This window comes from Salvia splendens, chromosome 5, assembly GCF_004379255.2.
Source record: "Salvia splendens isolate huo1 chromosome 5, SspV2, whole genome shotgun sequence".
NCBI classification, from domain to species: domain Eukaryota; kingdom Viridiplantae; phylum Streptophyta; class Magnoliopsida; order Lamiales; family Lamiaceae; genus Salvia; species Salvia splendens.
The window spans coordinates 766,959-906,881 of NC_056036.1; the positions used below are offsets into that span (position 1 = coordinate 766,959).

Consider the following 139,923-nt stretch of genomic DNA (forward strand, 5'->3'; position numbering starts at 1 on the left):
GTGTATTAAGTAGATAGATAAAAAGATAGATAAAAGGTAACGGAGAGAAGAAAGTAGAGAGAATAGAGTAGAAAGTTAATACAGTAAAGAGAATAAAGTAAGACTGATAAAAAATGTTAATTATTACTACTACTATACATGGAAATAACTTAGCTATAAGGGAATTTTCTATAATGGAGAAATGACTCAATTATGAGGGAACGATGGCGTATACTATTTGACTCAATTATGAGGGAACGATGACTCAATTATATTGCCTCCGATTTTTTTGGCACGATATTTATAATAAAGATAGAGCAAAAAGCGTTTTCATTCACAATTTTCTTTTTCCTTATTCTTTTTCTCGACTCGGTGAGTCCAAAAGAAATACTCCCCTTTCCCATAAAAATAGAATATCTTTTCTTTTTGGTCCGTCCCCCAAAAATACAAACTTTCTAATTGAAGAATTTTTTTCTAATGAGGTGAGACACATTTTTCACAACACACTTTTCTTAATCTCTCTTATTTTTTTAGTTTTACATTAAAACTCGTGTCATTTCAAAACTTTCTATTTTTAGGAGAGGGGAGCATAAGTAGAAAAGTAGATTCATTATTCATGTATAATAAAATAAAATAAGTGTGTGGCACATTAGGTTGGAACTTGGAAGTAGTCATGTTTTAGCATTTGAAATTGTGCGATTAAGAATAAAATACTACAAACCATCAAAATTAAACTATTCCACAGAGTATATTGCGTGTGTTGAATGGATTAAAATATTCAAAAAGTTGAAAGGAATATTCAGTAGTAAAAAAGTTGTGAAAATTTACTCTAAAATGATAAAATCCAATACCATTTTAAAGTAAATCTTTTCAAATTTATTACTCTCAAACATGAAGAATGATTTATGTTTAGCTTTTTTGCTTCATTTTTTCCACCTTTTCCTATTTTGTTCTTGTTTTAATTTACTTTTGGTATCTCTCCTTATAATTTCCATGAACACAAGTAGAATTTTTAGTCTTACCTTTATTGTATTTTTTCCTATAGTGGCATGCTATAAGGACAATTATAAATATTATCCATTTTTTTTACTTTGACTAAAAGTTGTTGATATTTCTTTCAAGTAATTAATTTATCTTAATGTCTAGTGGATTTATTATAATCAAACCATATTTTATCTAGCCAACTAAATGCCGAGGAACGCTCTTGTGCACGCGCAGAGAGCACGTGTCAAACCCGTCCCCGGTCTAGGTTTGACCCAACTAGGGAGAAGGGAGTATGTGCGCGCACACATACATTTTTGCCGTAAATGGTAACATACCTATCAAATTGTTTGTCTCAAACAAACAAAATCTAAAAAATGAAATTGGCGGGTTGTAATATTTCCCATGAATTAATAAGCACAGATTTGTTGAAACATTGTTTCCCAATACAAAAGTGAAGAATTAACGGTAGAAAAAAGAAGGATTGTGAAAAAAGGTAGAACTGTCGTGAGGTCGATGGTGGAACAGTAGAAACAAGAAGGATTGTGGGGGCCACTTATGGCTTTTGGCATAAATGGAAATCAAAGCTTTCATGGCACAGAACAAATACTACATTATCTCATACAAACATAAAGCAAAAAACTGTTTCCAACAAAAACATTAAACTCAATGAAGAATATATATTGTTTTGTTTGACATACATCTCTGTATCTATCCAGGTACAAAAAAAACAGAAATCAAGTTCCATATATAGCAATCACAATCAACAATTGCTTAAAAAAAATCAACTGTATTTACCTCCTTATTAAGAAGGAATTATAAATCATGGTTGTTTTTTGTAGGAAGACAAACACAGCACAAACTAATCCAAAGAATAAATAAGGTAACAAAATGAGCACCTTTTCTTGTATCTACAAAGCAGCAGCCTTCCCAGTGGCTTATACCAAAAATGCTTCGAGCGAAAAACCCGACATCGATCATATTCGCTCCGTGTGTAGTGCATCCTACGTGGCTTTTTCTATGTGCCAACTGAAACCAGTTGCGCCCAATCAGTCACAATCCAAGCCGCAAACTTCCAGCACGATTCCGCCTCTTGACAGAAACGGGTTGATGCGGACCCACAGCAACGAGAAGATGGACGCCAGAAGAATAGACCACACAAGAATAATCGTGGGGACTCGGTCTTGTTTCCCCATGAAACCTTTCAGGAAAGGGTATAAATGCACGATCACCCAAATGGCGAAGAACAGCCTGCCAAATAGAGGCCCCCATGACTCGTACCCGTTGTTTATGGCGTTTGCGACCCCGACCACGACTCCGATGATGTTAAGGATCAATAAAGTCAGGGGAGGGATCAATAGAGACGTCCACTTGAAGAGGTAGAGGTCTGAAAACTCTCCATCGTCCGCAGCTTTTGAAGTCACGGTGAAGTTCGTGTTCACACCAGCCAGAACTTTGAGTAGACCTTGGATTAAGGCGAAAAAGTGAGACGAGCAACCACCGATAACCCAAAACTGCTCGTTTCTCCACAGGTCGTCGATTCCGACTCCTCCCCACTGCATCTCCAGTATGCTTGTCACGGCGATTGATATAAAGAGGCCCATGAAAACTAAACTGGCATAATTGCTGATCTGCACACAGTAAAAGATAGCGTTACCATCGATATTTTTAGAAAACAGATAAGAATCATAGATTTAAACAATTCAAAGTACCGAAACTGACCTGGGGGACGATGAATTTCCCGGTTATCAGGCAAACGGCTGGCAAGGTACAATAAGCAATCAAGGGAAGCGAAGTCAGTGGATAGACAACTGAGTTGATGTACGAAAATCTCTCTAGTGGTTTCAGACCACATCCATACCCATACCAAATAGGGCAATGCCTACTCAACAGAATTTCCACTGATCCCAAGGCCCAACGTAGAACCTGGTGCAGACGATCTGAAAGATTGATTGGAGCCGATCCCTTGAATGCAGGTCTTTTTGGTATGCAGTACACTGATCGCCAGCCATGACAGTGCATCTTAAATCCAGTCAAGATATCTTCCGTGACGGAACCATAAATCCATCCCACCTGGTGATATAGAATGGTTAGAACTTATACTTCAAGTCAACAAAAGGTATTAGAGAAGTAATTGTCTAAATGCCATAATCACAAACCTCTTTTCCCCATTCTGTTTTATCTTCATAACCACAACTAATGACATGAATAGCTTCTTTCAAGAGAGATGCAGACGACGCTCCATGAGGCTCACCGCCATTTTCTAGAAGTGTTGAAGCGATGAAAACTGGTGATTGTCCGAACTTCTTCTCAAACTTGATCTGGGGCATGAGGGATGATTTTTCGCTGTCGATTCCTGGCAGCAGAAAATAGTGGAGAAGAAAAATGAACATACATAATCATAAAGCCTTCATCATCACTAGTAAAACTAGATCTGAAATTCAGCATTGGTATCTCTTTCAAGTTTCAATATTTATTTTCTCACCTTCAATTCCTTCCTCAATATTCTCCAGAGCATGAATCTGAGTCGAAAGTTCCTTGCTTTTAGTCTTTTTCTTACTGTCCTTTGACTTCCCTTTCTTGCCCTTCCTTTTCGATCCAAAACAGCAGCAATTGCAACACAGCTTCGGCCAACAATTGCATGTTTTGCCAGGGGGTTTAGCCTTCTTGGGGGCGTCGTAACCATACAATGCTTGTCTCCTAAAGACACATCCAGTTCCCACGTATATTGGACCTTGGATCCCATCAAGCCCTTTCATGTTTATCTGTTAGCAAGTAAGATAGTATTAGCCTTTTACAATCTCATTAATAATCTCATGACTTGTAAAAAAAATTAAAAAAAAAAAAAAAAAAAAAACCTCCAGAGTGAACCCCACATACATCAAAAAAGACAACGTTCCGATTTGAATATCGATCGTGCCTATCAATTCCGTCAAATCTTTGAGGAAATTGCACATAGCATATCTTCTTTCCAGATTGCAGATCCATCATGAAACACATAGCTTCCCTAAGGGCCTTGCTGTTATTTATATAGTGATCACAATCGACATTGAGTAGGTAAGGAGCATTTGAAATGACGGCTGACACTCGTATCTGGAAGCAAACGAGATAAAAATATATTAGATGGATTTGCCACATATCAATCTCAAACAGAAGTAAGGTGAAGAGAAGAATAATTACCAAAGAATTCATAGCACCAGCTTTCTTATGATGATCGTATCCCGGCCTCTTCTCACGAGAAACATATATAAGGCGAGGCAACTCATTCCCTTCTATATCACGGACACCGTTTTGACCTAAGAACACCTGTCAGGCAGAGATAGCATTGATAGTCAAGCAACGGATATTGTGACAGCAGCAAAGGCCAAAAAGCACAAGCTAACCAACCTGGATCATTCCGGGATGATCTCTGACATTATTTCCAGGCCAAAGAGTTCCATCTTGCATCGTCCATCCCTCCTCAGGAACCTTTTGTGCCATGGCGACCAACGCATTTATTCGAACTCTGAACTCTTCATATTCTCTCTGCATTAGCATAAAAACATCAGTCATCAAAGCTGAAATTCAAAATTGATGCAATATGTAATAACAGAGGAAAGGAAAATTTTGAGCAGTGTAGCACCTTCATTGCACGACGTTCCCTCACAAACGTTGGTTCTACTTTGTCTCTCAAGTAGTCAACCTTTTGAGCAAAGTACCATTCAGGAGCCCGAGGCTCAATTTTAAATTTTTTGCAGAACGGAACCCATTTCCTAGCAAACTCGGAGGTCTCAGAAAGAGCTTCAAAAGTAAGCATGGCAGCACCATCATCAGAGACATAGCATGCAACCTTGTCAATTGGATAATCCACAGCAAGTATCGACAGAACTGTGTTTGCAGTAATAAGCGGAGGTTCCTTCATTGGATCCACTGTACTAACAAATATGTCCACAGAAGCTAGCTCAGAGGGTTTTCCTTCTTTCTCATACCTGTTAGAAAAATCAAAACATGCAGAAGCTCAGAATGCAACCACAGCAAGAAACGCGACACTTGAACAGGCTTGAGCGCACGTATTGAGAGTAGGCGGAAAGTGAGAAGTATATACCTCAGTGAGAGCCTATCCAGGTACGTTTCTCTCTTAATAGGGGTCCACTTTGGGAACTGGTCAAATATCCATGATACGGCGAACCATATCTCACATATAATTGACGTTAGCCATAACCCATAGGCATCATTGACAGGGTTTAGAATTCTATAGTGAAAGAACAAACAAAGAATAACAATCCGAAGCAGAATGACAATTCTGTATGGATTTATCTTGCTTGAAGGTATCGGTAGCTTCCTCGAGAGCGGTTGCCTGCCCTCATCCATCCTGCAGCATTTTCACAAAATATTAGGAACAATACGCAATAAAATAGTGGTACAATATATTCAAGCACACCCTATGTACAGACTCGACTGAGAAGCAAAAAGATTCTATTTACTTTGTATCAATCGCCATTACACTTCAACAAAATGATGAAAATTAGATCTATTAAACATCAAGGCAACAGAAAGATGAGACCTACTTGGGAAGATCAGGATCTTCGAAATCATCTCCATCTAAACCACCTTTATCTCCTTGGTGCTTAACAACTTGAAGTTTCTCGTTCTGCTTTCTCTTCCATTCCTCCATCCTCTCCTTCCAGGCAACAGTGCCATAACCATATACAGCCAAGTCCTTCTTAGGATCCATCGGCCGTGGTGGCACTACAATGCCGGAGGTACATTTAACTACCGATAAAGAACAAGAAAGTAGCTTCACAGCAAACCAGAAAACAAAACTTACGAGTCATGGAGGAATCGGTATACGGCGCAGGATGGACTCGTTTTCCACGACTCATAAAAGGGGGGACAATGAGTGCGTGCTTGTCAGCTGAAATTGTGTCATCCTTCACCAAGATGAATGTTTACTTCAAAAATTAATCAGAAACTAAAGAAATGCAAACAGCCAGATAGGGATTGGAATCTACCTCTTGACCATAAGTAAGGAGAGGAATCTCCGAGTTAACAGCTGATGCGTCCAACTCTGAGGAATTGGTGATACCAGAAGCAGTGCGGCCAATGTTATGCCGACCAGAGAGAGCTGCCTCAGAAACCTGATGAGGATTGCCATTATACTCGAACTCATTATCCAAATCATCAAATTCATCCTCATCTTCATCTCCATCAACTCGAGGACTCCCTGAGATTTAGGCAGCTCAACCTAATTATCATCAAAGATCCAAAAGAAGCAGCATAAACAACAAGAAGGAGGCGCCGGCTTACCTTTGATGCGCTTGTATCGAGTTTTGCACTGGGGACAAGCTTGATTTCCCTCCCTTCTTTCGTATTCATAGCACGGTCTACACACAGGGAATGCGCATTCGTTGCAGGCAACAAACGGCTCACCATCAACAGTTACTTCAATCTCATCTCCACAAATCTGGCAGATCTGCCCGCTCAACTCTTTCACAGAAGTCACCTACCGACACCAAATCAATCAATTCCACCGGCCCGGATCAGATCAAACAAGATATGAATGATAAACCTTAGTTGAAACTACAAATCTAAATGCTGAGATTCATAAGCATCAAAAGGGGAAACGCCAATAAACAGAGCAAGATTAAAACTGAAATGCAATTAAATTAACTTTAATTGAAACTAATTATGCTTTAAATTCCCAAAACAAAAATCACCAAACAATAAATCCACACAATCCAGACCAAAATGGCAGTCAACCTCAAGAAATTAATGAAGAACAAAAGAAATCCAATCTTAAATCCCTAAAACTAGCACGAATTAGCTCAACTGAGTATGCAAAACAGGAAACCAAAAACAATGAAGAAAACAGATTTGTTTTGAGCACTCACTCTTCCAATTTCATCAGCATTGATGAGCACAAACTCATTCCTGTTGTGTGAACCAGCAACAAGCCTCCCTTTAGTATCCATCCAAATTAAAGAATTTTCCCCAATTAAAAAAAAACTCTCCTTATCCCAATTCTTCGCACCGCTTCACAATCAATACTATGAGAGAGAAAGAAGAGAGAGTGTTTGCCGCTCAACGCACATTGCACACGTTAAAGAAACAAACACACGGGATTCCCACCGTCACTTTTCTCCCCTCACTTCCACGTTAAATCAACTGGAAAAGTGTCAATTCAACAGTATTGAGGTAATGTGGGCTATGTTTTGAGAGAGATTGGTTTGATTTCTTCCTCTCTCTCTTGATTATTTCATGGAGAGAAACCCCAGTGAGAAATGGAGGGTCTCTCTCTCTTAGTGATTTATCTTAGTGTTTGTGAGCTGTGAGTGTTGCTGTGTGGATCAGAAAATCAAATGCCCAACCGGTGGTTGAAGAAAGGATCGATAAAGACAAAAAAACAGTGTTTATATATTCCTAATAATTTTGGGAAGAGAGAGAGAGAACAATCGAAGCTCCAACGCGTAACGCACAAGTGACAGAGAGATTATTGATGTTTGGATAAGCAGTAAAAAATTGTAGTAAAAAATTGATGCTGGGGCCCGGCGGTGGTGGCGGTGCGGTGGCGATTCCGCCGCGGCGGCGCCGGCGCTTGGAATTGGGGGAAGGGGTTTTCAATTGAGAATTTTGCTTCTTTTTCTTCAAGGGGAAAAATAAATGAAAAGAAAGGAAATTTCGCTTCAGCTTTTCTTTGTGATTCTCTTCTTTTTCTATTTTTATTTATATAGTTTATTCGATATATTCTAAATTACTGTTTTTTTTCATTCTCTATGTAGTAGTAATAAAATTTGGTCGGCTATTAAATAAGTACTCCGTATCTGATTTTTTCATTTCGAGATTTCTATTATTATACTTATGTTATATTTGATTTTTGTTATATTTGGTAAATAGTCATATAACTTATATTTAATTTATAAAGAGTAATATACTATAAAAATATGATTTAATGAACAAATAGAAGGTGAAATGTTAATATTTGAAATTGATAAATATAATTAGTTGTTTTCTGTTACGAATTAAATAAGTGAGCTCATCTCAAAAAATTAATCTATTTGAAAAGGAGTTTATTTCATTATTTGATTCAGAACATTGAATACGCAACACTTTCCTACGCATTTTTTAAAAAATTATTGTAATAAATTTATTTCTTCCTTAATAAAGTAGACAGTTGTACAATAAATACAATGAATTTGGGCTTGTTTTAATTATTTAGGGAATATAACTTAGGGAGTATTATAGAAATTTGAGGGAAAATTCAGCTATAACTTTAGACAAATTAATCAATTAATCGGTATACTTTCTTTACTTTTTGGTTGTTACAACATTAACGGAAACCTACATAATCATTTCAAAAAAAGACCATGGTTAAATTGGTTATATTTATATAAAAAAAATTAATTTAGCGTAAAGTAAAATACTAAAACACAATTTAAGTAACAAAGTTAAGATAGCATATAATTCTCTTTGATGATAAATCTTAGGTACAATTTTATACGTAGGCAATATAAATTTCTGACATTATGATAGTGTAGTGACTCCGAGTATGCTTTAATTGAAATTTATATATGTATCCAAATGAGCCCATGTCATTGTCAAGCAACTAGTAGAAATAAATGACTATTTCTTATAAAAATCCATGATATATCATAGTACTATAATTTGAAATCAATGAAGTTTCAATATAGGAATGTATGAAATCTCAATATTCAGTAGTTGTAGTATATTTTTGAATTCCTACTCAACACATATTGTACAATGCCATGTGAATAAAGACTTTGGACCTACTTATATTCTTTTCATTGTATAGCTTAACCCTAGCTATCTCTATGATTTGTCCTCAATTATTCTTGCTTGCTTCTTGTTCAATTGGCATGTTTGATTCATTTTTGTGAAAGGAATTCTTTTATTAAGTTGCCATGGGTCTTTATTAATTGTTAAATATTATGGAATATGAATGCTTTGTTGACTCATTATTCATCTCTCTTTTTAAAGTGTACTAGTACTATAACACAATGTACCAACGGCATACATAGTGTACTTTCCTATTTACTACCATCCCAAACTAAATTATCGATCTTTATATGATTTACAATTATCATAAATAAATGATGGAGAAATTATCTGGATATTTGTTTTAAATAAAAACACAAGTATTTTAACAAAATTCGGGCAGTGTTATTTATAAGACTGCTTTATTAATATTAATCTTAAAGCAAAGTAAAATAAAAGGAGATATTAATGAGTCATGGCTCATTAGTCTAAGCTCTGACTAGTGAAAAAAATTTCTAAATTATCAAATTTAGCTGATTTTATTTGAATAGTTTTACAAAAAGAAAATAATGAGTTGTGGTATATAGGAGTATTTACTAAACAAAAAGAATATTTATATGTATATATTGTGTGACCGTGTGTGTGACCAAGCATGTGTACAGAAATGAAGTCACATGGCCCATGTTTTTCTCTTTTTCTAAATTTTTTATGTGTAAGAGTCGTGCATGGGCCCATCTCAACCGTAAATAGTGAGCAATTACTATTGGCCATAAACATATGTCACGCCCATGTCTTATACATTACTATCATACCTTTATAACTGAATCTCCAATTTCTTTTATCTTTCAAGACTCCTATACTATTTACATATAACACCATCTCCAATGTCACACTAAAATCTAAAATGGAATAAATAATTAGTTCCAATGATGCTCCAAAACAATTTCATCTTTTATTTTTGAATAAAAATACCTATTTTAAGTTTGCACTAAAACAAAACCAATTTTTTTTTCAAATTTTGTGAGTGAAAAAGGCATAACATAGAGAATATTCTTTTAAGTTTGAGTTTAAGGTAAATAGTTAGAGTCAAATCATATTTGATGAGACATTTATACTAAAATGAGTTTGAATTTAGTGTAAATGATTGGATATGCTTTAAAGAAAGAGATATTATTTATTACTAACTTTTTTAAAAATTGCTAACTTGTTGACTAATCGGCACATTAGGTAAAAAATATCAACATGATGACATATATCAACATAAATTTAGTTAATATATTTATGTCTTTGTGTTGACATTTATTTTTAAAAATCAACACTAAGACTCATATTCCATTAATTTATTTAATTTATTTTTATTATATTTCTTAAAACTCTTAGTCATATCAAATGTGACTCAGTGGACGGATGTAGTAGTACTTAATTAACTAGTGACCTTTTAGTAGCAGCCTCCAATCATTACTTAATTACATAGTGATTATGTTCAAGTAACCACAAACCCAACACGTGCAACACATTAATTATTCATAATCACTTCACCCTAATACCAAATGTAGGCCACCACTGATTATCTCACTAAATTATTAGTATCAATCACGATTGATTATTTTTCAATTAAATAGTACTCCATTCATCTGCAAATAGGAGTCTCATTTATTTTCGGCACATGTTTTAAAAAATGTTAAAAAAAGTGGATGAAATAAAGTTAGTGGAATAAGAGGCTCACTTGTATATATTAGTTTTAAATGATATGTGAGTGAAATGAGTTAGTGGAATGTGGAGCCTATTTATCATTTATGGTAATTATGAACCGAGACTCATATTCGCGGACGGATCAAAATGGAAAAACGAGACTCATCGCGGACAGAGGGAGTATTTATCATGGAAAATATTATCTCACAATGTAAAAATTAAAATCTATAATCAGCAAAATTGATTAATCAAAAGTAGAATAAAACTAATTCCGCAACTTTTAAGTTAGCATTTTATTTTGACACAATAATTAAAAAAGTCACATCAATAAGTTAAATGGATAAATAAAAGCAGTAGAACACATAAATCAAGTACTACTATAATAGAGATTTTTTTATATACTAATAATAAGAGATAGGTTTTTCCATAAAAGGAAATGTGTGCCTTTGTTTGAGACGACCAAATGAGAATTACCCATTATTTACATGGGACTTATGAAAATGAAGAAAAATAAAACCAAGTTTTGAATGAAAGGAATACTGAACTAATAATATAAATCTTTAAATACATGAAAACTTTATAACTCAGTACTTATTTAGATTCATTTTTATGTAGTATCACACACTCCCTTCAATCAAAATTAATTGATTTGTATTACTTTCTTCGAGAAGTCCCAAAGTAAATAACTAAATAAGTAATCTCATTATTTAGCAAAAATTCAGTCATTTTATTATCTCTTACTTTATTATATTTATTTTTTAAAATTTTAATTCTTACAAAATATTACTCCCTCCGTCCCACAAAGATTGTCTCATTTTGACCGGGCACGAGTTTTAAGAAATGTAATGAAAAGTTAGTGGAATGTAGATCCTACTTTTATATATTATTTTTATAATAAAGGGTGAGTAGGAATGAGTTAGTGGAATATGAGGTACACTACCTAAAATGGTTAAAAGTAAATTAGACAAATTTTGTGGGACAGATGGAAATAGAAAAATGAGACAATCTTTATAGGACCGATGAAGTATTTTCTTAATTCTTGTGCCGATGAAAACGTGTAATTAATAGTACGAAACATAAGGAATATTGTTTTAAAGATCTCGTGGTGGTCTCTCATTCGGGATGCATGTTTTATTCAAAATATAATAAAATAACATAAAATGAAAATGTAAATGTTTTGGGTGCTAACTGAGAGAAAAAAGAATAAATTATAAAGTCAATCGATATTCCATAATAAATACTCCCCTATTTTCGTCGGTGGAAACCAAAATAGTACTAGTAAATTAGTAATTACATAAATTCAAAAAAATAACAAGATTTGAAAAAAAAAAGTGAAATACCTAAAACGAATATTCAATATTCCACTGTTCAAATTGCGTCAACTCCGCCGACAGAAAACAGCCCAATAGATTGGCGGTTTCGATCAAGCCACGTGCCTACAGTATGGTCGTCGATTACAGCTAAGCGGGGAGCCAGAATCAGTGAAGTTGGTATCCTGCTTTCATTAGCTGTCAGCCAAATTGTTGAAGATTTTTTCCATTTCAAATTATTAAATTCATTTCATGGAATTTTAATTTTAAATAGAATCGTGATTGGTCGTGGTGTCTCAATATTGAGTGAATTCGATAATTCACTCAATATTTTTCTAATAATTAATATAGTATTTGTGGGGCAGTGGTGTCTCAGCTATTATAAATTTAATTAATATATGTTGAAGAAATAAAGATCGGATTCGATTTTTTTGTTAATGGCATAGATCTAGATCTTGCTGGTAGAAATATAATTATCAAAATTAATTAGATCGTTGTTTTTAAAAAAATAAACAATTTGGTCAATCTTCATAAATTATTAAAAACGACTTCATAAGGACTATTTGTTCATAGGTGGTTGAAAATTGAAATTGAAATTGAAATTGAAATTGAAATTAAATAAATTCTTGTATTCCTCCACCTCTGCCGACACTTTGTCTCAACAATAATGTACTCTACTTTTAATTTTTTTTATTTATAAAATGCTTATGGCTGGCATTTATTTAATTTCTTGTTATTTTATGTTCCCCTTTAACTTTAATTGCTTTAATTTGTGCCACCGACACATGACTGACTATTTATTATTCAAGAGATGTAAAAATGATTAGACTTTTGTAAAAGAGTAATTAGATTATGGTGCAAAAACTATTTATCGTGAAAAGGAGCAAAAATAATTAAATAAGTACGAAAAAAGTTTAGAGGTTCAATTATTGATAAATGACAATGTAGTAGTGATAGGAGTATTTTTTTTATGGTTTGTGAGTTCATACCAAACAAGTAGTGAAGGTAAGTAAATTAAAACAAAATTAATTAGCAATGATTAGAAGCAAAAAGAAACTGAAATATGAAAATGTGGCTGCTGGGATTCAGACCGGGTCTCCACGGAGACAACATGGAATTCTTACCACTAAACTAGAGCTACTTGATTTTATGTATAGAGAACTTTTTAATTTACTTGGACATTACAGATTTCATTTATAAATGGGCATTATGTGCTTATTCAAGTACTAATTAATTAAATGGTCTAATTGGAAAGACTAAACTCAACAACCTTGATAAATCTATATAACTCCTATAAAAGAGACTTTTGGACTTATTCTAAATAAACCTTACTTTTGTTGTTTTAATGATTTTTGGTTTTGGATTAGTGTAGGTCAATTAATAGAGAATGATGGATTGTCGATACTAAACTGCATTTAATTGTCATAAACATATTATCTTTCAAAATTTACCGTACAATGGTGTTTAAGATCATAATATATGGTTATCGTATAAACAATACAATTCGTATATAGTATTTCATTTATTCATTTAATAGTTTTTATTGTGACAGAATCACCTATTAAAGCTACTAAAATGATTATTGAAATGAGTTCAAATGGAAGGAAAAAATAGGTACTCTCATGTCGATCCGAATGAATCATCCTTTCCGCGTAGGTAAATCTTTGCCTGCTAGGCAAGAGGCTAGCAAATTGCAAATTCTGTCTCGGTAGATTTTTTCGAAAAACTTTATTTATTCTGGTGTAGATGGCAGACAATCCTATATTCTTTGGTTTTAATATATATTTTGATACTTGTTGGTATCAATTAAGATCCGGGCCTCAATATCAATATCGACTTTTTGTTATTATTCGTGCATCGCATTGGCATTATACTAATGTGCATAAAAAGAAAAGATAGTGAATTTCTTAGATTCGAGCCTTTTTCTACTACGAAAATTGGGTAAAAATAATAATTAGCACAAACAGAACTCATTTTTTGGTACTCCCCATGAAAAGGAAACACACTACTATATATGAGCCCTTTTTTTTTGGTCCATCTAAATTTAAAATTATTATTCTATTTTTAGTTCTATTAGTTTTAAATGATTATAGTTGTTGGGCCCAACATAATTGTGTACAATTATTATTCTGTCATGGTTATAGTTGTTGGGCCCAACATAATTGGGTACAATTATGACGCAAGCAAACGAACAACCATGCATAATTTTTTTATTTTTTATACGTTAGCACTAGATTAGTCATTTACTATAATTACAAGCAAACTTTAAATCTTCCATGTAAAACTAGAATTTAACGAACGTTTGTAATTTTTGAGGTATAGAATACTCTATAAATTGATTTTTTAATGGCTCATTGTATTTTATTTTCAATAATTACCTTTAGTACCCCATAAATCCCAACCATAATTAAGTATATATAACTTGAATATTACTATCTTTTAAGGGGGTTATCGTTTTAATTTTAAAAATGAGAGACTTGCACGCGAATTCCTCAATCAGTAAAAATTGACTTATTTTATTTGCTTCAAAGCAACGTCTTCTACCAAAATAATTCAGATTCATAGCTATCAGTAGTTTCCAACACCAACCAGACAACATTCTTAGCAATAGCCACTAATTAAAAAGAACAAATTAATTAGTTACGTTTATAGCATTTCTTGAATATAACTATCTACGCTAAATTAGCTTACATAAGCACACGCTGTTGGATATTTTAGTGTAATTGGATTAACTTGATTGATCAACATAATGAGACATCAAATAAGTTGGAAGTGTAGAGTGTACACTTATTTGAATTCGTTATGATTAGACGGGGGTTCGGGGGCAGCGCCCCTGGCTCCAGGTCAGCTTGGAAATTTTTTATTTCCATTAAAGTTGCTATACAGAAAATTCATCCGGAGATATAATTTTCGATAATTGAAGGACTCAAATTACAATATTCGAAACCCGCCAAAAAACTGTTAAAAATAGTTGTGATATTGAAAGGATGCAATGTTTCACTTTCAACCTCCTTTTATTGATCATCTTCTGGTTCGAAAAAAGTATCACAAAATCTACATACGATATACTTCAAAACCTAAATTGTATCCGATCAAATATTGGTAGAACCGCCGAATTGATTTGATCTGAAAGTGTTTTCACGCCTTTCAGGATATCCAAATTGTTCACGTTTGATAATATCTCCCTAACACACGCCACTAGTTATGGTTGTTGCATGGTTATGATACGAATACGAATTGCATATTACTAAAATTAATTGATTTGGAAATGACAATAATGGATGAATTCCATACTTTTACTCTTAATTGAGTTGTGTTCGAAGAATTAAGATTGATGAATCGTTTAATGAGAGTGTGATGGTTTAATGAATCGTGCAAAACACTTTTGTCGATTTCAAGGATAGTTGTCGTTTAAATCACAATTTTACGTTGTTTTCTGATTAATTCCGTAGCTTTTAAAATATGAATATGAAATTATAACATTCCAATATTCGCAATTGTCTACTCTGACCAAAAGTGAAACTAATACTATGTCAGAATCAAATACTATAAAGCAACAACAAAACGATATTGTTTTGAGCAAGGCGATATCATTCTATATTCAGTGTTAACTATAAAGATGATGATTTATCTAAATTAAGTGCTTTTATTGGCACATCATATTTAATTGTTTTTACACCAGTTTCACTTTTCATGTAACAATTGCAAAAAATAAAAAAGTTAGTAGGAGCATGATTTCATAGTTCAGTTTAAAAGGTTATACTATACTATGTAATTGACATGAAGCCAGAAGCAAAATTGTAATTCAAATGATAATAATCAATTGAGATGTTAGTAATGAATTATTTGTGGTTGCTTAATTACGTGGATCAAGAATTGTTTAAGAAAAATAGTTTTTCAATTATAAACTCCATGCATTGCATTTGCGTTTCAAAATATAATGGTCTTTCTGAGTATAGGGACTATATGAAAACTATATTGATTACTTCAAATGTATCACTAAAAAGAAACAAGGAAATGAATGTAAAGAAAAGGTTTCTTGAAAGTATATCACAATAGTTTTAGCAATATATTAATCTTAAACAATATTTCATGTCTTGTACAGAGCCTTTATCCTAGCGGCAAGGAGCTTAGACATTATTACATGAGGTTGCGGAGTTCGAGTCCTCTTGACATCAGTTGTAATTTTTTTTTTCTATCTATAGTATTATATTAAATTACAAAGTTTTAACTTTTTCGCAACAGTCCCACATCATGTATAAAATGTCTGTCTTTTGGTGATACTCAAAATCCCATCGTCTCACTTAGATCACGAAGTTTCAATTTTTTTGCTATCGTCCCACATGTACAAAACGACGTCTTTTGGTGATGCTCAAAATGATGTTAGCTTTGCACATGATGGAACAACTTCGAAACGAAGTTTGCTCAAAAAGTTTCATTTCTTCACAATGTTTACAAAATGATGTCTTTTAGTGAGGCTTAAAACAACGTCATTCCATTCATTTTGATACAAATGGAATAATTGTGAAAAATTGAAACTTAATGATATAGTCAGGGCAGACGCAGAGCTCATCACTTGTAAGGGCTATTTTATTTAAAAAATTATTTAAACTATATTCATGTAAAATTTAGCTCATGGATAAGGGCTTTTGTATAAAAATTTACATAAAATTGGTATAAATTTAAAAAAATTACAAAGGAAAAATATAAAAAAATCATGTTTATTAAGGGCTTAATCCCCTAGTCAATTGTACGTGCGTCCGCCCATGGATATAGTAATGTGTTTCAAACCATATGAGACTACTCATAATTTAATCAAATTTCATGATTTAAACGGCTAATATCCCTAACCAAATCACACTAAATAATGTTTGTTTATAGGTTTAGACATATTGCCCTTTGAATCCAAGAATCTCAAAACAGAAATGGACACTTGAACCTATTACATCCATACATACAACCTTAAACTTTAGCTCTCTTTCATTGTCTGTGTTTTATGTATGATGATAGCAAGTTAGCAACGCCTAGAAAAAGAAGTTCGAAACGTATAGGTTTTCCTTTCACATCAGAACATATAGGTTTTCCTTTTACATCAGAACAGCACAGCACATATGCATACATACCACTATTTAAAGCTCCCCAATCTGCAGATAATCTATGAAAAACCAACTCAATATTATGAGGTATTTCATGTTGTCTTAAGCTACTAGGTTTTGTTTTCTTTAACTGTGTTTTTTGTCTTATGATTTTGTGCTCATATATATCTACATTTATATATAGGTATGCTTTTAAATAACAAACAAGAAACAATTTCATAAAACTATGTATCTAGGCCACTCTTCATTATTTCCTATGTTGTTTATGATATGTCGTAGAGTTTATGATACTTTTCACCTTTCACTACAAAAAGGCGGGATTTACCGACGGAATTCGTCTACAGATTTTTCACAATCTCTCTGTTGATAAATACTGACGGCATCATCCCATATTTACGACACAAATTTTAGTGTCCGATATCGGCGAAGGGCATTCCTAACGGCCGATGTTCGCTGCTAATCTGTCGGTAACACTGGTTACTGTTCCATTGGTAAAAGCCGTCTTTTTCTGTAGTGTTTAGTGTTTCCCACTTTCTGAAATATAACAAGTTGAAGAGATTGATTAGGTAAAAGCACAGCCAGCACAGAGGAGAAAGCAGCCATGCCAAGCATTGCAGAGAGATGGAAGGTTCTAAGCGGTCAAAAGAAATGGGAGGGTCTGCTAGACCCTCTAGACCTCGATCTCCGTCGCTACATAATCCACTACGGCGAGATGGCTCAGGCAACGTACGACACGTTCAACTCCGAGCAGGCCTCGAAGTACGCAGGGAGCAGCCGATATGCAAAGGACACCATCTTCACCAGGGTCGGGCTGGACAAGGGGAATCCGTTCAAGTACCGCGTCACCAAGTATTTCTACGCGACCTCGTCCACCAAGCTGCCCGACGCCTTCATCCTAAAGTCGTGGTCCAGAGAGGCGTGGAGCAAGGAGTCCAACTGGATCGGGTTTGCAGCCGTGGCCACGGATGAAGGGAAGGCCGCGTTAGGCCGGAGGGACATCGTGATCGCGTGGAGAGGCACTGTCATGACTCTCGAATGGAGTAATGACTTTGAGTTCGAGCTCGTTTCTGCACCGGATATTTTCGGAGCGAAGAGTGATGTTAAGGTGCATCTTGGTTGGCATTCACTCTACACCTCTGATGATCCAAGATCACCTTTCAATAAAGCCAGTGCTCGAAACCAGGTATACACGAACGATGAATGTTTCTGGTTTTGTACGCGAACTTTTAAACTCGCCTCACAAAAACACGAATTTGTCTGTGATTTTAGGTTCTGACTGAGGTGAGGAGACTCGTAGAGCAATACAAGAACGAGGAGATCAGCTTAACGATAACCGGACACAGTTTAGGTGCCGCGGTTGGTACCTTGAGCGCAGTCGACATTGTGGCGAATGGATACAACAAGCCTAAGGGCATGCCCAACAAGGTGTGCCCTGTTACTCTGTTCGCCTTTGCCAGCCCTCGCGTAGGAGACGACAAGTTCAAGAAATTTTTCTCGACCTTGCAGAATCTCTACGTCCTGCGCATGAGGAACGCAACGGATGTCGTCCTGACCTACCCGATGATAGGGTACTCAGAGGTCGGGGAGGAACTGAGGATTGACACTAGTAAGTCTAACTACCTGAAGAAACCCGGGACTGTGAAGACTATTCACGCCTTGGAATCGTACCTGCATGGAGTTGCCGGGACGCACGGGAGTAAAGGGCCTTTCAAGCTCGAGGTCAAGAGAGACATTTCTTTGGTTAATAAGCATCTGGATTGCTTGAAAGATGACTACTGTGTTCCTGATGCATGGTGGTGTGACAAACACAAAGGGATGGTGCAGTTGGAAGATGGTGCTTGGGAATTGAGGGATCATGAGAAAGATGATTTCTGAGTGTGGTTATTATACATACAAATAAGACTTGATTATGTTTGGAGGGTTAAATCCAAAATATTAGTAATAAAACAATGAGACAGAATAAAAATCAGAGAGATAGAACCTTTATCTAAGTGAAAAGGATCAAGAATATGATAATCAGTATAAACAAATGTATGTTTTCTTTCTATTATGAAGCTAATCTTCTTGGAATGTTCATGAGCTCTCACCTCTAAGTGCTACTGTTTAATTTGTAGGGAAGCCTCGACACGTTCGATGAGCTGGTCTGCGCCCATTGCACCCTCCTGAACGTCGAATTCATCAAAAAAAAAGTTCAGTAGAAATGATAAACAGTTAATAAAGTAGTAGTAACAAATTTGAACCTTATATCAACAATCACAGTGACAATAATGCAGACTTATTTCATCTAAGAAGCTTCATGTCCTCGATCTTTACATACATGACAGATGACAGTTAATGCACGAGAATGAACAGAATGTAAAACGATCAAGATGAGCCATTTGATCTTCGGATTGTGCCTCTCATGAATCAACTATCAAAACCTTTTAGCCAGCTTAACTAGATTAACCTTTGACCGTTTTGTATATTATGTCGTTTTTGTACATCCGAAACAAGAAATCATCATGACACCTCTCAAAAACGCATCCTAAACGATAATATCCAAACTAGTTTGCGTGCAATCACTGAAAGAAGAGTTTTGGAACAAAATGATTACTTACAAAGCGATCAAATGGTTTCCCATCCTTGAACAAGACGAACGTAGGCAACGCCTGTATCTGATACTTGTCAGCAATGGCGGGATATTTCTCTGTGTCGATTTTCACAACTTGGATCTTATCTATCAACGAAGCACTGACTTGTTCCAGCACAGGAACCATGAACTGGCAAGGACCACACCTAGTAAAAAGGCAAAAACACAATCAGTTTCCACTTACATAGTGCTGAAATTTCTTGCAACTATGACCTCAAAAACTGCAACTGTTATTCAAAAAGTCATAAGGATTAATTCTACCAACAAAAGCAAAGAAAAGAAGAAGAAGAAATTGCATTACCAAGTAGCATAGAAGTCCACCAGTACAGGTTTATCAGATTTTTCCAACAACTCATCAAATGTCGAAAACGTCTGGTTCTTCGATGCAACCTGAAGAACACCGGTCATACTTGTTAACCAAAGAAAACGCATAAGCTCTTCTTCAACATCAAAATCTGAGATAGATACAACACAACTCACACAATTCCATGAAAAGAGGCAGTTTATCTATGCATACAGACCTTCATCTATTTCAATAGTGTATTTTCGAGTAATTCGATTGAAAGTATAAACACCAATAAAATCAAATCAGTTTCGACTAAACCTAAGCAGCTCTGTTACATCAAATTCTACTGCTCATTTTCCAATTAAAAGCATAAAAACAGAAATTAGCAGCAAGAACAAGAGCAAGCCTTCAAATTTCTCAAAATTCACAATTTTCAATATTAGTGCTCCATCACTACCATATCGACATTTTTGCACACATTCCCCAGAAATTAACAAGCTTCATCACAATCTTCGTAATTTCAAGATGTGTAGTTACCAGACCAAATGTACGACGTCGCAGACGAGATTTAACGTGCTGGCTCCGAAAATTTCGGAACTCCGACGGGAGCTGAAGAGAAGAAAAGTGTGAGAGCTTCAATTTTGATGAAGAAGAGGGACATGGCCGGACTGTGGTTGTGGTGATTGCTGCCGATAAAGATAACGCCATTTTTTGGGAGAGAAAAGGGGTGACGAGTTTGGAGAGGATAAATTTTTGTAAGTATTCAAATAAAACGTTATTTTTTATGGTAATTAATCAATTGTTCAGTGTGTTTCTGTTGGTAGATTGTGATAGCTTCGGTTTTGAGCTCGGTGATGGTGTTCGGTGTCAGAGCTCGGTGTTACGAGCTTAATCGAGTTCGGTGTTAGAGTTCGGTAGTTCGGCACCAAGTTCGGTAGCTCGGCAGCTCCGTGGTCTGGAGAGAACGATCAAAACATGAAGAAGAGTTCGGCTGTTATAACAACTCGTTTCAACAGCCGTTGGATGTACTTAGTTAGTCATGTTTAATCCTGACCGTTAGATGGAAAATAGCCGTTAGTTAGTTTTGAGCTTTTAATAGTTTGTTATTCTGCTTTATTCAGTAATTTTTTTCATCTTCCGTTTCTGGTGAATAAAATTCTCTTTCGATTTCCAAGTCTTGTTTTTCCTCTCCCAACATTCGACAATCTGTAGCTAGGATTGACAATTGGCGCCGTCTGTGGGAAAGAGGTGAAAGGAGGTTGGTTTGCGGACGATTCAAACGATCTCGATGGCGACAAGGCTTGAGGCTGAGAAATTCACAGGCAAGAATGATTACGGTCTGTGGAAGATGAAAATGAAAGCGATTCTGATCGATCGTGGTTTGGCGGCGGTTTTGGCTCCGGTAGATAAGGAGAATGCGCCAGTTCTTGATGAGAAAGCACAGGCGAAGTTCGATGAAATGATACAGCGAGCTCACAGTGCGGTTATTCTTTGTCTCAGTGATAAAGTTCTGAGGGAGGTTCAAGAAGCGACCACGGCGGTTGAGGTGCTAGCGAAGTTAGATGAGGTCTATTTGGCAAAATCCCTGGCCAATAGGCTCTATATGAAGAAGAGACTGTATTCGTACAGTTTTGTAGCCGAAAAATCGATCGTCGAACAATTGGAAGATTTTAATAAGATCATTGATGATCTTGGGTCCGTGGATGTGAAGATCACGGATGAAGACAAGGCTATACTGGTCTTGAATGCGTTGCCAAGTTCGTATGATCAGCTAAGCGATGCAATAATCTACGGCAGAGATAAGCCAATCACATATGCCGAGGTTCATGCTGCGTTGATGGCGAAAGAGATGCTGCGATTGACAGGTGGGAAGGCATTGGAGACACAGGCTGAGAGTCTCAATGTCAAGAAATTCAAGAATAAGAGTTTCAAGAAAAACCAATATAATGAGTTTAAGCCTTCAAGCTCGGAGGGGAAAGAAACTCGGTCCTGCCACTGGTGCAAGAAACCAGGGCACCTCAAAAAGGACTGCTTCGTGTGGAAGAAAAAGCAAGCGGCTGAGGGAGGAAAAGCTGTCAACACAGCAGAATATTGCGAAGAGGATGAAGTTTCTGTTGCTTTGAATGTGATGGAGGAAAAGGGAAAGGAATCTTGGATAATGGATTCAGGGTGTAGCTTCCACATGAGCCCGAATCTGGACTGGTTCGAAGACATTAAAGAGTCAACAGGAACTGTCATTCTAGGCAACAACCAAGTGTGCTTGATAAAAGGCATAGGTACCATCAAGTTGAAGATGGAGAATGGGTGTATGGTGACTCTGAGTGATGTTAGGTATATTCCTGATGTTAAAAGGAATCTAATATCCTTAGGCTCTCTTGAAAGAAAGGGATGCAGATTTGTCTCTGAAGGTGGGCAGATGGTTGTTAGTAAGGCAGGAAGATCTATCTTGAAGGCAACTAGAAAAGGCAGTCTATATTACATGATGGCTGCTGTTCAGAGAAGAGACTCAGGGCATGCACACAATGTGGTTGGTGATTCTTTGAGTCTGTGGCATACCAGATTGGGGCACCCAGCAATTGGTAGTATAAAGGAACTGGTCAAGAAGGGTGTATTGCAATGCTCAGATCAGACTGATACAACTCAATGTGAGGAGTGTGTGTTAGGGAAAGCCAAGAAGTTGCCATATCCCAACAGCACACATTCTTCAACAATGCCTCTAGATTATGCCCATAGTGATCTTTGGGGGCCTGCACAGGAGAATTCAATTGGAGGTGGCAGATACTACATGAGCATCATAGATGATTTCAGTAGAAAGGTCTGGATTTACATATTGAAGCAGAAGTCAGAGGCTTTCAGCTGTTTCAAAACATGGTGCAGTGAGGTTGAGGCAGAGAAAAGGCTGAGTTTGAAATGCTTGAGGACAGATAACGGGTTGGAGTTTCTGTCCAAAGAGTTTGATGAGTTTTGCAAATCAAAAGGCATCAAAAGACACAAAACAGTTCCATTAAATCCGCAACAAAATGGAGTGGCCGAGAGGGTAAACCGCACTATCCTTGAGAGAGTTAGATGCATGATCTTGGCTGCTGGGATGAAGAAGCGGTTCTGGGCAGAGGCTGCATCCACAGCTGTTAAACTGATCAATAAATGTCCTTCTTCCAGCATTGGAGGGGACACACCAGATTTCAGATGGTATGGGAAGCATAGTGGCTATGATGGCTTGAGGACTTTCGGTTGTAAAGCTTTTGCTCATGTGAAACAAGGTAAATTGGAAGCAAGGGCCCTAAAATGTGTTATGATTGGATACCAATCGGGTGTGAAGGGCTATCGGTTGTGGTGTGTGGAGCCAGGAAATGAAAGAGTTGTGATAAGTAGGGATGTAACTTTCTGGGAAGGTGAGCTGCCTTTTAAGAAAAATTCAGAGACTGCAGTAGATAGTTCTGGATTTGAGGTGGAGATTGGGGGAGTTCAACAGGAGCAGCAGGATGAAGATGAAAGAGAATCTGAGTTTCCTGATGCCTCTGATCTTGGACAACCAACTCAGGCGGCAGCAACACCAAATGAGCCAGGAAGCTATAAGCTGGTTAGAGACCGAGGTAAAAGGATCAGAAAGCCACCAGAGAGATACTCTGATGCTGAGTTCCTGTTTTATGCATTACTAGTAGCTGAGGAAATAGAGTTCTCAGAGCCAAGCACTTATGAAGAGGCTATGGACAGTAAAGATGCAGAAAAATGGATGCAAGCCATGATTGAGGAGATTGATTCACTGCTTAGAAATGGGACTTGGGTGCTGGTGGAAAGGCCCAATGGTAGAAGGGTAGTGAGTTGCAAATGGATTTTCAAACAGAAGCTGGAAGGAGCTGATGGTAAAAGTGTCAGATTTAAAGCAAGGTTGGTTGCTAGGGGTTTCACACAAGAACATGGTATTGACTATGATGAAGTGTTTTCACCTGTTGTGAAACACACTAGTATCAGAATCTTGTTGGCTATTGTTGCAAGAAGAGATTGGGAGCTTGAACAACTTGATGTCAAGACAGCCTTCTTGCATGGAGACTTGAAAGAAACCATCTATATGGCACAACCAAAAGGCTTTGAGAGGCCAGGTGATGAGGGAAAGGTGTGCTTGTTGAAAAGGAGCATATATGGTCTGAAACAAGCAAGTAGGCAGTGGCATAAGAAGTTTGATGATCACATGGTTAAGAGTGGTTTTCTGAAATCAAGCTATGATGAGTGTGTCTACATTAAGAGTGTAGGTGGAGCTGCTGTGGCATACTTACTCTTATATGTGGATGATATGCTCTTGGCTGGAGCAAGTTTGAAAGAAATTCAGAAAGTTAAGGCTGATCTCAGTAATGCTTTTGAGATGAAGGATTTAGGCTCTGCAAAACGAATTCTGGGTATGTCTATTTTCAGAGATAGAAAGAAGAGAGAGATTGTGTTGTCTCAAACTGATTATGTGCAGAGAATACTCAAGAGGTTCCAGATGAGTAACATCAAGGAAGTCTCAGTTCCTATGAGCCAACAATATAAATTGTCTGCAGACCAGAAACCAAAATGTAAGGCTGAGGAAGATGAGATGAGACAGATCCCTTATGCTAGCATCATTGGTAGCATCATGTATGCTATGATTAGCACAAGGCCGGATGTGGCACAAGCTATTTCAGTAACAAGTAGATATATGTCCAACCATGGTAAGGAGCATTGGGCTGCACTGAAGTGGTTGATGAGATACTTGAAAGGAGCATCGGATGTTGGTATTCTGTTCAAGGGAGGAGAAGACCATGAAGGGGATGCTTTGGTTGGCTGGTGTGACTCTGATTTTGCTGGTAACTTAGACACCAGGAGATCTCAGTCTGGGTTCCTATTTACTTTGTATGGATCCGTCATCAGCTGGAAAAGCAGCTTGCAGGGAGTGGTTGCATTATCAACCACAGAGGCTGAGTTCATGGCTATGACATCTGCTGTGAAAGAAAGCAAGTGGCTAAAGGGGATTTTGGAGGATTTTGGTGTAAAGCAATGTAGTGTGAGCATTGGTTGTGACAACAACAGTGCATTGAGCTTGGCTAAGCATCAAGTATATCACGAGAGGAGTAAGCACATAGACGTGAGGTTGCACTTCATTAGGGAGGAGATTGAAAGAGGCAATGTGAAAGTCTTCAAAGTTCACACTTCAGAAAACCCGGCAGATATGTTGACTAAGCCATTACCTAAGGAAAAGTTTCTGCTATGTTTGAAACTGGTGGGACTGGAAAGGAGGAGTTCTGGTTGGTGACTCCGCTATCACAGGTGGAGTTTGTTGGTAGATTGTGATAGCTTCGGTTTTGAGCTCGGCTGTTGAGTTCGGTTTTTGAGCTCGGTGATGGTGTTCGGTGTCAGAGCTCGGTGTTACGAGCTTAATCGAGTTCGGTGTTAGAGTTCGGTAGTTCGGCACCAAGTTCGGTAGCTCGGCAGCTCCGTGGTCTGGAGAGAACGATCAAAACATGAAGAAGAGTTCGGCTGTTATAACAACTCGTTTCAACAGCCGTTGGATGTACTTAGTTAGTCATATTTAATCCTGACCGTTAGATGGAAAATAGCCGTTAGTTAGTTTTGAGCTTTTAATAGTTTGTTATTCTGCTTTATTCAGTAATTTTTTTTCATCTTCCGTTTCTGGTGAATAAAATTCTCTTTCGATTTCCAAGTCTTGTTTTTCCTCTCCCAACATTCGACAATCTGTAGCTAGGATTGACAGTTTCTTTTTGTCGTTTTCAAAAACGATTGCAACTTCGCAAGCATAAAAGTTTCAGCAAAAATCAATTCATCGTCTGATTGAGCCATGGCTCCGGATAATTCGGAGCCGCCCAGAGCCGGTAAGAGGTCCGCCGATGACGTGTGGAAGGAGATCGTGTCAGGAACTCATCAGCGGCAGCCGAAGAAGGAGATGATGACCTTGGAAGATTTTCTACTCAAGGCCGAGGAAGCGGCTTCCAGCGGCGCTGCGGCGGCGGTGAAGCTCAAGGAAGAAGGAGGATCGATTGGGGGGATTTCTGATTTTATCAATTGCGCCGGGGAGGCGAGAGCGGGGGTTAAGAGGAGCTTCAGCTTGTCGGCGGCGCCGGGGAAGGCGGTGGAGCTGCGGCAGAGGAGGATGATCAAGAACAGAGAGAGCGCCGCGAGGTCGAGGGAGCGGAAGCAGGTTCGATTTTCCTCAATTGCGTTTAATTTGTGATTTTTTTGCCCTAATTTTTGTTTGATTGTGGCCGGAATTTGATGGTTTTTAGGCCTATGAAGCGGAATTGGAGTCTATGGCGGCGAAGCTCGAGGAAGAAAACAATTTCCTCTTGAAAGAAAAGGTAATTTGCTTGGATCAATTTTGTGGAACTGAACTTGTGTTTGCTGATTATTGAGTGAAAATCAGCTGAAACAAAGATGATATCGAGTTTGAGCTCAAAATGTATTGCTATTTGATCCTTTGCTTGTGTGATCTTTGAGTCTGGAATGATTTTCTGAGTATGATCTTTGAGTCTGGAATGATTTTCTGAGTATGGGTGCTTGTTTGGTGTCGTTGCTCGCCTTCATTGATAGTTTTCTCAATGCGTGGGGTTGTGTTGTAATGGAGAGTGCAGTTATCTTGTTTGTACAGTTCATTCGTTTTATGATATTCGAGATCCTCTGATCATTGAGTAGAGTCTGGTGTTCCTTGTGTCTGCAAATATCTTTGTTATGTGATCTTTGAGTCTAAATGTATGTCATTATTTTCTGAGCATGGATACTTGTTTGGTGTCGTTTCTCGTCTTTGCTGATTGTTTTCTCGATGTGTGGGCTTGTGTCGTAATGGAGAGTGAAGCAATTTTGTTCAGGAAGTTCATCCGTTTTATGCTATTCGACACCCTCTGATCTTTAAGTAGAGACTGATGTTCCTTGTGTCTGCAAATATCTTTCCATTTTAGGCATGTTATTCGAATACCATTCTCTATCTCACAAGAAGTATTGATTTGGCATTACTCCAGTTGACTTGCAAATTGCAATACATGAGATCCAATAAACTCATTGCTGATCTTGCATTTTCGAGGGCCTGGTTGTGACAAACAGTTCCTCGAACAACAAACTATTTGATCATTCTTCCTTTTTTTCGTAATTGAACTTCAGATTGATGTCATCCGCCACTTAATTTGTCGTAGTCAACTGTTAGCGTTCTCTATCCGTTTCCAATTTCTTGACTAACGGCGACAAACTTCTTATTATGTTCCAGGCAGAGAACAAGAAGAAGAGGCTTATGCAGGTAATCATCTTCTTCTGTAATTCTATATTCAAAACTTTGTACATTCATTTCCTTTTGAGATGTTTCTGTAGTATGAATAACATATTCTTTCTGCAGCTTATGCAGAGTGTGATACCCGTAACAGAGATGCGAAGACCACCGTGCATCCTGCAGAGAAGCGGTTCCATGCAGTGGTAATCTTTGTCAATACAGCTGCAATCTGTTTTCTGAATAATTTAAGCCATTATTGTTCTATAAGGGTAGTATCTCCGTTATCTTGTTCACTACAAATGTGTAGATTGCTGCAGTGAAACGACAACGATCTGCCGTAAAACGTTCACTTATGCTATTTGCATAGTTTCATAACTTTCATTTTCCTAATGCACCTTTACTTATGATATAGAAATAAGAGGAAATCGCGTATATAGGCCACTTGGCCTTTAAAATAACGCAAATGTACCCATTTTGTTATCAATTCCATTTATGGGAAAAACGCCGATGAAGTTGGCGTGTTTATAAGTAAAAACGCCATTGAGATTGGCGTGTCTATACTGTAAAACGCCAACATAGTTGGCGTTTTAGAATGGCACCGTATTCTGCTCGTATTTTTAACCAAAATACTTAAATTTTAACACGCCAATCGTGATGGCGTCTTTACTTAATAAAACGCCAACTTCATTGGCGTGTTTGACGTTAAAAACGCCAACCTGATCGGCGTCTTTACTAAAAGACGCCAACACCATTGGCGTCTTTGTTCAGAAGCATATAATAGCAGCAGACAGTCGCGAACCTCACATACCCACTTCGCGATTTTCTCTAGCAGCGGCCAAATCCTTCGCAAATTCGTCCGTGTCTTTGTGATTTCGCCCTCCATTCATCAATCGGTGCTAGTTTTCCCCAAATTCGTCCAATTTATTCGGTTAGTATGCTTATCTTTTACATTATTAGAGTAATTGTTGGATACTTAGCTAGGGTTTGTAATGTGTTGCGATTTGAGTTGAGATATTGTGCATATGGATTATTTGTATGACGGTAGTGTTGATTATTATGTTGGATTGTTTGGGTTAAGTGAATTTGTGTATAAATTTGATTATAAACCAAAATCGTAGGGTTTGATAGCTTAAAAATTGGGCAAATTGATTTGGTTTATGTGGGTTTTGGTTAATGTCTTTTTTTAGTTTGAAACGTTAATTTTGTGTACATTGTTAGGTTGAAATTGAAATTGTTAGGTTGGTTAAACTAAAATTGGGTAAGTTGAATTGGTGGAAAATTGATGTATATTGTTTATTTGAACTGTTACTTTTGTGTAGGTGAATTGTGTTATGATGTGTAGGTGAATTGTGTTATGATGTTGAAGTTGTGTATTGTGAATTGTTTGATATATGTGTTCCATTTTGTGATATTGTATTAAATTGTTTGTAATTATTGAATTTGTTTAGGTTTGTTTGTTGTTTAATTTGGAATATGAATGTTGTGTAGGTGATTTATGGCATCTTCTTCAACTTCTCGTCGTCGGCTCTTATGTGGTCCTGAGGACCCCTCCGTATTATATCTGCAGAGACAACACGTCTCTAATAACATATGGGCAGGAGTGCCATCGGAAGACGTACGGTGTAGAAGATACGAAGGAATCATATGGGATGTTCCCATAAATCCTCGTGTTTTGGCGGTTATAGATGAGATGGGGTTCGGCGGGATGTTGAGGTGTGGTCAACCGAAAGACATTGACCACCATCTTATCACCGCTTTGATTGAACGTTGGAGGCCAGAGACTCACACGTTTCACTTTCTAGTCGGTGAAGCGACTGTGAGCTTAGAGGACGTGGAGGTCTTATGGGGCCTCAAAACTGACGGTGAGCCTCTGACGGGTTACATCCCCAGTAAGGATGTCAACTATTGGAAGGATGTTTGTTTGGATTTTCTTGGCTTTATTCCAGATGCAGTTGATCTAAAAGAATTGAACTGGAAGCAGACAAGCTTATCAAATCAACTGCGGATTGAGTTGAGTGATGACCACGAGCAATACATGTACAATCAACGTGCTCGTGTGTATTGTCTGCTGTTACTGGGTGGTCTACTGATCCCGAACGCTACCGGTAATAAAATTCCCTTCTTCTACCTTCAGTTTTTCATGGATATAGAACAATGTGCTAGCTATAGCTGGGGAGGTGCGACACTTGCCTGCTTGTACCACAATCTATGTGAAGCTGCACTTGGTAAGAGGACCGATGTCGGGGGAGCTCTTACATTGTTACAGCTGTGGGCTTGGGAAGAATCCCAATTATTAGACCGCAGATGCTGAACCCCGCGCCCGTAGACTACTTACCATGTGCAGTCGCGTAAGTTGTCCACTAATTACTCTTTTAAGCATAATTTTTATTGATTTTTGTGTTGTTCGCTCATAATTTAATTTTTGTAGATGGACTGGTCGGGCCTCTTATGTAAAAGCACCGGGGCATTGCATTGAAACTTTCAGAGATCAGTTCTCAACAATGCATGCCAATCAGGTAATTTACGTAAACTAAATTGTTGCTAGTGTGTTGTTTTGATTGAACTTGTTTTGACTAAATAAGTTTCATATCTAGTTTATTTGGAGGCCGTATGATTCGCGAAATCTGCCGGATGTTTGTGTTGCCGGTCGTCCTATATGGACGTCGATGACAACACTAATCTGCTGGAATATGGTTGAGCCACACATGCCACAGCGGGTGTTGCGACAATTTGGGATTGTCCAACCTTATATCCCGATTGTCGACCGGTTCCACGGATCTGATTTTACGAAACAGGATCGACGTGGCAAAGCAGGTCGGAACTGGGTTCAGTGGCACGCCAATCATATACAAGATTGGCATAATAGGCAGGACACGGTGTATGTTGATTTGGAGTACTCAATGGTGCTTGTTGCTACTGATGAGTACATGGACTGGTTTCGCCGGATAACCGTGGTGTACCTAACAAAACCTGGGGTGCATTCTCATGAGGGCTTCCATGAAACGGCGGCCTCTCATCACTACGCGGTAGATTTCAACAACTTTTCTTTGTTTAATTTCATAAGATGAAATGTAATTAACACTGAAAATTGTAGGTGGAGACCCTTCACAAAATACGCCACTTTCTTAGGGAGCAAGACATGTCAGGACGGCCGGATTTATTCACCATTTCGAGAATGGTTGAAGATGGCCTCCAGATATGTGGGGAAGCTGAGACGATGGACCACCGTCCTTCACAGCGCTCTGAGCTGGACCTTGACATGCCCGTGCGGCAAAAAGCGAAGCGGCGTGGAAAGAAGAAAGTTGGTGGAGAGTCGTCATCATCAAGGATGGATACTCAGTTGGTTGATGATTCTGATGACGATTTTGTGGCTCCACCTCCACCAAGATCTGCCGTGCGGGGTCGTCACTCAGTCAGCCACACGGGTGGTACAGGAGAAGATTTCGGTCTCAGCGATCAACAATCTCCACCTCGGTCTTCTGCGAGAGACGACATTGATTTAGAGAATGCCGTCGTTGAAGATACTCCTCCGTTTAGAATCCCTAAAACCAGCATCGGGAAGGGAATCCGTAGTCTGTTTATGCGTAAAAGGCGAGACGAGTGAACGTTGCCCGAACTTTTTATATTGGTGTTTTTACATTGATTTGAACGCTTTATATAAGTAATTTGATATATTGTATTGATATTGGTGTTTTTTCATTCATTTGGCGTATGTATATTAGTAATTTGATAAATCCGCTTTTTTATACGTGTGCATGTTGATAATTTGAACTCGTATAAGTTGGATTGGTACATTAGTAATATCTGATTCCCACATGCCTATCAGATATTACACATATTTCATGCTTGGCTACGTGAATTCTAATACGTTCCATAAACCAATTCCAACTTTGTATGGTTTCCTCATCAACAATGGCATATGCAATAGGCAAACATTTCTTATTAGCATCAAATCCAACGGCAATAAGAATTTTACCTCGATATCGTCCACGTAGATGAGTTCCATCAACGGTTAAAACTGGTTTGCATAGTTGAAAAGCCTCCACAGCTGGACCAAAAGCCCAAAATACGTACTTGAAAACCTTGTTCATACCGTTGCTTAATCTTTCATCATGTAACCATTCGACAATTGTGCCAGGATTTTGTCTTTGTAACTCATTCAAATAACCTGATAAAACTTTGAAATTCCACGCCCACGAACCATACACAAGCTCAATAGCTGTCCTCCGAGCATACCATGCTTTCTTGTAACTAACTTTCACATGAAATCTATTTTCAATATCCGCGACAATTGCTTTTACCTTGTAGCAAGGATCGTTTTCTATCTGATGTCGAACACTCAACGCTATCATACCCGACGAAAGATTAGCGTGCCCATTATAATTACGATCCCCCATGCAAGTATGAGCAGTGCTAAACACTCTAATTTGCCAGTGTTCATCATGCTTCCTCAATGTTGCTCGGCACTCCCACAAACATGGCGGTAAGGACTTATCTTTCGGATTTCCTTGTGGCCACTTACAAACTGCATGCCATCTCTTTCCTTTACTTTCAACAACTGTATATTGTCGGATTTTTTCCAAATGCCAAAAAGTCACAGCTGACTTCAATTCCAATTTGGTTTTAAATTTAGTATGCAAACCGACATTGCTCGGATCTTTTTCACTCCAATAATGCACATTGAGATCATCAGACTCAAAGTTTTTTGGATCAAAACTATCATATGGACCTGGTAAGGTGCGAAAATAGTTCATACCAGGCTGTGGGAACTGTGGAACTACTCTTTCTCGTACTGCTCTTCCTCCAATTGATGTTTCGCCAACCACTGTTTCTCCAACCGGAATGGATGTACTTGGAGCAACAAATTGGTCCTCATCCGACGAAGCACCATCTGAATCTGTACTATCCGGATCGACATCTTCAGAATCATAAGGTGATTGTGGATCAAGAAAGTCGGCTTTATCAAGACCAATTATGTCCTCAACCACAGCTGGGTTGTCACTGTCCCCTAAATGCACGCCTCCAATATCAAAATCTTGTGTTGTATCGAAGCATGGTTCTTGGCCTCTCGTAGACGTACCAACATCAAAATCTTGTGTTGCAGCGAAATATGGTTCTCGGCCTCTCGTAGACGTACCAACATCATTACTCATGAGATGATAACTATGTTGTTGAGTAATTGACGAATACTCAACATACAATTCAATTTGACCTCCTGTAGTCATACTCTCACTAAACATTAGTGGCATGTATACTTCTTCTAGTAAAATACCTATATACGTGATTGAAGATCCATAGAATAGATGACGTTTCCATACTATTTGAAGTTTGTTTTCAAATATGTTTATCCCCATTCTTTCACAAATTGTTTCCACAAGCTTTTCGTAGGAAATACTTTCATCCAACATAATCAATCCTTTTGCAAAAGGAGGATCATATGAAATAACTGTTCCGGGAATTATATTTCCACCCCAATATAAATGGACACACCACGTCATACTATCTGCATTAATGTCAAACACAAATATTGGTCAAAAATATTTCTTTACAGTACACTACAATATATACTATCATAACAACCTATCAAATATGGGTAAAAAATTAGATATACTACAACATATAATACCATAACAATTGGTCAAAATATTTCTATTAATTACAATACAATTTATAATACTATAACAATCCATCAAATAATTATTTAAATTACACTACAATATATACTATCATAATAATCCATCAAATATTGGTAGACTAATGTTTGGAAGAATGAGTTAAAAATTAGATATACTAACCGATTGCGAGTACTAATATTTGGAAGAAATGAGCGAAAATAGAAATCTACACGCTTCAATCCACCACCGGGTTAACCCGACCAAGGCAAGCATTTTCGCGTTTTTCAGCTTTGGGAAGGTTTTTCGCGTTTTGGGGAGGGAGGAAATGTGATTAGGGTCTGCGATTTTGGGGGAGATCTGAGATATATGGTTCAACCGAAAAACGCCGATCAGGTTGGCGTTTTTAACGTCAAACACGCCAATGAAGTTGGCGTTTTATTAAGTAAAGACGCCATCACGATTGGCGTGTTAAAATTTAAGTATTTTGGTTAAAAATACGAGCAGAATACGGTGCCATTGTAAAACGCCAACTATGTTGGCGTTTTACAGTATAGACACGCCAATCTCAATGGCGTTTTTACTTATAAACACGCCAACTTCATCGGCGTTTTTCCCATAAATGGAATTGATAACAAAATGGGTACATTTGCGTTATTTTAAAGGCCAAGTGGCCTATATACGCGATTTCCTCATAGAAATAAAGCATACAATGCTCTTGAGAAAGAAAAAGTTGTGGTGCAAGCATGTTCTCACAGGAATATGGCTTCTGTGACTTGTAGCTCGTCTCGATGAATTATCTCTTCACTATTTATTGGACAGTTTTTTTATTCAGTTATTAGTCATATTTAGGAGAATTCATTATAGGCTGAGGACAGAAAGTCAGGAAAGCAGCAAATGGCAACTCTAAAAGACCGACCAATCATGGTCGCGTCTTTGCTATCTGCCGTCTCTTTGCTAGTGTAATTTCTCTCCACTTTCTACTCTGTGAAAAATCGTCATAGATGTCCAACTACCTATCTCCCGAACCTTTCTTTATCAACCATTCGAAGTCTCCCTAAAGCACATAGCGATCAATGGAGTTTCCGAGTGGGACACTTCTAAGGTTAAAAGAGGCAACTACTGGTTCGGTAAGTCTGTTTTCTTTCAGTTTTCCAGATCAGATTTTACTGCAACCTTTACATTTTCAAGAACAAGAAAGCCTTCGGTCTCTGCAATTTCACCGAGACAACAACCATGGATCATCGCTCATCCAAAATCCGCGTCTTACACAGTAAGTTGTTTTGTCTATTTTCATTTTCGTAATAGCCTATATAATGCTGCATTTCTTGTGAGTTTTTGCTTTTCCTTAGGTTACCATAGATTGTTAAGTAGTATGTCTATAAATGACAGAACAAAGTTTTAGTCAAAATCGAAGGATCAAAGTTTTCTCAGTTAGTCTACATCCATCGATTCTTGGACTGAGTTAATATTTGTATGGCAATGAATTGAAATAAATCCCTGAAACAAATTGACAATCTGCAGAAACTGATTCAATCTCTCTTTCTGCTAGTTTGGTGCTTGCTTCGTATCATTTGGAAGACGAACACCACAAACGTCAGAAGTAGAGTCGAACCAGCAACGATAGGCAGACATAATTTGAACCTTTTCTCCCGAGGACTCTCTTCATCATCCTCTCCCGCCCTAGGCTTTGCTTCTTGAGTTTCTTCGGAAGGTTCAATGGCGCAAGGCTCTGCTCTGCCTTCATACGATCTTTCATCAACATCTTGCTTGTAAGTATCCAGTTCATCTTTTGTTTCTTGCACATCGTCTATGTTGCTCTGCTTTTCCTCGTCTTCCATGCACGTGTCACCTTCCAAGCGAGCACCATGAATGGATGGTGCTAGCCGCCCTGCATCTTCGAGATCATGATCTGAAACTGGTTTTTCTTGGTGTTGCTCTTCACCATCTTCTCTGATTCTCCCCTTGTTTGAACTCTCTGCTATGGCGCTCTTCTCATCTGCAATCTGCAAACTCCCGGACCCCGCTCTAACGAGCTCTGGCCTATCCTTGACTTCTTCAATGGCAGTGCCACCGCGGATTCCTTTGGCTTTCTTCGGCATGGTGATCGACAGAGTTGATTCGTCGTCGTTGGATGTGGCCTTGATCTCGTCAACAATCACCCCTTGTGGAATTCTGAAAACTTTCTTGAATCCCTTTGTTTCTGTCTCTTTCTTGTACAACTTCCACCCCACCATGACGGTCTCTTGCACCTGCTTTTCACCGCCTATTCCGATCAAGCTCCCGTCTTCGTTTATATCGATCTTTATGTTCCTTCTCTTATAACCTGCAAGAATTTCTCAAGTCAAAAAATGACGAGCTAGCAGTACAAGAGCTGTTCAAAGTATAAACAACAAAAAGTATTTGCATGTGCAAAAGATGAAAAACGAAACCTTTGAGATGAGCAGTGAGGAAGAATGCGGTATCCGTTTCTCTAGACACGAACACGGGGCCGGCACGGTCCTTTGCGATCCGAAAGTCAGAAGCGAACTTGTCAGCGACGTTCGTTAACTTGAGTCCTAACTCGAGCTCCATTTTCTCAATGAATTTTCGGACAATTTTTGGATGAAATGAATTGGGAGAGGTCAGGGAAATTAGCACTGTTAATTTATCAAGGAATATAATGGTGTAAGAGAGCAAAGAATATATGGTTTGCCTCGTTTCGTTTGTGAAGAAAACTGTGTGAAAAGAATTACCGCCGTGTCCTTCGCGGGAAGCTTTGAAGGAAACTTTGAAAATAATTAACCTATAATAGTAGATGATGATTTTGAGGAACAGTACTATGCCAACAAAAAACAGCTTTTAGCTTTTAAAGCTTTGTCCTTTTCCAGCCACCTAAATATCTGTGCTGAGAGTGATATAGGTCTCCAAGTAGGCCTATTTTAGTGAATATTAAGATAATTTAATTGAGAAAATCTAATGTAAATTTTGTGACATGTTAAAAATAAATAAACAAACAAATTTTGTGGGAAAGAAAGTCAAAAAGCAACTTGTTCACAATAAGAGCATCCAAATGACATTATTTGAAATTTTAAACCAATGTTGATAATAGTAAGAGCATCCCCAATGTTAAACCAATTGTGATAAAGTTTTCACAATTATAATACATAGTGCTAGTGTCCTCCCACAACAACTTTATCAGTAGATGTGGCGTGTGACACACTATAAAGTAGCTTGATAATTACAATACAGAAATCCAACAACTATAAATTATACAGATATGTGTGTTAGAGCACTATGCAACGTGAGGGACACATTACACAAGCAACTTATACGAACATGTGTGACGAATAACACATTATGCAAACACTTGATAGCTGCAATACACAATCCCACTACATTATATGAACATGTGAGTTACATTTTGTGTTGAAGGACTATAAATAATTGTGCAGGAGTAACACATTATGCAAGCACTCCACAACTACAATATATGAGTCCCACAATTACAATTTATACGACCAACTGTGTTACACACCATATCAAAACATTCTACAAACAGAAAATGGATAGAAAATCGTGCAATTGATACATAAACCATCCAAGCAAGACAATTTACTCAAAAACAAAATTCATTATTCATAGAGAATACAAATGAACATCATGGACACAGCACAAGCAGAATCCAACCCTCTTCCTTCCTACTAATTTCTTTACACAAAAACACTCATCAATCATGTAATAAAAACAAGACCTTCAGTTCTACTTCGAACAATGCAATGAAACACTTGTCTAACTTGTGATTCCAATGGATCAAGCTCCCTCTTCAAACCCTCACTCACATTCCTCACTTCCTCAACCCTCTCCTTCACCTCCCTCTCCCTCTCCTCCGACAATGGGAGCTCCGCAGAATCAACGAGCTCGTTCAAACGCCGCGAGCATCTCTCAATCTCTCGAATCTCCCTCAGCAACCCGCACGCGTTCGCCCTCTTCGACTCCTCCAATATCCTCTCCCGTGGCGAGAGGATTGCCCCGGCCCACGGGAACTGCTTCGGGACGTGGAAATGGGCCTGCAGGCTGCGATCCTGGCACGGGATTGCGGCCACCAGGGCCCACATTGTGAACACGAGCACGTGGCTCATAGTAAACACGGATAAACTAACCCCGTTCGTCTCGTTGGGACGGGGCGGGGTTAGGTTATTGCATAATGCTTGCAGTTGTTTCGCGGCGGACCACGACCGGGACACGCTCCACGAGAGGGACCGGGAGTGGACTACCCCCGGGCTTTTCTGGTCGTGGTGGCGGCTGAACGAGCGGTTTCTCGTCGCGAACGTGGCTGTGGATTGCTTCCGGTCGAGCATTCCGATGGCGAGATTGATTAGGGCTTTCTTGGCTCGGCGGAATTGGGCGTCGCTGGTGGCTCTCCGGCGGCCATCCAAGGCGGTGAGGACAATTTCAAGCTGCTTTTTCCACTGTCTGATCAGCTCAATTCCGTCGCGGACGGCGTTGCAGACGTCAAGGGCTTTGACGCTCCGGTCGAAGTAGTAGGCGGCGGCGCGATCCACCGGAGTACGGCGGAGGACGGCGGCGTTGCTGGCCATGATCGCCGTGAATTCCTCCTGGCAGAGGAGGAATGCGTCGAGGAGGCTGCGCAGCCATGGGATTGACAGGAGGCTGCCGGAGTCCGCCGCCGCTAGGCCGTTGAACCGGTCGGCGACGTGGCGCTGGAAGGCCTCCGCCTCCGTGTCGGCGGCGGAGTGCGACGGCGGCTCAATTGAATGGACCTGATCGCGCCGCCGGCTCAGGATCGAGAAAATTGAGCTCGGAGCTGATGATGATGATTCAGTAATCGGCATTTTCTGATCAATCTCAGATCACATGAAAAAAATTTGGGAAATTGAAGCCGGAAATTCAAGAATCGGATCTTGGATTTGGGAAAAGTGGATTCCGATCAAGAATCGGAAATAAAGATTGAAACTTTTTTGTTTTTTATTTCAAGAAATCTTCTTTTCAGAACACCCAATCACAGAATAAATTCAAAGACACGAACTTTATGGAGTGAAGGTGTTGATGATAGAGAGAAAGGGAGGAATGTGGAGTGATGATAGAGAGAAATTGGACAGATTTTGTAGTGAAAAGAACAGAGTAATTACAGAGGTATTTAAACGTGTAATTAAGAAAATGGATTTCTGTGTTTAATGGGAACTGTTAATAAATTTGGCAGTTAAAAGGGGATTTTTTAGGGTCGAAAATGGAAAGAGGCGAATTTGTTGCGAAATAAACTTACACGCTGCGAACGCGAATTGGACACGCATTTCATTATTAGAATTTTCATCGGTAAATAAGTATGTTTGGAAAAATAATTATTTACGAGTACATATTTATTTGTATTTTCCACAATACTATGAATTAATGCTTATTATTTAGGAGATTTTCGAAAAATCTTTACCAAAATGCAATGTAGAGAAAAATCTTTACCATAATTTTACTTTAACTAAAAATTAGTTCTTATTATTTTCATATTAAATTTTTATAAATAAAATTGAAGCTCAATCTTAAAGCCAATAACCGCAATCTCTACCTAAAATAAGTAGGATAGGATAATAGTGTAAAAGTATTTGAGTTATTATTTTTAATTATATATATTTAATAAAAAAACTCAAACGTATTTTTTATTAAATGAATTTAATTGAAATAGAGCACAACGCATATTATCTAATAAAATTGGCGTGGATATATCTTTGTGATGCAATAGTTTGTGTTAATATTATCTCTGTGATGATATCTATAAAAATAATTGGTTTTATATTGAGTTATAAAATCAAATTTTAAATAATTATAATGTAAATAAAGTTAAGAGAATGTAAGAAGAGAAGTGGTCAACAGAAATATAATGTACTAAGAAGAGAAGTGGTCAACAGATATGTACATATCAAAAAAATATAATATAATATAATATGTATAAATAATAGTAGGATTTAACGTTTTTAATTCGTTTTGTATTATTGTTATTTTTCAATTACATTCAACGGTTTCACTTCGTTTTATATTTATTTATAGAAATGTGTGCATTTGTGTGTGTCATCGGATTGAGTAGAGTCTGACTGATAACTTTAGTTTATATATGAAATTTATTAATCATATATTGTAATATAAGAAATAATGTACTATGTACGAAACTGGAGTATAATTTATTGTTTATGGGAGATAATTAATTTACATAGTGAGAATCTTGTCGTATGTATTAAAAAAAGGAATTATGTGTATGATGATTGACTATGATCTATCTAGAATGTATACAATATAAAAAAAATAAAACAAATATTTTACCAGTCAAAGTCTTACAGATACAGAGTTGTATCAATAGTCACTACGTCTACGTGTATAATACTGGGCCTCAGTTGGAAACTGGAAATGCACAATATTAGTATAAAAATTATTATTGAAAAAGTCTTCTCTAGCTAGATAAAAACAGCAAAAAGTATTTGCCTGTTTTTGTATGTGAAACAGCAAAAAATAATTTCAATTATCTTAATTATGGAATTGAAAAATAATTATTCCAGAACATAATTATAAGATGTATGTTTAGTAATTCATCCATATTAGTCACCATTTCAATTTTATAAATACTTATCACTCTAATTTGATGCTGGTTATATCAGTATCTATATCTTCAAATAATCATAATATCAATTTTTAGACACAATTCAATATGTGGGATACCACTGGGAGTTATGTGTTGGTATCAAATAGAGTATTATTGAAGTGTGACAACAAGATAAATGTAGGCCCTCTTAACTAATGCTTAAGAGTGTCCACAATGGGGGAGCCGCGGCCCGCGGCTCGGTGCGCGGCCCCCCATTGCAGAGAGCCGAGAGGCGGGGCGCAGGGCCGAGAGCTGAGGGCGAGCCGCGGCCGCGGCCTTCACGCGGCTGAGCCGTGTGAGCCGCGGCCCTCCACTGCAGCGGGCCGCGTTTCGCTGCTGGGCCGCCGAATTTTTTTTTATTTTTTTTCAAATTTTTTTTATAAATATGAACTTCCATTTCCATTTTTTTCACTTCTTTCTATACTTCCGATCCCTTCATTACACTTCCAATCCCTACAAAAAATGTAAGGTGGAGATGGTGATTCCCCGGGGTACGGAGACTCGGGATACGACAACTTCCCCAATCAGATGTGGAGTCCGCAATCGCCCCAATTCCGTGGCCAGTCATCCCAGCAGAGGTGGCCTTCAAGGGCCACCATTGTGGACACCCTAAAAGTTATATTGAAGGTCATGTAGTGTTGACAAGAAAAGTGGGGTTCTCAACCATTTAAAACTATCATGTGATAAAAAAAATTAAAAATGATAGGCCACCAATTTCCTTTTCAATGTCCCATTTTCTTGAACCTTGACTTTGAAATTTTCAAATTTGTAACATATCAGACTAACATAATAATAATATTTCTACATATAATTGAGCTGCAATGTCCCATTTGGAAACATAGAGGTGTAGTGTAGGGAATATTTTGGTTAAGTAGGCCTTATTGTTTTGGTAGTAAATATGAGTCATGAGTTAATGTGTGTTGTTTGTGGCCCATTTAATTCTTGTGCTATATAACATAACAACGCAAGTGGATTTGTAATGAGACCTAATTTAAGTGACAAGAATTGTGGATTCAGTTCCATTTATGTACGATGTATATTTTTCACATGATGGCATAATGATGTCTAGGTATATGCAAGAATTTCAATTTGGAGTTGTGACTTGTGAGTCGTGGGATAAATATTTATATTCACACAAAATATATTGAAAGTGTAGGAGACCACTAGCATTCGCAATAGTATAACATAACTTTAATTAGATATTTCACTTGTCGTTACTAAATCTAAAATAGTAATAGTATTTCAACATATAATTGAGCTACATTAATGCTCCATTTGGACGCATTGAGACGTGTAGGGAATATTTTGGTGAGCAGGACTCCTTATTTTGGTACAAAATATGAGTCATGAGTTAATGTTGTGTTGTTCGTGGCACATTTGAATGTTGTGCTATTTAATTTTAGGTGTTATTTAATTGCTATGACTTATTATTATTATATAATATCTATATGTTTAGAATTAAATTGTGAAATTTTCTTTGTTGGAAGGAGGTGACTATAACTCATAATCATATGATTATCTATTTAAGATTGAGTTGTAAGATTTAATCGCATGAACCAAATGTAATACGTATTCAATAATGAATAATATAATCTTTCGAACCGAGCTGAGTCCTTAGTGTATGTTAGATCTATCAATGAGACCTAACTCAAATAGCAAAGATGATACATTATAAGACTATTCTTGCTTTCATAATCAGTAGACCGGATATCTGTTGCAATTCTATACATAAATTTATAGGAATTTCGGGTTCGAATACCGGATTTTTTTGTAATGCTTACTTAAATTGTACTAAATGACAACCCTAGAATCTTACTTCACGGCTTTTAATATCTGTAATTTACATCATTAATGAACTGTTTTATGTACTATGCAGGCGTGCACAATATTTGTAAACTACTACATTATTATTAAAAAAAACTGAAATCACTATATTTATATCTTTATTAAGAAGTTTAATGTTCAAAATGGCTCAACTTTAAATCTCAACTTTTACATATTCTATTGAATTGTGTGTTAAATGAGAAGCCTTGTGGGCCGGTCGGCCCAATCACTGTAGAAGGCATTTATAGGCCCAAATACAACGAGATCAGGAAATATTGAGCTTAGTAAAACATTTATAGCCCACATAAGGATGCAAAAATTAGTTTCAGTGATGAGATAATTGAACTATCACAAAATATTGTAATACAAATAGGAGAAAAAAATAGTTTATTAAAGTATGGTACATAGATTCATGGAATCTTCACTGTGGTAAGGGATGGTATAATCAATGATAGGATAAGGCTCACGTTGTCTACGATCATATTCATAATCATAGTTGATATTGTTAGAAGTGTAAGAATATTCTGGAATCGTCCTACTTGAATACCCCCGTGGCCATAGGAATTTCCGAAGCTACCATAGCCATAAGATTCACCTCCCATTTTTGGATGTTTGAGATTTGCCCACACTAGTTCCGCATGTCCATTGCATCTTGATATTGCCCTGATGCAATAATTCGGGTCGACTTGGCCCACGATCATCGCTTCACTTCTCTCTGCATCCATTGTGATATCGTACGTTCCTTGCAAATAATTATTGTGAATTTCTTCAAAATCTGAAAGATATTAATCACATAGTACATAAAAAATGACTATATTTTGATTACCGGTGATTGAAGTTAGTATTTCCACGGTGTGTCTCTTGCATGCGTCGCAACGAGAATGCACTTTCAGAACACAACGCTGCAATTTTGAGAGCAAGAAAATTAGCAAAATATACAATAAATAGGAAAAGGCAGAAAATTAGCAAAATATACAATAAATAGGAAAAGGCAGAAGAAGAAATGGAGAATACATATACCAAAGTTGCGTAATTATCCATGGGAGAAAAATTCTTGGTGAAAAGCTGCGATTTATGTAGTAAATCGATTTGGCTATATATAATGAACTGATTTGAATAAATTGAATTAAATATTGCTATACCTAAAGGAATATAGAGAGGTTTGCATGCGATTGAGCCCAATGGGCTTGGCCTTTTATTTCTGTTTTATGATTTATAATATAAATAATTTTCTACATAATCCCCATTTTATTCATTATAACCTCCTATTTATGAGCTCAAGGCCTATTATTTCGTCATCAATTAAAATTATGGACAGTTACTGTTTGATAAAATGCCCGAACCAAACTTTTGCTTTCTTCTCCCTTGAGAGTAAATTCTTTGCTCAGAATTTGTTATCAACAATAAATATGGCAAGTTGATGTAAGGTTATGGTAGTTTTAGCTAAAATGGGAGAAAAAGAAAACAACATCCATGGAATTTGAGAGTGCGCAGATAATACATTGTTAATCGGTGAAGAAACAATGCGTCGTTGCAGATTTGCATTCTGCCAATTTCTTTCATCGTAAGTTCAAATTGAATAAGGAATGTTTTGAATTCTGCCAATTTCAGTCGTCGTAAATTCAAATTATAGACAGTTCCTGTTTGATAAAATGTCTAACCAAACTTTTAGTCTCTTCTTTAACCTCTTTGCTCAAAATTTGTGACCAACAACTTCAATATTATAAATCAGACATATGGAAAGTTGATTTAAGGTTACAATAGTTTTAGCTAAACTGGGAGAAAAAGAAAACAACATTACACTACAGAATTTGAGAGTAGAGGCATAATACATTGTTAATCCTATGTAGATGTTGTGAATCTTATCCACATCCTCTCTATCAACCCAAAATATGCATATCTCCACCTCGTCTTCAACACTAATGCTGTGCAAGCCACTGAAAATCCCACTGCATAACCCAAAGACAGCAGCACATAAAACCACTCAACCTCTGCAACTTTCTCCTTCATCTCTTTAATTCCTCCTTCACTGCAGTTGCTTGTCAATGGCAGGCCGCAGAGATGGTTACCGACGAAGCTTGAAGCATTGAAGCTCTGGAGCTGCGTGCCGTCTGGAATCCTTCCTGTCAAGTTGATGTAAGACAAGTCGAGATAACCCAAACCGGATATGGATGCAAGGCTGCTGGGAATTCGACCATAAAGGGGGTTTCTTGATAGATCAAGAGATACCAACTGCTTCATTTCTCCAATATTCTCGGGGATCAAACCTGTTAGCTGATTGCCTGACAAGTATAAGGATCCCAACTCCGACAAACTTGTTAACTCATTTGGGATTTCTCCAGACAGACTGTTCATTGAAAGGTCGATGCTGGTAACCAAGGGAAGAATGTTGTCGAACTCCAGTTTACCGCCTTTTTTAACTATCAATGCGCTCTCTCTGAACCCTCCTGCATTGAAAAGGGAGTAAGAGTGCCATGATTTCTCATTTCCATACTGTCTGAATAGATCTGACAAACTCTTCTTCATAACCATTGCAGTGAAATTATGAAAACACCTTGGTATTATGCCTGAGAGTTCATTGTTGGAGAGATCCAATATCTGGAGATAGCTCAACTGGCAAATCTCTGAAGAGATCTCACCACTCATGTTGTTCGAGCGCAGTATCAGAATCCTCAACCCGACTAAGCTTGTTCCTATCCACGCCGGTATGTTCCCTACAAGGTTGTTATCTGCAAGCCCAATCTTCACCAGCTTAATGCAGTTATGCATTGAAAAAGGTATCTCCCTAGAGAATCTATTGTTTTGAAGATTCAAAGATTCCAGATTCGCAAGAAATCCAATAGAATTTGGAATTCTTCCATATATTTGGTTATTGCCTAGGCTCAGATATCTCAAAGAAGCCCATTTGTTCCAACAATCTGGCAATTCCCCACTCAATAGATTCTCTCCCAGATGAAGAATCTCGAATGAATATGTTGGATATGTCTCATCACATAGAAAGTGAGGTATGCTTCCAGAGAATGAATTATTGGACAGGTCCAGCTCCTGCAAAGCATCTCCAACTCGAGGCAATTGGCCTTTGAGTTTGTTAGAATTTAAGTATATAAACTGAGCAGCGCCACCGGCATCTGGGATCTCTCCATGAAGCTGGTTATGGGAGAGATTCAAGACCCGAGTATTCCAAACCCAGCTTGGAACACTACCTGAGATTCCAGTATTAGACAGATCCAGATACTTCGAGAGATTCTTCTGCGTCTCAAGCCATGAAGGAATCTTGGAGCCGGAGCCTAAGCCCCATGATCCTAGTCCAAGAGCAATAAGTTGGAAGTGGGGAATCCAACTTTGGCTTACATTCAAACTCAACTGATTGTGAGAAGCTGAGATAACTTTGAGTTTAGTGAGATTTGCGAAGAGAGTTTCAGTCACTACTCCTTCCAGCTTGTTATCAAAGATAAGAATTCTTTCAAGATTACAAAGTTGGCCCAAACTATGAGGAAGATTTTGTGTTAGTTTGTTACCACCTAATGCCAAAACTTTCAAAGATGACAACTTTCCTATGCTGGCCGGAATTGGACCAGTTAATAAATTCTCGTTGAGATTAAGATATTCGAGATTCTTAAACTCTCCTATTTGATCTATCAGCTGACCAGAGATTTGATTAAACTGAAAATCTAGGACTTGCAATGCTTCCAAGAAGCACCCCGACATATTTCCAAATAAATCAGATATATTTCCTTGGAAATTATTGTTGGATGAGGACAGCCTTCTTGTTTTGCACAGGTTAGTAAATCCTGCTGGAACTGCACCAGTTAGGACGTTGTAATCCAAAATAACAAACTCCAAATCTAAATAAGAATAGAGCCAACTCGGAACTGTGGAGTTTAAAAAATTAAAAGAGAGATCAATATACTTCAGTTTGGTGGCATTACTGTTAGCTGGAATTGGACCTATGAAAGAGTTGTTCCAAGACGAGTTAAGGAAGCGATGTTGAGATAACTCAGACAAGATATGTAACCAAGACTGCAATTTTGAAAATGAAGCTGTTGCAAAGAAGGGAGTGTGTTGATCACCTGCACCCAATCTGTAGCTCTGCTGAGGTTCACAAAGTTCATATTGAGATGCTCGAGTCCAGAAAGCCGCGATAACCATTCAAGATTATCAACTTGTAGCAGGTTTGGAAAACTTACTTGAGCAGCAAATTCCATGTATCGATAACCATCCAAGGTTTTGCTGTGATAGTAGTTCTTGTGACCAGCAGGCACGAGGTTTGGAAATCCGGCCATATCTAGAGTGCGTAGATATGAAAGGTTTCCGATGTTATGGGGAATCACTCCATGAAATCCAGCAAAAGAGAGGTTGAAAACCTCGAGCTTTGTGAATGATCCGAAGAAGGAAGGGATTGTTTGTTTGTTTGAAGTTGTTGAGACTCAAGTCAAGATGAGTCAAGTGTTTGAGATTGAGCAAAGATGAACTGATTTGGCCTCTCAAACTCAAACCGCGGAGATGGAGTTGGTGCACATCGCCAGTTGAGTTGTTGCAAATTACACCATTCCATTTGCAACAGTTGACACCATTATAATCATCCCATGAAGAGAGTTGATGGTATGGATCTTGCAAGGACTGCTTAAAACTTAGGAGTGACTGTTTTTCAATTTGTGGGCAGAAAAAAGAGTTGCATTTGCATAGTTTGAAACAAGTAATATGGAAGAAAATAAGGAAGAAAGATTGAGTTGCGATACTTGGATTTGAGCTGGCCATCTTTGTTAAGTGTTATGGCAAGGATGATTAGGAATACATATATAAACTTTGTGCACATACCTTTTTTATTTCCTTGCTATTATAATGCCAATCATTTTAATGCTAGGATAATTTATGAGGGTGTGAATCAGCCAGAATATTCATTAGCTATTGAGTCTGCCTCGAATCTATTTGCAAATGAAACAAATATATCATTGTAGAATTTGTAGTATTTAGTAAATCCACTTATCATCAATTCGTTTTAAGTTGAAACCTCATGAACTTCTAAACAGGGGCAGACGCAGAAAAAAATATGATTGGGGGCTGTGATTTCTAAATTTTGTTCTAAAGTTATATTTTTAGTGTTTTAGATCATTTATAAGAGCTTTTATATAATAATTTACATTAAATTTGAATAAATTTTAAAAATCTATAAAAGAAAATAGTTTAAAAAATATTTTTATTAAGGGCTTTAGCCCTACCCTATTTCTACATGGGTCCGCCCATGCTTCTAAAATGATATCAGAGTGGGCGACCCCAAGATATTCTCGGCAAACGAATTCCTGGAAGATGACCGGTGAAGGGTCGTCAAAGGATGAATGCGACGTTTTGGAGTATTTAAGGGTTAGGGTTTGTGAAACTTGCGATGAAAGTAAAAGCGAAAGAAGAAGATACCAATTCTAGTTTTTCTTATTGCGTAATGATTGAATTAGAAGTATTTACAGGACTAAGCGGTTCGACTCCTAATACTATCCGGGAAAGAAGCGTAAAGAAACTCGGAAATGAGCCCATAATTATGCTCGACTCAAAAGGAAATAAAATACATAAAATTATAACCGACTAGCTATGGAAACAATTTAAACTCAACCGTCATATCTCTTTGGCAGGCCACGCTTTCTCTGTGGCCGTTTTTGGTTCGACGTCAGCTGTGCCAGGCGTCGACGACGCATTGCGGGTGATCCCTATTGCAAGCAGCATATCAACTCCACCCGAGTTAGCAACAGCCTTGTCCTCAAGGCGAACATTCGGAAAAAATGACTTTGTATGCTCTCGGTCGGTTCCCAAGTGCTCTCATCTTCGGCGCTATCAGACCAGTTTATCTTACAATGCTCCTATAGTACCCGATTGACGAGGACGGTTCAGCTAGCCGTGGCTCGGACTGGCCGGACTAGCCATAGGTCATCCAGCCATAGCCTCTCGCGACAGTGTGGTGAGGCTCGGCAGGGAAGTTCCGGCTACAAATGGTCGAAGGAGATTGATAAGGAAAACGTTGTGTGTCCTTGCTTCAGGCAAAAGATCAAGCTGGTACGCCACCTTTCCTATTTTCTTGACTATGATTGCATTTTAAATTTAAAATATGGATTTTTTTGCAATTTAGACTCATTTTCTAAGTGTTTCGATAATATTCAACCTTTTGCTTTGTAGCAAATTCTTCCATTACGTTTTTTCCACAAATTTGAAATTGAGAATAAAATCTAATCACGAAGACTCTTTCAACCCATTGTCCTTTTTCAGAAGTCTTCATTAGGTGGAGAAATTATAACTCCAAACTACCGTGTGCTGATTGAAATATGTTTACTATTTATCCCTCTAAAATCAAAATAAGAAATAATATGATAATTTATGAATTTGTTATTTAAGGCGAGAATCATATTTCTTATACCTGGTTTACTTTGAACGATGATACATCATGATTTTTATATCTCTAAATAGAGAAATATTGAAGTATGTTTACTTATTACGAGATTGATGAATAAAATATAAATATCTAAATTGCTTTTGTTCATGACATATTGTGTTTTTTAACTCTAAATTGGGAGTACAAAAGCTTTTAAACCAAATAATAATCTAAAACTACAACACTCTTCCTTATATATATAATTATACATTTTCCTTAAATATGAATCTATACCTAAAACCCACGTACCCTCAAACCAATTAAATGAAATGACGGTGTGGTATGTTAGTCTAGTGACATATAACCTGAGGTTAGATGATTCGAATTCGACCAAATAAACGAAATGACAGTGTGCGGATATTGGCCTAAATGATAATGTGATTAAAATCTGAGGCCAAATGATTCAAACTCGAGTTAATGTGACCTTTAAACTTCTACGTATTTATAATAAAAAAAATGTAATGGCCAATGATTAAATTTTATACTACAGTACTCGATAGAAATGTAAGTAGTGAAAAATAGATAGAGGGGGTTAATTTCACAACTGCTACCACACAGTCAAGTTGACCTAAAAGATGATAGTAAGAGTAGTAAAAATGACAGCCACGACCTAGACTTGGACTTATCAAAGAACTTCATTTTGAATTTGATATGTGTCCTAAAATTATTTGGATGATTCGTACGTGTCTCTAGATACTACTATCTCTATCCACTTTCAATAATAGCCAGGACTACACATATTTTAAGATTCTCTTCATCCGTTAAAAATAACCTAACTAACTAAAATTAATATGATAAAGTACTAGAGAAAATAAATAAAATGAATAGAGTAGATAAGATATGCTAAAGAAAAAGTGAGAAAACGTGATTAGGGTCGTCATATTACGAAAAATGAAAAGGGACTGGACAAATCAAAATATTACAAACAAACTACTACTTCGTATTACTTAGACCATCTCCAAGGATATACTAAAACTTAAAATGAAATAGGTAATTAGCTCTAATAGTACTCCAAAACCAATTCCATTTTTAATTTTTGAGAAAAAAATACCTATCTTTAAGTTTACACTAAACATAAACCCAAAAGTTTTTAAGTTTTGTGAGTTAAAAAAAGCATAATATAGAAAAATATTCTTTTAAGTTTGAGTTCAGTCTAAATGGTTGGAGTAAAATCATATTTAGTGTGACATTTATACTAAAATGAGTTTGAATTTAATGTAAATGGTTAGAGATGCTATTATAGACGGGGTAATCTTGGTAACAATATTAGGGCAAAGAACTTTTGAAACCACGACATAACTATCATATAACAGACACTTTCCATAGTTTGAAAGTGGCAATGGATTTCTAACAAATCTCCTTAACTAATCAAATACACTAAAGGAAAGGATAATATAAAACCAACAACAAAATGAACACAAAGCAGGGAAACGGACGAACCATAGACAGATGTGGCTGCATCTTAGTCGCTTCCCACGCCAAGAAGCCACTGTGCGAGATGAGTCAAGTATGGCTCTGCACGAGAACTACTGCTCAATATCGGTCCTAGACTCTGAAGCTCAGCAGAAAATTTGCGCTCAAACTTCCTGAAAGAGGGAAGTCAACAAGAACATCAACGAGACAGTCGAATGCTCCGAGAGAGAAAAGAATAACAGGAAATTGTTGTAACGTACAAGATAGATTCAATGACAGTTGCATTTTCAGCTGTTACTTTCTGAGTCTGAGAACGCGTCCTTAGTTTCAACTTCTTGTATTTATCCAGCTCGGGACTGTCGGTCTTGGGAGCATCGATGGAATAGGTAACCAGCCATTGCGCTGCTGCTGCATACTGAAGGCATATCGATTTCATTGTCTCTAGCTTCTAAAATGGACAAAAATCACCAATGAGCAAAAATGGAATCTCAAGTGGCCCGATTCAGATATGAGGTTGCAAGTTTGAATATAAAAACACTACATACACAAAAATATTAGTTATAGAAAATGAAATGTTAAGCAATAAAAGCTCCGGAGAGCATTTGTGAGAGCATGTTAGTAGGATGTAATACACGACTAACCTTGAGAAGAACAGGTGAGAGAAGCAAGCACTCTCTCAAACACTTGTCAAGGAAAAAATCATGATGTTGTAAAACCTGCATCAAAATGAAGTCGCAACAGTAAAAAACATTACAGAATTTCAAACAAAACAAGTATGAAGGAAAATAGATCCGCCAACCTCATCAATACTCTTTGCAGTCTGAAGTCTATTGTCCATGATATGCCAATTTGGTTCGAGAACCTGAAAGTGAATGCAGCATCACGAAAAGAGTATTAGGTAGTTACTTAATAATTCCACCCCAGCCAGTCCATAGACATATACGAGGAAAACTGAAGTAGGGAAACCTGCCTCAAATGTCAGATAATGCAGAAGGCTGTTGATGAACTTAAGCATATTCCGGCATAGCAAAGATGACACTGAAATCGCTATTCCTTGCTTATCAAGTCTTCGCAGACCCTATAATATAAGACTTTGGTAAGCATCACAAAGGTGGGAATATAACAAGAGACAGATAGAAGAATTACAAGAATCATACTTGATGCAACTGCCATGCAGCACCAAGTTGCCGATTCACATACTTGCAGTGAAACAGACACCGAAATATTAGCTGATATTTGGTCAAAGCCTTTTTTGAGATCACAAGTGATAACGGCCATTGAACCTGAAAAAAATAATCACTTAAGACTTTCAGTAACATTATGGAGCTTATTATCACCGAGATGCTGCATTTAGACAAGTTGACCAGCAGAAAACGTGATTATATGATTCTTGCATGAGCAAATAGACCAGGACCCATGCCTAACCACAAAAAAAAATTAAAAGAAACACTTGTTACAAACCTTGAAACTCAAAGAAAATGTTTCCAATCCTGTAATGCTCAAAGGCTCTTCGAGATCATCATTGCCGGAAATAGTCTGGCTGATCTGAAGATCTTTAAGTTCAATCAACCTTTTCAATAAAGTTGTCTTTTCCTGGAAACAACATAGTAAATATTGTTGAGAAGGTAGCACAGTAGATTTCCACGACACTAGTAGTAACCACTAACCACAAAATTTTTAATTACTAACCACACAACATGTCAAGTCTTCATGATATGGATCTGCCACAGCTGCCGTGGATCGTAATGCAAGGTCCAGGAGAGACTAGTACCAAGTGCAACAATTATTTATGAGAAATTACAAGACAAACGTAAATTCTCTTGCAAATAATACACCTACACACCTGCAGCTTTTCAACTGAAATTTCATCTGGCTTTTTCATGAGTTCCTCCCGAGCAATATCCATGAAGTGGACCAAAAAATCACCCTGGAATCTTAATTTATAAGAAAGGAAACTAAGACACAGTAGCTTTCCTACAAAGTTCTAATTCAAAAGTCACAAATGGATGAAAGTTCTACACTTCTACTGGAATAATGGTTCAGTTTTTATTAGTTCAGAAATTCATTTAAGTATCCCTAATCTACCAATAAATTTTTTGCAGAAAAAGAAATTCTGAATCCCACATTTACTTGGAGAAAGCACAATTGTATATGTTAGTCATACCTGATCGAGAAGGAGATAATGTTTGATTGACATCAGCTTTCCCTTTAAGTCATACTGCAGTAGTAGCATAGAGATTAAGTTGAGAGATAGATACAGTGGAAATGAAAGCAGTGAGGTAGGATCGAATGCTTATTTCCTGAACCAGACCTTGTCTTTAATGAGGTTCAATAATTCACCACTAGCAAAATCATAAGCAGCTTTAATGCACTCAAGGTAGCGATGATTAGAGCCAACCATTGTCAACTTTGTGTTTTCTGCTACAGGCACCTGCTTAAAACAACCAAATCATAACCGTTGACCATTGAACTCAAAGGCGTATTAGAACCAGAGAAATATCACGAGATAAACCTGAATACAGTGCCCACATTCTCTCATAACATTTAGATATTTTCCCGTGGTCAAAATTGTTTCAGCAGCATTGGCAAGGAAACTGGGGATATCATCTTTCAAGCTGTAGCGTTGTTGCCAATACTTCGTGTAATAATCTTGCGTGAGACTTTCCTGTTTAAAAAAATTAGCACAGCCGCTATAACTTAAACCTGAAGCCCACACTTATAAGTGAAGACATACCTTTTGAAGAGACTTGTTCTCAGCGATAAAAAATTCCCCATATGGGTCATCAATTACACCCTCATATACCCACCTACAATTGAAACATATTTCCCTTCAGATATGGAGTACTAAATATCTGTTCTAGAAAAGAATGCAACTAATTGGCACTGCACTGCTATTTTTCCTCCACAATGCTTTGTCACAACAGTAGAAATTATAATTAATCCCTCCGTCCCACTCTAAGTGGAACATTTCTAATTTGGCACTGGATTTTATGTAGTGTTATTTTGTGAGTTAAGTGGAGAGAATAAATTAGAAGAGAGGGAAAAGTAGAGAGAGTGATGTTTTTATATTTAAAAATGTGACATTTAGAGTGGGACATCCCAAAAAGGAAAATGTGTTACTTAGAGTGGGACGGAGGGAGTACTTCGAAGGAGAGCATTTAAGCATCAGGTCTAATAATGCCTATACCATTCCAAGGGTAAATCCAGAAATCATATTGTTTAACCATGCAAGCATCAACTGCAATTGTACCTCTCTAATATTACAAGATATGCTTGGCTTGCACTTTGTGACATCTTTTCCAGCAAAGACCTCACTACATGATCACCAGCCATGGCCTTGGCCTGAAATTGTTAAGAAAATATGATTGCCAGGCAATAATCTGGACAAAAAAATTCAGTGACATTAACTAAGCAGTAGCCAAACCTGGCTTTGTAGGAGGTTAAGAACAGCAGAGCCAATAAAATTACTGGCTGAAGCCTTCTTAATCACTATGGTTAAAGCTGGCATTGCCCCCAACATTGGCTGCATTGGAAAAAAATTTATAACCTTGATATTGGGGGGGGGGGGGGGGGGGGCGGTTGAGGAATACAATAAGTTAGGTATGGAAGTAAAACCTGGCAATAGAACCATAGTCCTTGAACTGAAAGTTTTCCAAGACGAAACTGATGTTCAAGTTGTGCCACCATGGCTTGGTAATCCTAATACACAAATTTATTCATAAAACATTAGTTTTCTAAAATAAGCAATACATAGGATGACACTGACGACCATATAGACTAGGGAGCCAAAACTAGCTCGGTTTGACAGCCCTATTAAGCAATACCCAATTTTCTGAACATGCTTGGAAATAGATTGGCTTTTGTTTTTCTTGGCGGAAAACAATATAAGGTGTGAGCTCTTCTTCAACCACATGGTTATGTCATTTAGTTTTGTCAGAACCTTTTACAACAGCAACTGTGCATTTCATTGTGGTCATGTTATCAACTATTGCAGAATAAAAGACACTTCTGCCACATTCTGGCATAAAATGCCACACACAAGACATGCAAAACTATGACAATAAAACTAATTGCCCTTTTCTTCCATAAACCATCCTACAAATTGAGTATCATGCTGATTAAATCACCAGAATTAAGAAAGTTCAAAACTTAATAGAGAGTGAAATGGAGAGAAAGAGAGAAACCTACAAGAAGTAATGTCCGAAGTGCTGCTGCAAAAGCATGATTGACAAGACCGCTCTTGAACTGGGACCTTGACTCAACAAACTGACTTATAAGTATGTAGCTCTCGCATAAAGGAAATATTCTTTTTGCAGATTCCTGCAAACATCAGGATATACGATTAGGTTTAAGAAGTCCCGATGAAAACAAGTCTTCCGTGGAAGCAAAATTGGAAAACATTCATTCCATTAGAATAGAAAAAGGAATGAATTAGACTTCTTGCCTGAAGTGCCAAATCCATAGATGCATCAACTTGGAAGGACACAGTATCATCCTTCCCTTCTACTCTGCGGATAGAGATATAACGTCCGTCAATCCCAACCAATGCTGACAAGATATCATCAATGACAATTAACTCCTGCATAAGGCACAGCTCATATTCATAACTGATTGAAGGCAGCATAGCAATTTAATAGGCAGTAAGAGGTGGCCAACTAAAGCATGAACCACATACCAACAGAGTATTCTACTTTTTTCCTTTATTATATCATCCAACATCCATAAATCTCATCAATTTCATAGATATGCTCAAGACACGACTTACATGGTTAAAAAATGCATAATATAACTTTGACATATTACCTGAATTGCTGCATGGAAGCAACCTATGGGCTTGTCCACCCCAGAACTGCATGTAAAAAAGAAACAAGCTGAACATCACCAATAATATAAACTATTCTATATATTAGAACTCAATGCTTGCAAGAGTTTTTCCCGCCAAAAAACACGGCATGCATGCATGCATGCAATATTACACTTTCGGCCACCCAAAACTAAGTAAAGATTTTGACTATATATTCGAAATTTTGTTAGGCTGCTTGCCTGGGTAGCTGCAGCTATTGTCTAGGCTAAATTTTAAATTCAATTAATTTATATGGAGCCAATTTTTATATTTACATTCTATATATAGGCCACTTCAGATATAATCATGATTCATATGTTCATTAATTTTCAGGGCCAGTTTTGTTTGTCTTTATGTGTTCCTTAGTAAATTAGATTTAGCACATACATATTTACAGTTTACATTTTCTATCACGAAAACTGAGTACAGAAAACCAAAATTGAACAGGAACTTGCGATCTACATCCTTCAAGTGCAGACGGCTGCTTCGAAGCTTCAGTTGGTGCATGCAATGGCTGCATTGAAGGTTCAACTAGCGAGTTCTTATGGTATTCATCCATCAACTGGGAACAAGAAAAGTATGGTTATAGTGAGGCATTTTTCTAGCTCAAAACAATGTCAAACTAAAAAGCAGTATCTTGTAAATAAATATGCATATGTTCTGTTACGAACTTGAATCCTTCGAGCGGATTCTAACTCCAACAAAATAACTAAACGTATGGAAATTTAAGAAGACTTGATACACTAAAGAAAAGGAACTTGATAAACTAAAGGAAAGGGAAATATGTTTTTCTATTGTTGCCCGATTCAATGCCACAGAGGCTTACAGCAATGATTAACTAACCACTACTCTACTTAAGATAATGGACCATAATGAAACATGGGAAACTAATCTGCACTACTAAGAAACGTGGGAAACCAACTAAGACTAATAGCATTACTAAGTAACTAACTTGACATGATCATTTAGTGGTGTGGCAGATACATGCTCGTATCATGTTCTGTCACCATAGATATCTCATGTTGGTTTTACAGTTTTCATAAATCAGATTCCGTATGTTTCTACAGTTACAGAAACACATCGACTAAAAGTTTTGTATGAGTTCCATAATATCAAAGCTTGATGCCTTGCTCAGTTTATCACCCGCACACTGGAAATTACATGCGCTGACACTATCACATTGCAGTTCTCCTTAAGAATGATTGAAATTAGTAAGCTAAGAGAAGAGCATCCGAGAATCTAACTGGCCCAAAGATACAAAAGGAAGAGAATAAAAGAAACACTCATTACATCGAATTAAAAATTATATAACCATATCACTATAATATACTTATTAAACACAATTTGACAGCATTTGGTGCCAATTTGCTAGGCTGTTTTCGCCATTTTTATGATTAAAATCAAAATTTCCAAACCTGATTTCACACATCCAATTATCTGCGCTGATAGTTGCATTAACAGTTAACTTAGCCACAATATGCGTTGCACAGACTAAGCGATGATGACTTGTGTCTCACATAACAACTGATAGCGTTTGTTGTTTTTAGGTGCTAAAACTGTATCTACAACACATTGCCATCTATTTTCAGCTGCATACCAGATTTTTAGTAAAAACAAGGGCATACATTCACTAAAAACATCAACAAACAGATAAGAGCAGCATTCAGATCAGAAATTGACTGAGGCGCGTCTACGAAATTCCCTTCCCAGCTTCGGAAACAATTTCGCTCTCTCTCTATCTCAGGTGTTGCGAATGAAAATTGCCAATGACTAAGCAGAATCCAGAAAAAATAAACTATGTTTGCTTTGTATCAAGCGATTAAAACTCGAATAAATACTTAACTTAGATCGTGCGAATCTGCAACAAATGCGCAGCTTCTATCGCCGTCAGTGCTATACCTCTTAGCTTTATCTCAGAATTTAGGGCATAAAAGGTTGAATGGATTAGCGGAATTTTGATGCCAAAGGGTTTTTGAGTACTGATTAGAAAATGAGAAGAAGAATTATGCAACAAACAAAAAGTTCGATTACAAATGGATATTATGAATCAATAATCGTAGAATTCGAAAGAATTCAAAAAAATGTTGCGCGAACTGTATTTTTCTTTTTTCTTTTCGTTTTCTTATTTTACCCAATATTTTGATTCTTAATTCTTAAACATTGCTCAGTGATAGTTTTAATAAAATATGAAAAAAAATATTAATTTAAAATTTTATTTTCTATTTTTACAAAACTAATTACATTTTTTAAATATTATTATTTAAATAGGTATTTCATCGGTCTCAACTAAGTTTAATTGTATTTTTTTTAATGTTGGATCAATAACACTAATTAGTTCGGAAAAACGGTATTCTGGCGGTTCTATCATTCAGTGGGTGTGGAAAAAACAAGTACAATCAAACCGGTTGGAGAACAAAAGCGACTCATTTTTTTAAATTTGCTTTAGATTGAATAGATTTTATTATTTTTATACATGCAATAAATTGTCATTTTCCAGTTGGATCGGATTTTAAATTTCAATTAACATTTGTTTTATTATTTTCATTTCTCTCTTCGAAATTAAAGGTGTAATTAATTCCTCGAAACGACTACTGAAAATATCGTACCTCATAAATCATTTTTGTCTATCTATAATCTGTAGTTGGGAAATTTCATATTGAAAGAAAGAATTGTAAACCGTCACAACATAGTGTCACATTACCAATTAAATTGCAACATTGCATTCATGAGTTGAAATTGTATTTCCTTTTTTTTTATTTTGAAGCATTTGAAACTGTGTTTCTATACCATATATACTAGTAGTAAGTATAGATTTCGTGTGCAATTAAAGTTATTATGTTCACTTATTGAACTTTCACTACTACAGAATATACAACTCTATGTATGCCTCTACACATTATAGCAACTTAACCACGAACCTTTACACACAACAACATAATTAACTCTGCACAAGCTTGAAACCCCGGGACTACGATGCCGCCCTGTTCACTCTCGAGCATCGTTGTGGCTGCTGAGCTGCTGCAGCGATTGGTGGTTAGCAAAGTAGTGAGGAGACGGAGCTTGGCCGGCTGCAATCTTGAGATGCTGCAGCTCATTCCTCAGCGAATCATTAAGAGCTGAATCAATGCACCACACAACGTCAAAACCTCTTCACTACAAAGACATAAGACATAATAAGACAGAGAAATACCTTCTCTCAGCTCTGCTTGCTGCTGCAAAGCCTGCAGCTTTAGCTTGAGTTCCTTGTTCGCAGCCGTCAATCCACCGGCATCCCTCTGCATTGGATATATCACACCTTAAGTCATAACTTACTGTCACATTATATATCATTATATCTGTCATGCTCATGCATATTCAAGTTCTCAACGAGCACAACTAAGCCCGTAACTGTTGCAGAATTGATGCATACATCAAAGCATGAATCGAGAAAGTCGATCAACTAACTACTGTCGGGGCAATTCTGTTAGAAGAGCACGAAGAACAGAAAACAGCAAACTATCGAACCAAGAACAGATAACTCCAAAAAGGGCCACTCCCCAGCAAATCTAAACTGTTTTTTGGATACCATAAACTAAGAAACTAAAGACTCCAATTTGAATTAGAACTCCAAGAAACTAAAGACTCGAAAACATACTCAAACTTTGAAAAGATAAACTAACAAACTCGAAGATGAACTTTATAGAAATCTACATAACATGAATTGCATTGAATTAAAGTGTTAGTATGTAACCTGCAACACTGTAATCTGAGCTGATAGTGTGGTTGCTTCAGTTTGCAGAGTCTGAACCTTCCTCTCGAGCTCACTCGTGTAACGGGTTTTACGCTCTTTTGATCGCGCTGCGGATTGCCTATTCGCAAGAATCCTACAAATAAAGGTGACTTTGTAACTTCCAACCTCACAAAATTTCTCCAACTCATCAAAAAAATCTCAACTTGATTGAACAAAAAGAGCAAGAGCAATCACAAAAGGATAGATAGTCTGGATTTTAGTTCTCCGTTGCTCAATTACAATAAACATACAAATTATGACTCACAAATGCATAATTTCTCCAACGCACACCTCAGAAACTTCAATTTCACAACAATTAAAGATAAATTGGATCAGATTAAAGCTCAATTGAATTAGGGTTCGTAAAAAAGCACACCTTTTAGCTCTCTTGGGGTCAAGCAGAGCGAGTTCGGAAAGCCCATCCATGGAGTTGCTATGCCGATGCTTTGGCCGCGGCTCCGCCGCTGCGGGAGCATCCACCTTGAGCCCGTCGAAGAAGTCGGCATCCAGCGACAAACTCCTCAGAGGCGCGGCGTCGCTCGCCGGCGGGAGGAGCGACGGGGGAAGGTCGAGATTGAGCTCCACCATGACGTCGTCGTCGAGGAGGATGTCGTCGAGGCCGGGGAAGCGGAATTGGGTCTCCGATTGAGCGCGGCGGTGCTGGGCGCGGCGGGTTGGGGTGTCGGGCATCTGGTCGAGCTCGGCCCGGCCCGGGAAGTAGGGGCCTGAGTTCACGGGCTTTCCGGTGAACATAGTTTAATTGGTTTGTGGAAAGTGTGGAATTAGTGAATTGGAGGCAGGAGATATAGGATTGAAGAAGAAGGGATTGAAATTGGGATTGGGTTGATGATGGAAAGTGGGGCCCGAGACGCCATGTTTGAGCAAAAAGGGCATGTGAGAGTTGGTGCTGAGCTACTGCAGAAAGTCTAGTTTTGTTTTACTATCTCTTTTTCTTCCTTTTTTTCCCGTCTTTGTACGTTTTCGATCTCATCATGACGTCATATCACATGCCCAGTGACGATTTCTCATTATTTTTACTTTTAATTAACTAAACATCATTTTTTAACTCTAAAACACATCACTCAACGTTGCACAAAAATACGAAATAAAAATTGAGGGGAATAAATTAAAAGGTTTATCCAATAGTTTATTCTTTTACTACTACTATTATTTTTGTTCTTAATTCTCTCTTATCTCCTGCTACTACTTTATTATCTATTTTTTTTTATTTTTTCTTGTGTCATACTTTTTATCTATTCGTTTTATATTTTCTATTATCTCATACGATGCTTTAGATTTTCACATACTTTATTATTTCTTTGAGTATTTTACGTCAGCTCCAAGTCCAATAATTAGCCGTGGTCTTCATGCAAGTAGAACTGTAGAATTACTGGATTGGAATAAGTGATCTTCTTGCAAGTAGAGTTACTGGATTGGAAGAAGCAAATGTAGAAATAGAAAATACAAAATACAAAATGAAGACATTTCTATAATTTTAATAAAAATTAAATTTGACATTTGCTTTTATTCTGAATGGAAATACCTAGGGGTGAGCAAAAAAACCGGAAACCGAATATCCGAACCGAACCAAACCGAAATTTTGAAATTCGGTTCGGTTTTTTTGGTTTTTCGGTTCGGTTCGGTTTTAAAAATAAAAAAAATTCGGTTTTTTGGTTCGGGTGAAGAAAAAACCGAAAAACTGAAATTCCGAATTATATATATATTCTATTAATTTAATATATTATATTATACATAATATATATTCTTTTAATATATTCTACTATATAATATATATTATATGTATTATTAATTTTATACTATATATAAATATTCTATTAGTATATATAAAATAAAATAAAATACACATATAAATATATATTTCTATTATATTTATTTTTTTTAGGTTTTTCGGTTTTTTTTCGGTTTTGTTCGGGTTTTTCGGTTTTTCGGGTTCGGTTCGGTTTTGATTTTGGACTAAATTCGGTTTTTCGGTTTTGGTAAAAAATCGAACCGAAACCCGAATGCACACCCCTATAAATACCTATATTACAAACTTTTTCCACTCGCATTGCTTCGTATTATACTACCTTCCTAAAAATAGTCATTTTTGTTATTTTTATATGTCACAAGATTAATCCATTCTAATTTATGAAAAATATAGTCTCATTATTCACTAACATTACTTTTATCATTTTGTTATGTCTCATTTTTATATTTCTCCCCAATTCGTATTAAACAATGTGCAAGTCCAAAAGTATGTATTTGTATGGGACGTCGGGAATATTTATTATCTTAAAATCTATGGCCGACTAAGGTAGTGTTTGGTAAGATAGAAAAACGTGATCCTCCAATCACTTAGATGCAATATGAAACATCAACTTCAATCAACGTTATTGATTCTTGAAATGTTGTCTTTTCGGACATGCTAATGATGTCCTAAACCTAAAGGAAGAAGAATCAAGTACATGAACCATAGGATTGTTTTGTCTGGAATCTATTAATAGTACTCATTAAACTTAATATCTGGAATTTTTTTATTTTTTGCAAGACAGACGTGTTTTAAGATGCTAATTGCGAAAATATATCAACTCGATACATTTTTATTTAAATATTGAACTTGTAAGCTTGGGTATTAAAAGATAAATATGAGGTTGAGATATTTAAAAAACGCTCAAAAAATTACCTCATTTTTAACTATAAGGTTAGTTTTTTGGTGGACTTGTTCAACTAAATTGAAAGGCAATATATCATAATTAGTTTGAATAAGTACATAATAAATGAATGTAGAACCAAAAGGTCACAATCATATCGAATCAGGAATAATCAATCAGCTTACATTGGATGTGCATACATTTTCATAATTGACGGAATATCCAATCGCGTTATACATCATATTTTTTTGTAAATTACCCCTTTAATTTGTCTAAAAAATAATACTCCAATCATGAAATACTTAATCGTGTATTTGAAAATATAAAAAAGAAACTATTAGGATTCTGAATTTGTATTTATTATTGAAATTCTAACGAACTAGGAATAGATTGAATAACTATTTTTATAATTAAATTAATTTTGAGATTATAAAACGGAGTAATAAATTTTTATTTAAATGATTAATTGAGAATAAATAATACTAATAAAATATCCAAATTTGTAAAAATTCTTAAATTAGGAGAAAAAATCACGAGTAATTGCACTATTTTTTAATTGTATCTGGGATTCTAAGGACGTTCCTTGTCATATGAAAAATCACAGAAACACAGCAATTTCAAAAACCAAGAATCAGATTACTTTTTTTTATTAGTAGAATCGTGCCAAACAAACAAAACCTATGGGAATTTATGCTTTCTTTCCTTTTCTGTAAAATTAAAATCATCTTTGCATGTGTTAGCATTGTAGTAGAGTAGTTAATACCCGAGACCAATGATCTCATGTTCGAAGCGCTGCCTTTAAAATTTATACTAAAGCCTCAAACTGAGGCAAAAAGACATGTCTTTATAATTTATAAACTTCCAGAGTTATTAATGAATGTCACAACAACGGATTATTTCAGAATATGATCAAATCTGTCTATTTTTCTCAGGAAGTTTCTCTAACAATTCCGGTATGATCTCAAAAAGGTCACCCACAAGTCCATAATCCGCAACCTGCAATTCCAGCATATGCCAAGACGACGAACACGAAGCACAAATTAGCGTCTAGAGACAGATCTCAGTTTAACTGTTATAACGGCTCAAGACTTCAATATATACGTTTTATTGGAACACGGAAATTAGAAACCATAACGATAAGATGCGTGTGACAGAGAGACTTGATCATGACCTGAAATATCGGTGCATCAGCATCTTTATTTACAGCGACGATGACTTTTGAATCTCTAATGCCAGCTAAGTGTTGAATAGCTCCAGAAACACCAAAAGCCATGTATAGTTCCGGAGCAACAATTTTCCCGGTCTGACCAACCTACATAATATCGAGCGATATGTCACAAAAACGGCAGCACCACAACAGTCCACACATGTGTAGTTTTGGAACCATGGACGAATTACAACAATGCATGAAGACACTTCGTCTTACCTGGAGTTCATTTGGAACGAATCCCGCATCAACTGCAGCACGAGTAGCTCCAACTGCAAGAAATTGGACATTAGACGGAAGAGAAATTTCGCAAATAATAACAAAAACAACAATATCATAGTGTACTAAATTTCCATCCATAAAACTGATGCAGGCAACTTAAAAGTTTCTTAAGGAAAGATTTATAGACCACAACGTTGCGACTTATGAGTCTAAGATCCTTAAGAATAATGACCTGCAGCACCAAGTTTCTCAGCAAGCTTCTCGATCATTTTGAAATTCTCAGCACTTATTAGACCTCGCCCTCCAGTGACAACAATGCGTGCATTTGCCAGATCTGGGCGTTCTGTATCCTCCTGAGAGGAGATGCTTACATATCTCGATTTTCCATCTGCATCATCTGAAACAACAACGAGATGTTTCTAGATTATAGTTCCTGAAAGGAGAATTAAACATGATGCAATAGAATAGATAAGGTTATGCAGTCACTCAATCTCTCCTATGTAAAGTTAAACAACCAAAACCATGAAGCAGAGGATACATTTTAGCATCAAATATATGACAAACCTTTGCTGAAGGCTGAAAGATCAATCTTCTCAATACATTTGTCATTTGAAACCGAAGCTGGCGCCATTCCCGTAGGAAATGAAGTAGCCCTAATAGTCAGCATACAAGGGTTTGAACCGGTGTATCGAACAGTACTAAGAGCATTTCCAGCATATATTGGCCTGCTCTGTGAAAGAATACGCAAGTAAAATGCAATTAATAATTCATATTTGTTGACATACAACCAGTATTAACTTGCATCAGCCAAACAACAATAGATTACCTAACAAAAAGATTCGAGCCACTAATCTCTGTAACATCGGTAATAGGTGAAACATCGAGAAGTGCTGCTGCACGGGGGAGAACATTCTTTCCAAAAGAACCTGATCCAGTAATTATGTGAGAATAGCTATCTTTCTGTTGTACAAGATGCACCAGTTTAGCCCATGGTTCTGCTAGAGCATATGTGAACCTCTCCGAATCAGCAAGAAGGACCTGAGCAACAAATAGGTATGCATATTTAATATCTGAAAGACCGAATGACTAGAACATATTCCTCATGAAACCGTATTGCTTCGTGTTGCAAAAGCATTTCTGTTAATAATAACTTGTCAAACTCCACCGTGATTGACTTCCATTTTATACCACGTAAGAACCAACTATCAACACGTAAATGCACTACTCATTCCAAACAATAAGCTACTATCTCCGTTTTTAACAAAAGTATGTTGGTTATCCCAATTTATGCGTTTAAAACAATACAACTTTATTAGCAGGCTAACGCTCTCCTATTTAATAGGAGAGATAAGAAGAATATTTGTTTTCTTGATTCTATCATTTTTTGTACAATTTTTATAACAAATGAGATCATGGTCCACTACACACTATTTCTAATACTACACAGAACCACAAAACACAAGCAATATGCTTCACAACCATTCCCTATATGAATGAAGCTACTTGGATCCCGACTCTGATAAAAGCTCGTGCAAGTTGCTTAATGAAACTCATTAATGAAGTACTCGAGTTTGAGATTGACACTACAAAGCATGCCGAACTGAACTTGCTAGATATTATAATTGTTAACTTGGTACAACTTATTCTTATATACTTTAGTTAGTAACAAGTACACCGAATATACAACTAATTTTATTTGTTTATATATAATAAAAAGCAATAACTATATAAATGCAAATCTAAATTTAAATCTAGTAAGCTTGTCTGGGCTCGATTAAGCTCATGAGACTCAACGTGTTGATAAATAAAGCTCAACAAATTAGCCGGACTTGAGCTTAGCACGACCGACTCAACTCCAATCAAGCTCTTAAAAATCACAACACCACAAAAACTAAGCAATACCCCTCCCTCATTAAATAAGTTGCATCATAACAAGCCCATTGAAATGTAATTGATCATCATTCATAAAAAATTGGGAATACCTTAGAAATGGAAGGGTGGAAACAAGCAGCATGAGCAGCAGCCTCCTGCAAGGAAGGACCCGAACCAGCAAGGAGCAAAGACACAGAATTGTCTCCACCCAAACGCTTAGCAGCCTCCACTGCACACAACGAAGATGCCTCGATGGATCCGCCCTTGTGCTCCCCCAAAACCAGAGTGCTAAGCTATATCAAAAAAGGAGAGAAAAGAAACTAATTCAGAAGATTCAGCTATTCGACATTGAAGTTGAACTCTTCATTACCCAATTACTCTTCAATTTTGCATAAATTTTAATTGGCCACTAAACAATCAATGTGAACAACCTAATAACAACGCAAATGCCAATCTTAGCAAATAAAGCTATCTGCAAGCACTAACAAGTGTTCTAAACAATCCGTGGACAACTAAAATCACCTTTGAAGAAACAATTAGGGATCGAAAAATGGTATAATATTATTGCTTAAATGATATGTGCAGAGATTACATTCTTATAGGTAAGATTACAATTTTCATATGGTAATTACAATCTCCTAATTTTGGAATATGATCAATTTGAGATCAATTAGAAATCAATCACATTAACTCCTTGATTTCTTTCCAACACTCCCCCTCAAGTTAAGCAACGGGATTCCCGATACTTAACTTGCTTAGTACTTCTCTGAATAACTTTGCGTTCACAGCTTTGGTTAGGATATCTGCCAGTTGATCTTCTGATCTTACATATGGGAAATCAACGATCTTGGCTTCAAGCTTCTCTTTGATGAAATGTCTGTCGATCTCCACATGTTTGGTTCTATCATGCTGAACTGGATTTTCGGAGATGCTAATTGCAGCCTTGTTATCACAGAACAGTCTGCATGGTTTAGACATATGAAATTTAAGCTCCGTCATGAGTCTTCTCAGCCATAATATCTCAGTGAGACCACTCTTGATCCCACGGAACTCTGCTTCAGCACTAGATAGTGATACTACCTTCTGCTTTTTGCTCCTCCAAGTAACAAGGTTTCCTCCTACTAACGTAAAGTATCCTGCCGTGGACTTTCGGTCATTTGGGTTTCCTGCCCAGTCTGCATCAGTAAATCCATTGATCTCCAAGTGTCCATGTTTTTCAAATAATACCCCATACTCTGCAGTGCCTTTCAAGTATCGAACAATGCGTAGAACTGCTTCCCAGTGATCCTCTTGCGGTGAGTGCATAAACTGGCTTACAATTCCCACGGCATATGCTATGTCAGGTCTGGTATGGGAAAGGTAAATAAGTTTCCCCACCAATCTCTGGTATCTTCCTCTGTCTGTGAGTTTTGCCCCTTCCACCATCTGCAGTCCATGATTCTGTATCATCGGGGTGTCTGCTGGCTTGCAGTCTACCATGCCCACTTCTGCTAGGAGGTCAAGGACATATTTTCTTTGATTGATGAAGATCCCTTTTTCTGATCTCAAAACCTCAATTCCCAAGAAGTATTTGAGCGGGCCTAGGTCTTTCATTTCAAATTCTTTGAACAGGTTTTTCCTCAATTCGCCAATTTCTTCCTCATCGTCTCCTGTGATGATCATGTCGTCGACGTAGACAATAAGGCATGTGATTTTTCCATTTTTCTTCTTGAGGAATAGCGTGTGATCTGAGTTACTCTGCACGTAGTCGTATTTCTTCATCACTTCAGTGAATCGACTGAACCAAGCTCTGGGGGACTGTTTCAGTCCATATAACGTTCTCTGGAGCTTGCATACTTCCCCGGGTTGAAACTCATCTGAAAGACCTGCTGGGGGATCCATGTATACTGGCTTAGGTAGTTCTCCATGTAGAAAGGCATTGGTCACATCGAACTGGTAGAGTGGCCATTCCTTATTTGCAGCGATCGAGAATAACACTCTAACCGTGTTGATCTTCGCTACAGGTGAGAAAGTCTCTGCATAATCGACCCCGTATGTCTGAGTATACCCCTTTGCTACAAGTCGTGCCTTATACCTCTCAATTGAGCCATCTGGTCTTCGTTTGATGGTGAACACCCACCTGCACCCTACGGCTTTGACCCCTTCTGGTAGCCTTCCTTTCACCCACGTATTATTTTTCATCAATGCTCTCATCTCTGTAAGCATAGCCTCTTTCCAGTGTGTGTGCTTCATCGCTTCCTCGGCAGTTCGTGGGATCTCCTCTTCCTCATAAAGCGCCGCTTGGAATGCTCGTGCCATCTTACTCAGATTTCCTTGGACAAAGTTTGCAACTCCATATCTACTCTTAGCACCGATTCTGTCAGGAGAATATCTTTTTGGGGGAATGCCTCGGGTACTCCGTGGAGGAAGCACATATCTCCCCGTGTCCCCGTCAACGGTGTTGTTTTCTTCTTCTGCAGTGTTAGTATCAACTACAGTACTCTCTTCAGGGATAGATACGGGGCATACCTGGGATACTGGTCGAGGTCGATCGAGGGGTGGTTGAGTAGACTCTGATGGAGAGGCGTGCTCTGCGGCAGTGACCGCAATAGTCTCTGTTGGTTCCTCAATTGAAGGACTTGGAGGTGACACAAACCAACTTAGACAGTCCCCATGATTAGTTTCAGGATTTTTCTCCCCCTGGCTGCTAAGGTGGTGTGGGTAAAAGAATTCTGTTTCCAAAAAATTGCAATTTATGGTGGTGATGATTTTCTTAGTATTCGGATCATAGCATCGATACCCCTTTTGGTTTACCCCGTATCCCACAAAGACACATTTGGAAGCACATGGTGAGAATTTGGTTCTTTCATGTTTGGGTGTATGGACATAGACTGAGCAACCAAAGACTTTTGGTGGCATACTAAGGGTTTCGGGTATTTTGGCTTGTTGGGAGAGGATATCCAGGGGGGTTTTTTTGTTGAGGATTTTTGTGGGTAGTCGGTTTATGAGGTAAATCGAGGTTGCCACGGCTTCGGGCCAAAGAAAGGTAGGCACTTTGGATTCAATCATGAGAGCACGGGTGACTTCGAGAATCGTTCTGTTTTTTCTCTCTGCTACCCCATTTTGTTCGGGTGTATAGGCACAAGAGGTTTGGTGAACAAGGCCTTGTTTTTTAAAGAACTCAGACATGTCATTGTTTACAAACTCCCTCCCATTATCAGATCGAAGGATTTTTATGGTGGTTTGAAACTGAGTCTGGATCATATGAAAAAATAAGCTGAATTTTTCGGCTACTTCAGATTTGTGTTTCAAGAAATAAATCCACGTCATCCTAGTGCAATCATCAATAAAGGTAATAAAATATCTAAAACCCTTTCCCCCAGTAACAGGTGCAGGACCCCAAACATCAGCATGCACAAGTTCAAACATAAATTTCATACGAGTATTTGAAGGTTTGAAAGATTGTCTGTGGCTCTTGGCCAAAACACATGTCTCACAAGAAAAATCTCTAGGAATTTTAAAGTTTGGAAATAAAAGCTGAAAATAACCATGGGAAGGGTGTCCTAGTCTTCTGTGCCACAGCCAAGCCTCCTCTCTCGTGGATCCTTGAGCCAGCATTGCACTGCCATGTTGAGCTACCCCATCCACGTAGTAGAGTCCCTGGTTCTCAGTGCCACGCCCAACGATCTTCCTCGTCCGAATATCCTGTAAAATGCAACAATTTGGGTGCATTAGTAGAGTACAATTCAGTTCCCGTGTGACATGGCTCACTGACATTAATCTTTGAGATAAACTTGGCACAAATAGACAATTTGACAAACGAAGATTTGGGGAAATTTCTATTGTTCCGGCCCCTGCCACTTTAATTAACTCCCCATTCGCAGTTCGAATATATGTCTTAGTGACCTCACTGAAGTCGCTAAAGTCCGTTTTTACCGGAGTCATAGTATCTGTGGCTCCACAATCAAAGATCCATCCCCGTGTATCAATTTTACCCATATTTTGCACGTTGAATGCAGCGGAAATTTTCATAAGAGGTGCAAAACGATTTTGGGTTTTAATTTGGTCAATATGTGGGTATATTTCGGATTTCAGGAAAGCTGTGGGTGATTTATCATAATATGAGGAGTTTAGGGGTCGATTTGAAGTAGTGGGGTTATTTGTGTGGTTTACAGAAACTGGAGGGCTTAATTGTAAAAAAGGAAAAGTATTAGGGTTTGGTCTAAGACCAAACCCGTTACCTCCATCCATTGCGCCGCTGCTCCATTTCTGCGACTCCGTCGCTCCTCCGGCTCTTGCCACAAAATTCCCGACCCGAACCCCTCCGCCGCCGCCGCTGTTGCTGCCACCGTGGGTTTCCGGGCGAGAGTTATTCACCTGATTTTCTCCTCCAATCGATTCTCCCCTGTTCTGAACTTGGGGGTTTTGCCGCTGCTCCACCTCAGCGACTCCGACGGCGGCGAATTTCGCCTGAGTTCGTGCCTTTTGCTTCTCATCCCACCACTCCGGATAACCCACACGGAGGAAGCAAGTTTCCCTCGTGTGTTTGTTCTTCCCACAGTGGGAACACCATAGCTTGCTCTTGTCCGTTTTTCCTCCGGAATGGTGTGTAGCTCCAGCAGGTGGCGGCGCTCCGCGGTGGTTCGGTACTCCTCGGTTCGGTCGATCTCTCTGCGCCCCGAATCCATAGCCTATTTCCCCCGATGATGCATCGGCGCTCCCTACTCCAGTGGAGTCTCCGGAGGGTGGAGAGGATGCCGGTGGCATGATTCTTTGTCGAGCCGCCTCCTTCTTCACCCATCCGTAGGCTTCTTCGACTGAGGGGTAAGGTTGCTCCTTCAGAATCTCCCGACGGATATGGTCGTATTCTTGGTTTAATCCAGTGAGGAATTTGATGAGCCGTTTTTTCGCTCGTGTGTTGTCGGAATTCCCCGATCCCCTTATCGCAGCATGTCACGGGTGGTTTCTGACTTCGATCAATTGTCACCCACAATCCGTGGATCCGACGGTAATACGTCTCGAGATCAAGATTTCCTTGTCTCATGTATATTATCTTGTCTTCCAGGTCGTAGATTTGATAAGGATCCGCCTTGCTCTCGAAGGTGATTGCGAGATTGTCCCACAAGGCTTTAGTTGTTTGATGATGAGCAAAATCGGCGATAATATCATTTTCGATATTATTGACGATCCAAGAGAAAACAATCAAGTCGGTTTCCTCCCATTCCCGGTACCCCTTGCTGTTTGGCTCCGGTGGTTTGTCGTAGATGTGGGAGTATCCCCCCCTGCTTCCAATCTCGACTTTCATCAGTCGAGCCCACAACGGGTAATTTTTCCCGTTCAATTTGAACGCCACGGTAACACCCTTGTTTGTCCTCAACTTTGAGGATTCTCCTGTTGGCTTGTTGTCTGTATCTGTCATCTTTGGATTGGTTTCTTTTTGGTTGAATTGATCTATGGTTTGGTTTTGGTATAAGGGCCGAGAGTTTGGGTATCACTCGGCTATGATGAGAATTCTCTGAGCCAGAATTCTTCCTGCTCTGACGCCATGAAGAAACAATTAGGGATCGAAAAATGGTATAATATTATTGCTTAAATGATATGTGCAGAGATTACATTCTTATAGGTAAGATTACAATTTTCATATGGTAATTACAATCTCCTAATTTTGGAATATGATCAATTTGAGATCAATTAGAAATCAATCACATTAACTCCTTGATTTCTTTCCAACAACCTTATTACTCCTCCATTGCTAAACAAAGCCGCAGAGTGATGAACAACGATTCGCATAAATGAAATTATAAGCATGAAACTGGAAAAAATAAAAAGCGAAGGAATTGCTGTTTTCTTACTGAGAGACGGAAATTGGAAAAACGAGGACTTACAAATCGCGAAGAATGGGCCACGCGAGTAGCAAACGAACGCCTCCGAATCGATCCGAGCAGAGCTTGAATTGTCATCTTCTTCGATTGTGTATTGAGAGTTTCAGTTTTCAGTTTGCTTTTATAAGTTCAAATAAAGCTCGGTTTTTTTACTCTATTTATTTTAAAGATTTTATATTATTTGACGTTTTTATTTTTTACCCTTTTACATTAATTGAATTCAGATTTTTTTTTCAGGAATGGGGAGTGGAGTGTTTTTTTCTTTTATATATTTTGAATTTTGACTCATTTTTATTAAAAAAATACTAAATGGTGGACTATTAAAGAGATATTGTAACTAATTAAAATAATATAAAAATATTTATATTTTATGGAGAAAAATACATGTATATCCACAGTGTATATATAATTTTGGATTGAGTTACCAACTATCCATTAAGTAATCAGTTACAAAAACAAAGAAGTTGCGTCTTTCATTTTCGTTCTATCAATAATTATAATTTAGTGAATTTTTAATGAAAATCAGTGAATTTCTCATTGTTACTAATAGTGCAAAATTTAGAATAATTGGGTATCAATTCATATACTCCATTAAACACAATAATGATAAAAAGTCCATAAACCTACAAATAAAATTTAAATTCATAAAAATTATATTGAAAATGTACATTCTTTTGATGCAATTCGCTTTTATTATAGGTAAATAATGGTATTGACAGTTACATATTTTACGCATATATTTACACAAAAATAGCTTACATATAACATATGTTACTCATATCTTAAATAATAATTGGGCCTCAACGTATTACTTGAAGCCCATTAATATCGTAATTGGGCCTACATTCAGAAAGTAAAATCAATTGAATAAAATCATAGCCTAATAAACTCCAGCTCAATTCTCACTCTTTTTTTTTAGGTAGAAGCTCAATTATCACTCAAAATCTCTAGATAGGTATAACAGAATTTTTTTAAAAAAATAAGTTGCTCATTTAATCTAACACTCAAAATAGAACAGATAGATTGTTAGAAAAACACTAAGTTTGGTCAATTTGGGTCAATTCTATAACTTTTTAGAAAAGTTGATGATTATATCATAACTTTGATCCTTTTTCAATTACCGCATTGGTTTAAATTTGAGGGAAAATCATGTATTAGCTTAATTTTACGTATTCTATATTTTTCAAACTTAATTCCATGAGTTTCGTGAGCAATATACAAATATGATGAAAGTCATGAATTTCAGCTTCTACATGATACACAATTTTCTCAAATCTAAATTAATAGAACAATTGAGAAAATATTAAATTTATAATATAATCAATTACAGTATATTTTAAAGATGCGGTATTTACAATTAATTTTCTTAGTTTTTACTTGCCCAAATAAATAAGACTAGCAGCACTTAGCGATTTTATAGTACGCGACATTTCAATATATTGTGTTGATATTATGTATTGACATTTTTAATACACTGCGTTGATGAGTTATCAGAGTTAGCAACATAAAATGTTAGCAATATAACGTACCCCGTATAGTATGATTTTATAGTATGATAGCATCTGACAGTCAGTGAGTTAAGGTCTCCCCCTTAACAGGCTACTGCGTACCCTGATTGAACCCCCTCACATGATGTCGGGGTGGAGTGTGGGGGCCGCCAAGGCGACGGAATCGCCTTTGCTGCAATATTATGATAGCATCTCCATAAGATTCTATGCGAATCTTCCAATGTCAAAAGTACGGACACAATCAATATCGCTGTACTAATTTATATTCATATAATATTTTCAAAAATACTATTATTAATATAATATAATGAGCTTAATTTTAGAATTATGAATTTGTTTTATGTAGAAGCTTTAGTTATATTACTATTCATTCTAAAATTAATATAAAAAGGTGATATATGCTGATCTTAAGTTGACAGCATACGAAACTTAAGAATATCCATTCGGGGAGTGATAATATGACAATTGTTTACATGTTTAATGAGAAAGAAGCCAATCTTCTAGATCGATATCCTCTTCTTTGTAACAAAAATTATAAATATGTATTCCTATGTGTTGTTAAAGTATTGTCTCAACTTTATATTAAAAGTTAATTAAAGTAAATTTTGTTGCTAAATTTATAAAAATAGATAGTGGTGTGTGGAGCCATTTATTGTTCATTTTTATCTTATTTTTTTCGTATCAAAACAAAGGTGGTCTAAATGGTCATAATTGGGAAATATAAATGGGAACCCAAATGCCCCACTAATGAATTCTAATTTTATGTTGGAAAAAGCTTAATGTAGTTTTAATATTTAAATATCGAGTAAGGTGGGATTCGTGTGGAATGCACACTCCTTTCATATTTTATATTTTTTAAAAGTAATAAATAATTTATTTTCTTCATTAGTGCTTTCCTCTTCATCAATCCATTCCTATCGTTATTGGCTCCTAAGAAAGTGGATAAGTTAGGTATGCATATTTCTACTTATATATAGTAGTATGTCGTAATTGGTTATGGAAAATAAATCGAAAATTATTTGACTCCCAAAAAAGCAAGAAAATCAAGTACTTTCGATAGATTTGTTTGTTTTGCAATTCATTTTTTAAAAATAAAAAAAATAACTGACGAATATTTTTTATGGACTATGTATAACTAACTAGATCATATAATTCCTAAGTAGATGGGATTACTCATGACACATCACACATGGTCAATTAGGTTAGTACTAGTAGTTGTTATTAACTAACATGCTATTTCTAAACTATTAAGAGTCGTTTGGTTGTTAACATGGGTTACGAAGATGTTCGGGCAACCATTTGGTTTATAATCAAAGCATGTTATTAATCATAGCATTACTGGTGTTCGGTTGCACATTTATTAAAATGAGACAATGTCCATCCGGCTGTTTGGTTGATTGAATTATATAGTGACATACCGTGTGATTACTTTTTTGCCCCTAGGGTTTCTCATTATTTCAATACTTGTAACATTATTAAAAGGTGAACATCAAATTTTTAATAATCTTATGGAATCTTTATATTATGTGATGTAAATATATATATATATATATATATAGGGTAGTGATCAAGGTATAACTAATCTTAAGTGTATAACTAGAGAACAAATCTCAGCCACACATCTTAATGAAATAAATATTAATTATTTTAATAATGTAAAATAGGCCAAGGGTATTTTTGGAAATTAAATTATCAAATTTAAATGAATTACACAGATTCCTTTCATTCTCATTATGAAAACGGCATTCTCCCCCGGCGACTCGCTGTTCTTCACCGATGAAGGCGACGACGATGTAGGCTCCGCCGCCGAACTCATCATCCGCCTCCACCCTACCAACACCACGCTCAAACCTTCAACCTGTGCAGCGGCGCAAGGCTCCCCGGCGCATTCGCCACGTTACAGCGGCAATTAGCAATTGCAATTCATCCATATTTCATCAATTATTTGATCGCATCTGCAAGATCTGATCTCAATAAGAAAGAACTCTGGTGGATTCATGCGATTTATGCTATTCAAATTAAGATTACTATGAAATTGATCATTTGCACTGTTCATAGAATCGAACATTTTGATCGATTCTAGTTTGTGATAGCACCTCGTTAATGGCGATTCTAGTTTGTGATACATGGCTATAATTTCATTGGATGATTATTGTAAATTGTAAGTATGAACTATTTTGGTATTGTTTGATCTACGCAGCTGAAAATTGTATGTTGTGATTGGAATACAAGTAGGAATTTGTGTGCGTGTGAATTGTATGATTTGCAAGATTCGCAGTTTGTTAAGCACTTGTGAATTGCATATTTGCAAGATTATGAAGATGAAACTAAAAAAAATTGCACAAATTAAGAGGAATCGGGCAAAAAGTAGCTTAATTATTCAGCAAAGGCAAATGGATTTCGATACCTTCCAATTCATAACCCTGAAATACATCACTCTTAGCATGATTTTACTTCACTCTTGTTTACAAAACGCATCACTCCTAGCATGATTTTACTTCACTCTTGTTTACAAAACACATCACTCTTATTCTGATTTTACTTCACTCTTGTTCACAAAACACTTCACTCTTGTTCACAAAACACTTCACTCTTGTTCACAAAACACATCACTCTTATTCTGATTTTACTTCACTATTGTTCACAAAACACATCACTCTTATTCTGATTTTACTTCACTCTTGTTCACAAAACACATCACTCTTATTCTGATTTTACTTCACTCTTGTTCACAAAACACTTCACTCTTGTTCAAAAAACACTTCACTCTTATTCACAAAACGCATCACTCTTATTCTGATTTTACTTCACTCTTGTTCACAAAACACATCACTCTTATTCTGATTTTACTTCACTCTTGTTCAGAAAACACTTCACTCTTGTTCACAAAACACATCACTCTTATTCTGATTTTACTTCACTCTTGTTCACAAAACACATCACTCTTATTCTGATTTTACTTCACTCTTGTTCACAAAACACTTCACTCTTGTTCAGAAAGCACTTCACTCTTGTTTACAAAACACATCACTCTTATTCTGATTTTACTTCACTCTTGTTTACAAAACACATCACTCTTATTCCGATTTTACTTCACTCTTGTTTACAAAACAAATCACTCTTTTACTTCACTCTTGTTTACAAAACACATCACTCTTATTGTTAATTTACTTCACTCTTGTTTACAAAACACGTCACTCTTATTGTGATTTTACTTCACTCTTGTTTACAAAACACATCACTCTTATTCTGATTTTACTTCACTCTTGTTTACAAAACACATCACTCTTATTCTGATTTTACTTCACTCTTGTTTACAAATTACATCACTCTTATTCTTATTTTACTTCACTCTTGTTTACAAAACACAAAGAACAACACATAAATATGAAGTGATCTAATTCCAAACTCAAGCACCATCAAGATTCAAGAAATCAAATTCTCATAATAGTAGTGATCAAAAATATATGCCAGTGCAGCAAACACAAAATTGAAGCAAATTAAGTGCATTATTTAGCAACAATTATCCAAAACTGAAACTCTAATCAACAAAAATCAATGATTTCTGTGAGCATGGAAGTAGAATATGACAGCAGCAGCAGTGGCAATGGCTGTGACCATCCACCTCCTTCCACCGCCGATCTCCCTAATCACCATCTCCTTCTCATCAAAGCACATCTGCATTTCCTACTATGCCAAATCTTCCGATTCTACTTTCTCCACAATCCTTTCCAAAACCTGGATTCGCTCATCTCTAGCATCCAATTCCACCATCAGCGACGCCTTTTTCCTCCAATTCAGCGTCCGATTCCTGCAGAACGTGACGACGGCGACGCCAACATCGACGAGAAGGTTGAATCGCGCGAATTTTGCAGAAGAGAGAAGAAAAGGTTGAATCGCACAATGAGGTTGAATCTCCTGCCGCCGCTGCGACAACGGCAGGTACAAGGCGGTGATGAGGATGGAGAAGAGAAGAAGAGGAGATGAATTCTAATTTGCCGACGTATCCTATTTTTGGATATGCAATGACCATTATACCCCTGCCTTGTTATTGTAGAGTAAATTTGTGATTGAGGGAACTAATTTCTCCTTAAATTCAAAAATTAATACTAGCCCTTGATTTTTTTGATCTTGTGGCTATTATTTGTTCTCTAGTTATATGGTTAAGAGGTGTTTGCCATAGATCATGACCCTATATATATATATATATATAGGGTTGCGTTAAAGATAGAACCATTCTTAAGTGTAGAACCTAGAACTCTACATATTTTATTCATTGGATGAGGAAAAAATGACGGTCAAGATTAAAAATCATACATATTAGACTATGTTTTCACGACATTCCGGACTCAACATGTGAAAAAACTCACATGTTGATGGAAGAATGAATGAAACGAAGAAGAGTCTAAACATGCTTTATTTTTTCACTTCTCTGCATTCACCCATTAATAATAGTTTTGGTTGTAATGGGAAGTTGCTGTGCAAATCAACACCATTGGATTAAAAGATCTAACGACCTCCGTTTGGCATTTGTTCTACGTTTAAGAATGGTTCTACGTTTAAGAATGGTTCTATCTTGATCACAATCCTATATATATATATATATATAGAAATAAATTAAAATGGCAATTTACTGATCTGTTGAATTAAAATAAAAGAAGGAAATAATAAAATTAGGGAAAAAAAGAAAAGGAGGAAAAGAAAAGATAATAACATTTCTCCTTAAACCTCCACACCTCTTCTCCGTTTACCCCTACAAAATCCGCCGCCACCGCCGCCGCCTCCATTCTCCGACGAGGCAAAGCTTAGCATCCATTCCCTCCCCCAATTTCACTACCCCATCAATTTCACCACGAATTGCTTGATTAATTTAACAGTGATGCTGAAGCTTAGAATCGCAAGGCAATCCAGATCCCTAATTCACCCTCCTCCCTCATGCATATCGAACCTGCCTACAGTAAGGGCAAGAATGGAAAATAGAGGACTTAACTTACTCGTACAACTCATGCATGTTTATAATCGGCACCCCAATGGTGAGATAGATATCTTGTGCAACTCTGTCTACAGTGCGGGCCGACCGGGCTATCTGCGGGCCAAACATGGAAACCAAACACTCGGTTAAAGTGTGTTATGAGGCTGAAACATGAAATAACATGGGAACCAAACGACCCCTTATGAATTTCTTTGTAATGGTGACCTTGGTTGTATACTCCTTTCTGCAAATTTAATCATAAAAATTGTGATTCTTTTTTTTAAGCCATTGCATGGTTAATAAGATATATTCAAAATAGAGAGACTTTCCAAAATTTGAGTTAAACTAAAATTTATTATAAAATGACTTATTCTTCTCTTGGGGATTAAAGTTTTAGCCCGAGTTTCCCCTTCTCGGTTGAATCGATGTCGGGAGAATTGAATGATATCAGAACTCCACATTACTATTCCACTTCAATTTTTATTTTTCTGATATGACAGTTGGTAAATCATGTGCCAACATGTTGTCAATGAATCAACCGATGTTGTTTATTCATATAGAAAAGGTCGTCGCGTGGTTGAAAAGATCAACAATCGGATTTTTTTTTTTGTGGGATAATTGCAAATAAATTTAAATTTTCTAGTTTTTAAACTAATTATTAGTGCGGGGCGGACTAAAATTTGAACGAACTTCATAAATTTTCCACTAATTTGCTCCAATAAGAACTGTCAATTTTCTTTGAGAAAATATAAATGTATGCATGCTTTCCTCATGATGTCCATTCGAAATTAATTTCTGGTGCAACTGCCTCATAAAATTGCATCACTATTATGCTTCAATATCCACAATTCAAGGCTTTTTATAAGGAAAAAGTATATGGTTCTATTGTCATTTACGTAAGTAGATTGCTTTATTTCTGTATAAGTTTATAGTAATTTACTAATTATAGTTAATATGGTGTATTAAATTTTAAAATTATAAACGGACTAATTATAGTCTTAATTAAATATATATTTTAATCTTTCTTATTTATCATCCAGAATTAAAGAAAAAATTAAGTGGTCTCAGTATACCACGGTAGAAAGTATATGTGGTATGCCTTGCTAATAGTATTTTGGCCATGTCTCATTAGATTTGAAGATTTTCCATAGATATTACATTCCAACCAACTTCATCTTCGTTTTATTTAACAACTTCATTCATCATTATTACGTACAGTATATGAATTTCATCCCAAATGCCATACTAAAAATATCTAAACAATGATACTCCTTCTGTCCTGAGGTAGTATAATATCTTGTTCATATTTTCGGTATAATAAATGACATCGCTTAACTCATTAATTGTAACACATCCAGTAAAAAAATTTCGCCTGCCATATCAAATACGATTTCCCCAATTATTTTCGTCACGCAAACAAATCCAAACTTTATTATTCATCGAACTTATTTTGAAAGTTGCGTGACTAATCAGAATGGCCAAATTTCATTACTTTCCCCTCAGATTTTGTTCATTTGGGACTATACATGTAATACTACTATCTTATTCCATTAATTATTACAAAGGTGGACATGAGTAATCCCATGATCTCCTCATCTATAAATAACCATTTGTTGGAGGCGTGTGTCCACCACACTCACCTTTGCTTACTCCATCAAAACACAAACCATTCTTCTCTTCCTTCTTCTTGTTTTCAATTCAACTCCAATTTTTTTTCCATGGCTTCCAAGCTCCCCACCGCCCCCGCCCCGGAGCCCCTCGACGTCGAAAACCTCGAAGAATTCGACTACTCCACGCGCTCCCAGTGGCTCCGCGCGGCCGTCCTCGGCGCCAACGACGGCCTCGTCTCCACCGCCTCCCTCATGATGGGCGTCGGCGCCGTCAAGCAGGATGTCAAGGCCATGATCCTCACGGGCTTCGCCGGCCTCGTCGCCGGCGCCTGCTCCATGGCCATCGGCGAGTTCGTCTCCGTCTACTCCCAGCGCGACATCGAGCTAGCGCAGATGAAGCGCGACTCGGCCGGAGAGGAAGGCGACAAGCTGGAGGGGCTGCCGAAGCCGATGCAGGCGGCGGCGGCGTCGGCGCTGGCGTTTTCCGTCGGAGCGATGGTGCCGCTGCTGGCGGCGAGCTTTGTGAGGGAGTATAGGGTGAGGGTGGGGGTGGTGGTGGCGGCGGTGACGGTGGCGCTGGCGGCTTTCGGGTGGCTCGGGGCGGTGCTCGGGAGGGCGCCGGTGGCGAGGTCGGCGGCGAGGGTTTTGATCGGAGGGTGGCTGGCGATGGCGGTCACGTTTGGACTTACTAAGTTGATTGGATCAAATGGGTTGTGATTTTTTTCGGGCTAAATAAACTGAAAAAAATACTAGTGTGTTGATATGTTTTAAAAATTGGATATAAGTCCGCTGGTTTGATCGGTTAAATCGTGAACTGGTTAAATCGTGAACTGGATCAGTCTGATTAAATGATAAAAATTCAGATCGTTTTGGATCGGGAAAATCGATCAGTTTGATCGTGAATCATAGGCCGGTTGAACTAATGGAATGTACAAATTTATGTGATTAATTTTGTTTACTTTTGGCTTTATGATTCATATGGAATTATGGATTAGTATTTATGCAAAGGAATTAGATTCTGATCTGGGCATATAAATAAATATAAAAGAAAAATAAATTGGTAAAGTAAAGTTTGTTCGTTTCATATTTTTAAAAGATATTACTCCCTCCGTCCGCCATTAAGAGTCTCATTTCTTGGCAGCACAGGTTTTAAGAAATGTTAAGAAAAGTGTGTGAAAAAAGTTAGTGGAATAGGGGTCCCACTTGTATATATTAGTTTTCAATGAAATATGTGTGGAATGAGTTAGTGAAAGGTGAGACCCTTTTATCATTTATGGTAAATGTGAACCGAGACTCCTATTCGCAGACGGACTAAATTGAAAAAACGGGACTCCTATTCGCCGACGGAGGAAGTATTTTTTTACAAACTAAAAAATCACATGACCAACAAAACACCACAAGCAACAAGTCCAAACAAACAAGAACTAAAGAAAACTTTCAACACCAAAAACAAAATAACAATCGGAATTACACTCAAAATCAACAAAAGACACATAGATTGAGGCAATGCATAGACCTATAAGGAAAAGCAACCGCAAAACTAACTAGTGCCAACCAACAACTAGAACACTTATAACAATAGTAGACAAACAAGCAAGATAGTACAACAAACCAACAACTAGAACACCTCTAACAATAGTAGACAAACAAACAAGATAGTACAACAAACATACGGTTATGTCATGAGTTTCCATATCATCACCAACTTCTAACATCCTTTTGGATTGTCAATCAACTCCCCAAGCCACTCTACCTAGCTCATCACCTGTCGTTGGTTCGAAAATAATTATATTTAGGGTTTCATCTTAATAGTTCTGAATTCCATACACTTTTACCATTTTCTTTTGCCCACTTTGAATTTTCTTGTATTTTTGAATAATTCCACATTAACCAAACGATTTCTTCATTTTACTTACTGAAATTTCACGACATTTAAAAATATTTGTATACAAGTTTAGAGCTCTTTAATACAAAGACAAAAAAATAATTTGGATATGAAGTTTAACGTGACTAGAAATCTACTTATTTGTAATGTTTCTACTTTTTCATTTAAAACTACAAAGTAGTGGTAAAGCTAATTAAAGTGGCGTAGACCAATTTTCCACGTAACAACCTGAGAAAGAAACTCGGCTAGATTGCTACAACGAATCACAATTTAGTTGGTAAGATACTTCTTCTCAAATTAATTAATCAGAAATTTAAGCAATTGCAAAAAATGGTAATTCATATAATAAAGCTAAAAAATCAAAATAATAAACTATACACTTATTTCAAACATAATTTTTAAACACATTCTCATAACATAGGATTCTAAAAAGGAACAATATTTAAAATATTTTTTATACTCTTAAGAAAAGTGTATCTAAATTTATTGAAAGGTCGTTCGAATTACGAATATAGAGTAATAAATTTGCATAAGAAAAAGGACTCATGCAAAACTATTGTCGTATTTAATTTTATTTTTGATATTTTATGATTTAATGCATTTTTTTTAAAATTTACTTTTTGCACTACATAACTACATAAGAATATTTATAATTAGACACATTAATGAAACCAATATATAGAGATCTGCTTAACGAATTCTGAATCTCTGATTGCTCAGCATAAGCCACATTAGTTTTTGCAATTACAGGTTTCTCTGCTGAATTTGTTGTAAAATCATCAGTTGCTCATCAATGTAAGCATATATGAAGCTTATTCTGACAGCGGAGATAATTTAATTTCTATTTTTCGGTATGATTTTTGTTGATTTGATTGAATTTCGCTGTTATGTGATGCAGGGAGGATGCTGTGGATCAGAAGAAGGCTCTTGAGGAATCCTGCAAATCTAGATGCACAAAGCCTTATGTTGAATACAAGGTGCTTGACGAAATGTTTTCAAGCTCTAACCTTTCCAGTTTGAATAATCTGTCTATCTATGATCTATCCATCTAGAAATTTTGAGTCTGTTATTTGAATTATTTTGCAGCAATGAGTGATAGCTAATTGAAGATATTTTATGATTAATCATTCGAAGAATTTGGAATGTGGAGAGAATGTGTTTGTCCAGATGTGCCTAATTATCTTTAAAATTTGTTTTCAAACCATATTATGCTTCTCTCTATGTCTCATCATCATTCCTGTGATTGAAAGGCCTGGCATTGTATCACGAAAGCGTATAGCACATGCTACACATCGATTTCGATCAACCTTAAAATCAGATTGTATCTAATAGCGAATGTGTACATAAGGAGATATAGAAGTGTGAGGAAGCTCAAGGATTAGTTTTTTATTAGTATCAGTAATTATGAGAAGCATTCAGTTTTATCGTCGTCACTCATCCACTCCGCCCCCGGATAGTGCTGTCCAAGAGGGAAGGGCCCGACCTCTGTAACGGTGGAGATGAAATTACAATTACGACATTTTAGTGTTCATTCTAAGCTGATAAGAAAGAAAGCAAACTCTGCTAATTATCTAACATTTTGTATGGCTAGATAACTCGTCTGCATTCAGCTCTAAAAGCTTCCTGATTCAATTCGGTAAAACTGTGTGATATTCTCAAGTGACCAACTAGCATTGACATTATATCTCCTTATGTATGTTTTCCTATTACTTGAAATAGATGCACAAATTTTTTGGTAGATTGACAAAATAGGTCAGTGTTATCATGTACTCAGTGGAATGGCTGGAAGTTCATCTTTCGAACCTCTTTTGCTCTTAAAATTGCGATTTTCCGTTCTGCCTTGTTTACTACGCAGACCTATCATGGCTACACAGACTGATGTTTTCTCTGTTGTGCTCACAGCAATGTGTTAAGAGAGTTGACGGTGATGACTCTGGACAGAAGCACTGCACAGGGCAATACTTCGACTACTGGTCATGCGTAGACAAATGTGTAAGTTCTGTCAATTCTAATGTTTCGAATGCCAACTCTTTCCCATCCAATGCTCTCTGATGGTATTATCTGAACATAGGTTGCACCGAAGCTCTTTCAGGAGCTGAAGTGAGTGCATGGTGGTGCTCTAGCCTCGCCCGTTTCTTGCGCGCGTAAACTCTTTGCTGCTTCCGGCTAGCTCTTATAATCTAAATGCCAGTTAGCTGCTCTGTTGTTAACAAAACTTAGGCATTCCAGAATAAGTTTTGGTGCATTTGTTGAGTACATTAAGTTATTAAATTTAGAGTAATGAAATAAAGATTGGATCAACCATCAGTTTCTATGACCATAACGTTCATAACATTGTCTTTTTTTTATAGTTAAATCAATTGAATATCAACAAATGTGTTGTGTACATCATACTCTCGGGCATACCTGAGGAAGCATGCCAGCAAGGACAGGCTAAACAACTAATCAAACACAAAGAAACTCGGGCAGGCCCAATAACGAAAATACATAAAAAACCTCAATAATGAAAAGGAGCACCAAAGTGAGTCCACCATCTAAGCCTAGTATGGGCGGGCCTCATCAAAGCCCATTGAGGGAAAAACCCTTATGCGTCTTTGGTTAATGACGCATTTTTTTAAGTGATTAGTATTTGATAAAAATGAGTTATTCTAAACATTTATTTTTGGCAAATACATATTACTCTTATTGTCTATGTTTATCACCCTCGATTACTTTAAAATCAACACAAACTTTAAAAAATTAAATTCAATAAAAAATTAAATGCATCAATCCATATTATAAATATAATTAAAAATTATCTTTAGCCCTATCAAATTAATGCCCACAATATAAAAGTAGGAGAGTTCCTATTATTTTTTAAAAAAAATTCCACTCTTTTTATTTGAATTGAACCTTTCATATCTGTATAATTGCATGCATAGTTCAATGATAATTGATAATCAATTTGACAAATATTTATATGAACGCATATTGTTTGCACAACGACGGGTATATCTATCATTTTTCTTTGTTGAAAAGGTTTGGTTTTTGTAAATCATTTGGCAGACCAATCATATTTCTTGTCACAATTTATAAAATGTAATCATTTGTTACCTACCTACCACCACGTTAGGTTGCAGCGATTTCTTCGAAGTGTGACCCTTTTTGTCCCAATTTAACTTTTTTTTTTATCACAGTCTCCTCTCTCATTTTTGGCATCTTCTACGGAGCAATGAATTATAATGTTGTTGTAAATTTATAATTTCTGCATAAGTTAGAAAAATTATCAACCAAGATTAATACTTTAGCCATTCACATTACATAAGACATGTGAATATTTCAATAATGAGGTTGCATGTGATATTGAAACCTCTTCTTGTCCCATTTTGACAAATTGGTGATCCTAACTCCTCCATTTTTATAAGCCCTTTAGAGAAATTAAATTTCATAAATCTGCAAAACACGTAACAACATTAGGAGACTTTGGAGGTTCAAAAAGTTAAACGGGACATACATCTTCGTTCATGCCCCCTATATATCAACATTTGCAATCACTCAAAAATATACCTTCGAAAAAAAGTTGGAAAATACTACCCCTGCTTTTTAATTGATTTTCAAAAGAACGTCAAATGTTTAGTTAAATATTATCCAATAGCTCAAATTCATTTTACATTTATCGAATTCGCTCCCGGTATGAAATATGCTAATGAAATCAAAGAGTGAGACTTGTTTTTTCAATGATAAACAAGAATATTAAATATACAGTGTTGGGATTAACATATACTACTCCTAGTGGAATGTGGTGAATACTATCAAAAACGGTAAAAGTGAAAGGTGACAAATTTTTAGGGACGGACGAAAAAAGAAATAAGTGGCAAATTTTCAGGGACGGAGGGAGTATAAGTTTTTTTTTATTGGAATATGGTTAGTAATAGTAGACACTCAAAGTAAACACTGAAGTTGTCAAAAGTGTTGGCCCAATCCAAGCTAGTGGATGTGTTATTTTTTCAATTCTCATCAATTTTGCGAACCGAGTCCGGCCCGAAATCATTTTGTGAAATATATATTGTGGGTGGAGTTGGAGCCGTTGGTCTGGCTAGAATTTCGGGCCGAATTGACTCCTCCTCCTTATGGCGACTTGCCGTAGTCGAAATTAGACTAAATCAGGCCACTTTTGACAACCCTGGTAAACACTTGGTGTTTATTCTTACTTGGGACCAATTTCAAAATAGTTTTCTTGAGTTAGAATCAATTTCAAAAATGAGTTCTGCTTTATCAATCTAAAGATGATTTGCTAATAAATGTTAGAGAGATATTAACATACGTGAACAATTTGGATATCCTGAAAGGCGTGAAAACACTTTCAGATCAAATCAATTTGACGGTTTTACCAATATTTGATCGGATACAATTCAAGTTTCGAAGATATTCGTACGTTGATTATGTTATGTCTTTTTTAACCCAGAAATCGATCATAAGAAGAGGCTGAAAACGAAGAATCGCGTCTTTTCGTTTCACAACTGTTTTTAACAGTTTTTGGCGGGAATAATAAATTGCAAAATAGTCAACCCCAGCCAGGGGCACTGCCCCCGAACCCCATCTAATCATAACGAATTCAAATAAGTGTACACTCTGTACTTTCAACTTATTTGATGTCTCATTATGATCACGTTGATCAATCAAATTAATCTAATTACACTAAAATATCCAACAATAAACCAATTACAATTGAAATTTTGGCAAGACCTTTGCATCTTAGTAGTACTAATAAATAAAATCAATAGTAGTTCTAAATTAGACCTAAATGTGTTCAACGATGAAGAGAACAAGTCTTTGGTTGTTAACTTTCCAAGTCCATTTCATTATAAATTTATTAATCTTATAAACTACGTTGTGTTACTCAAGCTTGGCCACCTACCACCTACAAAATTAATGAATTACTTTCAAGCTAAGATTTTGGAAAAATAATTATTGTGCATATCACAACTCTGACTTTGCATTGAATCAGGTCTGGTAGCTTGTAGCAATATTAATTTATTATTACTGCTTGGCTCGAAATTTAGTGACGGATGGAGGTGGGGTCGGACGTCCCACCGTGGACCCATGCGCACCGTCGTAAATCCTGCCTCAATGATTCTCGTTTCTACTAATTATGTAATTTTGGATTGAAGAACAATATTTCAATAACATATCTAAGGTTAATAGTTTATTAATTTAGATTCATTGCAATAATAAGTATTGATTTGATGTGAGTACTAAACACTATATAAATTTGGTCAAATAAAACACTCCATTGAATTTGAAATAAAGAAAAAGATGAAACATCAGTTGCAACATATCCATTCCAAACATGATAGTAACAGATAAAAAGATGTAAAAAGTTCATTGCAACCAAAATATTACTACAAGGACTTCTACTGAGTACTGAAGAATACATATACTATAAGATAAATTACACTGTAAACATTCCAAACCACAACTAAGACCTTAGAGAAAAACTTCACAACCTCAAAACTGCAAACCAAATAGTCGACACGAAAAACTGAACGATACCTCGATCAACGTCTTAGAAGCATTTCCTGTGAACAATCGCAGGACCCGACTCATCATACTCTGCCTTCGCTATCCACATCTACACGAATATCAAAACCGAAAATCGGAATGTTTGGCAAAATCTCAAGCAGTGATAATAGGCATAGATTAACTAAAGAGAGCACGAAACGAACCTGCTGGAAAGTACTCAGGGATGCTAGGATCGATCCGCCTATCCAGACGCTGTACTTCCTCTCAGCGGGTGCAACCACCTTAATCTTCATGCTGCTCGGAGAAAGGGCCGTTATCTCCTTGCTCATCCTCTCCGCGATGCCAGGGAACATGGTTGATCCGCCACTGAGAACGATGTTTCCATAGAGATCCTTCCTGATATCCACGTCACACTTCATGATGGAGTTGTAGGTCGTTTCGTGGATCCCGGCAGCTTCCATCCCAACCAGTGATGGCTGGAACAGAACCTCCGGGCAGCGGAACCTCTCAGCACCAATGGTGATGACCTGTCCATCGGGAAGCTCGTAGCTCTTCTCCACGGAAGAGCTGCTTTTCGATGTCTCTGTTTCCTGCTCGAAATCAAGTGCAACGTACGCAAGCTTCTCCTTCACATCACGGACAATTTCTCGCTCAGCGGTTGTGGTGAACATGTAGCCTCTCTCGGTAAGGATCTTCATGAGATGGTCAGTGAGATCGCGGCCAGCGAGATCCAACCTCAGTATAGCGTGGGGAAGCGCGTAGCCTTCGTATATAGGAACCGTGTGGCTCACGCCATCACCAGAGTCGAGCACGATACCTGTGGTGCGACCACTGGCATAAAGTGAGAGGACGGCCTGGATAGCGACGTACATGGCCGGGGCATTGAAGGTCTCGAACATGATTTGAGTCATTTTCTCTCTGTTTGCCTTCGGGTTGAGAGGTGCCTCGGTGAGCATAACAGGGTGTTCGTCAGGAGCAACACGAAGCTCGTTGTAGAACGTGTGGTGCCAGATCTTCTCCATGTCGTCCCAGTTGCTCACTATACCGTGCTCAATGGGGTACTTCAACGTGAGAATACCTCGTTTCGACTGAGCTTCATCCCCTACATAAGCATCCTTTTGACCCATCCCGACCATCACTCCTGTGTGCCGGGGTCGGCCTACAATGCTCGGGAACACTGCCCTCGGAGCATCATCACCAGCAAAGCCAGCCTGTGTAGCACGATAAATAAACAACAAAAGGACACTCAAGCAAAGCTAAAATCATTGCTAAACCCAATTTATGCAAATCAATAAAGCAAATAATTGCTCACCTTCACCATTCCGGTACCATTGTCAACAACAAGGGGTTGAATATCCTCTCCATCCGCCATCTCAATTTACTGTAAAACAGAGGGCGTGAATGAGCGTATCTATTCAAACGAGTTAATCGATTCATATTCCTTTTCGAGAACTCCCAAGTTATACGAGTCATTTCCAGTTTTTGCCAAATATCAAATCTTTTAATCTCTATAACCTTTATTCTTTCTCACGTTTTGACCATTCTCAGCATGTTTGATATCAAATTAAAAATCACATAAAACTAACGATCTTCTAAATAATATTAACAAACATATAAACTGCAAAAATTATGTTAACAAAGAAACAGCCAAGGTTGCTTCCGTTACTTTTAAAACAACAAACACCGATTACTTTTTCAACACTGCAGATCGGAAATTTGACGAGATTCTGCGATAAACAGTCCGAATTAAGCGAGTAAATTCATAAATATAGCGCGAAATTAACACAAAAGCAATACGCTGCGAAGACAACACGAATCAATAGATCGAACACGATTAACTGAAACGGAAACGATCAACTGAAAGTTATTGATAGATTTCGGTCTCGTAACTCACCTACGATTTGCTTCGAGAATCGAAAGTTTGAATACGTAAAGCATAGAAAATTAGCGAGCTGAATATTTGAAGAGAGAGAATGACAGTGAGAATGTTGCATTTTATAGTGCACGAGTTCGAGAGCTGTTGCGATATGAAATGATGTTGAAATGAAATGCAAATGAAAATGGCAACAATTAGACTATAAATTATGGAAATATATTTAATTTTTTCAAAACAATATTACATTAATTATAGACACTATGACAAATTTATTGCTAATATTATATACACTAATACACATAATATTTTTATATATATTCACATCATCTTTAAATAAATAATACTCCATCCGTCTCATTCAAGATGACCACCTTTCCTTTTTTGTTTGTCCCAATCAAGATGGTCACTTTCCAATTTTGGAAATAACCTCATCCCTCCTTATTAAAATATTCAATTACATTTTTCTTCTCTATTTTATTTCATCTAACAACACTTCCTAAAATCTCGTGTCACTCAAGAATGTGGTCATCTTGAGTGGGACGGAGGGAGTAGTATAAATCTAATCATTTATGGGAGTCATTTCAAATTTGATAGGATTTCTTTTCTATTTTTCTTGATTACTATAATTAATTTTATTAATTGTGGAAATTATAAATTGAATATATAAACGATTATATATTATATTAAAATATAATTGTAATAATAATAATAATAATAATAATTTGAAAGTTAGTATTTTTTTATTTATGTAGATTATTAGTATATATCAAGAAAAAAGATAAGCAATTCAATCAAATTTTAAATGTCTAGCGTAATATGATTATTTTTTCTACTATTCATTTGAAGATTATGAGTATGTATATTTATATAAATATTATATTATTTATATGATATGATTACCAATAAATTTGGCATAATTTTCATAATTTAATGTAATAGTACTTCTTTTTTGGAAAAAAAATAGAATTATATTCTTTATTTTGTGTTTGCTCCTATTTATTTTCTACTACTAGTATATAGCAGAAAATTTTACAACAAACAAAAAATGTGTTGTTTTGAATAGTAAGATTCAATTTAAGGACGTGTTCCTTCTCTTTTGTGTGGAAAGCGTTTATATTAAAATATCATTAAATCTCTCAATTACTCTAGCCCCTACTTGAAAATTTGAAATAGTTAGATTTATTGCACCGCCCAAATTAAATCAACATTCCATTTTTGAAATTACTCTTCGTTTGAATTTTGAATGTCGTCCATGAATGTCATGACCCGAAATTATGATTAAACTTAAAATTTAGATAGTTATAATTAATTTTAAAATTTTAACCAGCTTTAAAGTAAATAAAGTGATATTTCTATTTTAGAAAATAATAAAAAAAATCTTTAAACTGTTCGGTTTTATGGAACTGAGCTTGCGGAAGGAGCTTTCAATTCTAAATGACTAAATCCAATGCATAAAAAAAATTGGAATTGAAATTGAATTGCAATTTCAGATTTGAATTTCATATCAAAAGTAGATAAATTTTAGAATTCTAAATAATAATAAAATTGGCACTTCACACACTCAAACACACACTGCACAAACCACACACTACATATGCAATGAACACATCGCAGATATAGTAAATTAAGTTAAAAATAAGAAAAGGGACTTTGTGAACTTGCAAAATCGTTTTGATTAACATCAATAAAAAGATAAAAAAAGGCTTCTCTAATTTTACAACATACAGACAACGGTATGCGTATATCGTTTCTTTGCTTTGAAAAAAAAAATTAAATTCCAAAACTCAAACAAATCCTTCTTCTCACTGGACATACAGTTGGAAAAAAATATGTAGTTTGTATCTTAAACAGTTGTAAGCTATAACATTAATGGGATGATGCCATCAGACGATGCTTGGTGTGTCACCTTCCCAATTGCAGACGGAACGAGGCCAACGCGTTCTGATGCAATCGACCAGGGGCGCGTGCTGACCCGGTGCAGGTTTAGATACTTCACCCGAGTCACCGGAATCTCTAGTGTCTGGGCCGGCCATGAATTCCTCGGGTGTCCATCTCGGGGGAACTGACACCCTCAGTTTCGTTATCCTAGGTCTCTGGATCGGGCTCTCGTTTCCCAATGCTTGGCTGCCATTCACAACCGATTTCGCGATCCCATTAAAATGGTAGAGATCGAAGACCTTCCTTCCCATGTGCCCGGTCGAATCCTTCATGCCTCCGAGGCTCTTGTCTAAGTCGAGGAGAGCCTGCCAAAACTCACTCCACACGATGAACCCCGTGCTGCAGAGATGCTCGATCTTGTCGGCTGGGAGGTTGATGTTCGTCTCCCTGATGACGTGATGGAAGCCTTCGACTCCAATGAAGCCACCGCCCCCGCTCTGATCTTGGGCATCGAACGCTCTCCGGATCTGTGATTCCCTGTATTCGAACTCGTTCTCGTCTTGGACTTTGGTGTCGAGAGCGAACAGGACTGTGTAGTGAGATTCGCTTCCGACCACCCAAATAGGCCACCTTGGACATTTCAGATACTGGCCGACCTTGCAATAGTTGAGCGACTCGAGGAGAGTGAGGAATCCGACTTCTACTGGCGTCGAGAGGCCCTTCACGAACATGCCGCCGCCCAAATCTATCTTCCCATCAAACACATTTGGAACTGCACTCCCGGAAAGCAAGAGGTTCACAATTTCCTATTTTGGCAGAAAGTCAAAACGCGAGAAGGTTAAAGACGAAGAAAAATCATAACATCGAGCATAGATGACAGCCTCGTTGTATAATAGTACCTGTGATGCATGTCCGAACGGAGCAGTGACTAATGGTAGAGTAGGATCGTCCCTGTCCTCTTGCGCATTATCCTGATAACGAATCAGGAATCACAATAAATCAAAAGGGATGAGCAAAATAATTTTAACTGAACTGCACACACACTGCGCACACACATGTATTGAAGCCTTCCATTTCGTCCACTAACTAAATCGAGGAGCACATATATTTATCGAAGAATGAATGAATGAGATGAGAGTGTCTTGGCCGATATAAGTGAGAAACCTGATATAGGAGAAGGCAACGTACCAGTCCTCGAGACAACAAAGCCGATATGAGAAAAAGCAACGCTCCCATACGGCTTCGAAATACAGGAAGCATGGCTTCCAGCCTCTTAATTGCAGTCGGCCATGAAGTGCAGGTATGCACTGTTAAAACCTTCTGCAAGTCAGCCCCAGATTCAACTGAAAGGCCTCCAAATACCTCAGCAATGACCTGCATAAAAAGCTATTATTAATCACAAGATCAACTTCATATGTGATAAGAGTACTGCATAAATTTGCACAAGAAGCATAAATGAAAACAATGAAGGTTGGTTCCAGCAGGAAAAAGGAACCCGAATAAATGTGACATAAAGTTTGTTGAAGATGATAAAAACGCACCTCATCCTCCGAGCGATTAGCAGACTTGATAGAATCAGAGCCGGCAGTGTTCAGAGACGCTATTACAGCTCTTTCACCACGTCCGCAGAGAAAGAGAATCTCGCACATACTCCTTACCAAGGCTCTGTTTGAAGGTAAAATACTTACTTAAAAGTAACAGTAGCCAAAACACTTACGAGAGAGTTGAAGTGAACAAGGGAAGGAAAATATTTAAGCATTATTTCAAGTAGAATAATAGATCCGAATAAACCGTGTCAGTTTCACAAAACAAAACTTTTCAATAGATGAGATAATCACTTTTCCAGATACAGTTTCCAATTCAAGCAATCTTTCAAAGCCCAATTTCTTAGGTACACTTCGTCCAGAGCCTTTGTCCTAGCGGCAATGAGCTTACATTATTGCATGAGGTGCCGAGTTCGAGCCCTCTTGACATCAGTTGTAATTTCCCCCTATCTATAGTATAGGAGTTTATTTGTAATTTCCTCCCTTATATAGGAGTTAATTTTAAAAAAATAATTCTTAGGTACACTTCTCAACAATTGTTAGTTTTGGCATCGGCCAAGATGTGTGTCTCCAAAGAATGAGAAAGACGTCAAGATCTAAAACACTCGGGCTCTGTTTGGTATCATGGAATTGGGCCTGCGGAATTGAAATTGGAGCCTTCAATTCAAAATCCAATGTTTGGTCCACAATTTGAATTCTATATCAAAAGTAGATAATTGGAATTCAAATAGTTATAAAATTGGGCACCTTTCAACGTGGGACAAAGATATGTTCTATGAGCTAAAGAGAATGGGGTAAGGCGCCCCTGCAATCAAACTAAAGCGCTAACACCCGGTTGGGGCCACACACGAAACAGTGACACAAACACAGCACTCACACGGCACACACACAGCACACACTACACACACACGGACATGGTTATGGTGCGATGAAAATGGACAAATGACAAGTCTTGCTTGAAGTTATGGAAGCATATATACATTAGTTTCTGCGCAAAACATCCCATTATCACTAATAACGGAGAGAACAGTTCAACCATATATCACCAGATATGGGTCTTTACTGTCATATCCTTTTTCCCAACTACTCCCTCCGTCCCACAAGAATCTGCACTCTTTCCTTTTTAGTTCGTCCCACAAGAATATGCACTTTCTAATTTTGAAAAGTCTTTTCTCAATGAGGTGAGACTTATTCTCCACTAACAATGCTTTAATTACTTTTTCTCTCTACCTCTCTCTTACTTTACCAATTTTACATTAAAACCCGTGCCGAACCCAAAGTGCATATTCTTTGGGGACGGAGAGAGTATTATGCTAGACAACGGGAATATATTTAACTGCATATCACAATTATCTTAATGTAATGGCACACAAATTGATACAATAGGAAGAGGGAACAGAAAGACTGGGATAATTCAAGCGAATTCCGGCCTAAAATGCCTTGTACAGTAAATCATAAGAACAAGCAGCAAGTAAGTCTCTGAAGGAGAAGGGATAAAAGTTTCTTGACCTGGATTTTTTCTCTTCCGAAAGTGATGAGAAAATATCTGCAGCAACAAATTCATTTATGGGCAGTTTTCTCATAGACAAATTTGACATATGCTGTGCAGCATTAACAGTATCTTCTGGAGAAAACAGGAGATACTTAAGTACAAATGCCTGCATAGCAATAGAAACTGCTGTTAGGGGACATTTTGGATCTGAAATAAAAAGTCACACTAAACGGAAAAAAGGATATAAGAAACCAGATTGACAGATCCATATTCTCAACGAAACCTAAAGCTTCAAGTATGAAAAGGACTTCATCTGGGAAGTGTTTAATAATCTATATCCCTCAGATTTTAAACGCACAACAATCCACAAAAAGGGAATATATACTTTTTTCCCAAAAATCCCCAAACTTATAAAGGAAAAATTTCTTAAAAAGGTTCCCTAGTAGAGACTAAATATCAATCATCCATTCATCTCCTTATTAGTACTCCCTCCGTTCCTTCATAGTTGAGTCATTTTTCTATTTCGGGAAGTTCCTTCATAGTTGAGTCATTTCTATATATTGTACTCCCTCCGTCCCACTAGAGATGACCCACTTTCCTTTTTGGTTTGTCCCATCCAAGATGACCCATTACTATAAATGAAAATACATTTATCTCTACTTTATTCTCTCTACCTTTTCCTCTCTCTTACTTTTTTATCTATTTATTTAACACACCCAACATTCCTTTCTAAAACTCCGTGCCGAAAAGTTTCGCCTCAACTACGAAGAAACGGAGGGAGTAGTTTCCAGATAAAGGGCTTAAGAAGCTTAGGTGAGTCAACCTCAAGTTATCAGTATTATATGCGCCGATAACTCTCAACTCATAACTTCCATCTTTACCAGAAGAATTATCATGGATGAAAGAATATATCATATTCCAAACCAGATTTTTTTTGAAGGAAAACATAAAATAAAAAGTGCTAACCAGAAAAAAATGATCATATCAAAGTTATGATAAGGCCATGAAAGGTAACACTTAAATTTATGTTAACTAGGAAGGTAAAATGAGATATAAAAGTTGTTACTTGTATTGCCGCTAACACGCCACAGGGCCCACCCTCATGCTGTACAAGCCCCATAGATGTCTCCGGATCATCACTGAACCTGCAAGGGAAGTCAGTTTTAAGGAGCTACAGAAGACACACACTATGTACTGCTTAACAGACGTGAAATAATTCAAATGCAACCACCATAACATTGATTCTAAAGATAATTAGGAGCCTTTGAAGACAAAGCAACAGACTTCAGCACATTCGAGTTTCAATAAGAACTCGTCATTAAAAAAACAGATACACTCGAAACAACTTTCAGGAGATGGATTTTGAATTGGCACGTATAAAAGTGAAGTATACAAGATCATGCCTGCTGATAAAATCAAACGGTTCTAGATGCTATTAAACAACTAAAGATCATGGTCAGTTCAATATATAATCTCGTATATTAACAGGTTAACAAATAATATGTGAGATTCATGAACTGACAGGGGGCATACCATATAGAGGTAATTAATAAAGGATCAAAAGGTTGGACTATAGACAATTAGTGCAACATGTATGACTTGACATAGGAGGTTTAAAAAAAGTTAAACTGTATCTCTCGACTTGTGCTATATATGGGTAATGGGGGGAAAAGAACATTATTGACGAAAGGACAAGGGGGGAAATGATATTATTGACGAAACGAAAAAAGCGGTGAAGAGTTAACGACAAGGGGGGAAATGACATTATTGACGAAACGACAAAAGCGGTGAAGAGTTGACAGACTAAAGGTCGGCGTCTATCTGGATGGTCCCTACCATGAGTAATTTTACCACCTACTCAGGTTAAATGAGGTCTTGAATATCATCAGCAGTGTTTCACAAATGCTTAATGCCCCGTCTTTGGCCTGGTCGACCTCATTCGCGTCAGGCAGGTCTGGCATCTTCTAAGTAGCCCATCATTTAATTTTTCTTTTTTAAAGTATGATAAACACACTTGCTTTAGAGTATATTCTGAACTACTATCATTTATTGGATTTACATTTTCAGATACTCAGTGCTTTAATATGGCAAAAAGTAACTTCAAAAGCTTTGACTTAAATAGTGATTGTAACAATGTTGATAGGGAGCGAAAGGCGGAAGTAAAACAAGAACTGGAATTTAATATCAAAAGAAGAACAATCCTACGAAGAGGCCCAATACAATCCTCCGAGGAGGACTACGGTTGATACCGTCATAAAACACTTTATTTTCTGAAATATCTAGTTTTTCTAAAGAGGAACTATTTATAGGACTCCAACAAACTCTAATCTAGGACGGTGAATCAACATATAAATAAACAAGGAAACAAATCCTCAGCATTTAAGTGATATTTGAACAATCTCCGTAATAATGAAAATAATCTCAAGAGATGATGGAGATCATTAGCTTGATCTCTATCAAATGTTGAAGATGATAATGGTATGATGGAATAAAATATGCGATGCCAACTAGACCTAAACCAAATGCTGGAATATTAAGCACTAGCTCCGCGATTTAAATTTATCTGAGAAAAATCCCTGAACTTAATTGAAGAATAGAAACATCTCTCTTGTTATTAAGTGAATGACAATTTGCAGACCATGAAGGAAAAACTGCATAGCAAAGAATATCCTACAAATATTAAATGAGTTAGTTTATGAGTTATACATTATTAAATATTGGATGCTTTCACGCCTTAAAGTTATGACACGAAATTGTAAGGTCTGCGTGGAGCACAACAACGTGCAACGTGCTTCATAAATACATTTACATAATCCCAGAACTTAATTGATGAAAAGAAACATCTCTCTTGTTCTTAAGTCTAGCATGAAGGAAAAACTGCATGGCAAATCCTTACAAATATTAAATGCGTTAGTTTATGAGTCATACATCATTAAATATTAGGTACTTTCATGCCTTTAAAGTTAATACACGAAATTATAAGGTCTCCATGGAGCACAATAACACGTAACGTGCTTCATAAATACGCTTACACTAATTGCAATAACCATTGGTAAATGAATACAGTTGATATATCTCTATTAAACTCCCATTTTATTAAAGCCATACTTCCAAATAAACTAGACCAACTCCGTTTACCTTTGTTCTCACTGACCTAATACCATATTTGATGTTCCTTTTCAATAAATTCTAATAAGATCTTCTACAGTTCTATATCAACAATCACTATACAATGATCATAGCATATCACCATTTTTGGTGGTGAAACAAGTTCAATCATTCTCTCCCCTTTCAAAATTCTAATCGATTTAAACATTCACTCCACATAAGCAGATTGAAATTGATCATAACATGAACTCTGCCACCAGCATTTTAACAACATAAACTACCTGATACCCTGATTGGTCCACTGCGTAAGCACGTCTTTCGAAACTCCATTGCCAAATATCATGAAGAAGAGCTCGTCAGCTTCCAACACCGATAACGAGATGTCGGAAATTCCACTTGTACTCTGCATTCCCTCCATACCAACGACACCTTTACCTCTACTACTAGCACCCTCTAACTCCTGAAACTTCACATCTCCTACACTCTCTACATTCTCCACCGCCGTCGCCATCGCAGCAACACTCTGCCCCTCCGCTAACCGTTGCTGTTCAACTTCCCCACCCTTCCCACTCCCTACTACACTACTCCCCGCAGCTGAGGCAGTACCCCTGGACGCCGCCATCCGCTTCTCCGCAGCAGCCGCCCTCAATTCCCGCTGCATACGCCGCTGGGAATCCTCCCCACCGGAACTGTCCCTGGGCTTGCTCCTCTTCGGCTCCGGCGATTCGTGCGGCTGTGAGTCATTTCTCAATGCCATCTTCATCTCCACGTCTTCTTGATCTACCATCGACGGAGATCAACCCGCAATTCAATCTCCAATCCGGAAATCAAAGCTGCAATTCGGTGAAATGAGCCAAGCTCGCAGCTTTATTCCAACAATTGGGGTTTTTGATAAACAAGACCTTCGAATTCGAGTCTTCTAACAAGCTACGCCTGCCTTTCAATGCCAATTCAGCATTTAATTTTCGGAATCGAGAAGATGATTAGGAAATAATTTGTGAAAGCTAAAATAGGGTTCCTAAAATCGAAATGAAAAGGGAAACATTTTCAGGTAGTTGGGAATAGCATTGTACGTCGTCGTTCTGTGGGAAACACGTTGAAATTGACGGTTTCACCCTTGTACAGATACGCGAGTTGCGGTTACATATCAGGGCTAGGATGGGAATGTAATGGGCAGTTAATGTTGATATGTCGTGATATACTTGGCTTATTTGGTATGCAAGTCCTAAAAAGAGAAGTCAAAATTTTTCAATTTTTTTTTATTAGAGCAAAGTTATATTAAGTGATATGAGTGGTAATACATTTTTTTTATTAGAGGCAAGTTATATTAAATGATACAACACTTTTTTTTATTAGAGGCAAGTTATATTAAATGATATGAGTGGTAATACATTTTATTTTTATTCGAGGCAAGTTATATTAAATGACATGAATGGTAATACATTCATTGTTTATTAGAGGCAAGTTTTATTGGATCATATGAGTGGGAATACATGGTTGTGTTGGATCACGTTTTTGAATTTCAAGATGCAAATACTAATTTAATGGAGTACTATTAAACTAGGTTAATAGGATCAAGCATAACATATATGCTTATTATAATTTCTAATCAAATTTTGGGTTTCAACTACAAAGTTTATGGCAAATTTTAATTATTACCAAAATTTCTCCAAATTCACACAAAGAAGGGGAATACTCCTTCAAGTTGAAAATTTTATTTTATTTTATTGAGTGAACTACATAAAATGACCATGACATTTTCATTTGTTTCACTTCACACCCCTGACTTTTAAAAATATCGCCACAAGTCTCTGGCCTTTAACATAATCACGTATCAGGTTTTTTCGGACTAAAAGACCCTTCAGCCCTAAAAGGGCATTATGGTCATACCACATTGATTCTGCAGTGGCGATTTGATGGCTGTGCGTCAGCCGTCAGTCATGATGACTGTGCGTCAGCGGCTACCACCTATACTAGACTCCATCTGTGATTTAACAAATACATTTCAAAATTTTCACTTTGCAGCCGTGTCCCATATTCTTTTTTATATATAACATTGTATTTTAATTAATTAAAATAAATATGGTTTATAATTAAAACAACATACTCCTAGAAAATATGGTCAATGCATATAAGAATCATCCAATGTAGTTTTTGAAGTATGGGGTAGTTTTAATATCACCAATTAATTTGGATATATTCTTCAATATTTAAAAAAGGATATGGGTATGGTATTTATATTAATTAATATGGTATTTATAGTCCAGGTACGTAACAATCCATTTCTAGTGATTTTTAATATCGTTTGCCTTTTTTATTTTCTTTGTCCCATTTAATTAATAAAGTGCTTAGTCACCTATAATCAACGAGATAATATGGGATAAAAACTGTTTGAAAATATAAACCGTAAATTTGTAATTTTGCAAAATTGAATGATAACAATAATAACAATGAAAAATTAATGGAATTATTTTATATTCAAAGTATTTAGGTGTGGCCGTGTGGATAAATTATCTGAGCATGATTTACTGTTGCCCGCAGCATTCCAATTCTCCCTAAAACTATTGGCCACATCACTTCCGAGGCCAAATACTATTTGCTATTTTCTCCCTAAATTTATTGATTTACTGTTTCCTGTTGAATTATGATACACTTATTGACTCATCACAAATTCTAACGTAAAATTAGTAAAATTGAAAAAAATAAGCAAGTAGTATATTTTAATTAATGAAAAAAAGAGAATTATTCTTTTTTAGGTGGAGCTGAAATTAAATTAAGCTTTGCAATTTGAATTATCAATTGATGGATAGGCCGCCTATAGCTCGTGATGAATTAATACATATTTTAATGGTTAAATGTATTTTCTTCACTGTCTAAAAACGGTAGCTGTATAATTATTGGAAAAATAATAAAATGGAAATCGAGCTACTACTAATTTGATAAAATCTAAAATATAACAGAGATCATGTAGTTTTTATAGCTGTACTAAATTTCCTTATGGCAAACAATAATTTACTTTTGGGATTAAAATATGTGAAATAAGAATTCAAAAGTTTGGTGTTGTTTTTAAAATTCTAATCAAATTGAAGAAATGCCATGCGATATTTTCTCATCGGGTCCTTTTCCCATTGGAGTCCCGACATTTACTAAATCCCACCAAATAGCTAGGGTTTCTAATTAGGAGAACAAATTCCAACAATATTTAATAATGAATATCAATTATTAGATAACAGACTGCTGATTTGATAAAAGTGCAAAATAGGCCTACTAAATGTCTGCAAAAGTGCAGAGTAGGCTGGCAAGGGTTGGTAATTTGTCTAAAATGCCCTGCAAGGCATAAGGGTATTATAGTCCGAAAAATGGCTACAAATATACGATACGTGATTATGTTAAAGGCCAGAGACTTGTGGCGATATTTTTAAAAGTTAGGGGTGTGGAGTGAAACAAATGGAAACGTTAGGGACATTTTATGTAGTTCACTCTATTTTATTAAATGTTAGCCCAATTTCCAGTTATTTATGTGAATTGTCCTGTAAAAGCTCTTATCATACATTAAAACATAAGTAATTGGTATAATTAAATTCGTATTTTTAAGTGTAATTTGAAAATACTTAATAAATGAAACTTAATTGACTTTAATATTTGAATTAAATATATTCTTTTACTTAAAATTATAGATAGTGCAAGTAGTTTAGGACGGGCCCGAAAAAAGAAAAATGCAAGTAGTATGAGACGAACATAGTAGTAGCTTTTATCAAAACAATTTTTAGCGTAAGTCTATGCTCCAAATCAATCAGTCGTATCTTTTAATTGCATTTTGATATCTTTCATTATCATTGCGTAACTAACTACTTGTACTTACTATTTACTACATTCCAAGGCAGTTTGAATCATTTTTTTCATGTATTTTAGAAAAATGATGAGTATTAAATAGTTAAAGTGGAGAAAAAGTGAAATAAACTAGAGAAGACTTCTCTACTTTATTCTATTTTTTTAATGCGTAATTGGTAAATTAATAGAGAATGTTAAAAGTAGCTGAAAAGTAATTGAAATAGGGTAGGAGATAGTGGTCCATAAATAATGAAATGCTGCTGCCCACATTTTATGTTATTCTACATCCTTCTTTTTCCGGTTTGTAATCCACTATTGACAAGTGGATTTCTTTTACTATTTTTCTTTTTTCAATTTCCATTTATATAGTCTCTTCTATGCTTTTATGGCTAATTAACTGATAGTACTATTATAAAGAGGTGATACTTACTTACATGATAATTGTAATAAGTTATTACTGACTGAATGGTGCTAGTCCTCCTAAACCCTAAATTAATTGATAGTATTATAAGAAGGTGATATTTATGTACAAAATATTTCATAGTGACACGTTTATGGAGTTGTTAAGTGGAATAAAATAAAGCATTAAAAGTTAGTTGAAAATTTTAATGAAGAAAAAAAGAAAGAGTTTATTAGAATATGGTCATTTTAACTGCAACAAACAACAAAAGGAAAATGTGATCCTCTTTAATGAAATAGGATTGGTAAATACTTAAAAACTATGGTCGACAAATCATACTATAAATTACTCTAGATTGCTATTGATTCGACTTGATATCGTTATAATTTGTCAAACTCAAACTAGTTAGGATCCGGTCATATTAATATTGACAAGATATGATAAATATAAATAAGTCACCGACTTATTAGTGATGTCTACCTATAAATAACCGCCATCGTTTCAAAATTGAACACTCCCAACTTTCAAAATTTCAATCAAACAGATTTACAAACATTAATGGCGGATCAATACAACCACCACGAGATCAACAAGAGCAATGAGCCATCTGGCGATCGCGGACTGTTCGATTTCGTGGGGGAGAAAGAGGATGAGGCGGTCGCCGGCGAATTTGATTAGAAAGTTAAGGTTTCAGAGGAAGATTCGAAGAAGCATCAAACCCTCCGAGAGATGCTTCAGCGATCAAACAGCTCCTCCAGCAGGCAGTAGCTCTGTGAGTATACCTCACTTTTTTATTTAAAAAAATATCACTAATCGTTTTGAGTTACTTATGAAGATTTTCTAGTTTTTTTTGTTATATTCGTGATACGTACTAATTTTAAAATAAATTATATATACTCCTACTATAATTATTTAGTGGACTCGTGTGAGTTTATTTATTCAAAATAAAAAAAATTGAAGTTTTAATCGCGGACATATGATATAATAGGGAATACTTATTTATTTTTCATTCACAATACTATTAATTAAATCAATCAAATTATTAACATTTATGGAATTCAAGGTTATGAAACCGCTTTTTTATTTTTTATCAATATATATTAGTTTGAAATTTTAAATAAAATTTCATAAAAAAGGATATGGCAAATAAAAAAATGCAAAACTAATAGAGTTATTATTATGTAATAATATTACTTTGATTGGTGATTGCAGTCTGAAGATGAAGAAATAGGTGAAGAAGATGGAGAAAAGAGGAAGAAAAAGAAGGATAAAAAGAAGTGTGATGACAAGAAACCAACTCAAGAGGGTGAAGAGAAGAAAGGGTTGCTAGATAAGATCACGGAGAAGCTGCCCGGCGGCAAGAAGGCGGAGGAGGTGGCTACACCGCCACCAACTCCGGTGGCTGAGGAGAAGGAGAAGAAAGGGTTCTTGGATAAGATCAAGGACAAAATCCCTGGCTATTCAAAGACTGATGAAGAGAAGGAGAATGAAAAGGAAAACGAAGCTGTTTGCAATTAAATAATTAAGATAATAAATATTAGTAGTGTTTTGAATATGTTGTCAATGTTTAATTTGTGATTGTGATTATTATTGTAGTGTTGTTTGGTTTGTTAATAGTGTTAGGTATATGTTACGAAAATTACGTTTATATATTAGTTTTAAATGAAATGTGATCAATGGAATGTGAGACCTTATTACCATTTATGGTAAAAGTGAACCGAAATTTCTATTCGCGAACGGACTAAAATGGAAAAATGGAACTCCTATTTGCGGACGAAAAGGAGTATTAATTATCATGCATCTAAAACAGAAAATAAAAACATTATTTATTAAAATTAAATATTAATTAAAATATTTTAAATATTTAATGCAAAAACGACAAACGACTATGTATGATAGTGTATGGTTACGGATGGAGATTTATATAGCACTTTTTAAAAGTGGACACATTGTTATATATAGCTACCGCTAAATGAGGTATACAATTATATTAACAATAAATAAATTATATATTTATTCATATTGCAAATAAATCATAATATTTACATATTTCAATTTAAAACTCTTGCCATTCATAGTCGCAATATTGGAAACATTCTAATTTTCGATACGATACGGTGTAGAATAGAAGAAAACTGTCTTCCTTTAATACCTTTACGACAGATTTTGCAAATTTTGTAATGGACAACCATAAATAGAATAAATTAAATTGAAAGTGAGTTAATAAAAACTTACTAGTGTAATCTACAATATGGTTAGCAAGTCACTGATTAGAAAACTATGTATATAAATTTCATTGAAATTGGCTAAACATTAATTTTCCATTCAATATTAATTTTCGGGTTATAGTTTGTGAAATGAAAAACTGTTGGGCCCATGGTTGTGTTGGATCACGTTTTTTAATTTCGAGAACTGGGCCCAATTGAGATACTTATGCAATATAATTTATAATCAAATTTTGGGTTTCAACTACAAAATTTGTGGCAAATTTTAATTATTACCAAAATTTCTCCAAAATCACATAAAGAGGGGGCAAAGCCCTTCAAGTTGAATTTTTTATTTTCATTAATATAATATCAGTCCAATTTTCAGTTATTTACGTGAATTGTCCTGTAAAAGCTCTTATCATAAAATTGAAACATAAAAAGTTATTATCGCAAAATTTTAAATATAAAAATTAAGTAATTAGTGTGACTAAATTAATATTTTAAGTGTAAATAGAATATTTGGTTAACTTTAATATCTTAATTAAATACATTGATTTTTATTTAAAATTAAAAAATAGTACAAGTAATTTAGGACAGACTGAAAAAAAAGTATAAATAGCATTAAAAGAAGATAATAGTAGCTTTTATAGAAACGATTTTCTGCGTAAGTCTATGCTCCAAACCAATTAGTCACTCTTTTCATAATTGCATTCTGATATCTTTCACTATCATCCTAATCTTGCTTTCATAAATTTATTGTGTAGGGCGCATAATTTATTCCCCAAAACTTAGCGATTTGTTTTACTGTTAACATATCGATATTCAACTGTGTTATATATAATCAATTTACATGTGTTTGTTTGTTTTAAATTTGTTAATTACTCCTATATCTTTACTGTTACATAAACTTTTCTTATGTTCATTTTATCAGATTATAATATTATAAGAATGATGTTAAATTAATTGAGTCGTGCATGGCAATAGATACTAGTACTACTATCTCTTTTTATTTGAAAATAAATCACCAATCGTTTAAAGTTACTTGTGAACATTTTTTTGGTTCTATTCGTGATTGTTGTAGTATGAAATATTTTTACATATACTAATTTGATAATACATTTATAGTAATATAAATATAATTATTTAGTGGAGTGTGAGATTATTTATCCAAAAAAATGTTTCAATCAAATTATATAAATTTATCTAAATCAAGGCTTATGAAAATAAAAACTCATCTTTTTCAAAGAGAGGGAATATTATTATTATTTGATTGATGGTTGCAGTTGGTTGGGGAAGATGGAGAGAAGAAGAAAAAGAAGTGTGATGACAACAAACCAACTCAAGAGGCTGAAGAGAAGAAAGGGAAGCTTTCCGGCAACAAGAAGGCGGAGGAGGTGGCTTTGCCTCCGCCAACTCCGGCAGCAGCCACTCCGGGGGCTGACGACAAGGAGAAGAAAGGTTGATGAGAAGGAGAAGGACAAGGAATCTGTTGCAACTAAATAATTAAGATATTAATAATAATATAGTAGTACTATGATACTAGAGTTTTGAATAAGTGATTGTTGTAAAATAGGAGTATGTTATATGAAAACTGCACATGTATTGATATTATATTATTCAGAGTGTATTTGTATGTATATTATACTTATAAAAAAGGTCCCTAAAAAAATTCGAATCCTAAATTTTTAAATAATATAGGTTTTAGTATTTTAAAAATTCTAATCCTAAAATTTTAAATAATATTAATAATGATATGATTTGTATATAAGCCTCAACACTTCCCTTTCTTTGGCATATCTACATTTGCTTTTGGATAGTCTCTACTTTAGTGGCTAATAACTGCAGTTCAGCACATAAAAGTTTCTTACACATGTCTTATAAATGCCGAAATGGTGTAAAGCTTGCGTTCTACTCGATGGACTTAATCGAGGTTTGCCTAAGCAAGGTATCGGTCGGACGTGAGGCTTGGATGCCGAGCGCAACAAGGATTCGAGAGAAACTAATCATCACATATAAAAGTAAGACCATTATTAATCTTTTTGCAAAAAAAGAAACAAATTGTGTATTGAACTTAAATCCAAGGACTATCACATATTGCATATACTAATAAAATCTAGATACAAAACAAACCATTTAATAATCTAGATACTACTAAGCACAAACGCACTTGGAATCTTTCGTTTATTGCGAGTGATGGAGTACGTACTAAACAAGCCCATCAGCCTAAAGCCCAAGAAAGAGTATCAGTTCGGCATGACTAAAGAGTATCAGTCCGGCATGACTAAAGAGTTCAGTTCGGCACAACCAAAGAGTTCGGCCCCAGCCTACAGCTCGGTAAAAGCCAACCAATCAAACTCTGCTCTCAGGTCGGCATCAAGCTCTACTCTCAGATCGGCAAAAGCTACTCGGCAATAATTCAGCAGTTCGGTCTCAGTATTCGACCGAACTGGGAGATAGCGGACTCATGCATGACCTCCACGACATCCACGACATAATTACTGATGATGTAAGCCACTGCCTAGTTAGTGGCCACGCGGGATCTCATGACCTCCACGACATCCACGACATAATTACTGATGATGTAAGCCACTGCCTAGTTAGTGGCCATGCAGGATCTCATGACCTCCATGACCTCCACGACTTAGGGTGGTGATGCAAGCCACAATCTTAGTTCAATATATAAATAGAACTTAGATCTGACAGAAGAGGCCTCTCACTCTTTCGTTCTCTAGAGACAAAATAGATTATATAGCAAGTGTGTATTGTAAGCTGTAATCCCAGATCAAGCAATACAACTCTGCCCTCTTTTCTTCCCGTGGACGTAGATTTACTTCAGTAAATCGAACCACGTAAATTCATTGTGTCGTGATCTTTATTCTCTACCAGCATTTACAAACATCAGAAATTCGCGGCTTCATCACTGGCGCCGTCTGTGGGAAACACAGAACCAAATCTGTGATAAAGCGAATTTTTGACCCTTTTTCCACCACAAAAAAAAAAAAATGCATGCCAGATCACATAACTCTCGTGCCTCCGTCCGTGATGACCATGAGGAAGCTAATCCAGCAGCCCATAGGCCTGGAAAGCAGCCTCGTGAGAAGTCTGTCTCCAGTTCTCACGGTGAAGGAACAAGCCGCTCAAAAGGTCCACACACCGAGTCTTCCCAGCAGCCTGATTTGAATGAGGCTGTCAAGCTGTTCTTGGCTGAGAAGCAGGAGGAGTTCTTAGCCTTCCTGCAAAAGAGCCAACAGCCGAAGACGAAAACGGTAGATTCTCCTTCCTCAGCCAGACATGAAAATCACTACCGCAGTAGTGCCGTGTCTTCCAGGAAGAAGAATCCTCAACCCCGACATGTTCCTGTTTCTCCTCGGCACCGGAATCACAGGAGAACTCCTTCTCCTCCGTACCGAAGAGATGTCGGGTTCGCCATGTACGGAGCATTAAAGACTCCGTTCTCGGACGATATCATCCGAACTCCTTTGCCGCGGAACTACCGGACACCGTCAATGACTTATGACGGGCTAGTGGATCCTCATGACTTCTTGGGATGCTATCAATATAATATGGCGAACCAGGGTCTCAATGAGGTCCATATGTGCAAGTTGTTCCCCGAGCTGCTCATCGGGAACGCCAGAAGGTGGTTCGACAGCCTTCCTCAAGACAGCATTCGATCCTACCGAGATCTAATGGATGCTTTCCATAGGAGGTTCTTTCAGAAAGCGGAAGCCCGAATTACCTCGGCTCAGCTGCTTTCTATACGTCAAGGTCGCGACGAAAAGATCAGCGACTTCCTGACGAGATTCCATAAGGAATGCCTACAAGTAGATAATCTCAATGATCTACTTGTCATTTCGGCATTCCAAAATGGAATCCTGCCCGGAGCTCTCTACAGAAAGCTCGTGGAGTGCGGCCCGCAAACAGCTCAAGAAATGTGGGACATTGCGGACCAGTTTTCCCGTGCGGATGAGGCAGACCGTCGAAAACGGTCTTTAGACAGCTCATCCCAAGAAGAGAAAAAGAAGCCCGATCAAAGCGGCCAGGTGCTTCCTCGCCGAACTCCTTTTGAAAGAATTCAAAGGGCACCGGTACAAGGCAGATTGGGGCCACGGCTCAATCCTGAGAAGCCGCCCGCTCAGTTCGTACCATTAAACAAGTCAAGAACGGAAATTTTCGAACTACATTCCGATATGTTCGAAAAACCAAAGCGGATGACGAAATCAGCCGCGCGGCGACCTCAGGATCAATATTGCTCCTTCCATCAAGCCCACGGTCATGATACCGAGGAGTGCCGAAATTTGGCTGCAGGTATTGATGTTCTTGTGAAAACAGGAACGTTAAAAAAATACCAAAGCAAGCAGCCGAAAAAGAACAAAAAGCAGAGAGGTGCGAACTGCAATCCTCAGGATCCGAAAAGGCATGAAGATCCCGAAGACGACGACGAGCCGCAATATGATGGAGTAATCCAGACTATTGATGCTCTCCCTGCCGGGAAGACTAAGTCGTCCCTAAAAGCAGAACGCAGAGGTTCCAATCAAGAGGAGCCGACACATAAAAGGCTGAAGAAAGACGAAGTGATTACATTTTCAGATGCCGATCCCGTCCCAGCCATCTCTCCTCACCAAGACGCTATTGTCATTCAAGCCGGAGTGGCAAACAAACTGGTCCACAGAGTATTTGTGGATACAGGAGCGTCAGTCAGCGTTCTTTTTAAAGAATGTTTTGATAAAATGGAAGTGGATCCAGCTCGGCTCAGTCCGGCTCCACTTCCTCTGAAAAGTTTCGCCCAGGAGGACACCCGCCCTGAAGGTATTATCAGCCTTCCGATCACGGTGGGAAAAGCGCCTACAAGCTCCAATACGATGATCGAGTTCTTTGTGGTAAAAGCTCGGTCCCCGTACAACATCATCCTGGGGAGAGACTGGCTCAACACAGTTCGGGCCGTTTGCTCTACTTATCACCTCACCATCAAGATCCCCACTAAAGGTGGGATAGCGGTCATCCGAGGTGATCAAAAGAGAGCAAAAGAATGTCTGCAGATTGCGCTTAAAAGTGCCGAGCAATCAGTTCGGCACCATCAAGCATAGCAATCACAGCAACCGGAGTCAGAGGCAAGCGAGATGACCGAAGTCACTTCAGAGCCGAACTCAATGACCGTTCGGTTATACGAAGACGATCCATCCAGAACGGTCAAGATCGGCTTCGCAGGAACGCCTCTACTCCGAGAAAAGACCATTCAGCTCCTCAAGGAGTACAAAGATGTCTTTGCATGGTCTTCGTTGGACATGACCGGAGTGCCCCCCGAGGTAATCACTCATCGGTTAAATATTGATCCTTCAATCCGGCCAGTAAAACAGAAGCAAAGACTCTTTGCGGCAGAAAGAAGCCAAGTCATCCATGACGAAGTCCGCCAATTACTAAAAGCGGATGTACTATTCGAGGTGAAATATCCTTCTTGGGTGGCCAATCCTGTGATGATCAAGAAAAAAGAAGGAGGATGGCGGATGTGCATAGATTTTACCGATCTAAACAAGCACTGTCCTAAAGATTGCTATCCCCTTCCGAATATAGATAAAAAAGTAGAAGCTTTGATCGGCTTCGAAATTTTCTGTTTTCTTGATTTATACAAAGGATATCACCAAGTGTTGATGGATGAGAGTGACGCTCCGAAAACAGTTTTCATTACCGATTTCGGCATTTTCGCTTATAAAAAGATGCCATTCGGTTTAAAGAATGCCGGAGCCACTTATCAAAGGATGGTAGACAAGCTTTTTCGGCACCTAATCGGAAAACAGGTTGAAGTGTATGTCGACGACATAGTTGTCAAAATCAAAAGCACTTCGGAGTACGAAGACAACCTCAAATCCACTCTCGACGTGCTCCGAAAAGCCAACCTCAAACTCAACCCCCAAAAATGTACCTTTTTGGTAGATTCGGGAAAATTTCTGGGTTGTTGGGTTTCAAAGGACGGACTCAAGGCAAACCCTTCAAAAGTTCAAGTTATTCAGAACATAGCGATGCCGAAGTCCATACACGATGTGCAAAGACTAACTGGATGTCTAGCCGCATTGAATAGATTCCTTTCCCAAGCAGCCGAAAAGCAACTGCCGTTCTTCAAAGTGTTAAAAAAGGCACCAAAGTTTGAGTGGGGAGCCGAGCAGAAAAAGGCTTTTGACGAGCTCAAAAGTTATTTAGCCGAGCTTCCAATTCTCTCTGCTCCAACAGATGCCGAAGTGATTTTCTTATACTTAGCGGCATCCGATCAAACCATTAGTGCGGTGCTTGTACGAGAAGAAGGCCTAAAGCAGTTTCCCATCTACTTTACAAGCCGAGCATTAAGAGGTCCAGAAACAAGGTATCAACCTCTGGAAAAAATTGCTCTGGCATTAGTAAATGCAGCAAGGAGACTGCGGCCATACTTCTATGCTCACAAGGTATGCGTCTTAACCGATCTGCCTCTTCGGCAAGTTTTGACCAAGCCAGAAGCATCAGGCAGAATCGCCAAATGGGCCATAGAGCTGGGAGAACACTCAATCGAGTACCTACCTCGGAAAGCCATCAAGGGACAAGCCTTGGCAGATTTTCTTGCAGAGGCCAAGTTCGATCAAGCAATCCCTGTCATTGCCGAACAGAAAAATTCTGCCAATGCCGAACTAGCACAGCCCTTGGAATCCGAAGAAGAGCCGCCGGACTGCTGGAGTGGATTCGTAGATGGAGCTTCGAATAAAACGGGAAGTGGAGCTGGTATTCTGCTTATCGCTCCCGATGGACACGAGGTAACCTATTCACTTCGGTTCTCATTCCCAACCACTAATAACGAAGCCGAATACGAAGCCCTCCTTGCCGGACTCCAGCTAGCGCAAAGTCTATGTATCAAGTCTCTCAAAATCCATTGTGATTCACAAATCATAGTGAATCACATGTTGGGTACAAGTGAAGCCCGTGATGAGAGGATGAGGAAATATTTAGACAAAGCGCAAAGCATTAGCCGAAGTTTCTCTTATTTTCGGATAGTCCGCATTCCCAGAGCAGGAAACAGCCGAGCAGATACTTTAAGTAAGTTAGCCGCATGTCCAAGCTCAAAGGTGGAGGAATTGATGCATCGAAGCATTGACGAAGCTGAGGTACATTCAGTAACCAGCTCGCCGAACTGGATGACGCCGATCTTACAGTATCTAGATCAAGGACAATTGCCCGAGGATAAGAGAGAAGCTCGGAAGATCACGTGCCGAGCACTTCGGTACGAACTTCATGAAGGAGTCCTCTTTAGAAAGTCTTACCTCCAGCCGTTATTGCGGTGCGTAGGACCAGAAGAGACGGACTACATCCTCAGAGAAGTTCATGAAGGATCGTGCGGTAGCCACATCGGAGCTAGAGCTTTAGCTAAAAAAGTTCTAAGATGGGGATATTATTGGCCAACCTTGGTACAAGAAGCAGTGCAGCTCGTCAAGACATGCCCGAAGTGCCAAATCCATGCAAATATCCCAAGGATGCCGCAGACCGATCTATCCACTATGCGAAGCCCTTGGCCTTTTATGCAATGGGGTATAGACATAGTAGGACCACTACCACAAGCTCCTCGGCAAATGAAATTCCTTATCGTTGCCGTGGACTACTTTACGAAGTGGGTGGAAGCTGAACCATTAGCCACGATAACGAGCTCGAAGGCATTGGATTTCGTCTGGAAGAACATAGTGTGCCGATTCGGCATACCCCACATCCTCATCTCGGATAACGGGACTCAGTTCACCGACAAGACGTTCAAGAATTGGTGCCAAGAGCTGAATATTCAACAACGGTTCACTTCGGTCTCTCATCCACAAGCAAACGGACAAACGGAGGTAACAAATCGTATCCTGGTGAAAGGGTTAAAAGCTCGGTTAGAACAAGCCAAAGGACAATGGGTAGAAAATCTCCCTCAAGTCCTATGGTCCTACCGAACTACACCCACAACCTCCAACGGTGAAACTCCGTACAGTCTTGTGTACGGCACTGAAGCCGTGATTCCGGTGGAGATCGGCATACCCAGTCCCCGAACTCTAAATTTCTCGGCAGAAATGAATGACGACGGACTGAGAGCCGAGCTAGATCTTGCCGAAGAAAGAAGAGAATTGGCATGCATAAAAGCAGCCAAGTACAAGGAGCAAGTAGCCCGGTATTACAACCAAAGGGTGAAGAAGCTGCAATTTCAAGTGGGAGATCTCGTCTTGAGAAACAACGAAGTAAGCCGAGCAGAAAAGCTGGGCAAACTCGAACCCACATGGGAAGGTCCGTATCGGGTGTCAGAAGTCCTCGGCAAAGGGTCTTACAAATTGGCTCACATGTCAGGAGAACAGGTACCCCGAACATGGCACATTTCCAACCTCAAAAAGTTCCATTTGTAAGAGACAGTCCGGTCAGTCAGTCTTGAGTCCTGTTCGGTCAATGTGCTTTCTTTGGTTTGCTTGGTCTTTGTTTGTCTATGTGCGTTTTGTCTATGTGCGTTGTGTCTGTCTATGTGCGTGTCGTCTCTTACAAATGTTACTGAGGTATCTTGTTCTTCAAAGGCTGATCCCCTTTTTAGAACATATATAAGCTAACGATTGTGAAGTCAAAGCTTCTACAGAGGATACAAGACCACAATTCAGCTTAAACAAGCAGTTCGTCTGAAACGAGCTGCAAGCCAACGATTGTGAGTCAAAGCTTCTACAGAGGATACAAGACCACAATTCAGCTTAAGAAACAAGCACTTCGTCTGAAACGAACTGCAACAAAAGTCCGATTCACGCGATAAAACTTGCCTGAATTAGGACAAAGGAAAGTCCGATCCACGCGATAAAACTCGCCGAATTAGGACAAGGGAAAGTCCGATCCCCAAATTAGGACAACGGAAAGTCCGATCCGAGCGATAAAACTCGCCAAATTAGGACACAAACCAAGTCCGGTCAAAGAAGAGTTCACTTCATAAGACCGAGGACAAACATCAACTTACCCCGTACCTTTATCCAGAATGCCGAAGTGATTCACTTCGCTTTTCGGGGGGGGTAGTGATGGAGTACGTACTAAACAAGCCCATCAGCCTAAAGCCCAAGAAAGAGTATCAGTTCGGCATGACTAAAGAGTATCAGTCCGGCATGACTAAAGAGTTCAGTTCGGCACAACCAAAGAGTTCGGCCCCAGCCTACAGCTCGGTAAAAGCCAACCAATCAAACTCTGCTCTCAGGTCGGCATCAAGCTCTACTCTCAGATCGGCAAAAGCTACTCGGCAATAATTCAGCAGTTCGGTCTCAGTATTCGACCGAACTGGGAGATAGCGGACTCATGCATGACCTCCACGACATCCACGACATAATTACTGATGATGTAAGCCACTGCCTAGTTAGTGGCCACGCGGGATCTCATGACCTCCACGACATCCACGACATAATTACTGATGATGTAAGCCACTGCCTAGTTAGTGGCCATGCAGGATCTCATGACCTCCATGACCTCCACGACTTAGGGTGGTGATGCAAGCCACAATCTCAGTTCAATATATAAATAGAACTTAGATCTGACAGAAGAGGCCTCTCACTCTTTCGTTCTCTAGAGACAAAATAGATTATATAGCAAGTGTGTATTGTAAGCTGTAATCCCAGATCAAGCAATACAACTCTGCCCTCTTTTCTTCCCGTGGACGTAGATTTACTTCAGTAAATCGAACCACGTAAATTCATTGTGTCGTGATCTTTATTCTCTACCAGCATTTACAAACATCAGAAATTCGCGGCTTCATCAGCGAGCACGTAGTAGGTGCTCAGGAATTTCCTAGCACGTTCATGCGGTGCTTGATTGTTTGCTCGCAATGCCAAAACATATCCTAGCACATTGACTGTGTGCTCGGTAAGTGCACACTTTTTTTAACTGTCTGAGTACTTGCCTTATGTGCTTGGAATGTGCTTGGAATTTTTCGAGTATGTATTGGTGTCAGAATCGGTTGCTAGGTAAATAGTGTTTTCATTCTTTTGGTTTTTTCAAATATTCTAATGAAACTTACATAATTCAGACGTATACGTAAATTATTTTTTGTTTTTTTCCAAATCGTTTAAAGTATGGATGAATACATCATTTAGGCTTCTTAGAAGGCTTGCATCTCCTCTCAACTCCACCGTTTGTTGATAAAAAAAATAACCGTGAGTTAACATATAAAACAATAATTAGTTAAATAACTTATAAAAACTGTACTATATTCTATTACGTAACCAAAACGTAAATTATATGAATAAAACTAAAACAAATAATATCATCCGAAAACTAAAAGCAATATGAATGAAATTAAACGAACGAAAAATAAATTAAAAAAATTCAAAATTCAACTAATTCTCAAAACCTCACCGGAGCCATCCAGAAGAAAATCCGCCACCACCTTCACCGGCGTCGCATCCCGACAATAACTGCAACGGTACTTTTCACTCCCCCTAATGCTGTTACAATAACGACAATATTCCTTGTATATAAAGTTGGTGGTCATCTCAACCCTCAACTCTACCGTTGACCCTTGGGCAAGCCTCCGCGGCGCGTCGTCTCACGACGGACCATGTGGTACCACCATCGCCTCTCAATGCGCCGTCCTGAAGCCATCGTTGAATTCTGGGACAACGCAGTACCCGATGGGGGAGAAGCTTTGATAGGAGGAGGCACAATACAAAGTAATATTGAGATCGTCGAAAGTGAGAGAATATTCGAATTTGCGGTTCATGACAATGGAGGGATTAGGGTATGAAGAATTACTGGAACCTTCTCGAATGTGCAGTTGTTGTATAGAGATATGCGATACCATAACCTCGGAAACTAAGATGTACATAATTATTCCAATTATCATGACAACACAAAGCCGCATAATAAAATTCCATCCACATTTCATATCAACTTGTCACAACTATCTTCGTAAGAGCATCCACAACCGTGCTCTTGCCAGCGGCACGGTTGTGGGCCCGGGCGGTACTATTCATGCCTGCTCTCTGGCAAGAGCACAACACCCACAACTGTGCTCTTCCGCAAGGACGAGCACAATTAATTTAAAATTCAATTAAACAATAACATTTCCATAATATTAAAATTCATTTAAAAACCACAATAAATATTACAAATGATAAATAAAATTAAACATTACATAATTAAAATCCTAAAAATTAAAAAAACCACTACTCGTTACCGAATTTCGTCCACATGTGGTTGATTAGGTCTTCTTGTAGTTGATTGTGGATTCGAGTATCGCGCATTGTGTGTCTTGTCTCGATCCTCTGGCCAACCGTCGTATGCTCGCCTCGGCGTGGGGGAGACCTCGCCGTTGAGCTTCCGGCTTCGTCCTCGTCGTAGAAGCTAGCCGCCCTCGGCCCTTCGTCGGCTATAATCATGTTGTGTAATATAATACACGTGAACATTACCACAGCCGAGCCGGGGCCTTCACAATGTTGAATCGAGCTTGAAGGACCCCGAAGGCTCTTTCGACGTCCTTCCGCGCTGACTCTTGACGCTGCGCAAAAAGAACCCGTCTCGGGTCGTGCGGGTTGTGGAGCGTCTTCACGAACGTCGACCACCTTGGGTAGATACCATCGGCGAGATAGTAACCCATTCGGTATGTATTTCCGTTGATGGTGAAGTCGATCGCCGGTGCTACACCATTCATCACATCATTGAAGAGTGGTGAAGAATAGAGCACGTTCAAGTCGTTGTTGGATCCGGCAACGCCAAAATATGCATGCCAAATCCATAGGCGATAGTCGGCGACCGCCTCAAGGATAAGTGTTGGGCCGCCGCCTTTGTGACCGCTTAAGTGTTGCCCCCTCCAAGCAGTCGGGCAATTCTTCCACCTCCAATGCATGCAGTCAATGCTGCCAAGCATTCCGGGAAAGCCATGGACTGATTCGTGAAGACGAAGCAACCGTTGGCAATCATCGGTGGTGGGTGCCCGAAGGAATTCATCCCCAAAAGCAGAACGAACGCCCTCGCAAAAATTCTTTAAACAAAGGATTCCAGTGGACTCACCGATATGCAAATACTCGTCGAAGATGTCGGCCGTTTGCCCAGTAGCGAGTTGTCGGATGGCACACGTACACTTCTGCAACGCCGTGATACTTTGCCGACCGGCTGCATCTACACCTGTTTGAAAGTATTCAACACGTGCGGACAATGTGTTGACAATTCGCATGAACAAGCGCTTTGACATGCGAAAACGGCGCCTGAAGTAATCTGCCGGAAACCGCGGATGGTCGGCAAAGTAGTCGGCAACGAGCCTTTCGTGGGCTCCCTCCCGGTCACGATGGATGTAGTGGCGATTTGATCTAGTGCGTTGAGGAGGATGGGCGGGGGTATTCGCCGCGACATATGCTTCGTAAGCGGCACGATGTTGTTCGTAGTATTCTTGTTCTTCGCGCTCCGCTTCCGCCATGAGATGAGTGAAATCCATTTGATGTTTTGAGTGAAGGTTGAATGTGTTTATAGTTTGTATAAGAATTATGAATGAGAGATGAATGAGAGATGAATTGATGTGATAAATGAGTGATGAATGTGTGTATTTATAGATGATTTTGGAAAAAAAAATAAAAAAAATCAAAAAAAAAATCAAAAAAATTCAGAAAAAACGGGAAAAAAACGGCCATATTTTTGGGATTTGGAAAATATTTTTTTTTATTTTTTAGCATTATTTATAATTAAATACCGATTTTAAAAAAAAAAATTTTGAATGCAACGGCTACGCTGTTGCCCAATCCCGTGCCGCCACGTGTGCGTCCGCTGGCTTGGACGTGCTCGATACATCGAGCAGCGCCGTGCCAGCGGCGCGAGCGCAGCGGCGGCGACCCTTCTCATTGCCGCTGGCACGGACGGCGGTGGCGACGACCGCCACCGCTGCGGATGCTCTAAGTCATCTACTTGTCACAAAGAAAAATATTTCACAGAGAAAAATCTCAAAAAGTATATACCCTAAAGAAAACTAAGACTAAGAGAAAAATCTCAAAAAATATACCCAAAAGAAAATACGAGGAGAAACTTTGACACAACATAATGAAGCACTAAGAGCAATCACATCGGTGCTCGATGTGGCGCCGGGCCGCTGGCGCGGCAATGACTTGCTCGCCGTTGTACTCTTGCCAGCGGCACGGCAGTGCTCGATGCATCGAGTAGGGCCGTGCCGCTGAGCAGGCTGACGTGGCGGAGAGTGATTGGCCAACGGCTTAGCCGTTGGCATTTTCTAATTTTTTTAAATTCAAAATATATTTTAAAAATCGATTTTAAATAAAAAAAATATTTTCCCACTTCCCAATAAAATATATCCATTTTTTCTCCACTTTTAAATTTTTTAAAATGATTTTTATCCCAAAATTCACATTTTCATCTATAAATACCTCTATTTCTATACAAAAATGTTACACTCCACTACACTACACAAAATACTTCTCTCATCAATTCTCTCTAAATTCTCATCTAAATTCCTACTCTTTCACTCTCGCAAAAAATGTTCGGCTCCGACGATTACCCCTCAAACTCCCGTGGATGGAACCACGAATGGTTCGGCTCATCGCCATTCCCTAATCCGGATACGGATTTCTCGCCCCCTCCTCAAACCAAAGGTTCGCATATTCCAAGTGGCTACCGGCCTTACCCGGTGGGCGAGCCACATGCCGAGGGGTACGGGTGGGCTCCCGAAACTGGCACGGAAGGGAGCGTCCCGATGCCACCGGAGGTCAGTTTCTACACTCCTCCTCGTCCTCGTAGTGTTCGTGTTCGTACTCGTGGCAGTACCGGAGGTGACACCAACGTTCGCACCCCGTACACTCCGGGGGAGATGCAGAAGTTATTCAAAGCCTACATGGAAATCTTCGAAGATGCGGAAACGGGCACGAACCAAACCGGGGAAAGGTTTTAGTGGCGCGTCTCTCGCCGGCACAATGTCAACCGACCAAAGGACACCATCGAGCGCAATGAGAGTATGGTGCGGCAATGCCATCGGAAGAGTCAACGATGAAATCCAAAAGTTTCAGGGGTATTACCTCCAGGAACAGCAGTCGCGAGGGAGCGGCATGAGCGAGGTTGACATCATCACGACCGCCACGTCGACCTACCATTCAATTCAGTACAAACGATTCAAGTATCTAGACGCTTGGCAGGAGGTGCGTACTCATCCGAAGTATATGGGAGGCCTCGCATCCTCCTCCAGCTCCTCAAGCAAACGGTCGAAGTCGGTATCTCTATCCGAGGCCGACAAGGATGATGTGGCTAGCTAGCTTGTCGGAGCTCACTTGGGTAGCCCTGACGCCGGCCTGAGCAGTTCCCAACGCCGGCCGCAAGGAAGAAAACAGGCGACGGCCAACCGGCGTCGCGCCACAACCTCCCGTTCCCTTTGTGCCGCCTCCACCCCCACCAACTCGTTGTGGGTCCTTTTGGGTCAAATCAATATGGCCGATACGGCTCGGATGACTCCCAAGCAACTTGATTCACATCACGTAATGATACGAGCTCTCCGAGCTCAATTGGGGATACCGCCATCGGGCTAGTCTTCTTTAAATTTCCACGGATGTATTTTTTAGGATTTAATTATGTAATTTTTAATTTGTAGGATTTTAATTATGTAATTTTAAATTTTTTAGTAATTTGTAATAGTATTTCGGGTATTTTTAATGCATTTTAATATTGTGTAAAATGTTTTTATTTAAATTGAATAATAGAATGATGGGACCCTTGAGTATGCTCTTGCGGAAGAGTATGGATGTGGGTGTTGTGCTCTTACGGAAGAGCAGGGAGTAAAAAATGAATAAATATGGATCCGAACCCACAAAAGAGTATGGTGTGGGTGTTGTGCCCTTACGGAAGAACAGAAAGTAAAAAATGAATAAATATGGATACGGGCCCACAACCATACTCTTAGAGGGGAGCATGGATGTGGATGCTCTAATACCTATTTATAGGCCGAATAAATCTTAATCCTATTTGAAAAAGATAACAATAGAAAGATACACCTATTTGTAAAATATAATACAGAGATACACCCAATGAAATCGTGTTATATACATGTAGCCATCGCAGATATCTAATTTATATATTTCAGTTTTCCCATTCAATATTAACTTCGGATTATAGTTTATCAAATAAAAAACTGTTTGGCCCATTAGTTGTGTTGGATCACGTTTTTTGAATTTCAAGAACTGGGCCCAATTAACATACTTACGCAAATCACTATCTAAATAGGATTAAATAGATCTTATATATGCATTATAGGGTATGTTATATTATTAGCTCACTCTAAAATTTATTATTATTAGCTCACTCTAAAATTTATTAACTATAGCTAAATGATAGGCATTAGATCATTTAACCCATACTATCTATATAGTGAACTAAAAATATGAATTGTGGTATTAATGTAATTTAACAACATTGTAAAAATAAATTATGAGCCCATTGTAAAAATAAATTAGGAAACGACTCACTGTAAAAAAAATTACCCATCGCCTTTACGTTCTTTAGTTTAGCGCGCGAGGCACTGGATTATTACCCATCGCATTCAGCAGAAACTTCTGTAGAAATTTCTCTAATTTTGAATCTTTGATCAATTAACTCTCCAATCAGATCTAATTTCACATTTTCTCCCACAAAATTCACACACATTCACCCCTAATTGTCGAATTCCGTGCTGAAAAATGTCGAGCGACGACGATTTGGATGAGGACGAGCTACTGCAGATGGCTCTGAAGGAGCAATCGCAGCGCAATGTCAATTACCAGAAGCCGTCGTCTAAGTCGAAGCCCGTGCGCAACTTCGTCCAGCCGGCACGCGTCGGCGCCCATAAGATCGCCCACGCAGTGCACCATCATCATAAGAAGGGGCACCATAAGAAAAAGAAGCAATTGGAGGAAGAAGAAGAAGAGGATTCCGAGGTGGAGATGCTGAGCATTTCATCCGGGGACGAGGATGATCGCGGCGGCGCGGCTGCTAAGAACCGCGGTGGCGGTAAGAAGCATGCCGATAAGGCGTGGGATGGGGGGGAGCCGAGTTGCTGGAAGCATGTTGATGAAACTGAGGTATTGTGTATCTGATATGATTGAGCATGCATCTATGCAATTTGGATCATTTACTGCTGTGGATTCTTAATTTAGTTGTCAATTAAGTGGAGTTTTGCTTAGTTTTGATTCAAAGTTGAGATTAATGGACATTACCAATTTATGTGTTAGTTTACTTCAAAAGAGGCATTTCATGAGTGAGCTAGTTTTTCTTTCATAATTTATTTTCATTAATCTATGTGAAGCACCAAAGTTCACAGACTATATAAGACTGCAGGCTACTATTGTTTTCATATTTACTTTCCTCTGAATTTATTTGATATCCTGGATGTTTGCTATTTATCATACTCTAATACATGGAAACAACTTATACAAGTGAATTTATTCATCAGCTGGCCAGGAGAGTCCGTGAAATGAGGGATGCGAAAGCAGTTCCTGTGCTCCCAAAGTATGATCCCAAGCCTAAAAATTTGACCACTGTACAGTCACTTCCCCGCGGCATGGAGTGGGTGGATCCTCTTGGATTGGGGTAAGCCATATAAGTAGAGCCTCTTTCCCTCCTTTAAGTTGCTTACTGATTGTTTGCTAATGTACTTATATGTGGCCAGGCTAATTAACCACAAGACGTTCAGATTGATCAGCGACAACATAGGAAGTGCCACTTTCACCACTGACGTGGAACCTCTTGATCAAAGTGCACGCGGTATATGTTTTAGTATATCAATGATGTAGTGCATGTGTTTTTGTCCCTGTCATTAACAGCTCATATCTAGAGGCTTCTTTCTTCAAGGATGAACCCTTTCATATGGAGGTTGCTCCAACTTTATGTTGGTTCTCAGTTCTCACACCGGAAAATATGGGGCAAAAGCTTTCTAAAAGAGACCCATTATATTTTCGCCGAATGCCATAATAGTGAAAACACTACTATCTTGATATCTTTAACATGGATGGGGTACTATATAAAAGTATCTGATATTTGGAAGAGGCAAGGAATTCAACATTAGACATGATTAAGTGTGGGGGTAGCTGTTGCTCAACTTGCATGATTCGAGTTAGAGAAATTCTGTTTGGAGTTATTGCTGGTTAGATTTGAAGGCTTCCCTATTTGCATGTTTTGCAGAAAAATTGAACTATTACTCAGAGAACTTTGATGCAAAACTTTTTTTATCACGAGTCCACCAAGATACTAGTGCGGCCGAATTGGAAGCTGGTGCCTTTGCATTAAAGAATGATCTTAAAGGACGCACCCAACAGAGAAAGCAGTTGGTCAAAGAGAACTTTGATTGTTTTGTTTCATGCAAAACAACTATTGATGGTCAGTTGGTAATGGCTTGGTATTTGATACATTTTCAATGAACACACTGAACTTCTAACATGCTTGTGTTTGTTGCAGATATTGAATTAAAACTGAAACGAATTGAGGAAGATCCTGATGGTGCTGGAACAACTCAGTTGTTCAATAGTATTGAGGGAGTTAGTTCACTTGCTAATCGTGCTTTTGGACCTCTATTTGAGAGACAGGTAGGCAGGACCCAAATCATGGAGTAGTTTATTGATACACTATGAATTATCTAATTGAAACAATGACTCTTTTCAAGGCTCAAGCGGAGAAGATTAGGTCTGTCCAAGGAATGCTTCAGAGGTTTCGAACACTATTTAACCTGCCCAGTGCAATTCGTGGTAACATTAGTAAGGGTGAATATGATTTGGCAGTAAGAGAGTACCGAAAAGCGAAGTCAATTGTTCTGCCTTCTCATGTACGTCTTCCTTCTTTCACATTAAGTATGTACCGTTACTCAATAAGCTTCTTATAATTCTTTTCTGGCAAATGGTAAATGTCACATCCAGAATTAGTGCTAAACGCATTCACTCTCCAGACAATTTTGTTGGCTAAGAAATTGTTGTTCATCTTACCTTCTCACTTTATTCATGCTGATATTTTATCTTGATTATTAATTTTTTTTTGTGTATCAATTTAAATTTCAGAGCTTGAGATTTATGTCCCACTTTTACTTTCTTATGTATGGAATTTTTTATACTCCTCTCATTGGTGTTCTCTGACTTAGTAGCATTCTGAAACAACTTTAAGTGTATCTTTTGTATATAACTTTTCTTATCATAAAGGCATGCTTTAAGCGTTCTTGTGCTTTATTTATTATATGCTCCTTGTTCTCTCAAGAAAACTGCTTAATCTTTTTCCATGGGAACGGAGATGTCCGCCAATTCTTCTTGAACCTTCTATGTGTGTGTGGAACTTATTGATTTCAGGTGGGAATTCTCAAACGTGTTCTTGAAGAGGTCGAAAAAGTAATGCAAGAGTTCAAAGCCATGCTTTACAAGACCATGGAAGATCCAAATATTGATCTAACAAGTGTAAGATCTGTTATATACAAGTCTAGATATAGAGTTCCTATGGGAGATGCCTTATTGGTTATGTTATGAGAGGAATTGATAATTCGGTATATATGTTGTCCATCTGGTTTCTTTAGGCCTTCGTTGACGTCATCAGAGAAATATTATCTCTCTCAGAACAAGAAAAATATTTTAGAATTAAGATATGAAGAAAAGGAAAGTCTATCAACAATTAAATGTATATTAAAATGTAGTAGTATTTTTCGTTTTTGTTTTTTGAGCATATTGAAGATGGACGAGCATTCCTTTTGATAAAACCAATGCTAGTTTTATCACCCAGCCTTTCTGTTAAGCACAAACCTCTACCTTTGATTATATATATTTATGGCTGATTACTTAATTTGTTATTTGATGTTTTTGTAGCTTGAAAATACTGTGCGGCTTCTACTGGAGCTTGAACCTGAGTCCGATCCTATAAAGCATTATTTGAATATACAGGTGCGGAGTTTCTAGGTCTTACTCTAACCATCCATTTAATTTTATTAACTGTGAATATATTTCTAATCACCCGGTAATGGTGGTTATTTGAACATGCTCTCTGTATACAAGATATTTGAGCAACATTCATATGATGGAAAATGAGATGATTGCAGTTCTCTTGTATTACCACTTGTTTACGTGTGAAATTTCATGAGTGCAGTCTTAATAACTGGAGAACTGTTATGCTAAACTTTGGTGTTACCTCTTTCTTACCCATGCCACAGAACCAAAAAATTAGAGGGTTGCTTGAAAAATGCACTTTGGCTCATGAAGCAAGAATGGAGAATATGCAGGATGAGCTTCGTGAAAAAGCACTTTCTGATGCTAAGTGGAGGCAAATTCAGCAAGATATGAATCAATCAGTAAGTGCAAGACTTAGAATTCTATCAAATTTGTATTTGGCATCCTTCTGCCTAACAATTATGTTTTATTTTCAACTATCAGTCAGCTTTGGATCACTATCTGGCTGGAGATGTGCTTCCAGCAGAAATGACCAGCGAAGAACTTGATGCTCTTCGCGCTAGATATATTCGCCAATTAACTGGTGTGCTTATCCATCACATACCTGCTTTCTGGAAAGTTGCACTTTCAGTGTCAAGCGGAAAATTCGCAAAGGTATGTTATCAAGTCTGTCATGTTAGGTTACTTTAACTTCACTGATATTAGGTTTGGGCTTCTCCTCCTGGTAATCCGCATCACAACAATAAGTGGCTAGCAAAACATTTTCTTAGAATTACACATCCTGATTTATGCTTCAGTACCTGTTACCACCAGACTTTCTTAAGGCTTATTGTGATATATTCTTCTAACCTTTCTCACCTCGGGTTCTGTTTTACTACACATATACTATTTGATAAACACCTGGGTTATGTTATTATATTAAGGATTAAGAAATAGATAATATTGTAGTATCCAACACCTACCACAACTTTCATAGTGACTATTGGTTGCCAATGAGGAACCTGATGTTGTGTTCTGTTATCAAAGTATGAATATATCTTTTCTAGAAATTGACTCTTTTTTTTTCTTGTTGTTGGTCCTTACATAATTAATCAAGGATTATTTGATCCCAAGAATAGTCATTGTTAAGGTCTTAACCAATTCTTGTTGTAATATATGCATCTGCCCTTCTCCAGTCTTCCCAAGTGTCTGCTGATACAAATACAAGTGGTTCTGTGAATAGAGTCGAGGTGGGCGATACTCTTGATGAAGTTGCTGGGATGATACGCAATACTCTATCAGCATACGAGTCTAAGGTAAATGCCTCTTCATTTTATGTTTGATTCAGAATTGTCGTAAGGCTTAAAAGGAATCACATCAGTAATAAATAAGATGCAGAACTCCAAGGCTGGTGATCAGCAAAAGAGGTCTGTATTTATGGGGCTCCTTAATGGCCCTTCAAATTTCATTATCAAAAGTAGAGCTGTTGAAGTTTAGCACTTCTAATGACTACACTTCTTGGAATCTTCTTATTAGCTTTCGATGTGCTTTAGTTTGTGCATTTGTAAACTTTGTTTGCTTCAAATTAGAACTCAGGTTGCTATTTTCTTATGTGCCAGGTCCTTGGTACATTTCGCGATCTTGAGGAATCCAACATCCTCAGTCCTCACATGAATGATGCTGTAAAGGAGGTCTCCAGGGCTGGCCAAGCTTTTGAAGCAAAAGAATCTGCCCCTCCAGTTGCTGGTACTATTTAACCAGTAGGAAAATGGAATTATTTTTCCTGACTCCATTTTACAAGGAGATTCTTATATTTGAGATAGTATTGTTTTGAGTAGTTTTGCTTTATTTTCAGTCTCTGCGATAAGGACACTTGAATATGAGATCTCAAAAATCTACATAGTCAGGCTTTGTTCTTGGATGCGGAGTTCAATAGAAGAGATATCAAAAGATGAATCTTGGGTTCCTGTGTCTATCTTAGAAAGAAACAAGTCACCGTATTCAATCTCATCATTGCCTCTTGCATTCCGGGCAGTTATGATCTCCGCTATGGATCAAATCAATGAGTTAGCATCCAAACTCATTCTTTTAGTTTATTTTTTATTGGAATTAGAATTTTGTTATTTCCACTATTTGGACTAAATTTTTTCAATCGAACCAAGAAAAAGAAAGAAATATAGAAACAGAAGAGAGGAACGAAAAAAAAGTAAGAGAAAAAAGTTTTAGGCATGCCAGTATCAAGGATATTATAATCAATGATACATAGACACGATGCTTGCAAGTAAGAGTGAATGGACCGTCTGAACATTTTTTGAAATATGAAGAAGCTTTTGTTGGTTTGACACAGCTGCAGAAGCTGTGGATATATAAATACTGTAGTAGGAGAAAAAAAACAAAAGAAGAGTATAACTTTTTGAGTTACTCTCATTTGAGCATCATATCTTTGTGGTGAGGTCACGAAAATCCAACAGCCCATGTAAGTTATTTTGACCTTCGATTACATGGAGTTGATTTCTGTCTAAAGTCCTGTCTAAATCTAAATGCCTTGCAACTGTCCACTCCAAAGAAATTCACTGCCCCCTCTCTAGCTGCATCTAACAAATAAATTTTCCCCTCATGCATTAATCTTGTAAGTTGATAATGCATGCCAGAGTACTAGTGCTATTATAGTTTGAACAACTAAAGCTAAATAGAGTTGTATGTGAACTGCACCTTATTGAGAACTTTGGGCCCCTGTTAGGTATCTATTCACTTCTCAAATCTTGTTTTCAGGATGCTTCATTCTTTGCAAAGTGAATCATCAAAATCTGAAGATGCTTTTGCTCAGCTTCAAGAAATTCAAGAATCAGTTAGACTTGCTCTGTTGAACTGTTTGTTGGATTTTGCTGGTATGAAGAATGATGAACCTTGTGCTGAATCTATTTAATATTAATTTGAAATGATCGAGGTAATAATGACTGGGGATTCTATATTTTTCGTGGATGCAATAACCAGGTCACTTGGAGCATATCGGCTCTGAACTTACACAGAATAGACCAGACATTGGAAGCCTGCACTTCCAAAATGGATATTCTCATGAACCAGTTGAAATATCTGATGATCCTCTTCCTGGAAGCATTACTGACCCACATCAAAAGTTCCTGATGGTCCTAAGCAATATTGGGTATTGCAAAGACGAACTTTCTGTGGAGTTGTATGGGAAATACAAAAATATATGGCTACAACAGTCCAGGTACATAATAAAGCAACAGTTGTATATAAAAACTGTGAGAAAGCAGTATCTGTCATCGTAGTGGGAGTAAAGTTGATCAATACAATTCTAGTGTATACTCTGAATGTTTACGTGCTAATTAACTTTATTTTCTCCATAAACTTTTCCTGAAGGACTGGTCATTCTCAGAAACTAATGTACTCATTCTATTTACCTATCATGTTTTCTCCGAATGCCTCTTGCTTTGGTAACCTTCTTTTTATATCTTCTGGGAAATTACATGCTGTAGTTTACTTTTCTATTCAGCGGTAAAGTTGAGGATGATGGTGACATTCAAGAGCTGGTTATATCTTTTACTGGTCTTGAAGAGAAGGTCATCGAACAGTATACTCTGGCCAAGGTATGAGAATTGTGTTGGGTTGGCTTGTAAGGTTAGTAGGCTTCTATAGTGCATATTGATGTGTATTATCATTTTATCCAGAAACCTATTGCATACTTTACCTAATGATACTGTTTGCTAGCTGAATTCTAGATAATGAGTTTCCCTATGTGGCTTCTTAATAACCTTTCTGCTTGGAGTTATCTGTGATAGGGTGCTGACAATAGTGAACAATGTTTCCACCTCTGGGTTCTGCGTTGAATCATATCAAAATGTTCACTGCAGAAGTTAATCGTGATATTTCTTAAGATGTACACGTTCTGAGTTTGGTTGTGTATAAGCAGTGTTTAACTCTATTAGGAAGTTTTCTCGGTTGCTCTCAAAGTATTGCCACTGAACAACCTCTCCTTGAGTATGTTTAAGTTTTTGAAACCACAATTGACCTGTTCGATTTGATTACCATAAGACTGGTATACGTGTGGCACTGTGGTGAGGATTGTTGGTGTGCAAGATTATTATATTTGATTCCCAGCCTGAAATTTGTGCCTCAGAGAGGAAAAATTACATCTCATTGTATGTTCCTATTGGGGTAAACTGTTAGATGTTCAGTTTCTGTTGGGCTTTAAATTTCGTTTTACTACTTTAATGCTTCATTCACATTATCATTTTTGCATTATTTTTTCTAGACAAATTTGATTAGAGAAGCCGCAACAAGCTACTTGTTGGATGCTGGAGTTCAGTGGGGAGCAGCACCTGCGATCAAAGTGAGGATTCTGTATACTTCTTAATTTTCACACTTTCCTGACTTGAAGAGAGTAATATGTATTCTAATGATACAAAACATTTGCCAGGGTGTCAGAGATGCCGCTGTTGACCTACTTCACACCCTGGTAGCTGTACATGCAGAGGTATTTTTTCTCGACTCAAGAAACTTCGGCCTCTTCATCCTTTCTTTGTTGTACAACATAACAAATAAATTCAGATTTTCTTCTTCCTTTCTCTGTTGTACAACTTGGCACATTCAAGCACAGATTTCTAGAAGTTCTATATATCCTTTTCTGAAATTGTGAATCAAATTAAGTCTCATGGAGATGTGCAAAGTCACCAGGTGCTACGTAGTTTTACTTTGACCTCTTTCAAGAACGGAATTTCTTCATGCAGGTATTTTCTGGCTGCAAGCCTTTGCTGGACAAGGTTCTCGGAATTCTTGTTGAAGGCCTGATCGATATACTTCTTGGTCTGTTTAATGAAAACAAAAGTAGAGATCTTAGGGCATTGGATCCAAGTGGATTTTGTCAGCTTATGCTTGAGGTAAGTCTATAGAGTTTTATAGTTTTAGTGTTATGCTTTTCCTTCTCGTTCTGCATAATGAATACCGAGATACCATTAACATGCCTCGAGACAAGGACACGATTAGAACTTGTTTGCAAAATAGTATTACACATCGTTTGCTGAATGTGGGAAGTTATTTGTGAGAACATGTTCAGAGAGAGAGAGAGAGAGAGAGAGGAAAGTGTAATAGTATGCTGCAGTCTGCACACTAGTTTTGTTCGATTAAGAACATCTAGTTTCTCGTTATGGCTCTTTTTTCTCTAATATATATGATGGTTTATCAGCTGATTATTTCTTCATTTTCTGCAGCTTGAATATTTCGAAACCATATTGAATCCCTATTTCACTCACGATGCAAGAGAGTCTCTCAAGTCCTTACAAGGGGTCCTGCTAGAGAAGGCTATAGAAACTGTCACAGAGTCTGATCAGCCCCGGGCTACACGTGGAAGTGATGATGCAATGGCAGATGACAGGCTGTCGGGATCATCTGCATCCCCGGATGACCTCATTGTGAGAAAACACTCAAATCCCTTTTCTGTTTTGTTCACCCCCGCACCACAAACTATATTACTCGCCATTTTTGGTACCATATAGTATCTGCAATTGCTTCCCTCTTCTGGCATCATGCATGTAGCTTCACGAGTAAACCACTTCGCTTCGCCACTTTCTTCACGATGACTTACATATTCTCGCTTTTAAATTGTTGTTTTCCCAGGCGCTCGCTCAACAGTACAGCTCGGAACTACTTCAATCTGAGCTGGAGAGGACAAGGATCAACACTGCGTGCTTCGTGGAGTCGCTTCCATTGGACTCTATACCAGAATCAGCCAAAGCAGCGTATGCTTCGTTTAGAGGGTCGATGGATTCTCCCAGCAGAAACTACAGGAACTCGCCGTCTTTTAATGGCTCACCAGGTTACTCCAGGCAAAGACAGAGATAAACCGGCAACTATATTTGTATCTTCTTGTCACGTTGCATTTTTTGGCTATATTCTTTTGGAATTGGTGTATGTCTCTGTTTGTAATTCACATTGATGTTTGCATCCCAAACTGTTATTAATATTGGTAGGGATAAAATTTTGTGTGATAACTTTAGTTTTGTAATTTTTCAGTATCGGGAATTCTTTGATCGGTGTGTTTGGTATAATGAAATTGGTAAATGTGTTGCAATTGTAGCTTTATGGAATTGAATTTGAAGCTATAATATTATATATGTACTCCATAATGTTGTGTTGTGTTGTGTGTGTGCAGAGTATTTAATTTCAACTTTTTGCAAGTTTCAAATAATTAGTTTAGGTATAGAATTTAGAATTTCTACTAGTAGAATATAGAGTTTAATTGATAGTACTACTATTCAATTTCAAAATTTAATTCAAAAATGGAAGGTTCAAATTCTAAATCCGAGCTCTGTGATGCATATTTAAATTTAAATATTTCTCATTTTCTACATAATAAAAGTTATATATAAAGCAAAGGATATTACTAATGATATCAGAAAGGCATTTAAAGCAAATGCAAATGCAAATGCAAATGCAAATGATCTCAGAAACGAGCAATGCATTTTCTACATTAGACATGAATAAACGTTGAAACTTGAAACAATCATCCATAGCAGTAAAAATACACAAATCAAGAAGTTCCACCCAATTTCCAGAGATGCAAAGGATTACATATAAAAACCCTTTGTTTTCGACCTTCCAAGTCTCTTAAATCTTCCATATCAGGCTGTTCTAAGTGGTGGTGACACCAAAATGACACCATCCCCTCTGACGAATAAGAATGGCACCGTGCGTCTCGTGGTCTGTAAAGGCAAGACAAATCATATCAGATGTTAATACCATTACAAACTATCAAACAATGACACTTTCGAAGTAATTAAACCCAAACTGAAGGATCACTTAGCCTTATCAAATTATCAAGTTTATGTGTCGAAACACCGTCCTCTGAATCTTACTGTCAACATTAACAATACTTTGGCCCAGGTAAAAAATAGCTCTAATATTCTATTTGGCAATATATGAGCAAAGGGTGAGACGAATTTTGATCAAACCACTCTCAGCCTGAAAATAAACTACGTAAACAAGTCCAAGTTGGTAGAAGTAAACCAATGTTTCTATTCGTAACTGAGTAATAAAATATTTGAATGTGCATATATGGAAAACATGAATGGTTTAATCAGCACTGAACTTGCATAGAATAACTAGAAAATCGTATTTCTGGTTGTTGGACGGAAAAATTTCATGTGGGATAATGTATACAGATAATGTGCTACAGAATATGTTTAACGATAGCATATGCAATAATGTATCAACATACCCTGACAATTTCCTCATACGTTTCATCATCTATCTCAACTGTTGTAACAATCTCTTCAACATCACCCAGAATCATGTTCAAATGCTGATCATAAGCCTGCAAAATTAACTTAACAACAAATTAGAGGAAGCAAATCCCTCAAGAATAGCATAACACGTAAAGCACACTTTGTCGCATCTAATCTACGACAATGATAAACGAGTTCACAGCAACACTGCTAATTCGTAAATTGTAACCTAAATGAAGCTGGAATGCCTCAGTAACAGTGCAACTGTGCAAGTACCCTTGAAGAGGCACCGTGAGAGTAACGAGTCGGACTTTTATTTCAAGAAGTCTTATCAAAGTTGTTTACAAATGTCTATACCCACACGCACCTCGGTAAAATCTAATAATTCAAGTAGATCCAAAACTAGCTTTCACAAATTCTCAGCTCAACTGAAATCCCTAAAACTACACAGCCAAAATCAATTTTACCAATCAAAGAAGCTAATAGTCCAGAAAGAAGTGAAATGTGATCCAATCAACAAAAAATGTAAACAATTCAAAGCTAATAGTTGTAAAGAAATGTAAACAATTCAAAACTTTCCAAAACCCTAATCCCCCAGCAAAACCCCTCCACCAACCGCAGACCTAATTTCCTCAAATTTCAATTGCTCCTCAAACATAACACTACCAACGCTACTCAATTATCGATTATACTATCACAATATCATCATGCACAAGTGAAATCGAGTAGCACATAACCAAAATAAAGATCAGCACAAACATAATAACAATAATCGTAGAAAAACAGAGAGGGAGAGAGAGACATGGAGCCTTCCACGGAGCTCGCGGTCGTGGCGGAGCTTGACGTAGATGCGCTCGTCGAGGCTGAGACGAATGAGATCCAATGGCTCTTTGACGGCGTTCTCCTCTTCGCTTCCCATCTTTCTTCTCTCTCTCTCAACTTTTTTCTCAAAATTTCTGTATTTTTGTTCTTTCGCGGTTGCCGTTTTACAGCTAAAACGCTTTTTCCACTTAAAACGCGATTTGTATGTACTCTTAGAGCATCTCCAATGCACGGATGTCCCATTTGGACATCCACTAGGACTTCCCAAAAACACCTCATGTCACGTCACTATGACTTCCCATCCCACTGCCACGTCACTAGGATATCCCCTCCACAATCCGCCATTCTCATCGCCCTTCCCACTAGGACTTCCCGCAATAAAAAAAAATCACAAATTCACAAATAAAGCAATTTACGTTTACGGAAATAAAATTTCAACACGAATACGAACGGGAAAAATTATCAACTTCATTATAAAAAACATACACGATTTGAAAAAAAAATATTAAATATCGGACATCCGACCCGGACGTCTGCCCGCCCGTCGCCCCCACGTCCGAGGACATCCGACGTCCTTACGGGACGTCCGTATCCGAGTTGAAACGCCACAATGGCGGACGTCCCGGTCGCCCGTCGCGGATGTCCGACCGGACGTCCGCCATTGGAGATGCTCTAAATTGCCTTCTTTTAGTAGTATTGTGAAAAATAAAACATGAGTGTTTTTAAATAAATTTAGGAAAAATTACTCTTTCATTTGATCTATGTAATGTGGTATAACTATTGATTAAACATATTTAAAATGAGTACTTACGAAATTATATATTTTTGACAAAAAATAAATTTAGTCATATTCCAGTCTATTTCGCTACTTTGGATAGGATCACCTAACTTTGTTAGTAAATTTTAATTATGATAATTATTGCTTATATTATTATGATTTTTATTGTAAAAAAATGCACATTTAAGATAATTAGTATATCTATGATTCTAAAATTTGAAACACAGAATCCTACCGTTCATCTCATGAAGTGTATATTTAATTCCCTCTGTCGAAACATTATGTAGCTGTAAGTTCGCATTGATTAAATTTAGAGGGCTAGCCGTATACTCATTTTGAACTTTGGTGTGATGGATAACGACCATACAAGCTTGCTCCAAATTTTGATCTTCACTGATCACACATATTAATTTATTTAGATTTGTAAATTCATGTGTCATTAAGTTTGTGAATTTACAACAGTTCATGCCATTTTTTTGTAGTATTTTGTAAAATCCACGTTCTAAAATTTTTCAGGCAAAAGCCAAATAACAAGATCTATCAAGTGTCTAATATTGAACATGCACTCCCCATTCAAATATGCATATTCATACGGGTCCAGAGCCTTTGTCCTAGCGGCAAGGAGCTTAGACAGTATTGGATGAGGTGCCGGTCGAGCCCTCTTAACATTAGTTGTAATTTCCTCCTATTTATAGTATAGGAGTTTATTTGTAATTTTCTACCTTATATAAGAGTTAATTTTTGAAAAAAAAATATGCATTCATACAGGTTGGCAAGAAATCCACTGAGAAGTTCCTTCTCGATGTACATGACACATCACTACAGATTCAAACTATAGACTATCAATCCTCCTTATATCAAACATCAACCTACATTTACTTCAAATTATCCTATAAATTATAACTACTACTAGAATACACTTTCTTCTTCCAATAATCTCAAGGCAAGGTGCTTTCTAAACCATGAAAGATTGCACCAAATTTCAGCATCGTCCTGCACCATCACGTAACAAGGAAAAAGTGACATAAAATGTGAGAACAAAATATTGTGGCATGTTTTTGTTGTAAAATTTTAGGTCGTCGCCATTATTACTATAGTGAAAAAATGATTATGCATTAGTTTCAAATCACTTTTTCGAACTCAATCATTCACAATAGAACATGGGTTTCCAAAAAAAAGTTTACTCCATAATATTCTACATTTGAAAACATTGCCATTCTACACATTTGCAACTATTGTTATTCATTATTTAAAATTATAGAGAAAATGAACCGATAGACAGTTTGACTGTTATGTTAATCTCAGTAATAATTTATGAGTTCTTAAAATTAAAATAAATATACAAAACAAAATAAGCGAACACGACCCGCATGAGAGTTCGCGAATAGTACTTACATATAAAATAGTAGTAGTACTATATAATGGTGGTGTTCGGTTTCCTAGATAAAATAATACTACCAAGATACAATCTAGGATTGAGTTGTGGGATTATTTTAGTCATATGGGGTTAGCTATGACTAATTATCCATTTATGATTGAATTGTGGGATTGAATCTCATGAACCAAACACACTATATATTTAATCCAGGATACAATTTTGCAAACCGAACACCCCTATAAGGATTGGTTATGCTACAAATTATTTTTAAAACGGAAATGTGAAAAAAAAACTTGTATTTAACGTGTAACATGAAAGTCTGATTTGTTATTTCATTTCGTTATTTCAAGTTATGAGAAAACGAACAAAATCGGCTTTTTTGATTGTAGTGTAGTTAGTAAATTACTTATGCAAACAATTTTGAGGTATTAGAATAAAAATAAATGCAGACGTAATGTAGTGTAAACGAGAACAATATACTCGTATAAAATAATAAAATAATATTATAGCATGCATGTATTTTCAGCCCACACATTGGTGGGCTATCAAATGGGGCACATTGGAGCTGAAAATTGGTTTAAGTTGGGTAATAAATATGGGCTTTTAAGTGACAAATTTAGGTGAATGGGGTCTCAAAATAGTGTAAACTTTACAAAAAGCAACAAATTTCTTTTATCTTCACTTTTTTATTTCTTCTTTATCAGATGGTGGGGGTTTTGGGTTTTATGATTTCCCCTTTTCCTTCTCTTTTATCTTTGTCTTTTATTGCTTCAATTATTATTAGATTTCAAAAGAACAGGTATTTTTTCCTGGGATTTTGTCACTTCGAAAGAATAAAAAAGAAGCCTTTGACTGATTCATAATTGAGAGAATGTTTGAAAAAACTATAGGATTTTAAATGTATTTTTGATATGAGATATAACTATTTTGACTTTACACATTTGTGATACTATCTAATTGTGAGGTTGAATAAGATTCAAATGCGAATTTAAATTCATATTTCAGTAGTTTATGGTATTTACAATTATAAAATTCAGTTTCGATTTTGACCATCGTGTAGTAATTGCACAAAATTGAAAAGTTATAGTTTAACATTCAAAATTCAAAAATTATAAAAATTCCCAGAAAAGTCAACACAAATTGTGATTTAAATGACAATACTAATCTTATTTAACAATTATTAATGCATCTTATTTAGATATAACTAATATATTTATTTCAGTTCAATTATCATACAGTATATGATTATTGCAATATATAAATTTCAAGCTCGAGTTTGTTGAAGGAATAAAGTTGAATTTGAACAATAATTGATGTAAATATTGTATGTGAACATATTAATTAAATGGCTTGTCAATGGTAACAATGAAAAGACTTTTGTGGCTTCTTGACATGACTTTCCCGGTTTTATCTTCTCCATTAATAATAATTTAAATTATTATCACCAAAATAATGATTATAGTCCTTTCTACTCTCCCAATTAAAATCATCACCCATTTAATTATTTCATTTTAAGTATAGAGAGGGGGACCCGTTTTTACATGCTGCACTTTATCTTGTAATTAAATTACCGTGTTATTTTTTTTATCAAATTTATTATAGCTCTTAAATGTCAATAAGTGTTACTTTAATAGTTCATGGATAAAGAAATAAAGAAGTTCATTAAACTTTGAAAATATGGGTTTTTGTAGGTTTTCAATGCTATCCATGTACATGCATCTACCTCATTATTACGCCTCAATTATATGCTTGACCTTATTTTTGCATATATATAGGACAAGGGAAATATAGGAAAATGTAACACTTTCTTTTTTCCTTAAATTGTCCAATGAATATATAATCGTAACCCAACAAAAGTTATTTTCCAAATATATAGATCCCAAATTTTATTTTAAGACTTTATAAGCGCAAACAATTTAAATTTATCTAGCAATATACTCTGCCGTAGCAATAAGTGATTGTTACTCTAACCAATAGGTCGAAATTTCGAATCATAACAGACCACACCCATGCACAGATAGAGGTAAAATTGTTGAATAATGTATATATTGAGACTCAAGCTAAAATTCTCACTTTAAGTTAATTATCAAACTAAACAATTAAATATGTAAGTTACTATATATGGGGTATAAATTATTTCTTCTGTTGAGGATGAAAAACAGATGCTTTGATGGAATGGATCTTGATTATCTAAGCATTGCAAACATAGAAAAAACTTATAGTCGGTGTAGTGTTTTTTGTTTAGCCAATGCAGTAAATAAATTCCTTTTAAATAAATGTTGGATAAATCTGGTTGAAAAACTTTCTAGTTAGTACAGTTTAACTGATATATCTCTTTACTGTTAAAAACTTATCAGTATTTTTTCAAATCAAAATCTAATCACTATATTCGTGTATTTGAATTAAAATGTAAAGTTCAGAAAAAATTTAAAATGTTGAAAGTTTGGTATTTGTCCTACTATTTAAATTAAATAGTCCACAATTCGTGTTCATTCAGATTTCTCATTTTTATTTACAAATATTTTTACCATAGACATTTAATAGTAATTCTCCAATATATATATATAATTCTTAAATTAATTAATGCTTGTAGCCCTTCCTGTCACGACACGCAATCTTCCTATAAATCAATATTAAATAATTAACTAGCAATAAACAAATTTTATAATCCAAACTAAATCTTGACAAACCAATCTACACAAATATAGCATGCTAGATAATAATGAATAAAAGAGCTGGTATTTTTTAAGTATATAGTTTCATGCCTAATCTAATTGAGCTACACAAATTAATTAGATGGGTATATTAATTATCTCAATTATGATCACACCCTGTAAGTCTTGTAAAAATACAGTTGCATCATGTGGTTAACAATCATGTTTTTGCCTTTCAATTCACATGTTTTCGTATTAACTCCCTAGCTAGTTAGGAGTTCACTAATAGTAGTATTTATTATTAAAAAATCTTTAATTTTATTTATTTGAAATAAATAGAAAGTCCCCCCAAATTTGAGGTTGTCACCTAATCTGCTCAGTTTAGGAAAAAATATTCATGTACCTTTTTTATTGTGTTCGTCTAGTTTATATTGTTAACTATTGTAATTGTATTATCGCTTGTGTGATATGTTTGTTATAATAGTGAATACCCATATATTAATGATCATACAATCTTGTAGGAGTATATAAAAGAATTAACTAAAACAACACTATGCTCACCACACATGCAAGATTTATTAGTAGAAATACGTAAATAAATTCTGATTAATATTAAAATACCTATGTTAATAATTAACTATACATTTTAAGTTATATTTGAAGTTCATTAATTGTATTATATTAAAAATAAAATTTCAAGTGTCAATTCCAGGTGTACGATTGCTTACATATGTAAGTACAAGTTATCCGATATGTACTTGCCACTGCCATATTGGTAAATTATGGAAATTTAATACATCACCAATTAATTAGGGTGAATAGCAATTTTTTTAAAAAAAATTGTTTTTGTTGTTTTAAATTATACATAACTGGCTATTTACACGGTGAAATGTACAGTTGAAAATTTTATAGTTTTTTTCTTCTAATTTCAATAATTATAGATTGAAACTAATCATACTTTTTTATGGATATAAGATTAAAAATAAGATAAAAATACGGATATATTTATAACGACAAACAATCAAAAATCCCACAGCCAACCAATAGAACGACCGATAATCAAGAATGCTTTACACCTTCCTATCTTTTTTAGTTTATTCTAACCAAAATATTATATATTCATTTTTAGAATAAAATTTATCTTTTTTTACTTATTAAAATATTTAACTATATCTCTACTTTATAGCACCTAATAGTGTCATCTAGAATCATGTTTTATTCAAGAAAATTGTCACATTTTGAATGGAATTTACAGATAACTATAATAAGAAATAAAAAAAATACTAAAACAGATGGAATAATCAATCCCAGTCATGAAAAGTATGAAAAAAAGGGAGTAGATATAAAAAATGTGGTGGCTGATGGTGTATAGCTAATGCCAGATAAAAATAAAAATTTGGAAAAGGGTTAATCCACATGGATGACACATGATTTATGTCTACATTCACATGCCAACCATGTTCAATTAAACCCTTTGTGTACATTTAACTTTTCCTAAATGGACCATCATAAATATTTAGATGAGACAATTCATATTGGTCCATGTCACTACACCTCATAGTAAAACACTAAAACTAGCAGTTGAGAAGAATTTATATAATAATACATGATTATTTGCCACCTAATTCTTGTTCTAACAAAATGCTACGTGTACATGCATGTATAGGCCACATACCATCTTCCATGTCGCATCCACAAACATATCCACCTAGGAACAAGAGAGTATACATGTTAATTCATAATTTTCATTAATTTATATAATTATTAATTATTTCATTAAAAACTAAATTTTGCACTCTCAATTCGAATTATCAAGCTCATTTATCAAATACGGCTAAAATTCTGGATACACCACTGGTCACATTTGATATAATATATATATTCAAATAGATTAAATGTCTTACTTGCTCTTGTTGCAAACAAACTTAGATATTTCACTTCTAAGTTTTGTTTAAATTACATGTACTAAGGATTAATACACTCGTATAGCCTTATAATTAACATTTTGGTAGTAATATTTAAATTTAATAAATTGATTTGGAGACAATTTTAACAAAATTACAAATACATGATGAATATAATAATAGTGATAATAATAATAAATTTACATCTATAGGTATTTTATTTTATATGAGATGGAGTCTCACAAGCACCCATTTACTTCTCCATAAAATATAAATAGATACTCCACAATGAAAAAGTGTGGAGAAAATGAAAGATTGGTGTAAGTATTGCTATTTATTCTATGTATGATGTATCAGTTAATGATTATGCCATTCTATTGTTGATAATTTTGCATGTGGGATGTTAGATACTTTGTTGCAATTATAGTGGATATAGATATGTATGAAAAGGAATGTTAAAAAGAGAGGACCCCTTTTTAGAAATGGGGTGAAGCATTTCCATTGCTGTGCAAAAAGACTATGTAATCCTTCTCCATTTTCAAAACATATTTTTGTGTGTGTTCATCAACTAGTTTAAGAAATAAACAAGAATCGAATTCATCTCATCAATATTACATTCACATAACGCGTGTGACATATACTTAGTTTTTTATTCTGTCCCTTTCTTAACCACATATATCGTTTTTATGTTTGCGCGTGTCAAACACATTTCTGTTACTATGCTGGATAAACAATGCTCAATATATGTGGTCTGTATTTGTCTGAATAAGAAAAGTTGACGATCAATATCAAAATTAATTATTAATTGTCATACATGTTGAATACGATCGATAAACATAACGTGAAAGCGTTTCTTGTATTCATATAATTGTTTGAAGAATCTAAAGTTTGTAGAAATCGTCTTCCAAATGTCAACGTTCTTGACAAAATCTGTCTCTCTATTTTGTGTCTCGTCAACAAGAATGAGATTATATTGGCGTATTTATATGTTTCACTTGGGGACCATAACCTAGTATTTAGCGATCGAGCCTTTAGCTATATTAGTACTCCATAACTTTAATTTCACTCATATTAAAATTGAAATTATCTAAAATAATATCTGCACAATAATCCTCATACTTTTATACATGATCGCTTGCTTCTAAAAGTTATATAAAGCGAGTAGATCACCTAATAAGATGATGTATGATGGACAATAACTTGATATATATGTGATGTTCGGTTTCAGATAGAACTTTTGCTTTGTTGTAACGTTGATTTACTGCTAGTTCGTCATTGTTTTGGCTCGAGAGAACACAAAAAAAAAAAGAATTCTTTCAAACTTTTGTACACTTCTCAGATCGGTTTCGATTTTCTCTTCTTTTCTTGGAAAAGATATGTATTTAAATTAAGAACATATCCAGCGAGGGTGCTATGCATGTTGCGTAGAATATATTTGCGTAGGAATCGCATAATATATTACTATGAAGGTACATTTTCAAACTATGTTTATGCTTCAAAATAAAGTAATCAAAAGTATTCAATAAGTAATTATAGTTGGAAGATTGTGTCTCCACAACTTTTATATTTTGATTAAAACACACTATTTAATCTCTATTTCTATTTAATTAAAACATACTTAGGAAGTCAGGATTTTTGCAAGAAGGAGATGTGGACCAAAAAATAGAGTGACACATAAGAGACAACTGCAAAATCGGCAAATGTAGTTTGAGAGGAGGGGGTTTAAGAAGGAAAACATAATTGATGTAAAAGATTATTAAATTTATTGATAAATATGGAAATGATCAAAATACTCAGGTTTTATAGAATTGTATAGTTATATGTTACACAATAGAGAACAGAAGAATATTTTTTAGGTTACTGAAAATGATTAACATCTTTTTTTATTGAAACTAATCAATGAAGAGATACTATATAGATATTTTAATTTTTAAACTCTTCTCATAATTATTAAAAAAAATGGTGCTAGCAACTTAAAGACAGTGACACTCCATCGCAATCACACCAAAGCATATTTTTTTAACTTTTCACAATTAAATATAGCTAAAATCTTGTATACGAAAAATAACTTTACAATTATATTGGATATTTGGTCATATTTTGAATTTAATTGTATATATAACCAGTATACAAATACATTATTACAATCGATTTGAACAACTTTATATAGACTCACGTTAATCGACAATTTAGCTAATATTTCCAAATTGGATTATAGTAGCATATTTTTTTTATCTAATGCTTTTGAATTGAAATATAATAGTAGTAGTATATAGTTTGGCTGGCAACTTTGGGATCAGCAGATTTTACTGTCTTGTTTCTCTCACATTAAATAGTGGACATAATCATGTACAGTACTTTTCTTGATCGGTGAAATTATAATTGGTATTTTTTAATAAAAAAGTTTCTTTATTCCCAACTTTTCACTATATGACTTTATATGTCTTAATAATACAGACTTTAAATTTATATTTCTATTTATTTTGTCTCCTCTTTTTACAGTTTTCTCATTTATTGTTCATATTTTTTGGGCGTGCCATGTGACCCACTTGTAAATAGGATGTAACAGTCGGGAATTCCAGTCCTCCACAAAAAATATACAACATACTTATTTATTATAGGAAAAAATATAAAGCAACTTTTATTTATTATTATGAATGTATATACTAGTACTATATAATTTCTACCACATTTTAACTATACTCTGAATTAGTAGTATTGTTAAGAATTTATTTACAATAATGACGTGGTTCGTTCTGTGTTATCTGAGGTTCTACAATTTCCCCTCCAATTTATAACATAATAATTTTATTGGGATATATAGTTATTTTCAATAATTATTGAAAGTGATAAAAATAAAGCTTTCACTATATGAAACCACCCATATATAGTGCAATTTTTACTTCTTCATTGATTTATATACACAAGAAAGATAAGTTCCATACCCAACACCATAAATAGTTTTTTGCTTAATATTATCGCTTGAAATGCACAAATGCTATTAAGAAATTTAAATACTCCATTAATACATGTATATATATACATGTACAAAGTGAGAGAAAGTGAGAGATTTATATGAGCCGTAAATTTAGAAGAAAAGTGTGAAAGCATCTCTAACAGCTAGAGAAGAAGCCCACTGCCAGCGAAGCATAGGTATAAAACAAACACCCTAGTAAAAATAATTGCTTTCCAAGATAAGCAACCACATATATATTTTTATAATAATTATACATATTTGGAGAGCCAGAAGAAGCAAGAAATTAAAATAATCCTTACAATATACGCCAATATATAATTGAATTTTGGAGAGAGAGAGAGAGATAATGTGAGTAGTCTTGTTATAATCATGTATTACGTACCATTCACCTCATGAAAATGTAGACAAATATTAGAGGTGCCCATTGTGCCTTTGATGTTTACCTAACCTTACTTCTTCATCCCTCATTCTCCTCTTCATTTTACTATTTTGCCCTTCCCTCATATTTTTCACTTTTGTTATGTTTTGTCTATTGTACCCTTTGTGCTAGAGATTTTACCATTAACTTATTTATATGTTACCATCTTTTAATTTGTTTTCTATGGTCGCAAAGCCAGGAACTGACGAGCAATGTAAAAAAACGACAGTGTAATCGGTACAACATCAATGGCACACGCAATCATAAATGCAAAAGCTAACGAAGGAAAAAAAAAACTAACATGCAACAATGTAAGACTCTGATATAATGTGACTAATATTCAACTAAAAAAACAATGTTAGCATTTTTTTAGTTTGGTGATTGATTTGTGGTGATAGCTAGGTTGTGTTGTATTGTTTTCTTTTTAACTTTTTGTAAATGCATCTTTCCATTAAAAAAGGAAATAATAATTAATTCATTCATTTACCTTTTTCTTAGTTTGTATTGATCTACTTTACATATTGCATAAAATCTTTCTTAAAATCAAGTGACATCCCACAAATATGACATTTGTTATGAGAAGTAAGGCGTTTTGTTTCTTTTGAGTCAATGCTCTTCTTTAGAAATAGTCTTGTGCATTATTTTTAAAGATTAGAAACTCTTTTATATCTATTGTTAATTACTTTTTTTTCTATCTCTCTATTATTTTATTAATTGTGTATTAAAATATGTGTTCAACTAAAAGTGCATATTCTTGTTGGACAGATGGAGTATTATTTATAAATTTGAAAATACTGTCAATATTAATGGAAATAATGGGTAAAACAATCAAAAAATTTTCAAGTTTGACTTCAAATTTTTGAATGTGATTATGTCGTCTCAATCTTTTATTTTATATCTATATACTTATAAAATAAAGCATATATAGAGGTCAATGTTGCTTCAAGCTGAAATATTGCTACTTACAATAATTATGCGTGATGAAAATAATAATGTAACACAGGTAAATTGCTAAAGTTACTATGCCTTAACAAAGATGTACACGTAAGAATTTGGTTTTATTCTATAATATGTGTAAAAGGATTATTGATTTCGGCATTTATGACTTATTGATTAAATGAGGGTCCCACTTGGTCCGTGCATTATTTTTGTGCTGGTCCATTTCAATGGTACGTATACTAATACTACTATACACATAAATAATTTATATTTTTCAAATAATTTGGACAATTTGAGTTGGTTATAAAGTTAAATTATTTCATAATCACACGCAATCCTTTACTATTTTTTTATTTGTGTTTCGGCGGTGCAATGTTTATCTTCTCTCTTTCGATAATTTATCTTCTGGAAATTTAATTAAATAATTTGAAAGTGGTATAGGATCCGTTAAGAAGTTTTGTCTGATATTGTCTTTTATAAATAAAAATTAATTTTTTTTACAGGTGTGACGATAAATTATATAAGGAGATAGAATTGCGAACGTATGATTCCAAATTTCCCTATATATATGTGTGTGTACATACATATTATTTCCTATAAAATTTTGAAGCATAGAAACAAATAATTATTTTAGGATAATTAAATTATAATCGAAAATTTTAACTTTATGATTATTTCGTTAATTCTAATTTATAGTTATTACACTATATGTACTTGATAACAAGTCAAAATTTTCGGCAAATAATGTGTATGCCAAAAGTTAAATTCGCATTGAAGAACGTTAGAATATCTGTTGAAGAGAATAATTAACTCAATTTCTGATAATACACGTTGACTTCCTTGGTCGAAAATTTAATTACGAGCCATCATGTGAACAGCAAAAA

General features: G+C 36.8%; 18 protein-coding genes across 34 annotated transcripts; 6 read left to right on the forward strand and 12 right to left on the reverse strand.

Annotated features, from left to right (window-relative positions):
- Positions 1-1,620: 1,620 nt before the first annotated feature.
- On the reverse strand, positions 1,621-7,543 carry LOC121803577 (cellulose synthase A catalytic subunit 2 [UDP-forming]-like). Its single transcript, XM_042203195.1, has 14 exons — positions 6,831-7,543; positions 6,247-6,442; positions 5,952-6,163; positions 5,768-5,870; positions 5,508-5,688; positions 5,045-5,311; positions 4,583-4,928; positions 4,348-4,485; positions 4,141-4,266; positions 3,841-4,053; positions 3,446-3,725; positions 3,120-3,316; positions 2,683-3,033; positions 1,621-2,591 (listed from the first exon to the last, which is right to left on the reverse strand). Exons 1-14 carry the CDS (start codon positions 6,909-6,911, stop codon positions 2,010-2,012), a joined length of 3,273 nt encoding a protein of 1,090 aa, XP_042059129.1. The 5' UTR covers positions 6,912-7,543; the 3' UTR covers positions 1,621-2,009.
- A 9,228-nt stretch (positions 7,544-16,771) lies between these two features.
- Positions 16,772-18,884, forward strand: LOC121803578 (phospholipase A1-IIgamma-like). Of its 5 annotated transcripts, none has more exons than XM_042203198.1 (3): positions 16,772-16,897; positions 17,155-17,993; positions 18,080-18,884. In XM_042203198.1, the coding sequence occupies exons 2-3, from the start codon at positions 17,412-17,414 to the stop codon at positions 18,683-18,685; spliced, it is 1,188 nt and encodes a 395-aa protein (XP_042059132.1). In that variant the 5' UTR covers positions 16,772-16,897; positions 17,155-17,411; the 3' UTR covers positions 18,686-18,884. The 5 variants fall into 5 exon arrangements, with proteins under 5 accessions (XP_042059132.1, XP_042059134.1, XP_042059131.1 ...); XM_042203200.1 differs by lacking the exon at positions 16,772-16,897 and having other exon boundaries at positions 16,906-17,993; positions 18,080-18,235; positions 18,317-18,884; XM_042203197.1 differs by lacking the exon at positions 16,772-16,897 and having other exon boundaries at positions 16,906-17,301; positions 17,377-17,993.
- On the reverse strand, positions 18,768-20,437 carry LOC121803582 (thioredoxin Y2, chloroplastic-like). Its single transcript, XM_042203205.1, has 4 exons — positions 20,263-20,437; positions 19,741-19,829; positions 19,408-19,585; positions 18,768-18,972 (listed from the first exon to the last, which is right to left on the reverse strand). Exons 1-4 carry the CDS (start codon positions 20,431-20,433, stop codon positions 18,907-18,909), a joined length of 504 nt encoding a protein of 167 aa, XP_042059139.1. The 5' UTR covers positions 20,434-20,437; the 3' UTR covers positions 18,768-18,906.
- A 5,100-nt stretch (positions 20,438-25,537) lies between these two features.
- Positions 25,538-28,579, forward strand: LOC121803581 (G-box-binding factor 4-like). Of its 2 annotated transcripts, XM_042203203.1 has the most exons (6): positions 25,538-25,897; positions 25,983-26,054; positions 26,954-26,983; positions 27,080-27,156; positions 27,786-27,881; positions 28,442-28,579. In XM_042203203.1, the coding sequence occupies exons 1-6, from the start codon at positions 25,538-25,540 to the stop codon at positions 28,443-28,445; spliced, it is 639 nt and encodes a 212-aa protein (XP_042059137.1). In that variant the 3' UTR covers positions 28,446-28,579. The 2 variants fall into 2 exon arrangements, with proteins under 2 accessions (XP_042059137.1, XP_042059138.1); XM_042203204.1 differs by lacking the exon at positions 28,442-28,579 and having other exon boundaries at positions 27,693-27,806.
- Positions 28,580-29,159: 580 nt separating this feature from the next.
- Positions 29,160-30,687, forward strand: LOC121803580. The gene is made up of 4 exons (XM_042203202.1): positions 29,160-29,301; positions 29,382-29,469; positions 29,548-29,979; positions 30,048-30,687. The coding sequence occupies exons 1-4, from the start codon at positions 29,258-29,260 to the stop codon at positions 30,555-30,557; spliced, it is 1,074 nt and encodes a 357-aa protein (XP_042059136.1). The 5' UTR covers positions 29,160-29,257; the 3' UTR covers positions 30,558-30,687.
- A 3,244-nt stretch (positions 30,688-33,931) lies between these two features.
- LOC121803297 lies at positions 33,932-35,334 on the reverse strand. The gene is made up of 2 exons (XM_042202975.1): positions 34,998-35,334; positions 33,932-34,891 (listed from the first exon to the last, which is right to left on the reverse strand). The coding sequence occupies exons 1-2, from the start codon at positions 35,137-35,139 to the stop codon at positions 34,098-34,100; spliced, it is 936 nt and encodes a 311-aa protein (XP_042058909.1). The 5' UTR covers positions 35,140-35,334; the 3' UTR covers positions 33,932-34,097.
- Positions 35,335-36,278: 944 nt separating this feature from the next.
- Positions 36,279-37,400, reverse strand: LOC121802524 (protein ROH1-like). Its single transcript, XM_042202212.1, has one exon. The coding sequence runs from the start codon at positions 37,398-37,400 to the stop codon at positions 36,279-36,281; it is 1,122 nt and encodes a 373-aa protein (XP_042058146.1).
- A 4,024-nt stretch (positions 37,401-41,424) lies between these two features.
- On the reverse strand, positions 41,425-42,062 carry LOC121802530 (heavy metal-associated isoprenylated plant protein 32-like). Its single transcript, XM_042202216.1, has 3 exons — positions 42,035-42,062; positions 41,841-41,916; positions 41,425-41,756 (listed from the first exon to the last, which is right to left on the reverse strand). Exons 1-3 carry the CDS (start codon positions 42,053-42,055, stop codon positions 41,425-41,427), a joined length of 429 nt encoding a protein of 142 aa, XP_042058150.1. The 5' UTR covers positions 42,056-42,062.
- Positions 42,063-42,856: 794 nt separating this feature from the next.
- Positions 42,857-45,297, reverse strand: LOC121802534 (receptor-like protein EIX2). The gene is made up of 3 exons (XM_042202220.1): positions 45,085-45,297; positions 44,944-45,034; positions 42,857-44,859 (listed from the first exon to the last, which is right to left on the reverse strand). Exons 1-3 carry the CDS (start codon positions 45,295-45,297, stop codon positions 42,857-42,859), a joined length of 2,307 nt encoding a protein of 768 aa, XP_042058154.1.
- Positions 45,298-46,421: 1,124 nt separating this feature from the next.
- Positions 46,422-55,808, reverse strand: LOC121804386 (gamma-tubulin complex component 2-like). 9 transcript variants are annotated; one of them, XM_042203899.1, is made up of 21 exons: positions 54,141-55,808; positions 53,646-53,691; positions 53,287-53,421; positions 53,031-53,162; positions 52,458-52,541; positions 52,267-52,365; positions 52,093-52,184; positions 51,577-51,649; positions 51,355-51,507; positions 51,154-51,273; positions 51,007-51,060; positions 50,686-50,769; positions 50,532-50,606; positions 50,304-50,435; positions 50,000-50,125; positions 49,813-49,920; positions 49,642-49,704; positions 49,484-49,558; positions 49,103-49,290; positions 48,870-49,015; positions 46,422-46,986 (listed from the first exon to the last, which is right to left on the reverse strand). In XM_042203899.1, the coding sequence occupies exons 1-20, from the start codon at positions 54,242-54,244 to the stop codon at positions 48,892-48,894; spliced, it is 2,067 nt and encodes a 688-aa protein (XP_042059833.1). In that variant the 5' UTR covers positions 54,245-55,808; the 3' UTR covers positions 46,422-46,986; positions 48,870-48,891. The 9 variants fall into 9 exon arrangements, with proteins under 9 accessions (XP_042059833.1, XP_042059834.1, XP_042059837.1 ...); XM_042203900.1 differs by lacking the exon at positions 46,422-46,986 and having other exon boundaries at positions 48,710-49,015; positions 54,141-54,247; positions 55,529-55,808; XM_042203903.1 differs by lacking the exon at positions 46,422-46,986 and having other exon boundaries at positions 48,710-49,015; positions 54,137-54,247; positions 55,529-55,808.
- A 696-nt stretch (positions 55,809-56,504) lies between these two features.
- Positions 56,505-58,372, reverse strand: LOC121801932 (transcription factor VIP1-like). Its single transcript, XM_042201406.1, has 4 exons — positions 57,831-58,372; positions 57,416-57,548; positions 56,876-56,960; positions 56,505-56,801 (listed from the first exon to the last, which is right to left on the reverse strand). Exons 1-4 carry the CDS (start codon positions 58,205-58,207, stop codon positions 56,671-56,673), a joined length of 726 nt encoding a protein of 241 aa, XP_042057340.1. The 5' UTR covers positions 58,208-58,372; the 3' UTR covers positions 56,505-56,670.
- Positions 58,373-60,883: 2,511 nt separating this feature from the next.
- Positions 60,884-69,392, reverse strand: LOC121803470 (electron transfer flavoprotein subunit alpha, mitochondrial-like). 4 transcript variants are annotated; one of them, XM_042203134.1, is made up of 9 exons: positions 69,271-69,364; positions 66,934-67,090; positions 63,517-63,699; positions 62,361-62,572; positions 62,099-62,259; positions 61,767-61,931; positions 61,532-61,584; positions 61,277-61,417; positions 60,884-61,101 (listed from the first exon to the last, which is right to left on the reverse strand). In XM_042203134.1, the coding sequence occupies exons 2-9, from the start codon at positions 66,934-66,936 to the stop codon at positions 61,015-61,017; spliced, it is 1,005 nt and encodes a 334-aa protein (XP_042059068.1). In that variant the 5' UTR covers positions 66,937-67,090; positions 69,271-69,364; the 3' UTR covers positions 60,884-61,014. The 4 variants fall into 4 exon arrangements, with proteins under 4 accessions (XP_042059068.1, XP_042059067.1, XP_042059065.1 ...); XM_042203133.1 differs by lacking the exon at positions 69,271-69,364 and adding an exon at positions 67,627-68,257; XM_042203131.1 differs by lacking the exon at positions 66,934-67,090 and having other exon boundaries at positions 69,271-69,392.
- Positions 69,393-77,393: 8,001 nt separating this feature from the next.
- LOC121802750 (vacuolar iron transporter homolog 4-like) lies at positions 77,394-78,327 on the forward strand. Its single transcript, XM_042202443.1, has one exon. The coding sequence runs from the start codon at positions 77,466-77,468 to the stop codon at positions 78,072-78,074; it is 609 nt and encodes a 202-aa protein (XP_042058377.1). The 5' UTR covers positions 77,394-77,465; the 3' UTR covers positions 78,075-78,327.
- Positions 78,328-84,578: 6,251 nt separating this feature from the next.
- On the reverse strand, positions 84,579-86,777 carry LOC121805161 (actin-like). Its single transcript, XM_042204949.1, has 4 exons — positions 86,639-86,777; positions 86,057-86,125; positions 84,948-85,955; positions 84,579-84,853 (listed from the first exon to the last, which is right to left on the reverse strand). The coding sequence occupies exons 2-4, from the start codon at positions 86,114-86,116 to the stop codon at positions 84,788-84,790; spliced, it is 1,134 nt and encodes a 377-aa protein (XP_042060883.1). The 5' UTR covers positions 86,117-86,125; positions 86,639-86,777; the 3' UTR covers positions 84,579-84,787.
- Positions 86,778-88,275: 1,498 nt separating this feature from the next.
- Positions 88,276-95,667, reverse strand: LOC121804655 (ubiquitin carboxyl-terminal hydrolase MINDY-3-like). Its single transcript, XM_042204285.1, has 7 exons — positions 94,924-95,667; positions 92,601-92,679; positions 91,552-91,700; positions 90,040-90,163; positions 89,687-89,872; positions 89,398-89,469; positions 88,276-89,304 (listed from the first exon to the last, which is right to left on the reverse strand). Exons 1-7 carry the CDS (start codon positions 95,427-95,429, stop codon positions 88,504-88,506), a joined length of 1,917 nt encoding a protein of 638 aa, XP_042060219.1. The 5' UTR covers positions 95,430-95,667; the 3' UTR covers positions 88,276-88,503.
- Positions 95,668-99,409: 3,742 nt separating this feature from the next.
- On the forward strand, positions 99,410-102,543 carry LOC121802538 (dehydrin ERD14-like). Its single transcript, XM_042202224.1, has 3 exons — positions 99,410-99,645; positions 100,086-100,379; positions 102,364-102,543. The coding sequence occupies exons 1-3, from the start codon at positions 99,472-99,474 to the stop codon at positions 102,541-102,543; spliced, it is 648 nt and encodes a 215-aa protein (XP_042058158.1). The 5' UTR covers positions 99,410-99,471.
- Positions 102,544-116,601: 14,058 nt separating this feature from the next.
- On the forward strand, positions 116,602-126,071 carry LOC121804404 (exocyst complex component SEC5B-like). The gene is made up of 21 exons (XM_042203930.1): positions 116,602-117,114; positions 117,486-117,622; positions 117,702-117,796; positions 118,214-118,408; positions 118,487-118,614; positions 118,692-118,850; positions 119,362-119,466; positions 119,869-119,943; positions 120,210-120,347; positions 120,430-120,600; positions 121,122-121,241; positions 121,545-121,671; positions 121,781-121,991; positions 122,698-122,813; positions 122,920-123,157; positions 123,443-123,536; positions 124,202-124,279; positions 124,367-124,423; positions 124,677-124,826; positions 125,157-125,357; positions 125,563-126,071. The coding sequence occupies exons 1-21, from the start codon at positions 116,734-116,736 to the stop codon at positions 125,785-125,787; spliced, it is 3,201 nt and encodes a 1,066-aa protein (XP_042059864.1). The 5' UTR covers positions 116,602-116,733; the 3' UTR covers positions 125,788-126,071.
- A 312-nt stretch (positions 126,072-126,383) lies between these two features.
- Positions 126,384-128,160, reverse strand: LOC121801974 (sm-like protein LSM3A). The gene is made up of 3 exons (XM_042201465.1): positions 127,972-128,160; positions 127,163-127,258; positions 126,384-126,647 (listed from the first exon to the last, which is right to left on the reverse strand). Exons 1-3 carry the CDS (start codon positions 128,086-128,088, stop codon positions 126,567-126,569), a joined length of 294 nt encoding a protein of 97 aa, XP_042057399.1. The 5' UTR covers positions 128,089-128,160; the 3' UTR covers positions 126,384-126,566.
- Between the last annotated feature and the right edge of the window lie 11,763 nt (positions 128,161-139,923).

Excerpts from the sequence above, each read along its gene's own strand:
- LOC121803577 (XM_042203195.1), bottom strand. The coding sequence starts at position 6,911 with ATGGATACTAAAGGGAGGCTTGTTGCTGGTTCACACAACAGGAATGAG. Across the intron at positions 5,312-5,507 it reads GAAGATCCTGATCTTCCCAA|GATGGATGAGGGCAGGCAAC; the intron begins GTAGGTCTCATC and ends AAAATGCTGCAG. Across the intron at positions 4,267-4,347 it reads ATCATCCCGGAATGATCCAG|GTGTTCTTAGGTCAAAACGG; the intron begins GTTGGTTAGCTT and ends TCTGCCTGACAG.
- LOC121803578 (XM_042203198.1), top strand. The coding sequence starts at position 17,412 with ATGCCAAGCATTGCAGAGAGATGGAAGGTTCTAAGCGGTCAAAAGAAA. Across the intron at positions 17,994-18,079 it reads AAGCCAGTGCTCGAAACCAG|GTTCTGACTGAGGTGAGGAG; the intron begins GTATACACGAAC and ends CTGTGATTTTAG.
- LOC121803582 (XM_042203205.1), bottom strand. The coding sequence starts at position 20,433 with ATGGCGTTATCTTTATCGGCAGCAATCACCACAACCACAGTCCGGCCA. Across the intron at positions 19,586-19,740 it reads GTGGACTTCTATGCTACTTG|GTGTGGTCCTTGCCAGTTCA; the intron begins GTAATGCAATTT and ends CCTTTTTACTAG. Across the intron at positions 18,973-19,407 it reads GGAAACCATTTGATCGCTTT|GAGGGTGCAATGGGCGCAGA; the intron begins GTAAGTAATCAT and ends TTCGACGTTCAG.
- LOC121803581 (XM_042203203.1), top strand. The coding sequence starts at position 25,538 with ATGGCTCCGGATAATTCGGAGCCGCCCAGAGCCGGTAAGAGGTCCGCC. Across the intron at positions 26,055-26,953 it reads ATTTCCTCTTGAAAGAAAAG|GCAGAGAACAAGAAGAAGAG; the intron begins GTAATTTGCTTG and ends ATTATGTTCCAG. Across the intron at positions 26,984-27,079 it reads AGAAGAAGAGGCTTATGCAG|CTTATGCAGAGTGTGATACC; the intron begins GTAATCATCTTC and ends TTCTTTCTGCAG.
- LOC121803580 (XM_042203202.1), top strand. The coding sequence starts at position 29,258 with ATGCTGAACCCCGCGCCCGTAGACTACTTACCATGTGCAGTCGC. Across the intron at positions 29,470-29,547 it reads CAACAATGCATGCCAATCAG|TTTATTTGGAGGCCGTATGA; the intron begins GTAATTTACGTA and ends TTTCATATCTAG. Across the intron at positions 29,980-30,047 it reads CGGCCTCTCATCACTACGCG|GTGGAGACCCTTCACAAAAT; the intron begins GTAGATTTCAAC and ends TGAAAATTGTAG.
- LOC121803297 (XM_042202975.1), bottom strand. The coding sequence starts at position 35,139 with ATGGAGCTCGAGTTAGGACTCAAGTTAACGAACGTCGCTGACAAGTTC. Across the intron at positions 34,892-34,997 it reads CCTCACTGCTCATCTCAAAG|GTTATAAGAGAAGGAACATA; the intron begins GTTTCGTTTTTC and ends AAATTCTTGCAG.
- LOC121802524 (XM_042202212.1), bottom strand. The coding sequence starts at position 37,400 with ATGCCGATTACTGAATCATCATCATCAGCTCCGAGCTCAATTTTCTCG.
- LOC121802530 (XM_042202216.1), bottom strand. The coding sequence starts at position 42,055 with ATGGATAATTACGCAACTTTG. Across the intron at positions 41,917-42,034 it reads TGGATAATTACGCAACTTTG|CGTTGTGTTCTGAAAGTGCA; the intron begins GTATATGTATTC and ends TCAAAATTGCAG. Across the intron at positions 41,757-41,840 it reads AATACTAACTTCAATCACCG|GAACGTACGATATCACAATG; the intron begins GTAATCAAAATA and ends ATTATTTGCAAG.
- LOC121802534 (XM_042202220.1), bottom strand. The coding sequence starts at position 45,297 with ATGGCCGGATTTCCAAACCTCGTGCCTGCTGGTCACAAGAACTACTAT. Across the intron at positions 45,035-45,084 it reads GAGCTACAGATTGGGTGCAG|TCTTGGTTACATATCTTGTC; the intron begins GTGATCAACACA and ends TCAAAATTGCAG. Across the intron at positions 44,860-44,943 it reads AGGTCCAATTCCAGCTAACA|ATTTGGAGTTTGTTATTTTG; the intron begins GTAATGCCACCA and ends ATTCTTATTTAG.
- LOC121804386 (XM_042203899.1), bottom strand. The coding sequence starts at position 54,244 with ATGGATGAATACCATAAGAACTCGCTAGTTGAACCTTCAATGCAGCCA. Across the intron at positions 52,542-53,030 it reads CACTTCGGACATTACTTCTT|GATTACCAAGCCATGGTGGC; the intron begins GTAGGTTTCTCT and ends TTTGTGTATTAG. Across the intron at positions 49,921-49,999 it reads CTGCATGGCAGTTGCATCAA|GGTCTGCGAAGACTTGATAA; the intron begins GTATGATTCTTG and ends CTTATATTATAG.
- LOC121801932 (XM_042201406.1), bottom strand. The coding sequence starts at position 58,207 with ATGTTCACCGGAAAGCCCGTGAACTCAGGCCCCTACTTCCCGGGCCGG. Across the intron at positions 56,961-57,415 it reads CTCAGATTACAGTGTTGCAG|AGGGATGCCGGTGGATTGAC; the intron begins GTTACATACTAA and ends TATCCAATGCAG. Across the intron at positions 56,802-56,875 it reads GCAAGCAGAGCTGAGAGAAG|CTCTTAATGATTCGCTGAGG; the intron begins GTATTTCTCTGT and ends GCATTGATTCAG.
- LOC121803470 (XM_042203131.1), bottom strand. The coding sequence starts at position 69,345 with ATGACAATTCAAGCTCTGCTCGGATCGATTCGGAGGCGTTCGTTTGCT. Across the intron at positions 62,260-62,360 it reads GGCTCGAATCTTTTTGTTAG|GCCAATATATGCTGGAAATG; the intron begins GTAATCTATTGT and ends TTCACAGAGCAG. Across the intron at positions 61,102-61,276 it reads CTGATGCACCGATATTTCAG|GTTGCGGATTATGGACTTGT; the intron begins GTCATGATCAAG and ends CTGGAATTGCAG.
- LOC121802750 (XM_042202443.1), top strand. The coding sequence starts at position 77,466 with ATGGCTTCCAAGCTCCCCACCGCCCCCGCCCCGGAGCCCCTCGACGTC.
- LOC121805161 (XM_042204949.1), bottom strand. The coding sequence starts at position 86,116 with ATGGCGGATGGAGAGGATATTCAACCCCTTGTTGTTGACAATGGTACC. Across the intron at positions 85,956-86,056 it reads ATGGTACCGGAATGGTGAAG|GCTGGCTTTGCTGGTGATGA; the intron begins GTGAGCAATTAT and ends CGTGCTACACAG. Across the intron at positions 84,854-84,947 it reads CCCTGAGTACTTTCCAGCAG|ATGTGGATAGCGAAGGCAGA; the intron begins GTTCGTTTCGTG and ends ATATTCGTGTAG.
- LOC121804655 (XM_042204285.1), bottom strand. The coding sequence starts at position 95,429 with ATGGTAGATCAAGAAGACGTGGAGATGAAGATGGCATTGAGAAATGAC. Across the intron at positions 90,164-91,551 it reads TCGGAAGAGAAAAAATCCAG|AGCCTTGGTAAGGAGTATGT; the intron begins GTCAAGAAACTT and ends ACCTTCAAACAG. Across the intron at positions 89,470-89,686 it reads CTTTGTTGTCTCGAGGACTG|GATAATGCGCAAGAGGACAG; the intron begins GTACGTTGCCTT and ends ATTCGTTATCAG.
- LOC121802538 (XM_042202224.1), top strand. The coding sequence starts at position 99,472 with ATGAGCCATCTGGCGATCGCGGACTGTTCGATTTCGTGGGGGAGAAAG. Across the intron at positions 99,646-100,085 it reads CTCCAGCAGGCAGTAGCTCT|TCTGAAGATGAAGAAATAGG; the intron begins GTGAGTATACCT and ends TGGTGATTGCAG. Across the intron at positions 100,380-102,363 it reads ATGAAAAGGAAAACGAAGCT|TTGGTTGGGGAAGATGGAGA; the intron begins GTTTGCAATTAA and ends TGATGGTTGCAG.
- LOC121804404 (XM_042203930.1), top strand. The coding sequence starts at position 116,734 with ATGTCGAGCGACGACGATTTGGATGAGGACGAGCTACTGCAGATGGCT. Across the intron at positions 122,814-122,919 it reads CTGTTTGTTGGATTTTGCTG|GTCACTTGGAGCATATCGGC; the intron begins GTATGAAGAATG and ends TGCAATAACCAG. Across the intron at positions 125,358-125,562 it reads CATCCCCGGATGACCTCATT|GCGCTCGCTCAACAGTACAG; the intron begins GTGAGAAAACAC and ends TTGTTTTCCCAG.
- LOC121801974 (XM_042201465.1), bottom strand. The coding sequence starts at position 128,088 with ATGGGAAGCGAAGAGGAGAACGCCGTCAAAGAGCCATTGGATCTCATT. Across the intron at positions 127,259-127,971 it reads AGCTCCGTGGAAGGCTCCAT|GCTTATGATCAGCATTTGAA; the intron begins GTCTCTCTCTCC and ends TTAATTTTGCAG. Across the intron at positions 126,648-127,162 it reads CGTATGAGGAAATTGTCAGG|ACCACGAGACGCACGGTGCC; the intron begins GTATGTTGATAC and ends TTGCCTTTACAG.